The following is a 132,898-nucleotide window of genomic DNA, read 5'->3' on the forward strand; positions in this document are numbered from 1 at the left end:
CCTCCCCCGTCATCGGCCCCGCCTCCCCCGTCACTAACCCCGCCTCCCCCGTCACTAACCCCGCCTCCCACGTCACTAACCCCGCCTCCCACGTCACTAACCCCGCCCAGAAACGTCATTAACCCCGCCCACCGCGGCCGAAAAAGCCTGCGAAAAAACCGCCCCGAAGCCAAAAAGGAGCCCAAAAAACCGCAACCAGCCGCGGGCAAAAATTTCCCGCGGCGGGTCGCGGAAAACCGCCCAATTGGGCGGTAAAACCGCCCACCTGGCAACACTGCCTACCACAGACAAAGACTCAGACTGACATATACAGAAAGCCATTTGAGTCTACAAAGAGGTGGAAAAATGTGGGATACAAATGCAATAAATAAATTTGCCAACAGGAAGCCATTTGCCAGCAGAAGTCCAGAAAACATGTGACCATGCTCTGCAAACTACATTACCCAGGATTCAGTGCCCCTAAGTTTTTCATAGGAACATTATAAAAACCAGGAACACACGAAGTTCAGGGGACACTTCGCTCTGCTCTTCTCTTCACTTCCCCACCCCCACCACTGGCTGCTGTAAGGACCTCTGGACTCCGGTTACCTGCCTCATGTTCTGCAACAAAGACTTTGTAAGTTAACTTATGATTCAGATCTTTTATCTTGTCGCAAATTTCTCCTATAGCAAGATCCTTAAAACTACCTCATTTGTAACCTTATTACATTACCTGTATTGTAAATAAACCTTTTTAAAGTTGAATATATGGCCTTTTATGTTCTGAGCACACGTTCTTAAACCTTACAGTGCAGGTTAATGTAATTTCACAAATATAATATTTAATTCCCCCTTATTCTTGCAATTGTAAATCGTATTACCTTATAGGTAATTGGTGGAGAATAGAATCAAAATATATTTTAAAACTTAGAAATACGGCACATGTTGCGACCACATGCTCTGAGCAATTCCCTCTATTCTTAAATATTATATTAGAACTATAACACATTCTGTTCCTATAGAGAAATATAATATATTTAATGTTCTTTTTATTGAGAGACATGCAACCACAGCATAGCAAAGCAGTAGAATAGACATAGAAATTAACAGTATGTGCTTTCCAACATATGGAGCATGGGTATAAACAACATTCTCAACAAACAATGACTCTCAATTATTACAGAAAGTGCCACCTATTTATAACAACAATCCCTCTCCCCCCCCCCCCCCAGGTATAAGTCACATTCTACTCTACCCAATATTACGTAACCTACAAATGAGCATTACATATTCATAAGACGCCCTTTCCCTGCTGGGGTCAGCGTCTGCCAGAATGGTGGCCAAATACGGAAGAAAACAGGTTCTGTGAATTTGGGATCAGACTGTGCCACTCTCCACTCGAACTTCATGTGTGTGATCATTTTGCTACGCCATTGCTGGAGTGTTGGGCTCTTAGAGGAGATCCACTCAGTTAAAATTAAGGACTTGGCAGTTATTGTCGATCTGCGTACGAACCCTTTGTAGCCCACGGCACAGAAACGGTCAGCACAGGGTGTCCGAACAGCAGGAGTGGGTCATACCTCCATTTAGCATGCCACAGCATAGAGACATAATTTAGGAGTCTCGTCCAGAATGCAATAATTTGTGGACAGGACCAAAACGTGTGTCCCAAGTTGGTGCCCTGAGACATACATTTAGGGCAGGCCCCATCCGGGGATACTCCTACATAAAAAGACCACCGTGGCGACATGTGTACCCGCATTGCAAACTTATAGTCCAGTTCGTGAAGCGTCGCCATCTTTGAGGTTCTCCTGATCTTAAGGACAAAGTCCTGGAGTACAGTTCTATCTACTGTAATCTCCAGCTCTGCGCTCCAGGCTCCCGCCAAAGCAGTATAGTTGGGTTCTTGTACAGAGTCTCTAATGTGTCTATGAAACATCCTCAAAGGGACCCTGACTTGTGACTGGAGAGAAAAGGCCGATGACAGCTCTTCTTGTACGTCTTCTGTCAATGACTCCCAGGGCAGGTTAAGCATGTAATGCCTCAGCTGGAGGTAGTGAAAGCGGTCTGAGGGAAGTAGGGAAAATTGGGTCTGCAATTCCTCAAATGTCCGAATCTGACCCTCCTCTGTTAAAACTTGAAGTAGGTACTGTAGGCCATTTCTTTTCCATCTGGCGAAAGCTGGGTAAATGTTACCTGGTGGAAATTGTGGGTTACAGCATAGTGCCAGAAACGGGGTCGTTCGTGCCGAGAACCCTGATGACGGCAAATCCACTTCCATGTTGCTTTCGCTGTAGGGAGAATGTATGAATTCGCCAATACGGTTGGGAAAGGGCCACCACCGACATGCAAAAGACAGCTGAAGTGTGTATCGGAGGTGAACGCTGTTTCTATGCTGGTAGCTGAAAAATCTGATCTTGATCGATACCAGTCAGATATATGACGCATGCTGCTGGCTATAGTGAGGTAGCGTATGCTCAGCAAGCCCAACCCACCGTGCTCCACCGGAATGTACAGAGTCTTAATAGGGAGGCGAGCCCTTTTCCCTCTCCAGAGGAAGTGTTGTAGGTGTTTAGTCAATTTCTTTTCATCTACTAGGCGTAAATAGAGAAATATAATATATAAAATATTTTATTTCAACTCAAATAATATTTAAGGTAACATTGCTATTGCTTGAAAATTTGTTCACCTCAATCATCATTCCCTGTAGTACTCCACAATTCACCTTCCTCCAATCAGAGAATTGGCCATTTAACCCTATTCTCCCTTTTCTACCTTTTAACGGGGTAAAAGGACATTGCTTCTTAGCCCATGACATTTTAAATTCCGCAGTCTCTCATCTAATCTAATTTAACCCAATCCTGTGCATTTTATCATCTGCTTATTCCCAAAAGAATTGGAAGCGAGGTATCTTCAGAGAACCAAAGCAATGAATTAGAAATTACAATAAAAGAGCTGATTAGCAATTTTGACAAATCAAAGAGTTATGAAACAAATACTCTCAGATGTTTACAAAGGGCAAATAAGAAAGTTGCTGTTTAATACATAAAGGCAAAGTATTCCAAGTAACAGCAGCTAGATAATAAAAAGAACTCTCTGAACAACATTTAGAATTTAAACTCTTAACCTTTGGTAAATTTACAGTGAAGCAAACTTCAAGTTTACTTAAGCCATTCATTGATCTTTTCAACAATTTAATAACGTGTTCTGAAGCTAGATCTTCCAAAGCGTTAAAAAAAATCAAACAGGAAGCCAATGAACATTTATCAATAATGGCAAGACCCTCATAAAATAATGAGTGAAGTGGAACAGGTAGACGTGAAGCGTCTGTTTACGCTTTCCAAAAATACTAGGACTAGGGGGCATGCGATGAAGCTACAAAGTAGTAAATTTAAAGCGAATTGGAGAAAGTGTTTCTTCACTCAACATGTAATTCAACTCTGGAATTCATTGCCAGAAAATGTGGTAAAGTCAGTTAGCTTAGCAGAGTTTAAAAAAGGCTTGGACGGCTTCCTAAAATTCCATAGACCATTATTAAATTGGACTTGGGGAAAATATTTCTGGGATAAGCAGCATAAAATGTTTTGTACTTTTTTTGGGATCTTGCCAGGTATTTGTGACCTGGATTGGCCACTGCTGGAAACAGGATGCTGGGCTTGATGGACCTTTGGTCTGTCCCTGTATGGCAATACTTATGTACTTTCATGTCTCATACAACCAAATATTCTAGTAGCTATATTTTGCAAACGTTGAATTATTATTTTATAACTTACTGGTTACCCCAGAATAAAACAAGCTGTAGTAGTCCAGCTGAAGAATCAACAACTGGATCAATAAAGCAAAATGATCTTTTTGAAAATAAGACAACTGACAAGCTGTCTAAGCTTGAAGGTAAAATTATGTCTTATCTGATAATTTTCTTTCCTTTAACACAGCAGATGAATCCAAGAACTAGTGGGTTAAGTACGCCTACCAGCAGGTGGAGATAGAGATAAACAAACTAAAGGCAGTGATGCCAGACGGCCAGCTCCTTCCTCAGTTAGTATGTCATTCGTAAGCATTTGCCAAGGCCAAAAATATGAAATCAATAACAACCAGAAATCATCCTCACTATGAAAAACAGAGAACCAAATAAGAACTTTGAAATAACTGCAACTTGATCCAGAAATCGGAATCCTTTCCGTGTTTCCATATCCGTCTGAACTCTGCAAAAAAGAACCTGAAAGGAAAAAATAGCCACACTGTGCGGAAAATGAAAAAAACGTTGGCTGAACTAGGGAGGGATCCTGGATTCATCTGCTGCGTTAAAGGAAAGAAAATTATCATGTAAGACATAATTTTACCTTCCTTGTCATTTGCAGCAGATGAATCCGGGAACTAGTGGGATGTTCCAAAGCATTCCTTAAGTAGGGTGGGAAGTCGACGCTCCCCGCGCCCACACTCCCGCCCTACTTCCTCGCATCCTCCCGAGCAGACACATCTAGCCTGTAATGCTTCGCAAAAGTATGACAGGATGCCCAAGTAGCCGCCCAACAAATCTCTTCCAGAGATAAGGCCGACACCTCCACCCAAGAAGCCGCCTGTGCCCGAGTAGAATGCACCTTCAGGGCCACTGGAGACGCCCGCCCTTGTAGCAGATACGCCGCTCCAATGGCTTCCCTAATCCAGCGAGCAACGGAAGCCTTAGAAGCCGCCTCACCTCTTTTTGATCCCGACAAGAGCACAAAGAGATGATCCGAAAGCGTCGTAACTCGTTAGAGATCTGCAAGTACCGAAACAAGGCTCTCCGCATGTCCAGAAAACGTAGCCAGGCAAACTCCCCCGGATAATTCTCTCTTCGAAAAGACGGAAAATAAACCGCCTGATTGACATTGAAAGCAGAAACCACTTTAGGTAGAAACGACGGCACCGTCTGGATCGACACTCCTGCTTCAGAAAACTGCAAAAAAGGATCTCTGGAAGACAAAACCTGAATTTCAGAAATCCTCCTAGCCGAAGCAATGGCCACCAAAAACACTGTGTTAAGTGTTAGATCCTTCTCAGAAACCTTATTCAACAGCTCAAACGGTGGGGCCTGGAGGGCTCGCAGTATCACATTAAATACCACGCTGGGCACGGCTGCCGCAGAGGAGGCCGAAGCCAAAGAGCCCCGCGCAGGAAATGGATCACACCAGAGTGAGCTGCTAAAGAGGAACCATCCAGTTTGCCCCTAAAACAAGCTAGCGCAGCCACCTGCACTCGAAGGGAATTAGATGCCAATCCATTTTGAAGACCATCCTGAAGGAACTCCAGAATAACTGGAATGTCCGCCCGAAAAGGCAATTCAGCACGCAAAGCACACCACGCCGAGAAAGCTTTCCACACTCGCGTGTACGCTGCTGAAGTAGACTGTTTCAGTGCCCCCAAAAGAGTGGCAATGACTGGTCCTCTTCTCTTCTGCTTCACCATCTAAATCTGTCAATGAAGCCGTCTCTTCCTACAATACTATCCTATCCTCTACTTTAGACATTCTTGCACCTCTCCTGCCTCGTCCTATAAGGCATACCAAACCCCAGCCTTGGCTGACCTCTAAAATCCGCTACCTACGTTCCTGTGCCCACTCCGCTGAATGCTTCTGGCTGAAATCTCGTGCCCTTGCTGACTTTACACACTTCAAGTTCATGCTGACCTCCTTCCAATCTGCTCTTTTGCTTGCCAAACAGGACTATTACAACCAACTGACTAATTCTCTCAGCTCAAACCGTTGACTTCTCTTCGCCACACTGAATTCTCTCCTCAAGGTGCCTCCTCCTCCTACTCCCCCCTCATTATCTCCTCAGACCCTAGCTGAGTTCTTCCATGACAAGGTTCAGAAAATAAACCTTGAATTCTCATCCAAGCCACCCCCACCTCTCCCTCCCCTTGTCCATTCCCCTATCTCCCCAGCAACCCCCCCCCCCCCATCCTTTTCCTCCTTTCCTGAAGTCACTGATCAGTGGCGTAGCCAGACCTGACATTTTGCCTGGGCCCAGAGTTAATATGGGTGGGCACTATATATATATATATATATATAGTTCTAGCAAGGTCTAATCAATTCAATTAGTTGCACATAAAACTCAACAAACTAACAAACAACCGTAAATAGCACATAAAAACACTTGAATCTTTATTAAATGTTTAACATATCATTAATAAACTAAAAATAAATCAACTTATCACTTGCACTCAGTCTCATTCACACCTCAATACGTTATATAAAATCATAGCATATAGCAGGGTGGACATATTTCAAATACGTCAGCCACTATTTTAAAAACGCAGCAATCCCAAGCTTCTCATCTATAAACAGATTAGAGCTCGCCACGTCCCCAGTAAGTGGAAAAGGAGTCAAATTATCATAACTTGGAGATGGCACTGCGCACTTCAAGATAGTCCAACACGCACAACGTGCCAAGATGAAAAAGTTCCAAAAGATATCCACAACCATAGTAGCTTGATAACAGTCACATAGATGGCTGCAATGTCAATAGTGATGCCAAACCACTTAGGACACAATCTTCTTCAACTGTGTCTCTCACACTGCTATGCAACCCAACAACATCCAAAACTCATTTTACTAACCGGACTGAAGCTGTGATGGCAGAAGCAGAATAAAGCCGGCTCAGCCTTCCCCTTCTCTCTCAGCGTCCTGCCCTTGCGTAAACAGGAAATGAGGGCGGGACCAGAGCTGAGAGAGAAGGGGAAGGCTGAGCCGGCTTTACTCTACTTCTGCAGTCACGACTTCAGTCCGGTTAGTAAAATGAGTTTTGGATGTTGTTGGGTTGGGGTTAGTTAGGGTGGGTGGGCCTGGAGCAAATGTGGCTGGGCCTGGGCCCATCCAGGCCCGCCCGTGGCTACGCCCCTGTCATTGATGAAGAAACAACTCATCTTCTCTCCTCCTCAAAACGAACTACCTGTTCCTCTGACCCCATTCCTACCCACCTTCTTAGCACTCTCTCCTACTCACACCCCTTTTATCCGTCATATCATCAATCTTTCACTTTCCACTGCGACCATTCCTGATGCCTTCAAACATGCTGTGGTCACACCACTCTTTATAAAACCTTCACTTGACCCTACCTGTCCTTCCAACTATCGACCCATCTCCCTCCGCCCCTTCCTCTCCAAGATACTTGAACGCGCCATTCACCACCGCTGTCTTGACTTTCTTTCATCTCATGCTGTTCTTGACCCACTCCAATCTGGCTTTCGCCCTCTTCATTCAAATGAAACTGCACTTACAAAAGTTTCCAACAACATGTTTCTGGCCAAATCCAATGGTCTCTATTCTATCCTCATCCTTCTCGATCTATCCGCCGCTTTTGATACTGTTGATCACAGCCTACTCCTTGATACTCTGTCTTCACTTGGATTCCAGGGCTCTGTTATTTCCTGGTTCTCCTCCTACCTCTTGCTTCGCACATTTAGTGTACACTCTGGTGGATCCTCTTCCATTTCTATCCCACTGCCAATCGGTGTACCTCAAGGTTCTGTTCTTGGTCCTCTCTTGTTCTCCATCTACACTTCTTCCCTTGGCTCTCTGATATCATCCCATGGCTTTCGATACCATCTCTACGCTGACAACTCCCAGATCTACCTCTCTACCCCCGAAATCTCAACCAGCATCCAGACCAAGGTTTCAGCCTGCCTATCTGACATCGCTGCCTGGATGTCGCAACGTCATCTGAAACTTAACATGGCCAAGACCGAGCTTCTCATCTTTCCCCCTAAACTCACCTCTCCTCTCCCCCCTTTCTCTATTTCTGTCAATAGCACTCTCATTCTCCCTGTCTCTTCAGCTCCTAACCTTGGAGTCATCTTTGACTCCTCTCTCTCCTTCTCTGTTCAAATTCAGCAGATTGCCAAAACCTGTCATTTCTTTCTCTATAACATCAGCAAAATCCATCCCTTCATCTCTGAGCACTCTCCTAGAATCCTTATCCACACTCTTATTACCTCTCGCCTAGATTACTGCAACCTGCTTCTCACCGGCCTCCCACTTAGCTATCAATCAGTCCAAAACTCTGCTGCACGACTCATTTTCCACCAAAGTCGCTATGCTCACATTAGCCCTCTCCTCAAGTCACTTCACTGGCTCCCTATCCGTTTTCGCACTCAATTCAAACTTTTCTTACTGACCTATAAGTGCATTCACTCTGCCGCCACCCAATACCTCTCTACTCTTGTCTCTCCCTACACCCCCCCCCTCGGATACTTCGCTCTGTAGATAAATCTCTCTTGTCTGTCCTCTTCTCCTCTACTGCTAATTTCAAACTCTGTTCCTTTTATCTCGCTGCACCTCACGCCTGGAATAAACTTCCCGAGCCTGTTCATCTAGCTCCGTCGTTGGCCGTTTTCAAGTCCAGGCTAAAAGCCCACCTCTTTGACACTGCTTTTGACTCCTAACCTCTACTCACTTGCCCTGTACCCCACCTATTTAATTCCCTTACCTCTTAGTTGTTCTGTCTGTTTACCTGTCTTATTTATATTGTGAGCTCATTGAGTAGTGACTGTCTTTTCATGTTTGATGTACAGCGCTGCATATGCCAAGTGGCACTATAGAAGTGATAAGTAGTAGTAGTCCTGAAAATCCCTTCTTCCTCAGCTGCCGCCTCTCAATAGCCAGGCCGTAAGACCAAAGCGGGAGGGATTTTCCATCTGAACTGGCCCTTGATGCAGCAGATCGGGAGTCACCGGAAGTCGCAATGGTGGCTTTGAGAGTGCTCGAATGAGATCCGCATACCCGCCAAATCAGCCACCGAACACTGTTTCCCCTGATGGACCGAAACCAGGAAAGACTGCAAAGTTCCCATTGGGAGCCAAAAAAAAAAGCAAAATACAAAATGTTAGGAATTGTTAGGAAAATAAAAACACAAAATATCATAATCATTTATCATTTATTCATTTTATATACAGTTTCTTATTGCTGGTGCAAAACAGAACGGTTTACATTTTTAAAAATACAACCCATACATACAAACAAATAAGAACTGCAATCATTGATAGAAAAGCACAGCAACCCAAAATGACAAAGAAAGACATACCTAGTATAATCTACAAATTAAATACAGTTAAGCCTAAACTTCTACACCTTCTCTACCATCATAAGTTCTGTTCAATACAGATTGTAAAGAGAAAAGTTTTCAGAAGTTTTCGAAAGTGAATGTAGGACTTCTCTAATCTAATCTCTTTTGGAAGCCCATTCCAAATGCCTCTGTATTGCTCCGTGCACTGAGTTTCTGTGCAATTCTGATCAACGCATCTCAAAAAAAAAAAAAGTATGTGGAGCTAGGAAAGCTACAAAGAGACACAATCAGAATGATTAAGGGGAATGGAACAATTCTCGTAAGAGGAAAGGCTAAAGAAGTTAGGGTACTTCGGTTTGGTGAAGAGATAGCCAAGGGGAGATATGATTGAGGTCTATAAAATCCTGAGTGGGAGTGGAACAGAACGGGTAAATGCAAAATCAAATTTTACTCTATCAAGAAGTACAAAGAACAGGGGACACTCCCTGAAGTTACAAAGTGACACATTTAAAACAAATAGGAGAAAATACATTTTTCACCCAGCATAAAGTTAAGTTCTGGGACTCATTGCCAAAGCACAAGTAGGAGCAGTTAAATGTAGCTCTTGTGTTGGTTCATCAACAGATCTATAGTGTAGTACTTTTGTTGATGTATTACCTATATACCAAACAAAACAGCGAAGATGACTAAAAATAAGATTGTTCATCGATCAATGAATATTGGATTTTTATCTGGAGCGTCGTCCATTTATTTTTAGTCATCTTTGCTGTTTTGTTTTTTATTTATATTTTTGCAAAGACTAGTTTCTTCTGGTTTTGCATCGTTACCTATATACCAACCTGCTCCCTGCTCATTTATTGTGTTCAGGTACAATATTCCAGCATGCCATTATGCTGAGACACGCAACTGTTCTTTTTCTATCAGTGGGGCACATTTATGGAACAACTTATCTGGATATTTGAGACTATGTTCGAATTAACAGCAATTTAAGAGGTCTTGGAAAACATATTTGTTTAAGAAAGCTTTTAAATGTTAGTTCAATATAGGGCGAATGTTCTAGATAATAAGATTTTATTTCTGATCTGTATGTTATATTTTATGAATGTGTTTACTGTAACCCGCTTTGTTAAAAGTGGGATACAAATTTGAAAATAAAAAGTTATTAATGTAGACTTATTCCTGGGGTTAAGCAGCATGGAATCTTGCTACTTTTTGGGACTCTACGAGGTACATAGTAACATAGTAACATAGTAGATGACGGCAGAAAAAGACCTGCATGGTCCATCCAGTCTGCCCAGTACTTGTGTCCTGGATTGGCCAAGGTTGGAAAGAAGATGCTAGGCTAAATGGACCTTTAGTTTCACCCAATAAGGCAACTGATATATATTTATTTAAGCCTATAACCAAGAAGAGTACATAAAAACATACATAATACCCCTCCAAAGGGACACCACCTTGTAAGTGGTGGAGGGGCTTCCGTGTTTCAATGACTCAGAGGGCTATACTGAAGGGTTACCCATATCAGACAGGCCTCTGAGGAGAAACCAGACAAAGAGTGTCCCAAATTAGGGAGAGGGGAAAGATGGTGACCTGAAGCTCGTACACTCAACAGCCCAGCTGTCCTCTGAAGTTCAGTTTTTGTTCACTTGAAATTTCCTCTCTGCATTGCAGTTGCCTTAACAGAGGAAGGGGACAATGGGGGGGTCAGCCGCCGATGACCAGCGTTTTGTCCCCTATGCAGCAAGTGTGGGACCGCTGTGTGACGAGCTGCCCATAGATGACTGGGTTGATGAGTCCTTTGATTAGCGCCGACGAAGAAGCGTCGATGCTCTTGGACTGGGAAACAACTTCATCACTCAAAAATCATTTAACCACCATGCCCAAAGGAGTGGAGGAGTGAGTCAGGAGTGTATGCTGAAACGGAAGTCGTTTACAGCTGAACCCGTGTTGGCGGTGCTACTCCTAAACCCTTAAGAGTTCTCAGCTTGGAGTTTTTGGCTCCCGTGGAAGTTGCATTGAATGTCATCTGGAGGGTGCTCCAGGACCTGACAGTGGTAGAGAATGACTTTGCTTCAGATATAGTCTTGTTAATGAGCCACATGGATAATCTAATCGAATCCTTTGAGAATATACAGCAAATGAAGTTCTACTGAAGTAGGAAATGGTTAAGATTTGAAAATGATAAAAGACCAGAAAAATTTGAACAAAATGAATATTGTTACAGATGATTAATATCGCGAGTGTTGTTTTCCCAGAGTTCCGGGTATGACTCCTAATGTTTTTTTTCCTCTGAAATGATTCCTCTTAATATACGTATTAATTCAAAAGGAGTGAAGCCTGTGAAACTGGGATTACTTTAATCAGCGGGAATTGGATTGGAGATTCAAGGGTTTGTATTGTTAAACAATTTTTGGTTTTGAAAGGGAAAAAAATGAAATCAGGTGTATTACTTTCACTAATATTGGACAATAAGTATGTTTCCAATGAAATTGATGGACTATGCACCGTTATGGTCTTGAAGAAACCAACCAGATGATCAATGTGGAATAATGATTTAGATAAATAATAACTGGGGATAATCAGGTTAATACCACGTTTTCTTTGTTTGCTGTTGTTTAAATTGATCTCCTTGTCTTGTTTCACTCTCCCTATTTATTTTGTGGTCTAAGAAAGAGAAAGATTGTATAAAATCCATTTATCTTGTTGAGATTTGTTTTCTTCTAATATTGTTTTAATGTACAATCATCTCTGTTTTACTGTTTTGCAAGTGATCCTTGTAAAATGAAAAAATTATAAATAAATGATTAAAAAAAAACAAAAACAAAAAACATACATAATAAAATTCACAAACAAGCAAAACAGTTCGTGCTCAGTACACTGAGATGTTAACCCCAATCTTTAACAAACAAGTGTGCTTTTAAACTCTTTCTGAATTGTTCCATGCTCCTGCATAACCTCAAGTACCCAGGTCCAGCAATCGAAAACACTGCTGCACGTGTCTCAGCATATTTCACAGCCTTCACTTTATCATTTGACACTAACATTGAAAAGTCAGGGGGCAAAGGCCTAGCTGGTGGATAAATAGTAATCTCCTGCTTAAAATACCATCGGACAGTTGATGAATATAAAATCCGATAGATCAATCTTGTGATCTTATATACTGCACTCAAGAGGCAATTGGTAACCAGTGTAAAGGTTTAATGTGGGGGATCTAGAGATATTTTTTCAATCCACTACCCTTCTTTTTCTGGGATATCAACTAAATAAATATACCACCGGAATATCAGAAAATTACAGCTGCCTGATGCACCTGCACCAGTACTGAATGTGAATGCAGAGAAAAAGAAAAGAAAATTAAGAAACTTACTTAAGGGTTACTATTACAGAATGATACGGGGATGGGGACCCGCAGTAACTGTGGGGATGGGGACAGAGCGGGGACGGATCCTGTGAGGACAGGGACAAACTTTGTCCCCATGTCACTTTCTACTTTGAAGCCTGTTGATGAACTGGACTGTTATTTATGTTTGATGCAGACAACAATATTTTTATTTTTTGGAAAAACAAGCAAAAATGCTGGCCACAGACAGCAAAATTTGCATGGGGGGATCCTGTACATCCTGCTACCAGCACATCTTCTAAGAAGACATCTTCTATTGGACTGTGGAAGGCAGGAGAGCTAGACTGAATCTTGAGATTGTTGTTGGCTTTTTCATCCAGATTAAAAAATCATAACAGTGCTTCATAGGGCACATTTCTTCTCTCTAGGGCATACAGAACAGGTTGTATTTTTGTACCCCTGGACTAACAGGGTGGATTAGGATTCCTTGGGGTAGTAGAAGTCAGCTATTTTGGGGGTTGGAAGGGTAGAGGGTGGTGGTGGTGGGAGAGTTTATTATAGCTGCTCATTGTTGATATTGTTTTCTGTTTGTAACTTATACAGAACAGTTGCACAGCATATTGTTCCTTTTTATGCATGAATAAAAAGATCAAACATATAAACGGCGAGTGACCGTACTCACTCGCAAATGCGCAGTAGAGACTTCCCTCTCTGCCCCGCCCCCGCGTCAATACGTGATGACGGGGGCGGGACAGAGAGGGAAGTCTCTACTGGCATGCTGCAGACGTCGGAACCGCTCCCCCTCCCCCCTCCCCCGGAATCGCCGCCGCCCCTCCATCTGGCCCGAGCACTGTGAACTTACATCACCACGCAGCAGCAGACACATCAGCAAAGCTGCCGTCGGGCTTCCTTCTCTGCCTTTGTCCCGCCCTCGATGACGTTACGTCACACGAGGGCGGGACACAGGCAGAGAAGGAAGCCCACCCTGACGGCAGCTTTGCTGATGTGCCTGCTGCTGCATGGTGATGTAAGTTCACAGTGCTGCTCGGGCCGGGTGGAGGGGCGGTGGCGGCGACTCCGGGGGAGGCGGGGCGGAGCGGCGCCGACCTCGGGGGGGGGGGGGGGGCTTGGAAACCCCCCCATTCCAAAAGTAGCCCGTTTTCAAAGGCTCAACGGCTAGTTTAAATATAAAATCATAAGGTTTGAGGCTTCTGCAGATGAGAACAGAGCCCATGGGGACGGGACGGAGATGAACACTGGGCCTGTGGGGACAGGATGGGGCTGGACACTGGGCCTGCGGTAACGGGGTGCAGACAGAGACAGAACCCACGAGGGACAAATTTTATCCCCTTGTCATTCTCTAGTTACTATAGGGAGTGAAGATGTATTTTCATGAAGTCTAAAGTACTTCATAGAACTCACCAAGATAGAAAACCACTTGATACTGTGATAACAACCAGTGGTGAGGGATACTCATGCAAACAATGAAAAAGTATTCCCTGTGTATGCCCAACAGAGCGTGGCAGAAAGTTCTAGTAGCTTTGTAGTCAATAACTCTGTCCTGACCTCTGTACAAGGATAATCACTCTGAATATATTCCGCTTGACTGCAGTCTGGTCCTTTTGAATATCTTCCGCTTGACTTGTTGTTTCCAAGGATAATCACTCACCAGATCCCACCATAAAGAGTAGGGTTGGCAGAGTTCCAATTTATACCAACAGATGAAGGCACCCCCCCCCCCCCCCCCCCGCCTACTACTTTCTAAACCCCACCTTCCCCCTTCCCTCCATTCACAGCCCCCTACACACCTGCAGGTCATGGGAGTTATAAAACATGCTAAGTTGCAATGCTTTATACACTTGTATTTAGTTAATATTGACTTATGTTACACTTTTCCAGATTAAAATATAATTCTTCCATCAAGAAACATTATAAAAATTACTGCTCATAACTCCCCCCCCCCCCCCCCGCCGAAAAAAAAACTTTTGCTAGTCAATTAAACTCTTCTAGCTGCATGAAGTCCTGAATGACCAGAAACATCGGAGACATCAGCTTTAACTAGTACATACAAGCAAGCACTTACCAAGTATGACACCCTGTGCACCTCTGTAGTAACTGGGAGTCAGTGTTCTAAATCCCTCTTGTCCAGCAGTATCCTAAAATTAGGAAATATTTATATAATTATTTTAAAGCTTCCATAGCAGTAGTCTACTAAATATTCTATCGCAAAGCTCTGGAAAATGATAGAAAAAGAATTATTATATTGGGCCTACGGCTCCCTCTGCTGAATCTTTGGTGTTCTACTGCTTGACCAAAACATCCCAACATAGCAACATGCTGAATGGTAGCAGATAAAGACCAGCATAGCCCATCCGGTCTACCCAGAAAGGTGGCTACAGCTGTACCTGCTATTCTGTGCAACACCCTCCCCTTTTGTTATTGGTGTAATTGCTGCTCTGTGCAGCTTACCCCACACACTCTAAATTTCTGCTTTGAGTGGAAATGCCCTATACTTTTATCCCATCCTCTTGTCAATTACTTATCTTCTGTATTTATCCCACACCTTTTTGAATTCTGTCAATGTTTTTACCACCATGTCTCATGAAAAAGCATTACAGGCATCCACCTCCCTTTTTCTGAAAAAGTATTTCCTGATGTATTTTATCAGTTTCTATCTTTGAAGTTTCATTTTATGTCCTCTAGTTCTACAGCCACCCTGTTTTCTTTGTTCATCAATATCTTTCAAATATTTAAATGTCTATACCATATCTCCTGTGTCCCTAACTGCCTCCTCTCCTCCAGGGTATACATATTCTAGTTTTAAAGTCTATTCTCATGTCTTCTGACATAGTCCCCCTGCCATTTTGGTCATGTTCCTCAGAACTGCGAGTCTTTTTACATCCTGGCCTCCATTAAACTGAACACAGTAGTCCATGTGAGGCACTACTACCTTTCTTCTGCTGATTAAGCTCCTCTCTATGCAGCCGAGCCGTCTTCTCACCTTGGCCACCACCTTGTCACTGTTTCACCATATTAAGATCCTCAGACATTATAAGCCTGAGGTCTCTTTCCTAGTCCATGCACATCAATCACTCACATTCTACAGCACACAGTTCCTTTGTATTTCTGCACCCAAATATATTATGCTACATTTAGGCTTAATTGCCAAGCATTAGCCCAAGTTTCTAATTTTTAGAAATCACTTCTCTCGCTTTCTACTCCCTCAGCTGGGTCAACTCTGTTGCTGGTCTTCATTCCTTCCAATCCTTCTACCACTACAAGATATTGAACAGCATCAGCCCCAGGACGGATCCCCGAGGTACTCCACTAGTAACTTCTTTCTTCTGAGTAAATTCCATTTACCACCGCCCGTCAGTCAACTATTTCTGATTCAGTTTACTATTTTGGGTTCCATCCTCAAGCTGCTTATTCGTGAGTTTTCTATGAGGAATAGTATTAGATGCTTTGCTGAAATCTAAAAAGATCACATCAAGCACATGCCCTTGATTTAGTTCTTTTATCTATAAAATATTACTTCACTCATTTATGACCTTAACTAGAAGATTCATGCTTTTAGAAAACTGTACAGGTAAATTCAATAGACATATAGAAAAACTAAACTTTACAAAACAGAAAAATCTCAATAAATCTATGAACCCTAAATCTTATTATCTACTGCTATAGAAGTGCACACAGCAGCAGTTTAAACACAAGTCACAATACAGAACCACCACCAACTTCATTCTTTCGCTTTCAGTCAATGATTTTTTTCTTAAAAATGTAAGGACAAATGACAATGATCTTTATTCTACCTTAATCCATCTATTTTTCAGATCATTTGTGTGTTTGGGGGGGGGGGGGGGAGACTTAGTAGATTAGATAAAACGGAAGCAAGAGCCTGGCTGCTCGAAGGCTGGCACAAAAAGGGGGAGTTATCCTCTCAGTACTGGCATTTCTCAGGTACCGACGCGGCTTATGCCCCGGTGCTCCCGGCATCATCCTATGAAAAGGTCCGATACTTATGCCTCTTTGGCTTCCCTCAACGCTCAGCATCACAATCCTGTGGTGTTGATGAGGATGACATCGAACCCATACTTGTCCTCAGTCTCAGGTCTGATGCAGACTGGTCCCAGGGCCTACAATCAGCATCCGACATCGAGGGGGTGGCAACCTCCTCAATGCAGGTGCACTTCCAGCAGTAGATGAAGTCTGAGCAGCCATCGAGGTAGATGCTTCCGGTGCCGGTATCAATGGATCGGACTTCAAGGCGCCAAAACGTTTCTCCTGCTGGACCTGATATGCCCTGTGTCCTCAACTACATTTTTAAACAGAGAGAACAAGAGTTATGCTCATAGTTAGGTCCAAGGCACCCAATGCACTAAGCATGTAGGTCCATTATAGAGATCACCCAACAGCACTGGGCACACTTCTTGAAGCCATTGGGGGTTGTCTTGCGACACTGAGCAAAGAATCAATCTTGAGTGTCAAAAAAGGGGCAAGGCTCAAATCAAAGTCTGTTCTCAGACCTAAAAGGGGCCTAAAGGGCCGCGAGAAAAAGAAAACTTTTGAAGAGCTGAAAACCTAATAAAGGGTAAGGTACTGAAAATAAAACTATGAAAAAAAATGAGGGAGAAATAGGGGAATCCACGGAGCGCTGGTCCTGCTAAGATGGCCGACGCTCCAGATCGCAGGAGCGTCCCTCACCGAGGTGAGGAACGTGACACTGGGGAGGTGGTCCGTGGAAGCCACAGAACCCTCCACCGGAATGAAAGGTGAATCGGGGGGCATGGCCATGGCTGTGACAGTGAGTAGGCAAATGGATTTTTGAAATGCTGTATATGTAGCTATGTTACATCTATAACCGTTCAAAATTCTTTATATATAACATTACAGAATTGGCTGGTCATTGCAGAATCATGTGAAATCAGGAAAGGGCAGAGAGCCTCCCTCATCTGATTCCCTCACCTCCCTCTCCTTCCCACAGCCAACTAGCAGAGGAAGTAAGTAATTGCTCCTCAAACTGCATCCTCCTCCTCTATCACCAAGGACTCAATATACAATTTAAGCAATGCAGCACTGTAGTTGCCCCTTGTTGTTCAATCTATGAGTTAAGACCCTGAGTAGCAAAGGAGAAGGATACAGCTGAGGCACGATGGGAAGTGGGGGTGTAGAAATTTGCTGGAGGTAAGGGCAAGGTGATAAGTAAATTAGATTACTGTAATGCTCTGTACCAAGGATTAATTTAGGAAGCTAAAATAGGTTACAATTTATACCAAATGCATATACAGAATTAAAGTAATCTGACCAAATTACACCATGTTCCAAAGTTTACATTGGCATATGGTTGAGACAATTCACTTCAAAATCATATTTCTGGTTTATAAATGCACATATAGGAGCCTACCCAGATATTTAAATAATTGTTTGAGTGTTTCACTCCTCTCAGTTGAGTCTTTTAGATTTACCATCTTTGTCTCTGGTTCATTTGATATCAATAAATAAACCTTCTGATAATTAAACTTCCTTATAAGCATTGCTCTCTAAGCTTGACCTTTATATTCAGAACCAGGCCATAACCAGATACCCACACTGAGCAGCTATTATGCTGTCTAACTTGTCTGGATAGATATATGGTTGCCAGTGCTGAATACAGGTAGGATCCAGATAGAATCCAGCTCCACTTTGGCTCTGCACCGGACCACCCTACTGGATAAGTGCCACTGAATATCAACTCAAAAGCGTTTACCTATACAGAACAATGGCTTTGGAGTCATCTTACTATGAATCTGAAAGAGGAAATGAATTATGTGTATTTTATAAAAAAAATTTCAGCCCGTTTTTTTACACATATTCGTGGGTTGAGAATTTATGTGGTTAATTTAATTCTAAAGAACTTTAAAGGCATTTGATTCATGTATTTAATATATTAAAGTTTTTAATTCCCTGTCCTCTGCTTTAAGTGATGTACAAAAGGAAAAGGGTAAATCAATACAAAACAAAGTCAAAAATATAGATGAATACTATAATAATAAAATTTACATGATTTTGAGAATTTAAACAAGCAAAATCCAGCATGTCATGATTTATACTTAAACATATATAAGGTAATTTTATAATTACCTCACACATAAGCAGTCATTTATGAGCATAAAATTACTTTTATAAAATGAGGTCACACCTATAAGTACATTTGGTGCAACTAATTGCATACTTGTAGATTAGGTATACATGGAGAGGCATTTTCAATATGATGTTAATCTGACTTTAGACGTTTTGCAACCTGAATGGGAAAGAAGTTCATTTTCAAAAAAAGAAAAACATCTATCGTTTGTTGTCAAAAATACTGTTTCTAACAAGGTTTTGTCCTTCAGACGTTTTGTTTTTTGGTCCATATTTAAAAAAGAAATGTCCAAGTGAAAAACGTAGAAAATCAAGCCATTGGGATGTAGGGAGGGACCAGCATTTTTAGTAGACTGGTTTCCTAGACATCCCAGGAGATAAATGGGGCACCCTAGGGTGCACTGCAGTGGACTTCAAAAACATGCTCCCAGGTACACATCTCACCGTTGCTCCCTTATCTTGTCTGCTGAGCCCCCCAAAACCCACTGTCCACAACTGTACACCACTACAATAGCCCATATGGGTGAAGGGGGCACCTATATGTGGGTACAGTAAGTTTCTGGTGAGTTTTGGAGGGCTCACAATTTGCCCCACAAATGTGATTATGTAGAGGGAGATATGGACCAGAGTATCCCACTACATGGTGTACTGCCCTGTACTGACCACTACACTACTCCAAGGACCTGCATGCTGCTCTAATAGACCTGGTTCTAACATCTGAGGCTGTCATAGAGGCTGCTAAATCATATTTGTATTCACATTTGTGGGAGAGGGTCAGTGACCACTGGGGAGTATTGGGGGGGGGGGGTCACCCCTGATTCCCTCCAGTGGTCATCTGGACATTTAGTGCACCCTTTTGCGCCTTATTCGTTATAAAAACAGATTTAGCTCAAAATGTCTTCGTTTTAGTCCTGGAACGTTTATTTTGTTCCATTACGGCTGGAAAACGTCCAGGTGTTAGGAACACCCAGATTCCGCCCTTAACATGCCACCTTGTGATTTGAACGCACTTCTGATGGACTTCATAGAAAAATGTCTAAAAATTGGTTTAGAAAATACCAATTTGAACGTTTTTGTGAGAAAAATGTCCAAATGCAGATTTATGCCACTTTTTGGACGTTTTTATCTTTTGAAAATTAGCTCATTAGTGGAGGATTTTGGGTAGAGCACAGTTAGTCACAACTCAAGTGCGCAGATTAAGAAATATGTATTAAATGCATGTACTTTATGCGCTAGCATTTAGGCTGCTCCGAAGCAGGTACTATTTCTGCAGGATTTGTGCTAGTTTTTTTTTATATATAAAAACACACTCGGTAGTTGCCTAGGGCCCTCATTTTTGAAAAATATGGGCATCTCAAAAGGCCAAAATGGACATCCATGTGCTTGAAATATCCAAATCCCAATTTTGCAAAGGCAAAATAGGGACGTCCAACACTGCAGTATGTTCAAATAGCAAGGGGGTGTGCTCTGGGCATCTTTTGGGCAGGACTAAGGAGGGCCTGAAATCTGCAGTGATTACCGAAGTGGAAGAAATGTATATGTCTAAAATAAGTAGAGAGGTGTGGTAGCCGTGTTAGTCCACTCTTAAAGGTTATCAATAGAAATCAAACAAAATAAAAAATGGAAAAGAAAATAAGATGATACCTTTTTTTATTGGACATAACAATACATTTCTTGATTAGCTTTCGAAGGTTGCCCTTCTTCGTCAGATCGGAAATAAGCAAATGTGTTAGCAGATAGTATATATAAGAGAAACATCAAAGCATTACTTTGACAGTCTGACAGAGTGGGAGGGTGGGGGTATGCATGGGGACATCAAAGCATTTCATTGATATTCTAACAGGATGGGTGTTGGTAGGTGAGAGGAGGGTAATAAACAGAGAAATAAACAGAAAAATACAGCTTTATGGTTTACTAGTAAAAAAAGGCCCGTTTCTGACAGAAATGAAACGGGCGCTAGCAAGGTTTTCCTCGGAGTGTGTATGTTTGAGAGAGTTTGTGTGAGAGTGACTGTGTGAGAGAAACAGATTGAATGTGTGTGGCTGCAAGTGGTCTGTTAGAGAGTGTTTGTGTGTGAGATTGACAGTGTGTTTGAGTGGATATGTGAGCCACAGTGAGAGTGAGAGAGTGTTTGAGAGTGACTGTGTGACACATAGTGAATGTGATCCAGTGTGAGACATAGCGTGTGTTGTAGACAGTGTTTGAGAGTGAGAGAGACACAGTGAGAGAGAGAGAGAGAGAGAGAGAGAGAGAGAGAGAGAGAGAGAGAGAGTGTGTTTGAGAGATAGTGTGTTTGACAGAGATACATCCCCCCACTCCCTCTCTGTGTTCAAAGAACCCCCTCCGTCTGCCTGTGCCACTGTATTGTCGCAGGATCCCTCATCTCCCTGTCTGGTCAGTGTTCCCCCCCCCCCCCCTCCTCTTATGTCTCCCTGCTGTCCTCCTGTCAGGGCTGTGGATCCCCCCTCCCCCTTCGTCTGTGCTGTGAGGACCCCCTCCCCGCCTCCATCTGTGGTCTGTGGACCTCTTCCGGCCCTCATCCTCCCCCTCCTTGTGCCTGAACTTTTGCTTAAGGGACTTTTGGGGAGGTGGGGGGGGGGGGGGCCCTGTGGACAGTACTGGGCAGGCACTGTGGTTTATGCGAGTGCCAACGATATTCAGCACTGACCACCCACATTGCTCACTGGGTTAAATTAGGACAGCTCAAAATTGCTTAACTCTGATTCTCTGAAAAATCCCCTGATCCCCTCCTGCCACTCCCAAAAGCTCCTGCCCTTCCTATGCTTTCCCTCCAGCCAGCCAGACCCAACACCTCATCCCTCCATGGGCTGCCATATAGTTTTGTTGTGGGGGGGGGATCCTGCTTAGCGCCTCCTCCGCGCGATGCAACCCCCCCCCGCCGCCGCCATTGCACCCACCGCGATGCACCTGGCCGCCGGCCTCCCACCCATCGTCACCATCGCACCCACCGTTGCGTAGTTTGCTGGCGGGGGACCCAAAATCCCGCCAGCAGAAGTCCTGTGTTGTCTGAGTCTGACTCCTGCGATCTTCGGCGTTGCTAGCCTGTGCAGGGTGGGGTTGTGTGCGTCTGACGTCCTGCACGTGCAGGACGTCAGACGCACAGAAGCCCTGCCTGCACAGGCTAGCAACGCCGAAGATCGCAGGAGTCAGACTCAGACAACACAGGACTTCTGCTGGCGGGATTTTGGGTCCCCCGCCAGCAAAGCAACGCGACGGTGGGTGGCTTGGGGGGGGGGTTGCACCTCCTGCATTCTGCAGCTTTGGGGGGGGCGGCGCGGAGGGGCCATGGTGTTGCGGTGGGGGGGGGGTGTCATTGAGCGTTTTTGCTGCATGAGTGTTATTGCTCCGCCCTCTGCGTCATCACGTTTGACGCATGGGCGGGGCAGACAGTCATGGAGCAAAAAAGTGGTCTCAGCCGCCTCACTTTCGAACGTTGGGAAAGTGAGGCTTCAATGGAACGTTGGAGGTGCGTTTTATATAGAGAGATAATGGGTTAGAAAACCCAGATCCTTATTAAGTCGTTTGTTGGGTGTCAAAATATTCAGTCATTCTTATTTCAAATGTCTTACGTTCCTGTATTGTTTTAAAATTAGCTTTTAGTATTCTTACTGTGAAATCACTGGTGCAGTGTTCTGGTCTTGTAAAGTGTTGGCCCACAGGGGTGGGGGCTTGACTGGCAGCTATGTTCAATGTTATAGTGAGGGAGCAACAAATGCCTACATCATTGCGACTAGCGTAGATCATAGTAATACCAAAACCGGGAAGAGATGCAATGAAGCCAGAGTCATACAGACCGATTTCGTTGCTCAATTACGAAGCTAAACTATATGCTAAGGTCTTGGCTAATCGACTCTCTGGGGTATTGCCAGATATTATAGAGGAGTCTCAGGTAGGCTTTGTACAGGGCAGAAATACTGTGAAAAATGTACGAAAGATACTTACAACATTAGAAGCAGTGTCAACTCAAGCCATCTCATCTGTGTTAGTCAGCTTCGATGCCGAGAAGGCTTTCGATAAGAGTGGTCTGGGACTTTTTGTTCGGGATGCTAGAAGCCTATGGGATAAGTGGGTTCTTTCAAGAGGCGATAAGGGCGCTATATTATTTACCACAAGTGCAGATATGGGCCAACGGTATACTTTCTCCCCCCTTCTCTATATTTCGTGGAACCAGGCAGGGCTGTCTGTTATCACCATTGTTGTTCGTTTTAACATTAGACCCCCTGATCAGAGATATTCAGAGGTCACCAGATATACAGGGGGTTACAATTGGCACTAATACTTTTAAAATTGCAGCCTTTGCTGACGATTTCCTAGTTCATGTGACCCAACCCAACACCTCACTGCCAGCCCTATTAGAATATATGGTAGAGTATGGGGATTTCTCAGGCTTCAAGCTAAATTTAGAGAAGTCTGAAGCTTTACAATGACAAGAGCAGCAAGAAGGGAATTGGCAAGAAAGAGATTGTCCATGGATGTTTCTAAATTATATCAATTGAATATAGAGAAGTTGTTACAAGACACAGGAAGATCCTTGGAGCAGTGGAACCATCTGCCTTTGTCACTGATGGGTAGAATTAATTTATTTAAAATGATTATATTCCCAAGATGGCTTTACATTCTACAATCAAAAAATCTTAAATTGCCAGGAGTGCAATAATATATCTCAGAAACACTAAATATCACTCCTTTTATACAATCTATAGGTGAGCGCAAGACCTTGATCTATAATAAGAAATTTATATAAATAAAATAGCCTCAACAGCCCAGGGAACCTAACATTAGGACTCCACTGAATTGGCCAACATCATGGGCTCCTACCGCCTTCCGAAAAAACTCACAGACATCAAAAAACTCCCACACTTGGGGAGAAAAAGATTCTGTGAACGGAAAACGGAGTATCTTCAAATATCAAAGCATGATCAAAATCTATACACCCCACTATAGAGAGTACTCTCTATAGTGGGGTGTATAGAGTTTGATCATTCTTTGATATTTGAAGATACTCCGTTTTCCGTTCACAGAATCTTTTTCTCCCCAAGTGTGGGAGTTTTTTGATGTCTGTGAGTTTTTTCGGAAGGCGGTAGGAGCCCATGATGTTGGCCAATTCAGTGGAGTCCTAATGTTAGGTTCCCTGGGCTGTTGAGGCTATTTTATTTATATAAATTTCTTATTATAGATCAAGGTCTTGCGCTCACCTATAGATTGTATAAAAGGAGTGATATTTAGTGTTTCTGAGATTTACATTCTACAAGCCATACCAATACATTTATTATGCAGAGACATACGAAAATTGAATAGAATATGTAGAAAGTTTCTCTGGGGGGGGGGGGGGAATCAAAAGTGCGATTAGAGTACTTATATGATAACTGGGAACAGGGAGGCTTGGGCTTACTTAATATTCAATGGTATAATCAAGCATGCCTCGTGCGGCATATCCGGGACTGGATATTTACCACAGAACAATATACCCCGGTCAGTTGGGAGCAAGCACTATATAAACCTTGGCATATAAATTTTCTATTGCTGGCCAAGTCCAAAAGTCTACTGCCGTGTAAGAACAGTATTTTATTACAGCCCTTAAGACAGGTCTGGCGCTTTCTGATGACAAGGTGGAATCAAAATCCAAATATTAGCGATCAGCTTCCACTCCGGGGGAATGGAGACTTTCCACCTGGATTGGAGGCTAGGTTACTCAAGAGCTGGTCAGATATGGGAATTACCCTAATGGAACACATAGTAAACGAGGAGGGAGGTTTGTATACATTTCAAGACCTGAGGCAGAGGCTTTCTTTAACCAATAGAGATCACTATACCTATAGACAATTACATCATTACTGGTACAGCTTAGATCAAGAGGCTTTGGGCACAAAATTGGGACAAAAACTCAGAGAATTCTTAAAAGGGGATGCACATGGTCAAGTTTCCATATCTAGTTTGCATCGGGCTCTGCTGTTGCTCAGCCCGCCCCGAAACTATGGAGCACTCACAGAGGCATGGAGCAAAGACCTGGGATATGAATTGAACGGAATAAATTTTGCAAATTTGATAAAAGATATTCCCAGGCAAGTGGGTGGGGCGGAGCTTCAGGAGAGTCAGTACAGGGTATTACATAGGGGATACATAGCACTAACACAAGCAGCACGAGCTGGTTGAGCACAGGATGCTCAGTGCGTAAAGTGTAGACAATGGAGAAACACATTTATGCATGCATTTTGGAGTTGTGTCAAAGTAAAAAAATTTTGGAAAAGGCTCCACAATTATTTTGAGACTCTTATTGGTCACAGACTAATCCCCTCTTGGAGAGGAGTGTTGTTAAACAAAAGGGGGGCCTATGAGCTTCCAGACAAGAACATGGATCTGTTACTGGGTAAGGCCTGCGCAGTGGGGGAAAAATGTATATTAAGGCATTGGATGCAGGAGGAACCACCCACCATCTGATTTTGGAGGAATAAATTTCATGAGTTGATGTTATGGGAGGCTAGAGCAGCATGGAGCCCCCCAAAGAAAAGAAAAGCATTTATTGCTATTTGGAACAGATATTTGCAAAGTATTTCCCATAAAGCGCGAAGCGCAATGCTCAACAATTTGTCTATACCATAAAGGGGAAGGTGGGGAAGTTAAGTAACTTTAGCATAGGGGAGGTCAGTTGGAGTAGACACAGAAAAGGAGTACCTCCACAGAAAGGGATGTAAAGGGCCAAATGAAGAAGAAAACAATAACCTACACTCTGGTTGTTATAGCATGTGGAGAGGTAGAGGTTGCTGTACCGTGAAGTAAGAAGAAAGTTTCCAAAGAGTAGAAGGGGAGGGGGGCATAATTTTGGGAAGGGTAATATTTCTTGCAAACTGTTTGAATGTATACAGCACGAGGATTCGCATGCAAATACTGTTGGGATATACACAGGGCAATGATATACAGAATAATACACGAGACATAATTATTGGAGTCCAATATGAAAGTTTAATGTTAATAGTTATGCAATTGACCTGTTATTGTACATGAACATATTCATCAATAAATAACAAAAATGACAAGAGGGAGGGAGAGGGGAGAAAAGATTGGGAATAACTTTGATGATAGAAGTTTCAGATTTATTCCTATGTGATAGAATTATTTGTTACCAGTTTTAACTGGATGGCAATGGCATTGGTTACCATGTGTATTCATCAATAAAAACCGTTGAAACATAAAGTTGTTGATGCTATTTACAATATCAAATACTGTAACTGGCTCTCCAAACAGCTCATTTCTCCCAAGATGTACTGATACATTGCTGTTGCTTACTACTTTACAGATTCCTCCAGCAGACTCAGATGTCCTATTTCCCAATGGTAACAGTAGTGACTCAGTGCATTACCTATAACATAGTTGCTCTATCCAGTGCTTTGTGAGTTGAAATGATCATTTTAAAGGTAAGTTAAATGGACTTTTAAGATGTGTTGCAAATAAGTCGCCCTGAAGTGGTTAAAAAAATACCTTGGTTCAGCCTCATTAGCTGAAGAGTCCTGTCTGCAACTTCCCTGAACTGTTTCAAACCTGGGGAAGTCAGTGGCACGCTTCCAGTGCGCCTCCAACTGTCATGGGTTTGAAACAGTTCAGGGTGACTCTAGAGAAGATTCCTTAGCTGGCAGGGCTCTGGGAGCCCCACCAGCTACACTGATCATGTGTGCTGCCACTAGGTAGGAATGAACCAAAACTAGGTGGGCCCCTGCCGACCTGGCCCCACCCATAGCTACACCACTGCATCAGAAACATCCAGTCCAGAGATATGGGGGCTGATATTCAGACCATGGGAAGGAGCTGGGCTGCCTCCTGCTGTCAGCGCTGAACCCAGTTATACAATGCCAGGCCATTTCTGATGACCGGCATTGAATATCCGGGTGTTTATTGGCTGGTTTAAATTTAACTGGCCAAGCCAATATTCAGAACTGGCCGGTTAAGTTAAACCAGCCAAAGATATTCCAGCTATTTCGGCAGCCTAATTTTGCCACCAAACTTAGCTGGCAACGCGCCAAATATCATAACCAGCTATCCGCTAAGCACTAGCCGACAATATTCAGTGGGAGAGAGCCGGCTATGTCCTGCTGAATATTGTTGGATAGTCAGTTTAGGGTCATTTATATTTCCAACTTCAAATCGCCTGGTTTTGTCCCACAGTTACTGTACCACATTTAAGTGCAATCTGGATCTATATTGTTTTGGTAACAATACTGTTCTATTTGCCTTTTGTAACCCACTGATGAATTATTTCTGACGTATAAGTTATTGCTGTCACTATATGCTTGAAAAGCTGAAGGAACTGAATTATTTTGTGCATGTTGAGATATAGCATTAACGTTAGTGCTCAGCTTTCCATCAGGGATATGGATAACTCTTGGAAATGCAGTGACAATCCCTGGTAAGGAATGAGCACCTATAGCACCAACCTGGTTTTCAGATTTTAAAACATCTGGAAATTTTGTGGCACTACTACTGTTATTTTTTTCCTATCCTGCAATTTGATTTATTACAAATTCCAAAAAGGTTAAGAACACTGGAATAAAAACAAGGCCATGAAGAGCACCAAATGATATTACAAGAAACATGATCTTGAAAAAGGTTCTGAAAATGTAACTTCCAGCTGCAGAGAGTGCAAAAACTCCTAATATTGTCGAGAGAGCACCTTGCACAATTGGATAGCCAAGAAGGTGCAATGCATCAATGACCTTTTCATTTACACTAGATTTTTTACTTGAAACAAATGCATAGGAAATGTGGGCTGAAAAGTCCACCGAAAATCCTATACAAATGACAAGATTAATCATAGATATGGAATCTAGAGGTACTCTCCAGTAAGCCATAAAACCAGAAACACCAACTATGATAGAAGCAATTGCAAACGTCACCCACAAAGAGCAGATTGGATGAGGAATTAATAAAAGGGAGATTACCAACATAACTCCAGTTGCAACTGCGACATTTTGAATAGTGTTTTCAATTATTACAACATACTGGTCAAAGAATATAAATGCCGGGTGATATATCACAATTGGAATTTTACAATTCTTTGCTTCTTCTCTTAATTGATTTAACAAAGTCTTCTCATCAACTGCAGTCGTAACATTTATAGTCTGAATGAAGAAACGTGATGCTTCTATTTTCTGATTGTTTAGAAAAATGTCCTGTTTATACTCTGGAAAAAATGTAAATAGTCTGCTTAAATTATGAGAAAAACTATGTTCACTGTCTATAGATATATTAAACATTTTTGACAATATCTCATACGTTCTCAGCCAGGATTCTGAAAGATTTCTATCAGCATAAGAATTATTTTCTAAAGACTCCATACATTTCTCAATTTTAGTGCGGACAGATGAATTCCAGTATGGTAATGGTTCTGTTACAGCAACCATCACTCTTGGGCCATATTCTGAAAAATATAAATCTTCACTATCATAAAATGGAATGACATAAGAATCATCAGTAGCTAGATTTCGAAGATCTATCCCTTCCTGCATCTGAAAACAACCATAAATACTACTAGCCACGTATCCCCCATAAAATACCACCACGAAAACCTTAGTCCATTTGTTTGTAAGAAAAGGACCATAATAGTTTTTAAAGAATGTAGTCATTGGATACTCTTCTTCTGCACCTGTTGTCCTGTTAAAAGCTCCTCCCACACAGCACATGTTATACATAGAGGAACGCTCAGGTTCAACATCTTCCTTCACTATTCTGCAAGTCAGCCAATGCCTGTTGTCTTCTTCTCGTTTGCCATTTAGAGCCAAAACAGCCCCGAAGAAGGTAATGTTGTATAAATAGCAAAATAAGATAGCAGTACCAGTGTAGCTGCAAAAGGACCTAACTGATTGAAAAGAGGTCATAATTCCTATATAGAAGGCAAAAACAGTAGTCAGAGTGGTGATTGTTATAGACACTGCTGCATCTGCGTAGGTGTCAGCCATCCGGTCTTTAACTTTACTTTTTACTTTAGTCTGTTGCCAGCAGGAGATCATGATGAACATGTCATCAACTCCAACACCTAAAAAGAAGAAGAGAACAACAAATCGTTTAATAGCAATCAAGGAGAGACAATGGATTGTAATGTAAGCTAAGGTAACACAGAGACAGGTACTGAAAAAACCCAAAGTGCTTATTTGTTACTAAGTGGAATCAAGGAAGTTGTGTGAAAGACAGAAGGCAAGAGCAATCTCCAATACAAGCCTTAAATTCAGCAGAGGTTGTCTGAAAATGATCTTTAGTAAATATATTTAGACTAGGACTCAACATTATTTGGTCTCCAGTGCCTTAAGGAAACACTGGTCTGATTTCAGCTCTTGATAGTCAGAACTCCTCACAAGGCCATCTGACACCTGGGATGTGATGTGTGGTAGGTGCAGGATGTGATGTGTGGTAGGTGCACTCCAGAGCCAGGCTCTGCAGGAGGTAGGGCTGCTAATTTGCCCCAGGTTGATTCAATAGGTTGTGGCACTCCCCCCCCCCCCCCCCCCCAGCCATATCCCCTCTCCCATGGTAGGAACCTCCCAATGCAGGAAACTCTCCAGATACAGGATCCCCCTTGTGTCTATGGCAGAATCCCCCCCCCCCCATGTGGCCACAGCACCCCAAACTATGTGGCAACCTCTCCATGAGGCCAACTTCTCCAATAGCCCCTCCCCCCTCAAAGCAGCCTCTAGCTGATCCCCTGACTCCCAACCTTAAATCTCCAACTAATCCTTATTGGGGGTCCTTGGTGATTAGTGGGCTGGAAGCAATACCCACTTGCTCCTGCGTGACAGTCCTGGATCACAAACTGGCTGCTGAGACCTCTAAGTGGTAATATCATGGTATTACAGCAAGGGCTCAGGCTTCCATATAGGGGAAAATCACTGGGTGGATGATACTAGAAAAGCCAGGGAAGGGGTGAAAGGGGTGTTTTTCTGGTGTTTAGCCAAGAAACACTTATTTTAACTGTTTTTTGCATCAAAGTGTTTATCAGTTAAAACTTAAAATCAGAAGCCTTATATAAGCCACAAACCAAATGAAGGAAGAGCTGAAGACCCTTTAGAGTAAAGCCAGCATTTGTGATGCATTTGGAAGTTGATCTGACAGACTGCTGATGTCGTTGTGCATGAAATGAGGGTCAGAATCTGCAGACATCTTACATGGAACATACTAAGCATGAACCAAGGAAAGCTGGACATGGTGATGAATCAAATAGAATGTTCACAACTCAAACTGTTGGGCGTCAGTGAACTGAAATAGACTGGCATTTGAGAGTATGAATCTGAGGAATAACATGGACTACAAGAGAAATTAAAGGCATGGAAGAAATAATGTTGCATAATATTTAAGAAGCTTGCAAGAAATGTAATGAAATATTGTGCTGTCAGTGAACGCTTAATTTCTATCATCCTATGAGGAACACCCTTTAACATGACTATTATTCAAGTATGAATGCCAACAACAGATGCAGATGAGAATAAAGCTGATCAGTTCTATGAACGACTACTAGCTGATTCTGAAATTGATAGAACATGTAAACAAAGTATGAAGAAGTAAACCAAGAATAACCCCAAGGGGGAGGATCCTGATTCCCCAGTCCTAGAACTGTCAATCAGTGGCCCTCAGAGAGAACATCAAGACTCCAGTAGGCTAGAGAGGAGGAAGCAGAAGGGTGGGGAAAACCTGGGTTAGAGGAAGAAGCACAGCCTATGGAGTTAGAGACTTCAAACCCACAGGCTGAGGAAGTGCCTGAGGACATGGATGTGAAAGAGGAAGTATGAGTGGTATTGGAGGAAACAATCCTAAAGCAGCAGAGGAAGACATGGACTTGGAGCTAAGTCTTTGAGCATTTTCCTTTGTCTACATGTGTCCAAGATTTTGGGGACACTTTGAGTTTTTGCTTATGGCAGCAGTGAGTGGGCCAGTGTGAGAAAGAGAAACACTGCAGGGGAGGTGGTTGCCCAAATCTGGGGGAGACGGACTGAAGCCAGGGCTGTAGTTCCTTTGATTTTTAAAAGTATATTACTACTACTACTACTACTACTACTATTTAGCATTTCTATAGCGCTACAAGGCATACGCAGCGCTGCACAAACATAGAAGAAAGACAGTCCCTGCTCAAAGAGCTTACAATCTAATAATATTGCATTTGAAATGAACTATGGACCTAACTTTGTTATGAAAGACTGATTAAACAGGACCCAAGAATAAAAGAAAGTGAGAGAGGGCTGGGAGTGAAGGCCTTCTTTTTGGTGGGGGAAGGGGTTCCTCACCCCCATCTACAGGGACCCCTGAAAGGGGAAGTACCCTAACATTTCCCATTGCATTGAAGTGGGCTGGTTGAGACAAAAGACACGGGTCAAGGATCTATCCTGACAGAACTTAAGGACTTTTGATGAAAGTACTGCAGAATGAATACGTCTACCTTAGACAAAGCTGTGTTTGCTACTTGCATTAATATTAGGACTTTAAATTTGTTTTGAACCTCAGCACTTTCTGAACGTCAACAAGTGGATCAAGACTTAACAGGACATTCACCATGTAGGAAGTGTTCTGTTTGCAGACACAAGATCTCTGAATAGTTTGAACATCTGGTTACCAAATTCAACTTTGTTCTAAAACATTCTACTTACTGAATTCGACAAATGTGATATATGCAATAGTATGCTCTGAATAGCCTATTTTACATTGGAAAAACGAGAGGGATGATAAAGACCAGAATTATAGAACTCAGAAGTACCAAGTTAACCACACAATAGATGATCTACAATGCTTTATCATTAAACAGATAAGCCTAAACTGGAGAAGAGGAGACGGTGATAAACTTCTACAACATGAGGAACAACATTTCATTTTTAATCTGAGATCCGTAGAACCAGAGGGCCTGAATTCTGAATTTGATGTGAGACCTTTTTTTATGACATTCTTTAGTCAATATACACTTTTTGACTTATTCATTCAGTAGAATTTGTTTTTAAATGGTTTGGATTCAAGAGCCTAATCCTAAATATTGAAAACTAGTAAAAAAGGCCCGTTTCTGACACAAATGAAATGGGCGCTAGCAAGGTTTTCCTCGGATTGTGTATGTTTGAGAGAATGTATGTGAGAGTGACTGTGTGTGAGAGAGAGTGAATATGTGAGTGTGTCTGTGAGAGAGACAGTGTGTGTGTGAGAATGACAGTGTGTGCGTGAGAATGAGAGTGTGTGCAAGTGTGTATGTGAGACAGTGTGAGAAAGAGTGTGTTTCACACAGATACAGTGTGTGCGAGAGAGTGTATGTGAGACACAGACTCTGTGAGACTGAGTGTATGAGACCAAGAGAGTGTGTGAGTGACTGTGTGACACATAGAGAGTGAATGTGATACAGTGTGAGACATAGAGTGTGTGAGAGTGAGAGAGAGAAAGACATTGACTGTGAGAGAGAGAGTGTGTGTGTGTGACAGAGATAACTCTCCCCCCCTCTCTGGTGTCAGCCCCCCCCCCTCCCTCTCTCTTGTTTCAGGCCCCCCTTCTCTCTCTCTGGTGTCTGAGTGTTACTGTGCAGGACACTGAGCTCTGGCTGTGCTTCAATGAACTGACCAATCCTATGTAATAGAATGCACCTCCAACATTCTGAAGCCAAGAAACCTCGTGTGGTTGGTCACTTCTGCTTGTGACGAACCCGGAAGTACGTGATATCAATTCAGGAGATGTGGGTTTCACCACCATGCATTTAGAACGTTGGGAGTTGTGGAAGCTTCATAGAATGTTGGAGGTACTTTTATATAGAGAGATATGTCTTTTATTTCATTTTACATTATCTAGTTTCATGTGTTATGAAGCATATCTGTTAGATATATTAGATTTTATTTGTGTTTTTGCATCTATATATTGATTAATTTGTGTGGTTTGAATATGTTTAGTGTTTTTTATCCCTTGTTATTATTGGTATTTATGCATTATGGTATCCTTATCATTTTATTTTACATAAGAACATAAGCGTTTCTATACTGGGACATGCCAAAGGTCCATCACGCCCAGTATCCTGTTTCCAACAATGACCAATCCAGGCCACAAGTACCTGGCAAGAAAGAGACAGTGGATTTTCCCAAGTCTATCTTAATAATGGCTTATGGACTTTTCTTTTAGGAAGATATCCAAACCTTTTTTAAACCCCGGTAAACTAACTGCTTTTACCACATTCTCTGGCAAACGAAATCCAGAGGTTGATTACACGTTGAGTGAAGTAATATTTTCTCCGATTTGTTTTAAATTTACTACTTTGTAGCTTCATTACATGCCCCCTAGTCCTAGTATATTTGGAAAGAGTAAACAAATGATTCGTGTCTACCCGTTCCACTTCACTCATTATTTTATAGACCTCTATCATAGTTCCCTCAGCGGTCTTTACTCCAAGCTAAAGAGCCCTAACCGTTTAAGCCTTTCTTCATAGGGAAGCCGTCCCATCACTTTTATAATTTTTGTTGCCCTTCTCTGTACCTTTTCCAATTCCACTATCCTGCTTATAATCGAAAGAGAAAAACGCCTATAGTGCGACCCAAATCGGGAGATAGACGTTTACCTCCCAAAAATGAACAAATCAGTATAATGGAAACAAAACTTTCAGTGCGTCCGTTTCGCTCGTACGCTCAGATACAAACGCCCAAATAAGGGGCGTGTCGGGAGCGTGTTAGGGGCGGTGTTACGAGGTACATAAGTACATAAGTAATGCCATACTGGGAAAAGACCAAAGGTCCATCGAGCCCAGCATCCTGTCCACGACAGCGGCCAATCCAGGCCAAGGGCACCTGGCAAGCTTCCCAAATGTACAAACATTCTATACATGTTATTCCTGGAATTTTGGATTTTTCCAAGTCCGTTTAGTAGCGGTTTATGGACTTGTCCTTTAGGAAACCGTCCAACCCCTTTTTAAACTCTGCTAAGCTAACCACCTTCACCACATTCTCCGGCAATGAATTCCAGAGTTTAATTACACGTTGGGTGAAGAAAGATTTTCTCCGATTTGTTTTAAATTTACTACACTGTAGTTTAATCGCATGCCCCCTAGTCCTAGTATTTTTGGAAAGTGTGAACAGACGCTTCACATCCACATGTTCCACTCCACTCATTATTTTATATACCTCTATCATGTCTCCCCTCAGCCGTCTCTTCTCCAAGCTGAATAGCCCTAGCCTGCTTAGTCTTTCTTCATAGGGAAGTCGTCCCATCCCCACTATCATTTTAGTCGCCCTTCGCTGCACCTTTTCCAATTCTACTATATCTTTCTTGAGATGCGGCGACCAGAATTGAACACAATACTCAAGGTGCGGTCGCACCATGGAGCGATACAACGGCATTATAACATCCTCACACCTGTTTTCCATACCTTTCCTAATAATACCCAACATTCTATTCGCTTTCCTAGCCGCAGCAGCACACTGAGCAGAAGGTTTCAGTGTGTTATCGACGACGACACCCAGATCCCTTTCTTGGTCCGTAACTCCTAACGTGGAACCTTGCATGACGTAGCTATAATTTGGGTTCTTTTTTCCCACATGCATCACCTTGCACTTGCTCACATTAAACGTCATCTGCCATTTAGCCGCCCAGTCTCCCAGTCTCGTAAGGTCCTCTTGTAATTTTTCACAATCCTGTCGCGAGTTAACGACTTTGAATAACTTTGTGTCATCAGCAAATTTAATTACCTCGCTAGTTACTCCCATCTCTAAATCATTTATAAATATATTAAAAAGCAGCGGTCCTAGCACAGACCCCTGAGGAACCCCACTAACTACCCTTCTCCATTGTGAATACTGCCCATTTAACCCCACTCTCTGTTTCCTATCCTTCAACCAGTTTTTAATCCACAATAGGACATTTCCTCCTATCCCAGAAGGAAATAGACACAGTTTGGTGATGGGAAAACAGGAGGGAGTAGGGAAGGAAGGGCCCCAAAGTTGTGCCACAGTAGTAACCTACACACGCCCATAGGAGCCAAGTGTAAAGTATTATTGGGGGTGCTAAGCCCAGTGCAAATAACCCCTCCCTGGACACCTACATGATATTTCTTCAATATTGGGGGTGCTCAAACACCCACAGCACCCACAGAGTCTGCTCCTATGACACACATTAATACTACCACTACTCAAATAGAGCTTACAATTTAATTAAGATGCACACACAGGACAAGTAAGATGGAAGCCAATGACTATGGTATCGATAGGGAGTAAGGGTACAGAGCAACTGAGTAGGGGTAGGAGGTCAGGACACCATCATAAAGGTGGGCATTTATTCCACATATGAAGACAGCCTGAGACACACCCTGGTGGAACTCCTCCCCCCCACCTTCCTCCTCCTGTCCCCCACTCACCACCTCCCTCCCCCTGGCCCCAACTTGTATAACACAGTGTAGTGAAGCACAACAGATACCCCAACTTCATAATGGACAACCTACCTGAGCCCTCAGGCTGGGCCGAGGTGTCAAGGGACCCGATCCCGTGGATGCCCTCCTGGGGTAGGAGGGCGTGAACCACCAGCTCCATGGGGGTGAGGTTGGCAGTGTCATGTGATGCGGGATTGGCCCCAGCCTTCCTCCTCACATCCCTCCTCAGCTTGCGCCACTTGCGCTTACAGTCCTCGACGTCTCTCCCACAATGGAAGACTGCATTCAGCCTGTCACGTACCGCCTCCCATTCCCGCTGCTTTGTGGTCGCAGCCAGCCTCTGCCCTGTGGGAGCAAACAGATTGGTGTGCCGTTGCTCTATCTCCTGCACCAGGAGCTCCACCTCTGCATCTGAGAAATTACTCTTCCAGGTTGGGGGCTGGCGTGGCGGCATTATACCAATGGAGTATCGAAAATACAGAGTGGGCGTTTAAATAGTCGCCAAGAATGCCCATGTTGGATGGGGGATAGGCGTGCCGGATATGTGCGCATTAATTTCGATTATACACACAATTCCTAAACTTGCCCAGCTGAGGTAGCGATTTGGAGCGCATGATTTTGATTATAGGTAGATAACTATGGGCGTCCACACCTGCCTTCCCCTTCTTGATTGCCATTTAAACCGCGATTTTATGTGCTGGGACTTTTGCAGTTCTGATTCACATTAGTTCACAATGTTTTACCCTCACTTATATTAAGGTTTGTGTTTGGCAATGTATGCTTTGGTACACCTGTATATTTTGGGGGGTTGTTATTTGTGGTTGCCCTCAGCCAACAACGCTTCTGTTTCCATCCTTTGAGCCTCCCTTACTGTCTCCCATTCTCTCTGCCTGGTTGTAGCAGGCAGTCTGTGGGAGCTAAGAAATTGCTACAATCGCACCAAATCAAGCACCCCTCGGTAAGGGTCATTTCACTGAGGCAGACGTCCAGCTAATGTTCCAGAAGCTAGAAGGCGCACTACACATTCTTGAAACAGACGTTCATGGTAAGCTCTTATTTCTCTGCCACCTCTTCTCTTTCTGCTCATCATCAAGGAGTGTCCATTCACTGTATGTAGTCTGCAGTCAACTCTTAGCTGTATGTTCACCACAGGTTCCTGTGCACTGGTTGGAGGCCATCAGCCCCGTACTGTGTGGTTCTGCCAGGTCCTCAATGCTGTGGGCCAGCTGTTGCAGCTGCTGTATTGGTTCCCGGTAGGTTCAATCCTTGTTTATGTGCTGAACCCCAGTCCCCATTTATGAAATGGTCATCCATTCTCACTTTTGATAGGAGGGGGAGGGGGAACAATATAGGCAATTCATGTTTTTAGCACAGTATTGAACACAGTCCTACAATCCTCCATAGTTCTGGAACAACAACATTTCTAATATGTAGGCTGCAAACTAGTTTCAAGGTGGCCACAGGTACTGCCTACTGAGCCCTTAAGACATGGTGAGGGAGAGGGTTTGTGGTTACAGGTCCAAACCCAAATTACCTGCAGGTAGCTACAACCTGGTGGCTGCCATGGCCTAGTGGTTAGCTCACCACCCTTGTAATCACAAGGTTGTCAGTTCAATTCCCACTACTGCACCTTGTGAGCTAGAGCCTCAGGTACAAACTTACAGTCCTCCTGGGGACAGGGAAAGACCCATAATACCGGAATGTAGGTCACCTTGACCTACTACTGAAAAAGGTGTGAGCAAATAATGAACACCATATTTATTTGTGCCCTTCTGTAACTCTTGTATTATATTGCAACTGTGATGCAGTAAGCCTCTGTCTAATGGTTTTCCCATTGTTTTCCCTTTTCTCCTCAGCACTATATTCCATTGCAGATGCATAGAATGTGAAAAGATGAGGCAGCTGTTTGTAGCTCCTTGGTGGGCCCCCCACCAATTTGGTATGGTTGTGGGTAAGGGTGTCTGGTGATCACACAGAGAAAACATCATGTATGTGCTACCTAGGGTTATGTGCAAGTGTCTACTTGGCAGATCACAAGTGCTAGACAACAAATCTATTATTTATGCCACTCTGTGCTGTGGGGCTGTATGGTAAAGGGGAGGGAGAGAGGCTGGATGGCCATTTGTGTTCCTCAACAGTAATAGCCTCCAGCCTCCGTGGCCCACCCCCCCTGCATATATGGCCATGCAGGTTGGAATGAACAGGTGGCCTTCTGTATGGGCAACATTATCACAGACATGCATCAACTTTCTCATTCACACTTCACATTTCATGCAATGCATATTGCTGCCTCCTCTCACATCAACACCACCATTTGGTTATATGTAATGCACAAGGTAGAGACACACACACACATCCTGTTAGATTAAATGTCAAAAATATATTTATGTAAAAACCCCAACATATTCCACCCCACCCCCACCAATTCCCCACACACACACAACAAATCCCCACAACTCGTACATATCCCCCCCAACCAAACAATTCCTTCCCCCCCCCACAACAAATCCCCACAACTCGTACATATCCCCCCAACAACCCCCCCCCCCCCCAAAGTAGGTCAAGCGCGGCCACGGCCTCTTACCAGTGCCCTCTGTAGCAGGGTAATGAGCAGCACCAGCACCACCCTCAGTGGGCCGTGGAGCTTCTCATTACCCTGCCTTAGGGCTCTGACCTCCTGCAGCAGCTGGTTCTGGCCATCTACCACCTGCTGCAGGAGGTGCAGGACTGCAGCTGGCCCAAGGGCTGGAGGTGGCCCAGGGGATGGAGTTGGGGCAGGGGATGGCGTTGGGGCAGGGGATGGAGTTGGGGCAGGCGATGGAGCTGCCAAAGGGGATGGAGCTGGCCCAGGGGATGGAGATGGCGAAGGGGAGGGAGATGTCTCAGATGGAGCTGCAGGTGGGGAGGGGTCATCCATCATCGATGAGGACCCCCTCCTCCTCCTCCTCGTGGGCCTCCTCGGCCAGCTCCTCCTTCTCCTCCTCCTGCTGGTGGCCCTCCTGGGCTGGCTCCTCCTCCTCCAGGTGGCCCTCCTGGGCTGGCTCCTCCTCCTGCTGTTGCCCCTTCTGGGCTGGCTCCTCCTCCTCCAGGTGCCCCTCCTCGTCCACCTGCTCCTCCTGCTGGTGCTGGAGCCCTGTGTATGTAAAAGGAGTGTGGTTGAGATCAGCACATGCAACATGGCTTGCATACTGCAGTAGCTGGGTGGCTTGAGGCGGGGAATGGGGAAAGGTGTGGTGAGGCATGGCCTATACCCATGGGACCGAGATGCATCAGATGACATGACAGGGAACCCTGGAAGCTGCTCTGACACAGCACACACAGGACATGTTGGCAGACCACACTCATTGCTGACCAGCATGTTTGCATTGTGAGATGCAACGAGGGTTTGCTGACCTGTTTTTGTGGTTTTTATTGTGGGGGGGGGGGGGCATTGGGAAGGGTGTTTAGCACATAACTTTTATGTGAGGGAGGCCATGACATCCAGTAAAAGTAGCGCCTCAGGCAGGTCTACCAGGACACACTATCCACCCACCCCAGAAAGGGGGAGAGTAAAGTGAAGCATGTCATCTCATTCATCTCAGGGGGATGGTCGTTGGAAGTTGCAGCCACAGTCATGGGAGGGCACCTGCAACCTGCGTCCTTAATCTGGGACAGATATGTTATTACTTACTAGTTGGCTATTAGCCACATGGAAATTGATATTGTACAGGACATTTGCATTATTCATAAAATATATTTACAAATCAGTACAGGTGTCCTGTTTTGAATACTTACGTCGAGCCCTGAGGTGCCGTCGCACCACCCTGATGATATCTGGGCTCTCCATCTTCACACGCCGGAACCTCCTCCGGAGGGACTCCAGGTCCCTGTGAACCCCAAAGCGTCTGTAAGATATAAGTTTGTAGAGCAGGAGTCAGAGGATGGTCCTTCTTGCCCTCTGCACACACATTCATTTGTCAATCAAATAGCAGAGAGGGTCGATACAAAGGAGAACAAGATGGCGGTCAGAGAGGAAGTGGATCTCTGAGCTCCTGATCTCTGCTAAAGCCGGTGGTGAAGTGAACTTTCTACCCGAACATCATGGGGAAAAGAAAGGGGAAAGCGGCGAAACCAACCTCCTCTGGTCCCGTTAATTCCACTCCCCGCCAGCAGACGCTTGAGAACTGCGGAATTCGGAGACTGGAGTTGCAGACGCCCACGACGGTCAGTCTCGATGTTTCTTCGTCGAACTACAGCATGGAAGGTGTCTCGTTGAGTTCGCCTTCATTCACTGCCCCTCCTCGACCTGGAACTTCTCTTGCAGTCGGAGAACAGCTAGAAGAGCGGACAGAAGTGCCCAGCTCCCAAGCTGTGTCAGGAGGTCCTGCTGCAAGTGTGCCTCTAGAAGCGACTTCTATCGTGAAAGATGGGGGAAACCCCATCTCTGCTAAGGCTTCGAGGGATGTATCCGGAGGTTCGGGGAGTAGTTAAACCAGCAGAGATAACTTTAGAGAATCTCTGGGACGTCATGCAGAGCATGAACAAGAACCTGATCCAGGTAATTGATATTTTAAGAGAAGATTTATTATCAGTTAAATCTATGCAAGTCCTGACAGCCTCTCAAGCTCAAAAAAATAAGGAGAATATTGAAACTTTGGACGGGGAATTGAAATCTCTACAAAATCTTACGAGTTTAGCAATTAAAGATAAAGAGACTCTGGTAAAAAGAGTTGAGTATCTTTATTTATTTATTTTTTTTGCATTTGTATTCCACATTTTCCCACCTATTTGCGGGCTCAGTGTGGCTTACAATACATTGTAAATGATGGAAATGCGATTTGTTACAACTCAGTTATGGATTACATTATGAGAAGTTATGCGGAGACAAAGTCAAAGTATCATTAAGGGAATAGGACAGAGGAAAAGAACAATGGAACAGTGGAAAGAGACAGCGGGAAACTGATAGGGTAATAGTACATTAGCAAAAGAACATTTGGTATAACATTTTCTGTGAGTAACGGTATAAATGTGATAAAATTATGGGGAATGAAAATTCAGAAGAGAATCTTGATAATCAGACCAGGAAGAATAACTTGAAATTTCTCAATTTTCCTAAAGCACCTTTAATACCACCTATAGATAACTTAAGAAATATTTTGAAGAAATCTTGAAAATTCCTAAAGAAAGTTTTCCTACTGTCGTTAAGACTCAATATATATTTGGGAAATCTTCTAAACCAGAACTTTTACCCGAGTTGAATGTAACAGCTTTTCTAGAAGACTCTGTTGAGACAATTACACAAAGATTGACTTTATTAGTCACTTTCGCTTTTGAAGTTGACAGGAATAACATATTCCGCTTATATTTCAAGAATATGCAAGCCAATATTTTGGGGGGTAAAATTCAGATTTACCCAGATCTTAATAGAGATACGCAACGGAGAAGGCGAGAGTTTTTGGCTCTTAAACCGAGGACTCTCGCCTTAGGAGGGACCTACAGTATATCTTGAAGTATCCATGTAGATGCCTGGTAATAATTAGTAATGTTACTTATGTTTTTCTTGACCCCCCAAAAATGGCTGAATTTATAATCGCTAAGGAAAAGGGAACTGTTCAGCCCTGAATGGCCCCAATGGCATGCTGGTTGTACCATCTTGTGGACGTCTAATGCTCACCTCTCTGAGTGATTGTAAGAAGGAAATGTATATCTTTTCCTTGTTTTTCCTTAAGGTCTTGTTCCCCCAAATTATGGTGGTCAATATGTATATGTTTTTTCCCCTGTTTATTAATCCTAATAATGGAGAGATTTATCTCTGTTTGTAATATCTTTAATCCTGCATTTATATTAATATGAATGTAATTTGTTGAAAAGCATAAATAAATAAAAAAAAATAGCAGAGAGGGTCAACACTGTTGGGGGGGGGGGGGGGGACTTCCATTGGTACAGATTCATAGGAGCCACCTTTTTTAGATTATTGGGGGTGCTAACCCCAGTGGAGATCACCCCTCCCTGGACACATACAAGGAATTCATTCAATATTGGGGGTGCTCAAGCACCCACAGCAGCCACCGAGTTGGCTCCTATGCAGATGATGCCATAGATGTGGCCTTGAGGCCAGAAAGTACCGTTTGTATGCATTATAATTTATGCTTGTTAAACTACTTTATATGTGTTATCATTACCATGTTATCAAGTATGCTATACATTTATTTTGTAAAATGTTTCCACTATTCATGATGTATTGTAAGCCACATAGAGCCTGCAAAGAGGGGTGGGAAAATGTAGGAGACAAATGCAAGAAATAATTAAATAACGAAATACATTATTGTAGGGATGTGGGAATGGTTGTCCTTTCAAGTACATACATTTTATTAGTGACTGTGCATGTAGCCATATTACTCATTATCCTTGCATGCACACTCCAGTTACTGGTTACATTGATGACGGAGCTGTTATATGTGTAGGTACAGGAAGGGGGGTGTGTGGGCCAAACACTTACCGTTCAAGCCTCTCCCTGATGCGGGACCAGGCTCTCATGGCCTCGATCCTGGGGGGGCAGGTGGTGGTGCTGTATGAGTGGAGGAGTGGCCTAGTGGTTAGGGTGGTGGACTTTGGTCCTGGGGAACTGAGGAACTGAGTTCAAATCCCACTTCAGGCACAGGTAGCTCCTTGTGATTCTGGGCAAGTCACTTAACCCTCTATTGCCCCATGTAAGCTGCATTGAGCCTGCCATGAGTGGGAAAGCACGGGATACAAATGTAACAAAAAAAAAAGAGCCTGTGCCGGTGCCTAAGGCACAGCCGCACCAGCAGCAGGCTCTCCGCTTTGCTGTAATTAGGCTCCCTTCTCAGGTGCGCCATTTTTTCAGTGAGAATAGGTGTTGGAAAACAAGTGCCTTATATGGACGCCCTTGCGTGACGGACGTCGTTTCGTGCACAGTTCCATATATGTCTTACCGTCCCATATATGGCCCTATCAGCACGTGGACGCCGTTGTAATCATAGACGTGCATGACTGGTTGTTATGCGTGCGGGCCCTTCATGCGTGCGGAACTTGCCTTATATAGATGAGTATGAAGCACCCAACTCTTTTCACATATACACAATATGCATATAGCTGCATGTTCAGTAGGTACAGTGCATGTAGTTCCGGACATCCAGATAGGGCACATATGAGGAATATTCGGTGGAGCAGCATGATCTTCCTGTATTTGACGCGTATGAACGTCCCTCATATTTCCCGTACCTGGATGTCCAGACCAGCATGCACTGTACTTGCAGTACAACTATGTACATTCTTTTACACACTTTCTGATTTGGTCGTTTTCAGCTGCGATAATCGAACGTTTTAGGGTGCCCTATTTAGTAACGTTTATGCGCTCCTCATTTGGTCGTTTTGCAACAGGGATAATTGATTGTCGAAAAATGCCCAAACTATTTTTCGATTATACATGCCTGATTTTGGACATTGTCATAAGGACGTCCTAACTCGTACTTGGACGACCTTTCGATTATGCCCCTCCACATCTTCTTTGAGATAGGGTGACCAGAATTGCACAGAGTATTCGAGGTGTGGTCACACCAAAGAGTGATACAAGGGCGTTATAACATCCTCATTTTGTTTTCCATTCCTTTCCTAATAATACCTAACATTCTATTTGCTTTCCTCGCTGCTGCTGCACACTGACCACAGGGCTTCAACATGTCATCAACAATGACACCTAAATCCTTTTCCTGGTCGGTGACTCCCAACATGGAACCTTGCATCACGTAGCTATAGTTTGGGTTCCTCTTTCCATATGCATCACTTTGCACTTGTTCACAATAAATGTCATCAGCCATTTGGATGCCCAGTCTGCCAGCCCTTGATTTCATCAAGGAATTTTACCTCTGTAACATGCCCTGATGTTACATTTACCCAGTCAATATCGGGGTAATTGAAATCACCCATTATTATTGTGTTCCCCAGTTTGTTAGCTTCTCTAATTTCTGATAACATTACTACATCTGTCTGTTCATCCTGACAAGGTGGACAGAAGCCATCCTATAATAGCTCAAATGGAGGATAGTGCAAATCTCCCTTCTTCACATTCTCACAGTGGTTGCACTCCAGCAAATCATGACAAACCTTTATATATATATATATATATATATATATATATATATATATATATATATATATATATATAAAATCAATTTACTCTCTCATGGTAATCACTGCCGTACGCTTTGAATTTGTTCATATCTACAAAAATATGCTTCCTTCCCTGATCAGAGTACATACTCTACTATTAACTAACTGAATGCAAATGTATGCTTAGTGACCTGAGTAATAATGTATGGTTTATAATTACTGTATATATAGATGTATGACTTGATAACTCTGAATGATGCTGGAATACTAGATAGAGGTGTTATCACTCTGTGGTTATTCTTCACTCTGTACCTTATTATAATGTTTACTGTATTATCTCTGTTTTTCTCTCTCTTTTTGATACAACCTAAATATCAATATAAATATATGGACTAAAAAAAAAAGAATTGCAACCAGCTTCAACTTCATCTCTGCTTCAAAGTGACCAAACTCATCACTGTTCTGTTTGGCTGGAAACTAGTAACCAGTTCAACAAGCACAGGCAACTCTACTGTTCTCTTAGATTGTATTCCCTGTACACAAAAATTTAAAGATGAGATGATCCACTGTTTGCGTGACAAGTTTTGCTATTTCATTTGGTTTACTGAGGAATCATCATTTAGGTCTCTCTGCCACTTTTATTTTTAACTGCAAGCATCAGAAATAACTAGGTAAAAGTAGTAAGAATTGGTAAATATTTCCTGTACTTCTTTACAAACTATCAACACACCTCTATCAAGTCCAATCCCTATCAACATCGCACCTCTACAAATCACCTCATCAATACCCTTCAGACAACTACATAAATCAATGCACTAACCACCTCAAAACTACCTTTCTGAAAATCCTACAGACAAAACACAGACTATCTCTCCGAAAATTCTATAGACACAAATATAGACTATCAATGTACTTTTTACATTAAAATTGACATATTATTGTAATCCTCAACTAATATGTAAATTGTAAGCCACTTTGATCCAAAACTTGTTTTTCGATAACAGTGGGATACAAGAATGCATAAATAATAAAAACTGTTTAAAACATAAAACATATTATACAGAGCATGTATTTGCCAGATGGACATACACAGACAAAGCATCAGGGCATGCACATCTAATATAATAAAATGCACCCTCAACGTTCTGAGGACAACGTTCTGAAGCCATCTGACGTCACTCCCAGGCTGAAGGGTTCGTGGATTCGTGGTGTGAAGCCTTCAAGCCAGCCAGCCGTCTCTGCCCCGCCCTCGCGTCAAACGTCATGACGTCGAGGGCGGGAAAAAAAACAAACAATTCCGGCAGCGCAGCATCAGGGAAGGAGGCGGCGCTCCCGACGTCTCTAGCCTTCCCTTCGCTGTGTTCTGCCTTCTTCTGACGTCAAGGATGACGTCAGAAGAAGGCGGAACACAGCGAAGGGAAGGCTAGACGTCGGGAGCGCCGCCTCCTTCCCTGACACTTCGCTGCCGGAACCGCCACGGAGGTAAATTTAAAAAGAAGAAAAAAAAAAAAAAAGGAAGTTGGGGGGAGAGAAGAGGGTGGCCAGTAAAGTTGAACAATGGGAGCGGGAGGGCAGGGGAGAAACGACAGCATGGATGCGAAGGGGGGGGGGGGAGAAGAGGGCGGGCCAGGCTGGGACATGGGAGAGAGAGGAGCATGGATGCGAGGGGGGGTCGTGAAAGGGAGAGAGGGGAATTGCTGGAAAAGGTTGAATGGAGGCGGCAGGGGACAGAGGAGCATGGATGGGCATGGATTGGGAGGGCAGGGCTCAGGGAGAGAGGGGAATTGCTGGAAAGGGATGAATGGAGGGGGCAGGGGACAGAGGAGCATGGATGGGCATGGATTGGGAGGGCAGGGCTCAGGGAGAGAGGGGAATTGCTGGATAGGGATAAATGGAGGGGACAGATGGGCATGGATGGATATGGATTGCAGGGCAGGGCTCAGGGAGAGAGGGGAATTGCTGGATAGGGATGAATGGAGGGGGCAGGTGACAGAGGAGCATGGATGGGCATGGATTGGGAGGGCAGGCCTCAGGGAGAGAGGGGAATTGCTGGAAAGGGATGAATGGAGGGGGCAGGGGACAGAGGAGCATGGATGGGCATGGATTGGGAGGGCAGGGCTCAGGGAGAGAGGGGAATTGCTGGATAGGGATGAATGGAGGGGACAGATGGGCATGGATGGATATGGATTGCAGGGCAGGCCTCAGGGAGAGAGGGGAATTGCTGGATAGGGATGAATGGAGGGGGACAGATGGGCATGGATGGATATGGATTGCAGGGCAGGGCTCAGGGAGAGAGGGGAATTGCTGGAAAAGGATGAATGGAGGGGGCAGGGGACAGATGGGCATGGATTGGGAGGGCAGGGCTCACACTCTCTCTCTCATATACAATGTCTTTCTGACTCTCACTCTCACACACTCTGTCTCACACTGTATCACAGTCACTCTCTATGTGCCACACAGTCACTCACACACTCGCTTGGTCTCATACACTCACTCTCACAGAGAATCTGTGTCTCACACACACTCTCTCTCTCACCCACACACACACACTCTCTCTCACACTGTGTCTCACATACATACACTCTCATTCTCACACACACACTCTCTCACAAACACACTCACACCCAGACTCACTCTCTCTCTCACACACACACACACTCACACTTTCACTCTGACTCTCAAACAGTCACTCTCACATACACTCTCCCAAACATACACACTCCGAGGAAAACCTTGCTAGCGCCCGTTTCATTTGTGTCAGAAACGGGCCTTTTTTACTAGTCCTATATAATAAAACGCACCTCCAACATTCTGAAGCTGACTGCATGGCTGAGGCATTCCTGCTCTCTGTATCCATCTCCTGAATTGACATCACGTACTTCCGGGTTCGTCACAAGCAGAAGTGACCAACCACATGAGGTTTCTCGGCTTCAGAATGTTGGAGGTGTATTCTATTAAATAGGATTGGTCAGTTTCTTGAAGCACAGCCAGAGCTCAGCGTCCTGCACAGTAACGCTCAGACACCAGAGAGAGAGAGGGGGGGCCTGACCCCAGAGAGGGGGAGGTATCTGTGTCACACACACACTCTCTCACACACTGTCTCTCACAGTCAATGTCTTTCTCTCTCTCACTCTCACACACTGTCTCACACTGTATCACATTCACTCTCTATGTGTCACACAGTCACTCACACACTCTCTTGGTCTCATACACTCAGTCTCACAGAGAGTCTGTGTCTCACACACACTCTCTCTTGCACACACTGTATCTGTGTGAAACACTCTCTCTCTCACACACTATCTCACATACTCTCATTCTCACACACACACTCTCTCTCTCACAGACACACTCGCACCCAGACTCACTCTCTCTCTCACAGACACACTCGCACCCAGACTCACTCTCTCTCTCACACACACTCGCACATTCACTCTCTCTCTCACACACAGTCACTCTCACATACACACTCCGAGGAAAACCTTGCTAGCGCCCGTTTCATTTGTGTTAGAAACGGGCCTTTTTTACTAGTAACTTATAGAATGATTTAAGTTACAAGCATAATTCCTGCATTTAGGCACAAGTGCTTAAGCCAGTTTTATGGCATGTATTTCACCTGTTATGCTAGTCTTTTATAAAGGAAAATAGGCAACTTGGGGCCTATATAAGGCACACTGTTATATAATTGTCCTCTACATGACTTTGAAGAGTGTCCTTATGAATAGTGTTCTCTCTAAGCTGTGCACTCACAGGTCAGAAAGGGAGCACACACAACTAGCAACTGCGCACACAAAATGTTTGCAGGCTTTCTTTATTGTGAACATAGGCTATAGGTACACATTGAGTCGAGGCTGAAAAAAATCATTTTATGCACAAGTTATGTGCACATGGGCCAACAAAAAGTAGACAGAACATTGTTTGTAAGTACAAGGAATTTTCTACTGGACTAGCTCTACTACCACTACTTATCATTTCTATAGCGCTACAAGGCATACACAGCGCTGTACACCATACACAAAAAGACAGTCCCTGCTCAAAGAGCTTACATATGTAAACAGAGTGCTTTAGGTATTGTCCCAGAGAACTGCATCTGGCCCCTAAGTTTATTTAACTTACCTAGAATAAGAAATGGTGCGTTTGCAACAGTAACAACGAATGGTACTCCACAAAACATCATCAATCCAAAACTGGTCAACACAGCTAAGCCAGATGAAACAACGCCAAATGTGGCAACCCAGATTTTGTTTCTCACACAGTCCAACCTGAAAGTTGTAAAAAGACATCTCCAGTGACATTAATCTAACATAATAATACTTTAAACATAATAAATTACCTATACTTCAGCACAATCAGTGCGAATGATATCTGTATTCACTGCTGTAGCAATCACTCTTTTACAAGTATCTGGCCATTAATACAATGAATTGTCCTACAAATAATTATATGAGTGTTGAATGAAAAAATAATACCTCTGCCTCTATAATTCATCAACAAATGGCAGCACTGGTGTGCTACACATCGTGTCCATTTGTTCTTTGAAATCTCTTCCTTCACCTTAGATGGTGAGAAGTATCTGTATGAAGAGGCTGTTTTGCTATTGCTTGTGAAATGGAAGCATGCAGTGAGCACTTATCGACGTGATTTAAGCAATGTGCCATGATAGAACTTCTGACTGAAGAGTCCTTCCAATTGAAATTCGCTGTGGCATGCAGGTCGTTTGCGATGATGACTGTGTTGATGTGAGTACTACTACTACTACTACTACTATTTAACATTTCTAGAGCGCTACAAAGTGTATGCAGCGCTGTACAAACACAGAAGAAATACAGTCCCTGCTCAAAGAGCTTACAATCTAATAGACAAAAAGTAAAGCATTTAAATTTAAAGTATTTAAGCAGTCAAGCACAAGAGAACAGTCACAGAAGGACCGAAGATGTTGAAGGGTGATCAGTGTGATCAGGTGTAACTCTGGTTGGAGTAGTGGGAGAAGGTGATAGAAGAGTAGAAATAGGTGTACTTGGGTGAGGTAAAAGTAATGATTAGGTTGATATGGAGGTTATATAAGACATGTCACTCTAGGTGTGGGTGGGACTAAGTTTAAAGCAGGAGAAGGTATTCTCTGCAGCCTATCTGTGAGATGGAAAATGCTCTCTGAAGCTGCTGCTATAAGCTGTTAGTTTTCTCTCCCTGAAAGAGATACAAGCCACACCACGAAGTTCAAACTGTCTGTGGGGAGGGGGAAGGGAGGAAATGGCAGTGCTTGATGAAAGAGAGAGCTATACTATACATCGCTGGACTTCAAAATGTAAAGATTGTGGACTGTGAAGGGCTAATTTTTGTGATCAAAATTGAAATGGACGACCTGTGATAGCAAAGGACAAGTCTCATACAAGAAAGGTTGGCGAACTTGTAAAGGTCAATTGGAGGATCACTCAAAGGAAAATGAAACACTGCATTTCACAGGAACATATGGGTTACATAGTTTATATTCCAGTGGCATAGCCACAGGTGGGCCGGGGCTCACCCACTTAGGGCTAAGGCCCACCCAACAGTAGAACATGTTTAGTGGTAGCTGGTGGGATCCCAAGCTCAGCCAGCTGAAGACTTCCTCCTGATGGTAATGAAAATGCTTCTCTCCATGATACCGGCACCTGCATATGTTCAGTTTTCAGAGCATGCCTGCTGCAGACTGCCAAGGTGGAAAGAAGCGTTTTCCCACCAGCTGAGATATTTTTTGGGTGGTGGTTGGGGGAGGGGGGAGAACAATTGGTGCCCACCCAAAATCTGTTGTCTGGCTACGCCCCTGTTATATTCATGGATATCAAAACGTTTGTGCAAGATGGGTTACTTGCATGATGACTGTAAAAATGAAAGCCTTGAGACTTGAAATCTGTCAGCAATTATTGTCCTGATACAAGAATGAGGTTGGAGAATTTCTTCACAAAATCATGACAGTCAAACTCATCATTACGAGCCAGAAACAAAATGCCAATCCATGGAGTATCATTACAAAGGTTCACTTCAAAGAAAAAGTGCAGAACACAGCCTTCTGCAGTAAGAATTGTGGTTACAGTCTTTTGGGACATTGTTCATATGGATTTCCTTGAACCTGCTACAACCATTGACTCATAGAGTTACATTGCAACCCTGAAAACTGTGAAAGAATGAGTGAGAAGATTTCAGAAACACAAGAAGGAAATTTTGTTGCAACATGATAAAGCTAGGCCTAACACAGCACAAAACACCACAAAGGCAAATGCAAAGATGAATTTCACAGTCATATACCATCTGCTATACAGCCCAAACTTAATGTATACATCTTTTTCCAAAATTGAAGAAATACCTTTGGGGGCATCTGTTCGACTCAAATGAAGAGGTGGAAAGGACTTGAGAACTAGTTGAAGAGACGAGATGTGGGGTTCCTTTCGTGACAACTTTCAAAAATTTGTCCATCATTGGCAGAATTGTGTGGCAACTATGTAGAAAAGTAAATATACGTAACGAGCAAATTTCAAGCAGAATTTTGATTTTTTTTTTTTGTTCATTACAATATCTTAATTTAAACAAAATTTATGGAGGTGGAGGCATTACTTTTCATTCAATCATCGTAATTATAATGATGGTTACTGCATATGAATCTTTTGAGATCAACAGCAGGAAGTACTGGCCCATGAGTTGAAGATGTAAGCACTGGATGACCACGAAATGGGCTTCAGGAGTTTTGGTTTTGATTCTTCATGAAGCATAGGGTACGGCAGCTATCATTTTTGTTTTTGAGTCTTAGTTGGATGGACGTTTCCTGCCTTTGTGTGAGACAATGGAAGATGTACTCCTGAAGCTGGAGACTCTTGCCTAATATGGGAGACTTTGCAGATATCCTGTACCAAATTAGTTGTAGAAGAACTTTGCTGGACTTGTGCTTATTTTGGAACATAGGTAAGACTTCTCTTTTGGGCCTTATCGGGTGGCTGTAAGCAATGATCAAGAACTGGCACCAGCTAAGATAACTGGCAGGCCATCCGCAGAATACTGAACCAATGAAGAAGCAGGCAGGTGGAGGTTGGTGACAGTCTCTCCTCTTGCAAATGGCTGCAAAGCATAGGCACCGTATGATCTTTCCCTCTTGTCCTCAGAAGGCAGAACAGAGCCTGCTGATATCTCCTCTGTCACTATTATGACAGAGAAAAAGCACTAGGAATAGACTGGGTTACGAGATGCCTTTCTCTCTCTCACTTAACTTTGTGGTAGCAGTGGAATCTAGAAGCCAGCAAATATACTCAAGCTAAGGAGGAAGTTAGACTTCATCAAGGCCTATGAGATCATCCCTAAAGTAAAGATATCCTAGTAGTTGTAAATCAAGACGTACTGAGCAGTTATAGACTCGGGGCAAAGCCACACTGTCTGCACTTGGGTTTTTCCTTCGTACCTGATATTCAGGGAGAACAAAGAATATGCTGGATGCCTGGATTAAATGGATAGCTCAACACGTTAGACAGCTCAGCAACAATAGTGGCAACTTTTGCAACAACTGGAGGCCCAGAATACAGTAGACTAGTGAGACAGTTGTTAGAGAAGCAGCTTTTCTATGCTGTTCATCTGCAGTGCGTCCATATCTCAAAGGGGCATTTCAGGGGCGTGTTAAGGGCGGGATTTGGGAGTTCCTAAGACTTGGAAGTTTTTTAGCCATAATAGAACAAAACAAAACTGTCCAGGACTAAAACTAAGACTTTTTCAGCTAGACCTGTTTTTAGAATGAATAATGCACAAAAAGATGCCCTAAATCAGCGTTTCCCAAGTCCAGTCCTGAAGTAACCTTGCCAGTCAGGTTTTCAGGATATCCACAATGAATGAACTTGATTTGCATACACTGACTCCATTATTTGCAAATCTCCTGGAGGACAGGCCCCACCTTGCTCCCTCCGGGTGTGTGTGTGTGTTGGCTGGGGGGGGGGGGGGGGGGGTCAAATTTGACTGTGTGTGGCCTCAACTTATACATGGGTCACACCAACTTTGTCCTCTATAGTCTTAAACAAGTGGGTGTGGATTAAACAAATATAATTATAAAATCACCAAATTAAATCCACTAAAATGAAAAATGACCTGTTTCATAGATTTTAAAAAATGGAAGTAAAAGCCTCAAAGGGCTCAAAATCACACAGGATTTAAAGAGCTAGAATGATCCAACAGATCTCTTACTTTTTGCATCATTTCAGAGACTAGCTTTTTTCGCTGCTTTTGAATGCTTATTTTGTTTGCACACAAATATGTCAATATCTTCTTTAGAACATTAGTCAACAAACACTTATCTTTAAACAATCTGTGTTGTGTTGTGTCCAGGATCAGAGCCAAGCCACTGCTGTGCTGGCAGTCCACATAGCAGTCACTTAACCCTCCATTGCCCCAGGTACAAAATAAATACATGCATAAAATATGTAAACTGCTTTGAAGCGAATGCTACATACCTGTAGAAGGTATTCTCCGAGGACAGCAGGCTGATTGTTCTCACTGATGGGTGATGTCCACGGCAGCCCCTCCAATCGGAAACTTCACTAGCAAAGTCCTTTGCTAGTCTTCGCGCGCCCCTGCGCACCGCGCATGTGCGGTCGTCTTCCCGCCCAAACCGGCTCGTGTTCGTCAGTCCCATATGTAGCAAGACAAAGAGAAGGGAAGACACAACTCCAAAGGGGAGGCGGGCAGGTTGTGAGAACAATCAGCCTGCTGTCCTCGGAGAATACCTTCTACAGGTATGTAGCATTCGCTTCTCCGAGGACAAGCAGGCTGCTTGTTCTCACTGATGGGGTATCCCTAGCCCCCAGGCTCACTCAAAACAACAAACATGGTCAATTGGGCCTCGCAACGGCGAGGACATAACTGCGATTGACCTAACAATTTATCCAACTAACTGAGAGTGTAGCCTGGAACAGAATAAACATGGGCCTAGGGGGGTGGAGTTGGATTCTAAACCCCGAACAGATTCTGAAGCACTGACTGCCCGAACTGACTGTCACGTCGGGTATCCTGCTGCAGGCAGTAATGAGATGTGAATGTGTGGACAGATGACCACGTCGCAGCTTTGCAGATCTCTTCAATAGTGGCTGACTTCAAGTGGGCCACTGACGCAGCCATGGCTCTGACATTGTGACATGACCCTCAAGAGCCAGCCCAGCCTGGACGTAAGTGAAGGAAATGCAATCTGCTAGCCAATTGGATATGGTGCGTTTCCACACAGCCACTCCCCTCCTGTTGGGATCAAAAGAAACAAACAATTGGGCGGACTGTCTGTTGGGCTGTGTCCGCTCCAGATAGAAGGCCAATACTCTCTTGCAGTCCAATGTGTGCAGCTGACGTTCAGCAGGGCAGGAATGAGGACGGGGAAAAAATGATGGCAAGACAATTGACTGGTTCAGATGGAACTCCGACACAACCTTCGGCAAGAACTTAGGGTGAGTGCGGAGGACTACTCTATTATGATGAAATTTGGTGTAAGGGGCCTGGGCTACCAGGGCCTGAAGCTCACTGACTCTACGAGCTGAAGTAACTGCCACCAAGAAAATGACCTTCCAGGTCAAGTACTTCAGATGGCAGGAGTTCAGTGGCTCAAAAGGAGGTTTCATCAGCTGGGTGAGAACGACATTGAGATCCCATGACACTGTAGGAGGTTTGACGGGGGGCTTTGACAAAAGCAAACCTCTCATGAAGCGAACCACTAAAGGCTGTCCTGAGATCGGCTTACCTTCCACACGGTAATGGTATGCACTGATTGCACTAAGGTGAACCCTTACAGAGTTGGTCTTGAGACCAGACTCAGACAAGTGCAGAAGGTAGTCAAGCAGGGTTCTGTGTAGGACAAGAGCGAGGATCTAGGGGCCTTGCTGTCACACCAGACGGCAAACCTCCTCCATAAAAAGAAGTAACTCCTCTTAGTGGAATCTTTCCTGGAAGCAAGCAAGATACGGGAGACACCCTCTGACAGACCCAAAGAGGCAAAGTCTACGCTCTCAACATCCAGGCCGTGAGAGCCAGAGACCGGAGGTTGGGATGCAGAAGCGCCCCTTCGTCCTGTGTGATGAGGGTCGGAAAACACTCCAATCTCCACGGTTCTTCGGAGGACAACTCCAGAAGAAGAGGGAACCAGATCTGACGCGGCCAAAACGGAGCAATCAGAATCATGGTGCCTCGGTCTTGCTTGAGTTTCAACAAAGTCTTCCCCACCAGAGGTATGGGAGGATAAGCATACAGCAGACCTTCCCCCCAGTCCAGGAGGAAGGCATCCGATGCCAGTCTGCTGTGGGCCTGAAGTCTGGAACAGAACTGAGGGACTTTGTGGTTGGCTCGAGATGCAAAGAGATCTACCAAGGGGGTGCCCCACACCTGGAAGATCTGGCGCACTACTCTGGAGTTGAGCGACCACTCGTGAGGTTGCATGATCCTGCTCAACCTGTCGGCCAGACTGTTGTTTACGCCCGCCAGATATGTGGCTTGGAGCAACATGCCGTGACAACAAGCCCAGAGCCACATGCTGACTGCTTCCTGACACAGGGGGCGAGATCCGGTGCCCCCCTGCTTGTTGATGTAATACATGGCAACCTGGTTGTCTGTCTGAATTTGGATAATTTGGTGGGACAGCCGATCTCTGAAAGCCTTCAGAGCGTTCCAGACCGCTCGTAACTCCAGGAGATTGATCTGCAGATCGCATTCCTGGAGGGACCAGCTTCCCTGGGTGTGAAGTTGGTCTTGAGACCAGACTCAGACAAGTGCAGAAGGTAGTCAAGCAGGGTCTGTGTAGGACAAGAGCGAGGATCTAGGGCCTTGCTGTCACACCAGACGGCAAACCTCCTCCATAAAAAGAAGTAACATGACCTCCCCACCCCAGGAGAGACGCATCCGTAGTCAGCACTTTTTGAGAAAACTCGTGGACAGGTGGATCACGTCTTCTAGATCCCCAGAAGCCTGAAACCACTGGGAAGCTAGGGTCCATTGAGCAGATTGCATGCGAAGGCGGGCCATGGGAGTCACATGAACTGTGGAGGCCATGTGGCCCAACAATCTCAACATCAGCCGAGCTGTGATCTGCTGGGATGCTCGCACCCGAGAGACGAGGGACAACAAGTTGTTGGCTCTCGTCTCTGGGAGATAGGCACGAGTCATCCGAGAATCCAGCAGAGCTCCTATGAATTTGAGTCTCTGTACTGGGAGAAGATGGGACTTTGGATAATTTATCACAAACCTCAGTAGCTCCAGGAGGCGAATAGTCATCTGCATGGACTGTAGAGCTCCTGCCTCGGATGTGTTCTTCACCAGCCAATCGTCGAGATAGGGGAACACGTGTACTCCCAGCCTGCGAAGCGCCACTGCTACTACAGCCAGGCACTTCGTGAACACTCTGGGCGCAGAGGCGAGCCCAAAGGGTAGCACACAGTACTGGAAGTGACGTGTGCCCAGCTGAAATCGCAGATACTGCCTGTGAGCTGGCAGTATCAGGATGTGCGTGTAGGCGTCCTTCAAGTCCAGAGAGCATAGCCAGTCGTTTTCCTGAATCATGGGAAGGAGGGTGCCCAGGGAAAGCATCCTGAACTTTTCCTTGATCAGATATTTGTTCAGGGCCCTTAGGTCTAGGATGGGACGCATCCCCCCTGTTTTCTTTTCCACAAGGAAGTACCTGGAATAGAATTCCAGCCCTTCTTGCCCGGATGGCACGGGCTCGACCGCATTGGCGCTGAAAAGGGCGGAGAGTTCCTCTGCAAGTACCTGCTTGTGCTGGAAGCTGTAAGATTGAGCTCCCGGTGGGCAATTTGGAGGTTTGGAGGCCAAATTGAGGGTGTATCGTTGCCGGACTATTTGAAGAACCCAACGGTCGGAGGTTACAAGAGGCCACCTTTGGTGAAAAGCTTTCAACCTCCCCCCGACCGGCAGATCACCCGGCACTGACACATTGATGTCGGCTATGTTCTGCTGGAGCAAGTCAAAAGCTCGCCCCCTGCTTTTGCTGGGGAGCCATGGGGCCTTGCTGAGGCGCACGCTGCTGACGAGAGCGAGCGCGCTGGGGCTTAGCCTGGGCCGCAGGCTGTCGAGAAGGAGGATTGTACCTATGCTTCCCAGAAGAGTAGGGAACAGTCCTCCTTCCCCCATAAAAACGTCTACCTGAGGAGGTAGATGCTGAAGGCTGCCGGGTGGAGAACTTGTCGAAAGCGGTATCCCGCTGGTGGAGCTGCTCTACCACCTGTTTGACTTTCTCTTCAAAAATGTTGTCCGCTCGGCAAGGGGAGTCCGCAATCCGCTGCTGGATCCTATTCTCCAGGTCGGAGGCACGCAGCCATGAGAGTCTGCGCATCACCACACCTTGAGCAGTGGCCCTGGACGCAACATCAAAGGTATCATATACCCCTCTGGCCAGGAATTTTCTGCACGCCTTCAGCTGCCTGACCACCTCCTGAAATGGCTTGGCTTGCTCAGGAGGGAGCTTATCCACCAAGCCCGCCAACTGCCGCACATTATTCCGCATATGTATGCTCGTGTAGAGCTGGTAAGACTGGATTTTGGCCACGAGCATAGAAGAATGATAGGCCTTCCTCCCAAAGGAGTCCAAGGTTCTAGAGTCCTTGCCCGGGGGCGCCGAAGCATGCTCCCTAGAACTCTTAGCCTTCTTTAGGGCCAGATCCACCACACCAGAGTCGTGAGGCAACTGAGTGCGAATCAGCTCTGGGTCCCCATGGATCCGGTACTGGGACTTGATCTTCTTGGGAATGTGGGGATTACTTAGAGGCTTGGTCCAGTTCGCCAGCAATGTCTTTTTTAGGACATGATGCATGGGTACTGTGGACGCTTCCTTAGGTGGAGAAGGATAGTCCAAGAGCTCAAACATTTCAGCCCTGGGATCATCCTCCACAACCACCGGGAAGGGGATGGCCGTAGACATCTCCCGGACAAAGGCCGCAAAAGACAGACTCTCGGGAGGAGAAAGCTGCCTTTCAGGGGAGGGAGTGGGATCAGAAGGAAGGCCATCAGACTCCTCGTCAGAGAAATATCTGATGTCCTCCTCCTCCTCCCATGAGGCCTCATCATCGGTATCAGACACAAGTTCATGATCCTGTGTCTGAAGCCGTGCCCGACTCGACTCCGTGGAAACACGGCCACGGTGGGAGCGTCGAGAGGTAGACTCCCTCGCCAGCACCGGCGAAGCTCCCTCCGCCGACGTCGTCGGGGAGCCTTCCTGGGAGGCGGCCGCAGTCGGTACCGCAAGCGGGCACCGAATGTCCGGGGACCTCACACCGGGCAAGGGGCCAGCCGGCGCCTCACTCGACGGTACCGGTGGCGGCAAGCACCCCTGGTACTGGGAGGGGAAGGGCGCAACAGCTCTCCCAGGATCTCCGGTGAGAACGGCCCGGAGACTCTCGTGCAGAGCGGCTGTGGAGAAAGACATGGAAGCCGATGCAGGCGCGAGGTCAGAGTCTGTTCCGGGCGTGGAGGCTGTTCCGGGCTATCCAAGGTGGAGCGCATCGACACCTCCTGAACAGAGGGTGAGCGGTCCTCCCCGGTGCCGATGCCTACTGGGTGCCGACTCCCTCGGCGACCCAGAGCTCTCGGTACCGATGTGGGAAGGAGACCGGTGTCGATGCTTCTTTGACTTTTTCAAACGAAGCATGTCACCAGAGCTTCCCGGTACCGACGAGGAGGACGTAGAATCCAGCCGTCGCTTCCTCGGGGCTGAGGCCGAAGAAGGTCGGTCTCGGGGGGCTGTACGCAGGAGCCCTCAGGGTAGGGGGAGACCCACCGAAGGCTCACCGCCAACCAGCAGGGGAATGGACAGCCCTCACCTGCACTCCAGTCGAAGCACCACCGTCCGACGACATCACAACAGTGGAGGGTCCCGGTACCACCGACGCCGACGCAGCCTTCGATGTCTCGGTACCGACAATGCAGAGGGTCGATACCTCGATGCAGTCGATGCCGGGGTCGAAGTTCTTGATGCTGCCGACGTCGATGCACTCGATGACTCCGGTGCTGTTGTCAACGAAGAGCCCGAGAACAACACGTTCCACTGGGCCAATCTCGCTACCTGAGTCCTCTTCTGTAAAAGAGCGCAAAGACTACAGGCCTGCGGGCGGTGCCCAGCCCCCAGACACTTAAGACACGACACGTGCCTATCAGTGAGCGAGATTACCCGGGCGCACTGGGTGCACTTCTTGAAGCCGCTGGAAGACTTCGATGACATGGGCGGAAAAATCACGCCGGCGAAATCAAAATTCGTAATGGCGATTAAGGGCACCAAAAATAGGGAGAGAAAAAACCTGTACCGAGGCCTCAAAGAAGGCCTACCCCGAAAGCGAAAGGAAACTTACGTCGGGGAAACAAACTGGACACATGGAAGGGACAAGACCGAAAGGTCTCTCTTTTTTTTTTTTTTTTTTAACAAAATCGCGAAGACGCGCAAGGGTCAACTTTGAGTGGCGTGAAACGGCGCAAAAACACGACCGTCCCGAGCGCGGACAAAAGAAGACTGACGAACACGAGCCGGTTCGGGCGGGAAGACGGCCGCACATGCGCGGTGCGCAGGGGCGCGCGAGGACTAGCAAAGGACTTTGCTAGTGAAGTTTCCGATTGGAGGGGCTGCCGTGGACGTCACCCATCAGTGAGAACAAGCAGCCTGCTTGTCCTCGGAGAATTATAACTACAGAAAGGTGGTATATCAAGTCCCATCCTCCCTCCTATAATAGAAAGAAGGAAACTGATGCAAGATGGAAATACAAAGTTCTCTGCAACTCTTGGCAATAAATTGAGGTGGAAGAGCTCTAGAATTTGCAATCCGAGTACCTGGATGTTTAAATAAAGACAGTATGTTGGCATTTTTTCTTTCTTCTAAGGATGTTTCTTTGTGGTGCTGGTTCTGGTTGTAATGTCCCCTTGTGAGTGTTCCTGGGTTTAGGGTCAACCTGGCTGGAGTTTCAACACGCCCTGAATTAATTGCCACTGTGCCTTCAACACCACGTGTGCCCCAGAGCCAGAGCCCATCTGCCTCCCTCTGAGCATTGCTCCAAGGGCTGCTCCATCATTGTCTTGCTCCAGGGGTCCTTCCCTGACAGGCTCACAGCTCAGCTCTTTTGTGAGTTTCTCTCTCTCTCTCTGATTCCAACCCTTCAGAGCCTGACATCTGCAGTTTCAGGTTCTCTCAATAGAGGGAAACCTCCCCTCTCAGCCAAAAGACCAAGCGACCAGAGATCCTGCACAGAATTTCTGTACCATTGAATGAATGATATGTCTGGAACCCCAGGAAGTCATGACTAGACTACCCCAATTATATTCCTTCTTTGTCCCTATACTTCCCTGTCCAGTATCTCCCCTGTTCTCATATCCCCACAACCATCATAAATAAGGTACAAATAAGTACCTGTGTATAATATGTAAGCCATATTGAACCTGCTATGGGTGGGAAAGGGCGGGGTACAAATGTAACAAAAATAAAATAAATATTCTGTTGAGAAGTTTTCCCTGACCTCATAACCAGCTTTGGTTACCTTTACATAGTGTATGTGCATTATTAACCCCAACTTTATCAACTTTAATAGATAATCCTCCCCAAAGTGTGCAAATGTTAATCATTTAGGGCCCATTTTACCACGCTGCGGTAAAAGGAGGCACGCAGTGGTGTCAGTATGCAGGTGTGTCACGCTCTGACACCCCTTTTTTACCACAGCAGCTATTTCCCGGGGGAACCCTTACTGCCACCTTTTTAGGAAGTAGTAAGGATTCCCTTGCTAACCCGGCACAGAAAAAACAAATGGCACGTTGGAAATGCCTGATTGTAGTAGTAGTGCCTGATTGGTGCTTGCCAACGCCTTGGTAGCTATACTGCGGTGTTGTAAAAGGTACCCTTAGTCTGCCTTTCCTTACAGTAATGTTATTTTTAAGAAGCCTACTGCCAGATGAGAATGTCACTTATAAAGTTCTCTTTCCCAGACAATTTACTTCAGTCAGAGAGAATAATCTGGCTTCCAAAATAATTTAAACAGAGGATTTCTTCTTTTCTTTCTGTTTCTCAAAAGCCCCCTTTCTTTAGGGAGGTGTCACAGGTTTTGCTGTTAAGGTTGAATATCCTCATTGCTGATGCTAGGGACGTTACAGGACTGTGCTCTGCAGACAGCCCAGGGGTAACTGACTCCTGTTTTCTTACCATAGTGTTACTTGTACCCGTAGAGGCCTGCTGTTGCACTGGTACCTCCTATCTGAAGTTTTCTTTCAGTTACCAGAGAGAGACAGTTGCATTTTATGTGGATACTAGTAAAAAAGGCCCGTTTCTGACACAAATGAAACGGGCGCTAGCAAGGTTTTCCTTGGAGTGTGTATGTTTGGGAGAGTGTATGTGAGAGTGACTGTTTGAGAGTCAGAGTGAAAGTGTGAGTGTGTGAGAGAGAGAGTGAGAGTGAGTCTGGGTGTGAGTGTGTTTGTGAGAGAGTGTGTGTGTGAGAATGAGAGTGTGTGCAAGTGTGTATGTGAGACACAGTGTGAGAGAGAGTGTGTGTATGAGACCAAGCGAGTGTATGAGTGACTGTGTGGCACATAGAGAGTGAATGTGATACAGTGTGAGACAGAGTGTGTGAGAGTGAGAGTCAGAAAGACATTGTATATGAGAGAGAGAGTGTGAGCCGTGCCCTCCCAATCCATGGCCATCTGTCCCCTGCCCCCTCCATTCATCCTTTTCTAGCAATTCCCCTCTCTCCCTGAGCCCTGCCCTCCCAAACCATGGCCATCCATGTTTCTCTGTCACTTGCCCCCTCCATTCATCCCTATCCAGCATTTCCCCTCTCTGCCTGAGGCCTGCCCTGCAATCCATATCCATCCATGCCCATCTGTCCCCTCCATTCATCCCTATCCAGCAATTTCCCTCTCCCTGAGTCCTGCCCTTCCAATCCATGCTCATCTGTCATCTGGCCCCTCCATTTTCCCTATCCAGCAATTGCCCTCTCTACCTGAGGCCTGCCCTGCAATCCATATCCATCCATGCCCATCTGTCCCCTCTATTCATCCCTATTCAGCAATTTCCCTCTCCCTGAGTCCTGCTCTTCCAATCCATGCCCATCCATGCTCCTCTGTCACCTGGCCCCTTCATTTTTCCCTATCCAGCATTTCCCCTCTCTGCCTGAGGCCTGTCCTGCAATCCATATCCATCCATGCCCATCTGTCCCCTCCATTCATCCCTATCCAGCAATTCCCCTCTCCCTGAGTCCTGCCCTTCCAATCCATGCCCATCCATGCTCCTCTGTCACCTGGCCCCTCCATTTTTCCCTATCCAGCATTTTCCCTCTCTGCCTGAGGCCTGCCCTGCAATCCATATTGTTAATATGTGTTGTGGCTTGAGGCCTATCCACTGGAATGGTGGTGGGCCAAGTTACAGTGATTTGGCCAGCTAAGAAGCCCTGACTAGGCCTGATAACCCACTAATGGCCTTATAGTTGAGAACCTGCAAAAGCAGGACTGCATGAAGAGTCTTGACAAAACCTGGTACAACTTTCTGAATTAAAGTAGCACTTATGATGAAGGAATAATGGAAAAGAATGGATAAAATTTGGTCTTTAAAATGGAGTTTGTGCAAGATGGCACTCAGATCATAAGATGATATGAAAGATGATATGAAACTTGTATTAAGAGAGAGAGAAAAACAAGGTGTTGACAAAAACGGAAATGTCACAATCATTTGCAATAGCTAAAATAGATATTTTTGAAACAAGAAAAACAAGTTGTTTACAATAATGGAAATTGCAAAATGTCTTGCAATAGCTAGAACGGAAAGGAGAGGTGGGTACATATGCGCACCTGCCGGAAAGGAAAGTATGATTCAGAGGTTAGGCAATATTGAGAAAAAAAAGGGTCTTGCCATTGACTTGCATAGAGACCTTTGCCTATAAAAGGGGTGAGATTTTGGCAGATCGTTGGAACATTCCCCAACTCTTCTTGAAGGACAGAACTCTGTGCAGTTGAGCCCAGATGTACTAAATTGAAGACTTTATTTTGGTAAGAATAAACAGAATCTTATTCCTAGAAACTATCTTTGTCTTTATTTCTATTTATTGTATTTACTCTTTACCTATCATTTACACTACCAATAATACACACACAGGTGACAGTTACTCCCTGAACAAATTTGGGTTGATTTTTAATAGTATATATGTGGGAACATAAATGGCCAAAGATTCACTTAGACCCAGAGCGAGAGAAAGCCGTGGTCATGGGAATTAGATTTGAGCTGCGCCTTCTGATGGCTCCCCAGAATAGACCCCCATGGGACTGGGTGACACTGGAGGTCAGGGAAACAATTCAAACACTTTTGGATGAGGTAACCCTCTTTATACCTCCGTGTGGAGGGGTCCAGAAGGGGTCTAAAAAGGGGGGGCATTAAAACAGTGGTGAGTCCCGTCCGCTGATGTATTCCCTGTTCCCGGCTTTCGTTTTCCTTTTTCTTTCTTTTACGTTCCATCTTGGCCGCAAGAGGGGATATTCTATGCGTCCAAGTTCTACTTGGGATGATACTCCTGCCTTTCCTTTCACCCTATTCTTTTCCTCCTTCTTCTCTCCTCTCCCCGTCTCACGTTTCTCTTCTCCTTCTGTTTCTTCTACTCTGTCTTTTTTGATTTGCGTGATGCGTGTAAGTGTGTGATTGTTGCGTGATTGGTGCATTACTACGGGACGAGGAGACTCCGATCTCGTGTTTGCTGGCTGTTCCTTTCGCGTTCAATTCTTCGCATCAGTCTTTATGCGAGCTTCTTGCTCAACGATGCCTAGATTTTGTGCGTTTTCTATCTTCTCGCTATCTTCTCTGGCTGTGTTTTCGTCCACGTTCTATTCCCTGTTTTCCTTCCCACTTCTCTCTCTCTCTCTGATTCTTGCAGTTGTTCCCTTTCCTACTTGCTCTCTCTGAATTCTCCTGTTCTTTTCTTGTCCGTATGGGTTCTATGTTGCCCCATCTCTGTCTCTCTTTATTCTCTGTTCTCTTCTCTCTACACCTATATTAGGGCGTTGCAATACTCACTCTCTGTGACGCCTTCTTCCTGCCTCTTTGTCTATAGATCTTGGGGAGAAAACTGATATTTAAAATTTCCTCCCCGTTGTCTCATGTCCCTTATTATAGCTGTCTTCTCTTCTCTCTCTAAGTTTTAATTCTTTCCTGTAGTTAAGCCACGGCCATTTGCCCTTCCGTTATTCTATCCTATCACTGTCAGTGAACTCTGTCCGCCCTCTCGTCCTGTGCCCTGATTTAGGGTATCTGTATTCCCTGCCCCGGTTGTTCGTTCCTTTTTCCCTGTTCTCCCGTCCACCTTTATCTGTTCCTTTTGTGACTGGGTCTTCCTTCCTATTTATGTCACCTGCGTGTCCTTTCTTCGGGTGTTTATTAGTTCTATTCTTCCGTGCATTTCTGTGTGGCATCATTCTGGTTTGTGTGTTTTCTAACTATTCTTCAAAACTGACAGCCCTCACAGAACTCCCCCCTCCTTCCCTGCTTTTTCACTTCTGCTTCTAGATCTCGGACGGAGGGAGTGGCCCTTCCCTGCCCTCCCTGAGATCTGTGCTTATTTCCTCCGTGTTGTACTCAAACCTCCAAGAGGTACTTAACCTCTACCTTTCATGCTCTCTGATTCTGTTTTTGGCCAATGTTGATTTCTCCCCATCCCTGTTAGAAACTGTCCTGATGTGTCTTTGCGAAAGATTTCAATCTTAAAACTGCGTAGTAAGTCTTGCTTCCTTTTTTTTTCCTGTTACTGCCACGCTCCATGGGCACTCTTACCCCTCCTCCCCTTCCTTCCTGTCATACAGCTTTAAACCACACTTTTTTCTATGCAGGCCTGCTTTGGAAACCCCCGTCTGAAACTTTCATGACAAATCTCCAATTGAGAAGTCCCGGTTTGTATTCCGTCTCTGTTCCCCGTAGCCACTTTAGCTGCACTTCCGGGTTTAATTTTCGCTGCGTAGATCCCCTGTCTCTGCCAGTTTCGGCACCTTTCTGTCATACTCACTCTATATATGAAACTGTTACTACGCTCTAAGTCTTCTACATTTGTATTTTGTCTTTGCTAAAAGCCCCAAAAGTCCTGCGCTAATCCTGATAGTTGTCTGCCTTAAGTTCCCGTTGTTACTGCTTCTCTGAGTGAATTTGGCACTTTTTTCTGCACTCCCTCCCTCCTGTCACAGCCTCGGCTGTAAGTCTGTTACATTCTGTTGCAATTTATCTCACTTCCACCTATACTTTCTCCTTGCAAAAGGTTTCTTGGCCATTATACGGCATTCTCCTGTCCCCTGGCTCTGTGACTTGGTTTTCTAAGCTATCTGGACATCAGAAGCATGCTCTTCTCCTTCATGTATTGTCAGTGCTTTATACTGTAACTTATGGCTGGCTATCATAGTATACGGCCATCTTCCGGTCTGATTGATACTTGTTCTTCTCCTTCCTCTCCACCCACTATGGGCATAGCCCTGGGCGTAACTCCACACCCCAGATAAGCCTTCTGCCTCCCATCTTCAACTTCTCCCCACTTTTGTATTCGTCTCCTGCATAACTCACTTTTTTTATTGCTTTTGCGTGTTTAATCCACTGAGTGTCAAATAAAATATAACTAATGATATTTCATTGTCGCTATTCTATCGGCTTGTCCTTGTTAATTGCTCCTGTATAGTTGCTACTGTGAAATGTATTGCTTTTTAATTTTGATGGTCTCTTGGCTACTATTTTCAATTGTAGTAGCTGTTATCACACCCTTTTAATTTACAGTTTGTTTTGGGACAATATTATACTTTTAATTAATAATGCTTAAGGTTTGTCATTTATTTTCCTATTTGACATTTGCTTTTGGTCATTTCTAGCTTGGGTAATCGGTTCTGAATTCACTTTTATATTAAGGTTTCCTGTTGACAATGCCAGCCGATGTTTCTTTCTCCCAAGCTGTGCATAATTTCATATATAATTGCTGAGGTTTCCCTGAATTTGTAGTTTGAAATGGGGCTTTATTGTGATATAGTTAGGAAACATACCTTTGCAGTTTGCTGTTTAGACACTATATGGATTATATCCTGCTCTCATAATAAGTTAGGCGCTATGCTGTCCCCGCCCATCAGCTTCTATTGTTTGTACTATCTATGGACATTTTACTGTTTGTGTTATACTGCGCTAGATATGAGGGGATCTTGTTCGCCCTCTCATATGCTTTGCATTTCCGATACTCATATAGTTCTGGTTTCTTGTGCTCTGTTTTAATGGCGTACTCGTTTAAAAAAAATATATATATATACGTTGCAGCCCCAGCACCATGCTATTGTGTTAGTTAATGGTTTGACTTTAAATAATACCACAAGCCTGCTTATCTTCAGGAAACATGGGTTTTTGAATCCTGGTTTTGAACAGTATTATAGATTGTCAGAATTATAAATTGTCCTCATCTTTAAGTCTCATTTGAAGGATGCTTTTTGATAATTTCAATAACCGGTGAGCCTGACTATATTATAACGTTATCTACATGATATACTGCACTTCCTCGCTTGCATTGTGGTTTTCGTCCTCCGTGTGCATACAGCCTGTTTTTACTCGACAGCATTGTGAACTAGGATCCAACACAGACAGTCACATGAAATTGCAATGGTTTATTGTTTCATTAAGAGCTAGATAACCCCTTGTATAACTTATATGATAGTAGAAGTATTATGTACTATATAGAAGCATTTCTTTGCTTTTACTTTAATAGATATGTCTATAAACTTAGTTTTACCTTTCCGGTTGAGAAGATAATGACAGCGTGCCATGAGAATACAGTGTTGCTTTACTTCTTTAGTTATTTCCTGTTGGTTCTTTATAACTCATCCTTCTAATGCTGCAGCTGTCCTGCTTGTCATCACTTAGACAAGTCATTTCAGTCACCGATTAGTATGTATGTTTCATGCCGTATCATTGGAAGTTTTTGGTGTAAGAATCACATATTTTAATCTGTTTTTTTTTCCCCTTTCCACCTGTTTAGGCACAAAAGCTTCCTGCCATCACATTCTGGTTTTTTATTTACTATGTTCCTTTTCTGAGTGTATGGGTATTAACTTGTCATATTTGCACCACGATTCTGGCGTCCTGTTTGAGAATTTATTATATTATATGCTTGTCTTATATTTTCCTGTTTAGATGCTACTTCCAACCTATCCGGTACCATAATGCTTTTGAGTTTCCTTCTCGTGGTTTGTTGAGTGAAAAATATATTGTCTAGTGAGTGATGAACGTGGAATTTTTCACATTTTTTGTTCTGGCTAATGTGTTCCAACTAATGGTTTTTTATTGTTGTACCTTCCCTGAGGAGCTTACATTATTATTATTACTTTGAAATATTTATTTCCTCTCTATTCCTTTTACTTAATCTCTACTGAAGTACGTTTTCGGGACTTTTCCCGGGGATATGCTATGCTTGAATTATTTTCTTATATATCAGTGTTACGCTATAATTATTGGCTTTGATACCGATGCCTGGGGCTTACACCCATTTGAGGGCCACCCCCCCTCAATGGATGACGGTATCTCAAATTTTAGATTTTTGGCAGAATTCCATTTCATTTTCGGAGTGGCCTGCATTCACTATTTTGGACCATTGCCCACCTATGAGTTACTTGTATAGATGACCGCGGGGTTAATAAAGAGACGTCTAACGACTTTCGTTGCGATTGTGTACAGGTTGACTCGGGCATTTAATATTTTTGGACGGTTAGTTGTAACAGAGAAAATTCCTAACCTTAGGTCCATTGGAGGGGTTAGTTGTAAAAGAGAAAATTCCTAATCTGCGGAAACCCATTGGACCGCTGCTCTTCGACTCAGAAGACCTTATTCGCGGGTTTTTTGGGTTCTTTTTGGGAGTGGTTGCAATGTCCCTTTTTAGGGGCTCTATCATGGGTTATAGCCCATGGCCAATTGTAACCGAGAAAATTCTTGGAAGGCAGTAGAAACAGAGATTTACTCCTGTCTTTAGAAGCACACTCTGGAGAGTAGTATTTATTAATTTGGGGTAGAGTAGTATAAATATATAATAGCTGACACTATTCACTCTATCACTATTTTCTTAAACATTGCTTTCATCTTTGTTGATCTAATCTGCGGCAAAAGCATTGAGCTTTCCGCCAATTAGTAATTTCTGTTTTAGGTCCAGTTGCTGTAACGCTCTTGAAGACGCGTGAGTATAAAGGTGTTCTGTATACGCATGATGCATGTTTTTTTGTTTAGATAATTTTCCTCTGCATGTTTTTCCCTACATATATTTACAGGTGCCCTTGTTATAAACCTCTGTGCTAGGATCCAGCTAGAGATTTAACTTGCATCACCTGTGGTTCTCGACTTTAAATACCATTTTATATTGCACACATTTTCCTATGTGGATTGCTTTCCCTTTATTTCTGATTCCACTATGTCCTCTTCCTCATCCCCTAGTCCCCTGGAGAGAGTTCTCAACTTTTTCCCCGCAGATAGAAAAGAACTTACCCGGTTATGTCAAACCTGGCATACCTCTTGGTCTGCCCAAGACCCAGGACTGGAATGGCCATCAAAGGGATCGTTTGATCAGGGCAAGCTTCAAGCCTTGGTCTGTTACAATGAATCCCGAAAAACAGGAAAATCTAGGGATAAACATTTAGCTGCCATTAACAAGTTCATACTTATCGCACGAAATCAGCATGATAAAGCTTTGGCTAACGCAGATTGTGACCAACCCCCTTACCAGGAGGCAGTAACACCTACTGCTCCACCACCTTATGATGCGGCTACCGTTGCTGCTAGTCCTGCAAAGCTGCTACCATGCGCTGTGGGATATACCCCAATACCCCCTGGATATTGTGATAAACCTGTCACAGATCCTCAGCTACAAAATTCTCAGGGATCCCAGACAGTGGCCTCCCCGCTGCCTGCAGGATCTCTTGCTCCTATGATATTTGACCCACCTACAACCGTGCACATCGCGGGTGTGGTCGATATATCTCCTCTCTCATCTCAAAAGAGCCCTACCCCTATGTCTCAGGGGTCAACACAGACTCAGCCGCCCATAACCCCTTTAGCCATACCAGTGGCCCCGACTATCGCTCAACCACCCACCATTACAACTGCTTCTACGGTACAAGCAGCTACCCAGACAGTCGTCCCACAGCCACCGCATGTCTATCGTACTATCGATGGCTATGAGATTGAGATACCCCCCCCCCCCATCATTGAACAATATCCTTGTGTTCAGAACCCACCGGTTCCGGTCAATATCCATCGCCCAGTTACCAGTCAAACTGATGCGGCTGCCCAGACCACCACCTACCCAGCGCTAGGATCAGGACTGACCTCTCATATGATCACTCAAACGGCCACCAACTCATATATGGGACATGCTACTCAGACTTCACCCCAACCACCACTCTTGGACTCCTCTGTACAGACTGGTCCCCTACCCCCTGCAACCTTGCCGTGCCCTACTCTGTCCCAGTTACGACAGATGGGTTTTGTCCCATACAGTCCCGCCACACAGGCACGCGCAATTTGTCAGGAATTATATGATCAGGGTTACGTTAAAATGCCCCCTGATCCGGATAATCCCTCCGTGCCCATTCTTGCGCCTGAATGCTCTACTCCCCCTAAATGGGATAAATTAGGTGCACGACCAAAAGTTAGATCTCCTCAAACAGTGGAGGAATTGGACGCCCTTCTTCAGCGTCCTCTGTTCCTTCCAACCAAACCTATCATGGAAGAAATCCGAACCGAGCCTCCGCCGATGCTCGACTTTTCCTCCCCAGTGGCAAGTGACGCGGTCCCTTCCTTTGCAGACGACTCACCTCGTCTTACTTTACCCAAAGCTGTCCCTTCGGGAGCACCGCCTATGCCACAATATGGACATGCATTAGCCAGTATGGGAGATGACCTCGCGTTCGTTTCAGAAGGACTTCGTTCCTTACGCAAGTCCTTTTCAGCACTCCCGGACACTGTTGCATCTGCTGCATCAAGATCTCAATTACCCCAACAACATGATGTTATTTCTCACCACACCAGACAGCGCCATCCTCAAAGTTATCTTACTACTGATGGTTCTAGCCGATGCCTTCCAGTCATTGACAGTCCCCGTAACCCTACAGTCTTTACCGCCCTAGATACCAGTGCAGAGAATATCCTACCTAGCCCACCTAGCACACCCGCCCAATATGTGGCATTACATGAGAATTCATGGCATTATGTTCAGCCATGGATTGATAATCTTGCAGGATGGTCAGAGGCTCTCCAGCCTCAGTCCGCCCTCTTCCCACGCGAAGGATCCTTACGTTCTGACAAGCTCTTGTTAGTACGGGATCTTATTTATGACCACCCTGACCCCCATTGGGATTCGGAGACTACAATATACCTTATCCAAGGCCTTCAGGTTTGGAAAAAGTATGAGAATCAATTTCCCCCAAATGCCGCAGTAGGGCCCCTTCCCTCCTCAAATGCTAAACTTTTTCCCCTCCTGAATAAGATGTCAGGCGGGGTCCCTCATACAGAGTACACCCCACTTTCGGCTGTTGAACTAAATAGCCTTATACTACAGCTCCCAGACATTGCTATGGGTGGCAACCGATGGTTAAAGAAATTACAGGACATTACTTTGGGCACTACTCTGTCAGTTGGTGACATGAAAGCATTATTGGGCAGAACCCCACACGCTAGTGTCACCGATATATTCACTCAATCAGACTATGCCAAATTTGTAACAGATACCCAGTATGATGGCAATCCTTTAACAGAGATTCAGACCAAAGTATTTCAGGAAATCCGGACCATGTATCCGGCTCTCAAAGATTTCTCAGTTATCACTTCCCAAAGATGGGAAATGGATTCCGAGCCTATTGAGGCCTACTTACTCAGACTCCAAGACCTTTTTAAAGAAGAGACAGAGGAAAAATTTGACTCTGATAATGCTCTTCCAGTGTTTTACCATTTACTTAAGGGAACCCTACCTTCAGAGATTAAAAATAAACTGGAGAACACAGTTGGTCTCCAATTGGAAAAATGGCCAAAAATTCGTGAACACATCCTACATCACTATAGAAGGCTTATTAAAAGCAAACAAGAGGAAGCTCAACATCGTAAGACAGTTCGCACTAACCTGGAAGTGTTGCAGACTGAAGATCTAAAAGAGAAAAGAGCCTCTAAGAGCTCTGACACTGATCCCAACACCCCTGAGACCTCCCCCCCTGTTATAGTTATGTAAGCTGACCAACGCTATGACAATAACACCCGAAATCAGGGCCCACGGCCCTACCGCCCAGACCGAAGAACAGACTATCCTGAAGAGCGAGGTCGCCGCTCCCAACCTCAGCGAGGTCCCCCACGGGGCCCCCCTGACGCAAACGTACGACCCAGAGACTACCGTTCACGACCTAGCCCTGATCGCTTTCCAGATGTCCTATGCTTTCGCTGTCAGGAATATGGTCATTATGCACGTGAATGTCCACAACCATTACGAAATATACCCAGGAATCAAATCCGCCAACGTCTTCTAGAAAGGCAATCTTTCCCTTTGTGGAACCCAGACCAACGCCGTCCACAGTGACTAGGCGTAGTCCGCACTTCAGCAGGATTGGATGATCCTATGATCACCCTGCTTATCTGTGATGTTCCTGTCCCCTTTTTAATTGACACAGGCGCTTCTCGCTCTGTACTAGCCCACGTTCCGCATAAACTACAGAAACTTCTCAAAGTTTCTCCAGATAACATTACCACCACTGGTTTTGATGGTGTGCCAACAGATACACCATTACTTGAGCCTTTGCCCATCAAATATGCCAATCTCCAGCTCTCGGCCCCTTTTTTGTATGCCCCACTATGCCCTGTCAATTTACTTGGAAGAGATCTATTGACATTGTTTCACTTTGAAATTCATTTTGATCCTTCCCCCAATGAAAGCACTTCACTCATGATGGCTGTCACCTCTATGGTTGAGAAACAAATAGAGGTAGCACTGAATGACTTACCGGGTTTCCTTTGGGCCACACCTGAGAAACCCTATGGTGAAGTTACAGGCCCTCCCCATCGTATTCAGCTCTTACCTGGCTGCAAAGGCCCTAAAATTGCCCAGTACCCACTAAAACCTGAAGTCATTGCTGGAGCTCAGGAACAAATTGATTCCTTATTACAGCAAGGTATCATTGAAAAGTGTAATTCACCATACAATACTCCATTATTTCCTGTTCCCAAGAAGGAACCTGGCACCTTCCGTATAGTACAAGACTTACGAGCGCTAAATGACCTCACTTACGCCGTATTTCCGAACGTGGAAAACCCGACTACACTCCTCAATAGTATCTCCTTGCAGACATATCATTCCACCATTGATTTGTCTAACGCCTTCTTTTCCATCACTCTCGATCCTGTAAGCCGCCCGCTCACGGCTTTCCAGTTCAATAACACAACATATCAATGGACTCGTCTTCCCCAGGGGTTTACTGACAGTCCTACCATCTTTTCCCAAACTTTAGCGGGACACATACAGGAGTTTAAACGGGACAGGTATGTCCTGCCACCTCACACTTCCATTGTTCAGTATGTGGATGACATGCTCATCACATGCCCTGACTTTGACACTTGTGTCCAAGTCACCTGTGACTTTCTTGGTTTCCTTGCTACGAAAGGTTACAAAGTTAAGAGGAAGAAATTAAAAGTGGCTCAGACACATGTTACCTTCCTTGGCCATCACATTGGCCCCCGTCAAAAGGGCCTAGGTCCCGATACTCTGCAACATGTTTCCTCCTTACGTATGCCCACAACCGTTTCTGATCTCAGAGGTGTCCTTGGCATGTTAAATTTTTGTCGCCTTTGGATACCCAATTATTCAGCACGGACTCAGCCTTTTTACATGAAACTACAAGGTAAACAGAAAGTAAAACATGAAACCATATATTTTACCACTCAGGAAACAGCTGATCTTATGGCCCTTGTGAAAGATGTTATGCTTTCCTCACCATTAGCAACCATTGATGTTTCTCAGGATGTGCACCTTTGGGTTGTGCATACTGAGAATACGTGGTCTTGTTTAATCACACAAGAACATGATGATCTTGCATGTGGTTATCTTTCAGGTACTTTCTCACCTGTTGAAAGAGCTTTTGCTACTTGTGAAAAAGGCCTTGTTGCCGCCAGTACCGCTGTTACAAAATTATACAGCTACATTCCTCACCTTCCGGTGATTCTTCACACGTCCCATGATGTTAAATATTTGTTGGACAAACAGATTAGTCACATGACTGTCTGCCGGTTACAAAAGTATCAAGTGCTTTTGTTTAGTGTAGTGCACTCCATCCACCCATTAACTTTAACTGACCTTCAACGTCTAGATCCACTGCTCACCGTAACAGAGACAGCACAGAATGCTATCTTTCCCCATGAGTGCACTACCCAATTATCTGTGCCCGAATCTCTCCATATACATTCTGAAATCTTGCAGAATGGCGAGGTTTGGTTTACAGATGGTTCTCAGCAAAACGGGGTAGCTGGTTTTGCCGCCCTCCGCTACACACCGGAAGAAGATATACTTGACCCTGTACAATTCAGACTACCAGAGGCATTTACAGCCCAAACTGCTGAACTTGCCGCTGTTCTATACGTACTTTTGTTTAAAGCACTACACTCAGATTTAAGCATTGTCACCGACTCGGACTATGTTTTTGCTTCTCTGCACTCCCATGTTCGCAAATGGAACCAAAGGGGTATGATTTCCTCTACTGGGCAACCTCTAAGTCACTTACCTTTGTGGATGGCACTTTTTGACGCGCTGGAACAGCGCCATCAAAAAGGTCTCCGCACCAGTATCTCCTGGATTAAAGCACATCAGGAGACGGTCTTTTCTTTCGCCATCAACGGCAACCATGCTGCTGATGAGCTAGCCCATGAGGTCACTTCCTTTTCCAGTCTTCCTTCCGGATCAGCTGCCGATGCTACACTTCCGGTAATTGCGTCCCCAGCGCCTCCCTTTGACACGCCCCCTTCCACCCCTTCGGATTCCACACATTCTGATTCTTCCTCTCCAAGTACCCCTCCCCTTTTTCATGCTCCTCCTGTTATTACCTCTTTACTCTCTCCTGTACCAGAGCCCCCTGTTACGTCCCCTCCCTCCTCTGAATCCTTAACCTCAGACTTCTCTACTACCCTAACTTCCTCACTTACACAAGCAGAGCTCACCTTGTGGAAGCAAGCCGGATGTTTTCTTAATCCAAATGGTATTTGGACCCATCCTAATGGTCAATTATGTGTTTCACAGCATGTTTTGTCTCTCCTTCTGCATGCCCTTCATTACCCTTTACACTTGAATGCTAATACATTGTATGATCAACTGTCTTCCAAATTATGGGCTCCCCAATTGATGCCCATGTGTCATACCGTAGTTCATAATTGTTACAAATGTTTCTTGTATACACCCAAACGGGGACCCGTTATTCCCTCGGGTCATTTGCCCGTGGTCCAAGGACCCGGCCAACATTGGTACATTGATTTTACAGATATGCAGACACCTGTTCGTGGTAAACGGTATCTGCTTGTCTGCGTAGATGGTTTCTCTAAGTGGGTGGAAGCTTTCCCTTGCACTAGAGAAACTGCACAAATTATGGCACAATCACTTTGCAATGAAATTATCCCACGATTTGGTATCCCTGCCAAAATTACCACAGATAATGGTACACACTTTGTGAATGAGCTGTTGCAGAACCTCCTTCCAGCACTTGGCATTACTCACAGAACTGTCTGTGTCTACAAACCCACCAGTAATGGTTTGGTTGAAAGATACAACGGATTGCTTAAAACCAAATTGCGTCAGCTTATGGCAAATGGGATTAAGAATTGGCTTGATGCCCTCCCATTGGCACTCTTATCTCTTCGTGCCACTCCATCCACTTCCCTTAAGCTGACACCCTTTCAGTTATGTACAGGTCGCCGAATGCGACTTCTACCCGGCAATCCAGACGCTCTAGTGCCCGATCAATACTCCGTATACTGGGATATCTTACAAACTATTGTAAGTTCTCTGTCCTCAATTCCACAGGCTCTTTCGGACAGAAGAGGGGATTGTGATGCCAATAGATCCCCCCCTTTTCAAGTGGGTGATTTGGTGCATCGGCGTTATTATACGCACAAGACCTGGCGAGACCCCATCTACATCGGGCCCTTCAAGATAGAAGCTTTGTCAGCTACAGCTGCCAAGCTTGAGGACCACACATCCTGGGTCCATCTGAAAGATATACGAGCCTATCCGAATATCGAATCAGGCCTCCTTGATGTTTCCAGTTCAGCAGCCATTGCAGACACCTGTCCCACCACGGACCCCATCTCCACCGCCACTGAGCCCAAGACCACCGACCCCGCACCCAACACTGTTGAACCATCTTGACCAACTCGACCAAAGACTTAACCACTTAATTAACCTAGACCAGCCATCTCCTGAATCGCACCTACTTGATTTGGCTGATATCACCATCCAAACGATCACTGACTCACCAGAGTCACCACCTGAGCAACCACCAGTACTCGAATCTGCATTTGAGTGGCCATCCTCACCTCCACCTTCCAGTGTTCCAGAATTCCCACTTCCCTACGTTGACCTTCGTATTCGACTCATCCGAATCCGCAACTTAGCAGGTGAATTGGATCTGGGTGAACCGGAGTCCGCAGAGTTTTCAACAGTACAGAATTTGTACAGCAACATCAGTGAGCTGCTCGACATTTTACATTTGTATTTCCCGAATCACGCCAGATAAATGCCACGCCACGTCCAGCCACAGTCCACTCCAGAAGAAGCTATTCCTTTACAGAAAGTTCCAATTCCTTTACCACCTCCTTCAGCCTCTCCAGTTGGTATACTCCTCCGCAGGGAATCAACCCTCCGCAGAGAACCAACCTCAGAGAAACTTGCTGCCCTTGACGACATCAAGGAACCAGATCCACAAAAAACTGAATTTTATCCTGTTGACAAGTGTGACTCTGAGCAGTTATCTGAAACCAATACCCATTGGTCCAACGACTTTGACGGAACTTATCTGGAAGACGACACAATCCCAGACGACACGGACGCAAACAGCACCGTTGCAAGTGTTGTTTCAGCAGTAGTTACGGTGCTACATCAGTACACCCTCTTCTTCTGCTTTCCATCTGCTCGATTGTTTGCTGTTGGACTCTTGTGTTTGATCCTACTTTGTATAGGTTTGGTGTTGTTTTTCACTACCCTGTTTACCTATACTGCTGACAGAAACCTCGCAGATCTTTGGATCACACTTAGCGCCTTTCCCACTGGCAACGTTACTTTGCCCGTTGGAAACGCCACGGTACTTGCAACTACTTCTGTACTTGCGGCTACCCCTGCAGTACTTGCAACTACTTCTGTATTTGCAACTACTCCTGTTCCAACACCTACTACAGCAGCCTACACAGAGTTCCAACAGTATACCACATTCACACGCTTGTTTGGACACACATCCCTCCAAACGATCAAAAAGATCAGTCCCCTTGCCACCAGTTATCCCACCCCCTGGGCAGACACATCTGCCACAACAGACTTTTCAACTGGCCATCCTACAGTGCCTATTGAAAACTCTGCGACTACTCCTGTCCTCACTAATTCTCGTATTTTGCATTCTACAAGTGTTCCCAATAATATCAGTAGCACGGTCCATATTGTCCCCAATCTTACAACTACTTTTGAGGGTAATATTACCTTGCCTGAATTGCGAGCCACCCCTTCTCCTTATCCTCTTGTGCCTAATAGTGACGTTCCTCCTCCCACGAATACTACCTTAGCCGCCTCAAGTATCAGAGTCCCTGCCACATGTCCTCCTAGATAGCTACATTCCTTTTGACCATCAATATATGTCCCATCGCAGACCAGACAACCAGCCTTCTCCACAACAATCCGTTCCTTCCCTTGAATCTCCACCACTGTCGCCTTTTAATTTAGGTGATCCAGTAATCCCTGAACCCCCAGAGTACCTTTTAGATCCACGAGAATTAAGATATCCCCATTGGGACCCAGCCCCAGAAGACAGTCCCTATTGGGATCCCCTCACACGATATCAGATACTGTGTGAACCCCTACTTGAGAGTTGGACACTTGGTCCCAGTCGAGTAGTTACTCATACCCTAGCGTTGTTTGGAGGAAGCTTAGGTTTACAAGTTGAGCAGACTGAAGAGCTCCTAATAAGACCAGAAACTGGTGACGTAGTGGATTTTTGGTTAATCACATACGCCATACTTGGCACAGACTGGATACCTTTTCTATTCATTAGAGAGGTTGGATTGGGACCTTTGGAAGTATATAGTCTTTTCGAAGTCCCCAACCCCACCGAACAAGGAGCTACTAGAATTTACCCCCCATACCCAAGTTTCCCCTAATGATATATGAAGCCTTGATATACTTGGGAATACTAATTATAGTGATTGCAGTTCTTGCTAAGACCTTAGAGATAATTTTGTTACTCATTTTCATTAGCCGCCAATTGCCTTTTGTACAGTCCAGATCTAACATCTAATCATGAAAACTACCAACATGAAGTGCCTAGCCCTCCTGTTGTGTGTGCTCACCATGCCCATGGTACAAGGAACACAACAACTAGAAAGTTTTCTGCAACAATTCATGACTACATACGAAATAACATTACCCACTACTAAGGACACGACCACAATAACCCTTGATGTGTGTTCTTACACAATGTGTGGAGAACATCCTGTGCAGCAATATTTGTCAGCTTTTGAAATATACCTGTGTCCCTTCTCCAATTGCGGAAGTTGGGCGCAAGTATGGTGGTACACAGGTTCATGGGTTCCCTACTCAGGTAGCGAAATTCCAGATCTCAAAAAGAGCATTTCCATTATGAAATTGCGAGTGACTGGCCTTTGTTCAATGACCAAATGTAATCAAGTGGCTATCACTTTCAGAGGAGTAACGGCTGTTACATACAGAACCTATTCCTTAGGAATTGACGCCACAGGTAGAGACCCCATTGGGAAATTTAAGATTGTTCCACCCCCAGCCCAACCAGAAAGGAATCCTTTGATGCCAACAAAGATTCCAGAAGTAAAGATTCCTTATCAGATTGTGCCAATTAATAATTCCAAAGACCTAATGGCACTAGAAACAGGATTTGGAGAGACAAACTTGTGGCTTGAATGGGCGCATTATACTACAAAGAGTTTGAATGTTTCCAATTGTTATTTCTGTGCTCACGCAAGAGCAGAACCAACAATAGTCCCCTTTCCTTTAGATCTCTACAATGATCCAGATGGGTTTTGGTGTATGTTAGAGCTACTGCAGGTAACCACTAACATTAATCAGTCTTGTCAACACCTTGACCAACACCACCCCTACTTACCCCCTCGGCTGAGGGTGCCTCCTGCATTCAGGATTCCAGATCCTGGTACCAGATATCATACATGTCTGGAACGATATGGAGTGAAAAATTCACGGTTTTTGGGAAACTTGACTAATTGCAATAGTTCCCTAACAAAGGGAGCCCTGAGGGGTCTGAACCTTACGGACTTCTCACAAGCTAGGGCCGATATATGGTGGTATTGTGGAACCCACGCTATCCACCATACACTTCACAGAAGTTGGACAGGCAGATGTGCCTTAGTCAAATTGGTAATTCCAATCATCATAGCATCCTTGCTCCCTTCTCATAGCAGTTCTTCCTCAAGAGTGAAGAGACATGCAATGCCTGGATCCTTCGATGATCGGGTATATATAGATGCAATTGGAGTTCCAAGAGGGGTCCCTGATGAGTTCAAGGCCCGAAACCAGATTGCTGCAGGGTTCGAATCCGCCTTCTTTTGGTGGGCGACTATTAACAAAAATGTCGACTGGATCAACTATATATATTACAACCAGCAGAGATTTGTAAACTACACCAGAGATGCGGTTCAAGGAATTGCAGCGCAATTAGACGCCACCAGCAGGATGACGTTAGAAAATAGATTAGTGCTTGACCAGATCCTGGCAGCAGATGGCGGAGTGTGCCACAAAATAGGTACACAGTGTTGCACCTTTATCCCCAACAATACTGCACCAGATGGATCAATTACCAGAGCTTTGAAAGGTCTTACCTCACTGTCACAAGAATTGGCAGAGAACTCTGGTGTCGACACATCTTGGACTGGTTGGATGGATAAAGCTTTTGGTAAATGGAAAACATTTATCATTTCAGCAGCTACCACCATAATCATAGTGGTAGCAATTTTTGTATTAGTAGGATGTTGCATAATCCCTTGTGCTAGAGGCTTAGTAGAACGTTTAATTGAAACCGCAATAACAAAAAAGACAACCGCAGGACAATATGCCCTGTATGAAAATCTCCTTCCCAACACCACAGGAGATAACACATTGGACTATCTCCCTATGAGATGGACCAATCGCTATGCAACCGCTAGAGACACAGTAGAAATGTCTGCAACTGTATAATCAGGTAGTAGCACACAGGGATACTATACAATAACGTAAAGCTTTATGAAACGATGTACTTAATACTCAAAATGACTATCCAGCTTATAATCGAACGAGAAAAACGCCCAAGTTCCGACCTAAATCGGGAGATGGGCGTTTATCTCACAAAAACGAAGAACGCGGTATAATCAAAAGCCGAATTTGGGACGCTTTCAACTGCACTCCGTCGCGGATGCGGACAAAGTGGACGGGGGCGTGTCGAAGGCGTGTCGAAGGCGGAACTGGGGCGTGGTTATCACCCGAACAGAGATGGGCGCCCTTCGCCGATAATGGATGCGTTTGTAGCTAGAATTTAGGGCACTTTTCCTGGACCCTGTTTTTTCACGAATAAGGCCCCAAAAAGTGCCCTAAATGACCAGATGACCACTGGAGGGAATCGGGGATGACCTCCCCTGACTCCCCCAGTGGTCACTAACCCCCTCCCACCACAAAAAAAATGATGTTTCACAACTTTTATTTTCACCCACAAATGTCATACCCTCCTCCCAGGCAGCAGTATGCAGGTCCCTGGAGCAGTTCTTAGGGGGTGCAGTGGACGTCAGGCAGGTGGACCCAGGCCCATCCCCCCTACCTGTTACAATTGTGCTGCTTAATGCTTATTAGTCGTCCAACCCCCCCAAACCCACTGTACCCACATGTAGGTGCTCCCCTTCACCCCTTAGGGCTATAATAATGGTGTAGACTTGTGGGCAGTGGGTTTTGAGGGGGATTTGGGGGGCTCAACACCCAAGGAAAGGGTGCTATGCACCTGGGAGCTCTTTTACCTTTTTTTTTGTTTTTGTAAAAGTGCCCCCTAGGGTGCCCGGTTGGTGTCCTGGCATGTGAGGGGGACCAGTGCACTACGAATCCTGGCCCCTCCCACGAACAAATGCCTTGGAGTTATTCGTTTTTGAGCTGGGCGCTTTCATTTTCCGTTATCGCTGAAAAGCAAAAACGCCCAGCTCACACATTGGCGAATAAAACATGGGCGTCTATTTTTTTCGTTAATACAGTTTGGTCCGCCCCTTCACGGACCCGTTCTCGGAGATTAACGCCCATGGAGATAGGCGTTTCTGTTCCATTATGCCCCTCCACGTAATCTATGCAAATGTATACTCAGGATATGATCAGTATATAACCAAAGAATGAATGATTGTTAGCAATATATACACATAGGTAAGAATAAGATAGAACCTGCATATTAATAGGTTGAAAAATATAGTTGTTGTAACTATGGTATGTCACTCAACTGTAGATCAGAGTAAGTCCCAAGAAGGATTGAAATAACAGAAGTAGTGCTTGTGTGGTAATCGTAATTCAAACAAGTTGGACTATACAGGTTTTTGATTGAACTCACCAAATGCAGTAAACTGATAGAATACCTTCTGGAATGGATGGTACCACGGTATGTTAACCCTGGTGTCACCCTATGGGATAGGGTGAAGAGGGGAATGTTAATATGTGTTGTGGCTTGAGGCCTATCCACTGGAATGGTGGTGGGCCAAGTTACAGGGATTTGGCCAGCTAAGAAGCCCTGACTAGGCCTGATAACCCACTAATGGCCTTATAGTTGAGAACCTGCAAAAGCAGGACTGCATGAAGAGTCTTGACAAAACCTGGTACAACTTTCTGAATTAAAGTAGCACTTATGATGAAGGAATAATGGAAAAGAATGGATAAAATTTGGTCTTTAAAATGGAGTTTGTGCAAGATGGCACTCAGATCATAAGATGATATGAAAGATGATATGAAACTTGTATTAAGAGAGAGAGAAAAACAAGGTGTTGACAAAAACGGAAATGTCACAATCATTTGCAATAGCTAAAATAGATATTTTTGAAACAAGAAAAACAAGTTGTTTACAATAACGGAAATTGCAAAATGTCTTGCAATAGCTAGAACGGAAAGGAGAGGTGGGTACATATGCGCACCTGCCGGAAAGGAAAGTATGATTCAGAGGTTAGGCAATATTGAGAAAAAAAAGGGTCTTGCCATTGACTTGCATAGAGACCTTTGCCTATAAAAGGGGTGAGATTTTGGCAGATCGTTGGAACATTCCCCAACTCTTCTTGAAGGACAGAACTCTGTGCAGTTGAGCCCAGATGTACTAAATTGAAGACTTTATTTTGGTAAGAATAAACAGAATCTTATTCCTAGAAACTATCTTTGTCTTTATTTCTATTTATTGTATTTACTCTTTACCTATCATTTACACTACCAAATAATACACACACAGGTGACAGTTACTCCCTGAACAAATTTGGGTTGATTTTTAATAGTATATATGTGGGAACATAAATGGCCAAAGATTCACTTAGACCCAGAGCGAGAGAAAGCCGTGGTCATGGGAATTAGATTTGAGCTGCGCCTTCTGATGGCTCCCCAGAATAGACCCCCATGGGACTGGGTGACACTGGAGGTCAGGGAAACAATTCAAACACTTTTGGATGAGGTAACCCTCTTTATATCTCCGTGTGGAGGGGTCCAGAAGGGGTCTAAAAAGGGGGGGCATTAAAACAATATCCATCCATGCCCATCTGTCCCTTCCATTCATCCCTATCCAGCAATTCCCCTCTCCCTGAGTCCTGCCCTTCCAATCCATGCCCATCCATGCTCCTGTCACCTGGCCCCTCCATTTTTCCCTATCCAGCATTTCCCCTCTCTGCCTGAGGCCTGCCCTGCAATCCATATCCATCCATGCCCATCTGTCCCCTCCATTCATCCCTGTGCAGCAATTTCCCTCTCCCTGAGTCCTGCCCTTTCAATTCATGCTCATCTGTCACCTGGCCCCTCCATTTTTCCCTATCCAGCAATTGCCCTCTCTACCTGAGGCCTGCCCTGCAATCCATATCCATCCATGCCCATCTGTCCCCTCTATTCATCCCTATCCAGCAATTTCCCTCTCTCTCTTAGTCCTGCCCTCCCAATCCATGCCCATCCATGTTCCTCTGTCCCCTGCCCCCTCCATTCATCCATTTCCAGTAATTCCCCTCTCTCCCTGAGTCCTGCCCTCCCAATCCATGCCCATCCATGCTCCTCTGTCCCCTGCCGCTTCCATTCATCCTTTTCCAGCAAGTCCCCTCTCTCCCTTCCATGCCCCCCCCCCCCCTTCGCATCCATGCTCCTCTCTCTCCCATGTCCCAGCCTGGCCCGCCCTCTTCTCCCCCCCCTTCGCATCCATGCCCCCCCCTTCGCATCCTTGTTTTTTTTTTTTTCTTCTTCGTTTTAACTTTACCTTCGTGGCGGTTCGTGCAGCGAAGCGTCAGGGAAGTAGGCGGCGCTCCCGACATCTAGCTTTCCCTTCGCTGTGTCTCGCCTTCTTTTGAAGGCGGAACACAGCGAAGTGAAGGCTAGACGTCGGGAGCGCCGCCTCCTTCCCTGACGCTTCGCTTCCGGATTTGTTTGGTTTGAGGCGAGGGCGGGGCAGAGACGGCTGGCTGGCTGGCTTGAAGGCTTCACACCACGAATCCACGAACCCTTCAGCCTGGGAGTGACGTCAGATGGCTTCATGGCTTCAAGGCTTCAAGGCTTCAGGCTTCAAGGCTTCAGGCTTCACAGAACGTTGTCCTCAGAACGTTGAGGGTGCGTTTTATTATATTAGATTAATTTTTTTCCTTTTGTTAACAGGGCATGGTCATTGTTGGGTCATGTCACTAACTGGCGTAACTGGACTCTTGGATCTTGAAGAGTCTTAATTCGTGTGTGCTAGTGAAATTATTTTAAACATTTGACCGGGCTGTTGGCCAGGTAATACTCCCAGCGTGGGAAGGCTGCAAAAGATATTACTCCTGGTGCTTTCATTTTTTGCCTGTAATCAGACCACCATTTCCCTATTTCTTTCCTTGGTCCCTACTAAGTATACTTATTATCCTTCACTTAGTTTTCTGAGTGAGTGAACAAGATCCTAGCATTTCCTCCTTCTATCTATATTAATAATTCTCACCTCCAATTCTGAAGCTCACAGTGTGGCAGGGAACCACTGAAGCCCTGCACTGCTGTACCCTGTCAGCACCACTCACTCTCACTCTCACTCATACACCCGCCCTCAGCCATGCCCCTTCCGGACATAATTCCCTACCTCAACATTCTATTGAGGCCCCAAGCTCCAGCCACTTCCGTGAAGGGTTCGTGGATTCATGGTGGTGACGCCCTCGTGTCCAACGTTCTGTCGCGGCCGGAGCGATTTTCAAGATGGCGCCGAACAGGAACGTGATGACGTTGCTGATGTCGCGATTTTCTGCAATGCGAATGGCGCCGAACAGCAATGTCAGGACGCTACGCCCACACCGATTTTCACCAACGCGACAAAACGAAGATGGCGCCCCACACCGGCGCAACACAAATGTACAAAACCGCTTCGGGGGCGACGCAGCCAGCCACACACACTGAACGTCGGACGGTGCGAGCGACGGTTGACAACGTGGATGCAACACCTCACAGGTTTCCTCTTCTGTCCCTGTATGCCGATGACAGGAGAGGGAGGGAGGGGGAGGGGAAGGGAACCTTGCTAGCGCCCGTTTCATTTCTTACAGAAACGGGCATTTATTGCTAGTTTTTCCATAATCTTCTCCTTTCTTACCTCTTCACTTTCTTGTCACTTAGATTACTTCTTACTATATATAAGTGCTAAATAGTAGTAGTAGTACTATCATTTCATCCTCTGTTTTCTCTTCATGATCGCCCTATTCCTCCTTCTGGTATCACATTTGCCATCTCTCTCACTTCATCATTCCCCTCTTCTTCTTTCCAACTTCTCAGTCCAGTTCCCTCTCTTGCTTTTATCTTTCCATGCTTCAGTCAGCTCCTTTGATTTTCTACCTATAGTATTATTCATTCATTCATTCTTGATATACTACCTTTCTGTGGTACAATTTTTATATATGGCTCAGTATTGAAGCAGTATACAAAAATTCAGCTCCCCCTTGATCTCCCCAAACCGAACCAACTGACTAACATAGTACTAACTTTTTGATTTTCAGCATTTCTCAAAGGCTGCAGTAGAAGGAGAAGAAGGCTTTGCTTACATGCTGGCATTGGGATAAAACAGAGAAGCCAAATACATGAACAGTGGATCCAAAAACGTCCTTTCACAGATGGTGTTTCCTAAACAAGGTCTTTATTCAAATCAATAAAAACAACCCGCCGTGATTCGTGTTTCAGCTGTAGAGGCCTGCGTCAGGGGTCTATGAGTAAACATAAAACAGAGAAGGCCATATGCTGTTGCCAGCAATGGAAGGATGCAGAGAAGGTCTTCTGCTGGTTCTGAGGGACAGAGAACACCATCTGCTGATGTCTAGAGGTGAGGAATATCTTATGCCATGCCAGTAGTAAGAGAAGGCAGATAAGGCCCCCCACATGGTCCAGAAGAGAGAGGCCTGGTTTTAATGCTGAAAATGTAAGGAAGGAGAGAAGTCCTGTGTTGTTACCAGGAATTTGGAAAAGACCCTGTGCTGCTGCCAGTAGACATAGGAGGAGAAGACTTCACACCAGTGCTTGTGATGGGAATAGGTGGATTAAGTACCAAACTAATACCAGTAGTGAGGACAGCAGGAACCATAGGAACAAAGTAGCTAGGTACACTTTCCGGGCCCATGCTACAGGCTTCTTTCTCTTCTGTGCTGTTCTCTCTCTAAATAGGACATATCTAAAGGATAAAAGGGAGTAGCCAAGGGAATCAGGAGCTTGGATTACTTGCTCTCTCTCCATAGTAAACAGAGTAGTAGGGTACAGATATATAGGTGGTGGAGTTAAATATAGTCACATGTAATAAAGGAAGCATGAACAGTGGTGATGCAAACATAGCCACATGTGATAAATCTAGCACTGGAACATTTGGCTTGAAAAAGAAACCAATGGGTGAAATGGTAGCCCCATCCGGTTATTCTGAAAAAGATACGTTTTTAAAAGTTCATACACATATTGTTGGGATTGTAAAAAAGTGCACAGATTTGATGAAATTCTTCAAAAATCCACACAGAGACCAATGAAAGATGAATTAAGTCCAAATAGTAGGTGAATACTGCACCAAAAACAGGGCATCAGAGGTCTTTCCCTCTTTAAGTAGTGTAGCTGGGTCACCCTTCCAGGACCCAGCCAGGCTCAACCCTGCTTAGCTGCCTTCTCCTTCACACAGCTGCCCTCGCTCCACAGCAATCTGGCTGCTCTGAGCCTCAGCTCCAGGCCGCCTTCTTCCCTCCGTTCCTTTCACAGAGGCACATTCAAAGCACAACGTTTAAGTAAGAGCTTTTATTTTCTTGCTTCAGGTCAACATAAATGCCCAGGCACACCTTAACTCCAGGTTGTTTAGGGCTTGCTGCCCAAAGCACAAGTCAGGTTCAAAACAGTCCATATAACTTCACTTCACTTGACCTAAGATTACTTCTCTTAGGGAACAGTACATTATCAGAAAGAAAACACAGTAGGTTGTAGCCCAGACCTTTTCAGTATGAAACAGTTTACACAGTCTTTCTTGCACCTCCTTACAGCACAGTTACACAGCTTCATCCCCACCTGGTTCAGGCTGGGGTTTCAATTGTGCCCAGCCCTCTTTCTCTCCCAGGGCTGCACCTGTTTCCTCTTTAGTAGAGATCTCCCCCAGCGCCTCAGTCTCTCTCCTCTGGTCTTCCACCACTCTCTCCAAGGCACAGCTAGCCACCCTCTTACAGCAGCTTTTCGGGTTTGAGCCAGAGCTCCAATCTCCATCTGTTCCTCCTCTAGCCCTTCAGTAATCTCCATTTTGTCCTCCTCTTCAACTTCCCCCGCCCCCAACCTCTCCAGCTGGCCCTCATCACCTTCCTCAGAGACCATTTCCCAATCTTCTATCTCCTCCCCTACCTCGTGCACAGCTGGGTGGGGAAGAGAAGGATTCTGGGACTGGTAGTTCCTCCCCTTCTTCCTTAACCCAGCCAACCTCTCTGCCTCTGGTAGCCCAGCTTTCTGAATGTGGGTGTTGTGCACATGAAATCTGCCCCGTTGGGATTCCCCAGCTCCCTGCACCCCCTTTCTTCTGCACTCTCACAGGAGTCTAGTGGTTAGTGCAGTGGACTTTGATCTTGGGGAACTGAGTTCAATTCCCACTGCAGCTCCTTGTGACTCTGGGCAAATCACTTAACCCTCCATCGCCCCTAGTATAAAATAAGTACCTGAATATATGTAAACTGCTTTGAATGTAGTTGTAAAAACCTCAGAAAGGCGATATATCAAGTGCTATTTCCATTAATATCAGAAGTGATTTTTATTTATGTAGTTCATATTTCAGTTAGCCTGGGATTTAATCTCTGATTTTTGGAGAGGAGGGCAGGAATTCAAGGATACCTCCCTCAGGTGATCTAGTTTTGTCTCTGGTCCTATTTTTCTAGACTCGATAAGTGGGCCTCTTCCAGACTGTTTATCTTCATCCTGATGAAGTCTCCCGCCTGGCCTAGGCTAAATAGCAACAAGGGTCAGTATCCACTGCTGCCAAACAAACTTTTTGCTGGTGATCAAATTTCATTAGTCACAGCAGAAAGAATGATTGCTAGTTATAAAAACTCAAAAAGAAGCAAACCCATAAAAACATACCTGTTACAGGACACAATTGAAAAAGTTATGGTCAGAAAATATGTGATGGAGAACAAAGGAATTATAGACAATGAATTTCTTTCAAATTCCTCCTGCCGGGATAATGATGTGAAGTAGGATACCTATCATAAAAATGTTATTAGTGAAATTCAGTGTTATTTCATTTTTACATTCATTTTATCAGAAGGTTACTGAATCCTACATAATAATTCTCACCTCCAATGTTCTGAATGTTGCCTGGGACCGTGGATCCCTCGGAGGTGGTCTGCTTCCGTTGGTAGATCAGAATGACGTCATGAAGTGGCACGCGCAAACAAAAAAAAATTCGAGACTGGCTGCCGCCCTCGCGAACCTGTACTATAGTCTCCATGTCTCTCTGGCCCGCCCTCGCGTCAAAACATGATGACGTTGAGGGCGGGTAATCTCTCCTACTCCTCCCCCTGCCTGAATAACGCCGGCGCAGACGCGAAGACAACTTCGGATGACAGCACAGGTACGTGATGGCATCAGGGGAGGTTTTTCTGCGGGAAGGGGGGTCGACAGGGTCACGGAAGGGGGGTCCAGGGGTCAGTAACGCGGAGGGGGTGGTTGAAATCAGAGGGAGGGGGGAGTCTGGAACTCGGTGGCAGGGGCGTGAGGGGGGCTTGAACTGGGAGGGGGGTCTGGAACTCAGAAGGAAGGGGGTCTGCAACTCAGAAGGAAGGGAGGGAGGAGGGTCTGGAACTCAGAAGGAAGGGGGTCTGGAACTCAGGAGGGAGGGAGGGGGGTGTGGAACTCAGAAGGAAGGGGGGTGTGGAACTCAGAAGGAAGGGAGGGAGGGGGTCTGGAACTCGGAAGGGAGGGGGTCTGGAACAAGGGAGGGAGGGTGGTGGGGGGGGATTCCATTGCTAGCGCCCGTTTCATTGCCTACCGAAACGGGCCTTTTTTACTAGTAATACATATTTGGTGTTTCAGAAAGTTATATAGGCTTTTATACAAAATAATGACTCATAGTTTGCTCAGTCTTCCTCATTTCCATTCTGAAACCAATTTCTATTACACCATTAGGTCCAATACTAGTATATATGCTCATAAAATTATAATTGCTTCTTTTTTTTTTTAAACTCTTTGAAGACAGTATTCAGCAAGCTGGTGAGTGGTAAAATTAATCAGTAATATTATCTGGATAACTTTCACTGTATATTAAGTGGGGTTTATCTAGTTGGGTCTGTCATTGAATATAGAGTATCTGCTTAAAGATATCTGGACAGCTTTTTGATAGAATTTTCTGTGAATTAGACTGTCCACCTAACTTTTTATGACCAGTCAATAACATGTCAGTGCGTAAAACAGGGTCTTATGTATAGAAATGAGGCTTTTGAAAACCACCCAACATAACTCATAAGTATTTGCATATCAGGGAGGTGTTCCTAAGGGTGTGCCCCAACTGCTCAACTGTTAGCTCACATGTTGCTGGAACATTTCAGAGTAAGACCTAAGAAAATCACCTCAAATGGAGGGGGTTTCCTTTCAGAAGGCCCTACATGAAAGGATGTTTAAAAGATTCCATCTCCCACAGGGACCAACCCTCCATTCTTTTGTGTTTAAGGCCTATAACATACTCTGTCAGTCTTGGGTCAAGGCTGATGTCCTATGAAATAAAATATGAAATACGATTGCATCATTAACAAAACCAGTATTTTTAAAATAGGTTTTATATTGGTGATGAAAGACAGACCTAGGGAATTAAAATTGGGGAAAACTAAAAGATCCCCAGGGAGAGGAGGAAGAGAACCCACAGAAAATGGAGGAGGACTTAAAGGTGCTGGGGTACTGACATGGAGAGGGCATCCTTTGTGATCAAGAGTGGACACAATCTGGGAGACCATCTGGAGTGTCCAGTCTTGAGCATGACCCATTCTCTCCATTTTCATTCCTGGTTCCTCAGCTTTCTCTCTATGCAGAGAACCAGCTGCTTAGCTGGTGCAACACTGCAGCTCTGCTCCATCCCTGCTGGTCTGAGAAAGATGAGCCATAATTCTCCCTCAGCCTCAAACTCAGCAAGGAATGGTGGGGCTGGGGCAGTACAGGGTATATGGCTGGCTGCAGGGAGAAGAAAGACCTTCAACTGCAGGACCACCTTCTGCTCCTCATCCTCGAGTCTCTAGGCAGACAGAGGGAAACGTTATATGGAGAGGAATGGTGAGGGATGGCGAAAGGAACAAAATGACAGAAGAGGGTTGCTGGCTCTTTTTTAGGGATGAATGAACTTTCTAGCCCTAACAAGAGGTTAGTGTGAAAGTGATAAAGAACAAGTTTATTTTTATTTATTTATTTATGCTCTTGGTACACCACAAGGGGGCCTACAGGCAGTTATGTGGTTTACAACATAGTCAGTGGTGTGCTGGAGCCGGCTCGCAAGAGCCAGTTGTTAAATTTTGACAGGTCTTGCGAGCCGGTTGTTCTTCAGGGCGAGCCAGCTCCATTATACGAGGTAAGCATGGCAGGAGGGCGCCATCACAGGCCATGCTTACCTCCCCTCCCGCTCCCAAACATGTCCAGCGATTGTCCTTCGCCCCCACCCTCCTCTCCCGCTCCCATCCATCTTTTTCTATTACCTCCATCGAAGCGCCGCATTATTTAAAGCCCTGCTGCCTGTCTCCAGCCTTCCCTGCTTGCTTCATGATGAGTTTGTTCCCTCAGAGCCCGCCTTCTGACGTCATTTCCTTTTTCTGCGAAGGCGGGCTCTGAGGGAACAAACTCATCACGAAGCAAGCAGGGAAGGCTGGAGTGCAAAACATGGCCATGTTGGACTTTTTACTTATGCAATTTTAATTCTGTTGCAGTGATTAAATTTTTGACTTTGGACAATTTTCATCGATCTGCTGTTTTGTTGTCCACAGAAGGGCAATGCCAGACATGGTGGCGGGGGGGGGGGGGGGGGGGAAGATATACGGACACAGAGGGATGATGCTAAACATGAGGCAGAATGGGAACACAGAAGGGAGAAGCCGGACACCAGGGGAGGAGATAGGGACATAGAGGGATGATGATGGATACAGGGATATGAACACAGGGACACAGAGAAAGGGAGTTGCTGAACATGGAGGAACATAGGGACACAGAAATGGAAGATGGATAGTGGACATGGAGAGAGAAGAAATATCAAATGGACAGGAATGTGAGTTAGGAGAAGACAGAAGGAAGAAGAAATCAGAGTCTAGGATCAACATGATTTGAAAAATAAAATGACCAGACAACAAAATATAGAAAAACAATTGTATTATCTATTTTGTGATTAGAATATGTCAGATTTGAAATGTACATCCTGCCAGAACTGGTGTTAGACATGGCTGGGACCCAGGGCACAAATTGGGGAAGGGATCCCAAAGCCAGGCTGCAACTTCTTCAGCTTCTGGCAGGCTTGGGGCTCTCTCTGGCCAGGGGGCCAAGGGCAATTGCACGTCCCTAACACCATACCTGGCATATACCATCTTTGTATTTTACCCAGTATAGGAGGAAATGAACTTCTTTATATTTTTCTGGTGTTGTACTACATGCAAGGTCTGGCTTCTTGGGGTTTTGGTTTAATTTATGTTTATGGTTTGTGGTCACTTATTCTGTATTTGGCATTTGTGTTCTGTGTGTGTGTGATAGAAGTATTCCATTATCATGAACTTTCTATGTTGTACTCTGTAGTAATTTGGCTTGTTCAGTTTTCCCAATAGAGGTATTGATATTTTAGGACCCTATTGTAATATTTAGGCTCCTAAAAAATATCATAGGTAGGATCCTTGCTTTGAAAATTAGTGCTGGCATGATGGATTTGCTCTAGGTTCTTAGTGACTTTTTGTTTTCTAGGGGGTCAATATTTAGCCAGCAGCAGTGAGCGTTTTGCTGACCGCTGCCAGCATTATTCCCTGATGTTCAATGCTGGGTCATGTTCGGGCTTCGGCATTGAATATCCGTTTTTTGTGGAGCCGGCTAACACATGATAGCCAGTTAAGTCGATGTTCAGAACTTAACTGGCTATGGGTTGCCACATAAAGATAGGACCATGTTTTTAAAAGATAGGACCATGTTTTATGCAGTTTAGGAGTATATACTGCCCATATCTGCTTGTATGAATAAGGCCTGCATTAGCCTAACTGAGGTCTATGAACCAAACTCTGACTAGGCCAGGAGTCATCTTTTTAGGACAATACAATGAAGATACATACCTGTAGCAGGTATTCTTCGAGGACAGCAGGCTCAATATTCTTACGTGTGTGGGGGGGTGGAGGGGGGGGGGGTCATCGTCCGTGACGACCCAGGAGACCGGAAGAAAACTTCAAAAGATCAAGAACCTTCCCGAACATTCCGCCTCGCGGGCCGACCCACCGTGTGTGTGTGAGCGGCTTCCCGCCCACAACGTGAACGTGCAGTGCCCAGTTTAATAAAAAGCAAAACATATAAGAGGAACAACTCCAATGGGGAGGAGGGAGGGTTGTAAGAATATTGAGCCTGCTGTCCTCGGAGAATACCTGCTACAGGTACGTATCTTATTTTTCTCCGAGGACATGCAGGCTAAATATTCTTACGTATGGGGTATCCCTAGCCCCCAGGCTCACTCAAAACAAAGAACATTGGTCAATTGGGCCTCACAATGGCGAGGACGTAACAGAGATTGACCTGAAAATAAACACAACTACGTGAGAGTGCAGCCTGGAACAAAACAGAAATGGGCCTAGGAAGGTGGAGTTGGATTCTAAACCCCGAACAGATTCTGCAGCACCGACTGTCCAAACCGACTGTCACGTCGGGTATCCTGCTGAAGAAAGTAGTGAGATGTGAATGTGTGGACTGATGACCACTTTGCAGCCTTGCAAATCTCTTCAATAGAAGCTGACTTCAAGTGAGCTACTGACGCAGCCATGGCTCTAACATTGTGAGCTGTGACATGGCCCTCTAGAGTCAGCCCAGCTTGGGCATAAGTGAAGGAAATGCAATCCGCTAGCCAGTTAGGGATGGTGCGTTTTCCGATGGCAACTCCCCTCCTGTTGGGATCAAAAGAAACAAACAATTGGGCGGACTATCCATAGGGCTTTGTCCACTCCACGTAAAAGTCCAATGCTCTCTTACAGTCCAAGGTATGCAACCTGTCCTTTACAGAGCGGGTATGTGGATGGGGAAAAAATGTTGGCAAGACAATTGACTGGTTCAAATGGAACTCCGACACCACCTTTGGCAGGAACGTAGGGTGTGTGCGGAGGACTACCCTGTTATGATGAAATTTAATATAAGGTGCATGGACTACCAAGGCTTGGAGCTCACTGACTCTATGAGCTGAAGTAACAGCCACAAAGAAAATGACCTTCCAGGTCAAGTACTTCAGATGGCAGGAATTCAGTGGCTCAAAAGGAGCTTTCATCAGCTGGGTGAGAACGACGTTGAGATCCCATGACACTGGTGGAAGTTTGACTGGGGGCTTTGACAAAAGCAAACCTCTCAAGAAACGAATTAAAGGCTGTCCAGAGATAGGCTGACCTTCTACGCGTTGATGGTAAGCACTGATTGCACTAAGGTGAACTCTTACGGAGTTGGTCTTGAGACCAGACTCTGATAAGTGTAGAAGGTATTCAAGTAGGGTCCATGTAGGACAGGAAAAAGGATCTAGGGCCTTGCTGTCACACCAGACAGCAACCTTCCTCCATTTAAAAGAATAACACTTTTTTGTGGAATCTTTCCTGGAAGCAAGCAAGACTTGGGAGACACCCTCTGAAAGACCCAAGGAGGCAAGTTCTAAGCTCTCAACATCCAGGCCGTGAGAGCCAGAGACTGGAGTTTGGGATGTACAAGCGACCCCTTGTTCTGGGTGATGAGGGTCAGAAAACACTCCAATCTCCACGGTTCTTTGGAGGACAACTCCAGAAGAAGAGGAAACCAGATCTGACGGGGCCAGAAAGGTGCAATCAGAATCATGGTTCCATGGTCTTGCCTGAGTTTCAGCAGAGTTTTCCCTACTAGAGGTATGGGAGGATACGCATACAGAAGGCCTGTCCCCCAATGTAGGAGAAAAGCTAGGATCTGACGCTAGTCTGTCGTGGGCCTGAAGTCTGGAACAGAACTTAGGGACCTTGTGATTGGTTTGAGTGGCGAAAAGATCCACCAAGGGGGTGCCCAACGCTCGGAAGATCTTGCAGACAACATCCATGTTCAGAGACCACTCGTGAGGTTGCATTATCCTGCTCAGCCTGTCGGACAGACTGTTGTTTACGCCTGCTAGTTATGTGACCTGGAGAAACATACCATGATCGTGAGCCCAAAGCCACATCCTGATGGCTTCCTGACACAGAGAGCGAGATCCGGTGCCCCCCTGCTTGTTGGTGTAATACATAGCAACCTGATTGTCTTTCTGAATTAGAATGATTCGGTTTGACAGCCGATCTCTGAAAGCCTTGAGAGCGTTCCAGATCGCTCGTAATTCCAGGAGGTTAATCTGAAGATCCTTTTCCTGAAAGGACCAAACTCCCTGAGTGTGAAGTCCATCTACATGAGCTCCCCACAACAGGAGGGATGCATCCGTCATCAGCACTTTTTGTGGCTGAGGAATTTGGAATGGATGTCCCAAGGTCAGATTGGTTCGAATGGTCCACCACTGAAGGAAACTGCAAAAACTGGTGAAGAGATGGATCACATCCTCTAGATCCCCTGTGGCTTGGCAACACTGGGAAGCTAGGGTCCATTGACCTGATCTCATATGTAGGCATGCCATGGGAGTCACATGAACTGTGGAAGCCATGTGCCCTAAAAGTCTCAACATCTGCCGAGCTGTGATCTATTGAGACGCTCGAGCCAAGGACACTAGGGCCAGAAGATTGTCTGCCCTTGCCTGAGGAAGATAAGCTTGAGACGTCCGAGTGTCCAACAGAGCTCCAATTAATCTAATTTTTGAACCGGGACAAGATGGGACTTGGGATAATTGATTACAAACCCCAGTAGCTCCAGCAGTCGAATAGTCATCCGCATGGACTGTAGAGCCCCTGCCTCCGAGGTGCTCTTCACCAGCCAATCGTCGAGATAAGGGAACACATGCACTCCCAGTCTGCGTAGCGATGCTGCAACAACTGCCAAGCACTTTGTGAAGACCCTGGGCGCAGATGCAAGACCAAAGGGCAGTACACAGTACTGAAAGTGCTGAGTTCCCAGTCAGAATCGAAGATACTTCCTGTGAGCTGGGAGTACCGAAATGTGAGTATAGGCATCCTTTAAGTCCAGAGAGCATAGCCAATCTTTTTCCTGAATCGTGGGAAGAAGGGTGCCCAGGGAAACCATCCTGAACTTTTCTCGGACTATGAATTTGTTCAGGGCCCTTAGGTCTAGGATGGGACGCATCCCCCCTGTTTTCTTTTGCACAAGGAAGTACCTGGAATAGAATCCCAGCCCTTCTTCCCCTGGTGGAACGTGTTCAACCGAATTGGCCTTTAGAAGGGCAGAGAGTTCCTCTGCAAGTACCTGCTTGTGCTGGGAGCTGAAGGATTGAGCTCCCGGTAAGCAATTTGGAGGTTTGGATTCCAGATTGAGTGTGTATCCTAACCAGACTATTTGAAGAACCCACCTGTCTGAGGTTATAAGAGGCCACTTTTGGTGAAAAAATTTTAACCTCCCTCCGACAGGCAAGCCGCCTGGTATGGATACTTTTACTGCGTCTATGCTACACTGGAGCCAGTCAAAAACTCGTCTCTTGCTTTTGCTGGGGAGCTCTAGGGGCCTTAGGCGCACGGCGTTGACGAGAATGCGCATGCTGGGACTGAGCCTGAACCAGCTGTCGAGAAGCAGGAGTGTACCTACGCCTGCTATAGAAGTAGGAAGCACTCCTCCTCCCTCCAAAAAACCTCCTAGAAGAGGAGGCAGTAGCAGAAGACGTCTGGCAGTAGAGAGAATCCACTCTGCAGCTCCTCAGTACCTCTCCACTCTCATCTCTCCCTACACTCCTCCCCGGGAATTCCGCTCACTGGGCAAATCTCTCTTATCTGCACCCTTCTCCTCCACCACTAAACTCCAGACTCCGTTCCTTCTATCTTGCTGCACCGTATGCCTGGAATAAACTTCCTGAGCCGGTACACCAAGCCTCATCTCTGGCCATCTTCAAATCTAGCTAAAAGCCCACCTCTTTGATGCTGCTTTTAACTCCTAAACCTAACCCTTCAACTGTCCCCTATCCCTGATATGTCTTGTCTGTCCTAACCCTTATCCCTTACTTGTTCTGTCTGTCTGTCATAATTAGATTGTAAGCTCTATCGAGCAGGGACTGTCTCTCCATGTTCAAGTGTGAAGCCCTGTGTACATCCGGTAGCGCTATAGAAATGATAAGTAGTAGTAGTAGTAGTCATGATGCTTTTTGATCTGATCGACCATGTCCTCTACTTTCTCTACGGCAAGGAACATCCGCCATTCGCTGTGGGGCTTCTGATCCAGGTCAGAGTCACGCAGCCATGAGAGTCTGCACATCACTATACCTTGAGCAGCTACTTGAGATGCTACATCAAAAGTGTCGTAAGACCCCCTGGCCAGGAATTGGCAACACGCCTTCTGCTGCCTGACCAGCAAGCTCTGGAGGAAGTGCTTCAAATAAACTAGACAGTTGCCTCACTGAGTTCTGCAAGTGGATGCTCGTGTAGAGCTGGTATGTTTGAATTTTGGCGGTGAGCATTGCGGCCTGATGCATTCTTCTCCCAAAAGAATCCAAGGTCCTAGACTCTCCGAGGCATAGTCTCTAGTACTCTTGGCTCTTCTGAGAGCAGAGTCTACAACCATGGAATCGTGAGGAAGTTGGGCCTTCATCATTGCAGGCTCTCCATGGACTCTGTACTGGGACTCGGACTTCTTGGGGACCACTGGATTAGAGAGAAGGCAAGACCAATTCCGCATCAGCACTTCCCTGAGTGTATTGTGCAGGGGGGCCATTGCAACCTCTGCAGGTGGAGAAGGATAAATCCAGGACCTCGAGCATCTCAGCCCTGGGCTCATCCACAACCTCCATAGGAAATGGAATGTCCTTAGACATTTCCCACACAAAGGATGAGAAAGAAAGACTCTCAGGTGGAGACATCTTTGCTTCAATCGGTGGAGTAGGATCAGAAGGAAGCCCACAGGATTCATCCTCCAAAAAATACCTGGGGTCTTCCTCTGCTTCCCACGAGCACTCATCTTCGGTATCGGACAGAAGCTCCCTAAGAGCAGCCCGAACCTGAGCCTGCCTCGATGTCGAGGATCGACAACCTCATGGGGGGTGTCGAGAAGTCGACCCCTACCTAGACTCCGGTGAAGCTTCCTCCACCGACGTCGATGGGGAATCGACCCAGGTGGTAGCCGGCGCCGGCACCGCAAGCGGTACTGAGGACGGAGACCTCCTCACAGGTGATGGCCCAGATGCCGCCTCTACAGTAGGTGCGGAAGGCGCAAGCACTCCCGACACCGTGGCAGACTGGCGGAGCAACCCTTCCAGAAGTTCCGGAAGAAGGGCCCTGATGTGCTTGTCGAAAGCTTCCATCGAATAAGACTGAGGGGCCGGTGCAGGAGTCGGTGCCAGAATCTGAGGGGGCTCAAGAGCCGGTACCAGGCTGCCAGATGACCGACGCATCAGCACCCCCTGTATGGAGGGTGAGCGATACTCCCGGCGCTGACGCTTCTTGGGTGCTGACTCCCTCGGCTCCCTGGAGCTCTCGGTACCATCAAGCCAAACCACCACAAGAGTGGAGGTACACAAATTCCTACGAAAACCAATTATAAATAATATATGATATATATGATGTAACCATATAAGTTAAGTATCATAGATAAACTGACCTTGTGATATATAGATATACGAATCATTCTCTTTGAGCTTCATATTCGTATATCTATATATCACAAGGTCAGTTTATCTGTGATACTTAACTTATATGGTTGTAAGTGTGTTTTATTTATTTATTTCACTGTATTTTCAGTTTTTTCGCTATATTTCATTTTGATGTTTTTTCTGCTAATTTTTAGATGTCATCCTTCTTTGATTGGTAATATACAACACCTTTATCGTATGTTATATATAATCTAATATTTTTAATAATTTAAGTATTTATTATACATTTGAAAACTATATTTGCATGTATGTTTGAGTATATGTATTTTTACATGTATGGATTTTATATGTATGTGTATGTATATGTATATGTGTATATATATATATATATATATATATATGTACAGTGGGGGAAATAAGTATTTGATCCCTTGCTGATTTTGTAAGTTTGCCCACTGACAAAGACATGAGCAGCCCATAATTGAAGGGTAGGTTATTGGTAACAGTGAGAGATAGCACATCACAAATTAAATCCGGAAAATCACATTGTGGAAAGTATATGAATTTATTTGCATTCTGCAGAGGGAAATAAGTATTTAATCCCTCTGGCAAACAAGACCTAATACTTGGTGGCAAAACCCTTGTTGGCAAGCACAGCGGTCAGACGTCTTCTGTAGTTGATGATGAGGTTTGCACACATGTCAGGAGGAATTTTGGTCCACTCCTCTTTGCAGATCATCTCTAAATCATTAAGAGTTCTGGGCTGTCGCTTGGCAACTCGCAGCTTCAGCTCCCTCCATAAGTTTTCAATGGGATTAAGGTCTGGTGACTGGCTAGGCCACTCCATGACCCTAATGTGCTTCTTCCTGAGCCACTCCTTTGTTGCCTTGGCTGTATGTTTTGGGTCATTGTCGTGCTGGAAGACCCAGCCACGACCCATTTTTAAGGCCCTGGCGGAGGGAAGGAGGTTGTCACTCAGAATTGTACGGTACATGGCCCCATCCATTCTCCCATTGATGCGGTGAAGTAGTCCTGTGCCCTTAGCAGAGAAACACCCCCAAAACATAACATTTCCACCTCCATGCTTGACAGTGGGGACAGTGTTCTTTGGGTCATAGGCAGCATTTCTCTTCCTCCAAACACGGCGAGTTGAGTTCATGCCAAAGAGCTCAATTTTTGTCTCATCTGACCACAGCACCTTCTCCCAATCACTCTCGGCATCATCCAGGTGTTCACTGGCAAACTTCAGACGGGCCGTCACATGTGCCTTCCGGAGCAGGGGGACCTTGCGGGCACTGCAGGATTGCAATCCGTTATGTCGTAATGTGTTACCAATGGTTTTCGTGGTGACAGTGGTCCCAGCTGCCTTGAGATCATTGACAAGTTCCCCCCTTGTAGTTGTAGGCTGATTTCTAACCTTCCTCATGATCAAGGATACCCCACGAGGTGAGATTTTGCATGGAGCCCCAGATCTTTGTCGATTGACAGTCATTTTGTACTTCTTCCATTTTCTTACTATGGCACCAACAGTTGTCTCCTTCTCGCCCAGCGTCTTACTGATGGTTTTGTAGCCCATTCCAGCCTTGTGCAGGTGTATGATCTTGTCCCTGACATCCTTAGACAGCTCCTTGCTCTTGGCCATTTTGTAGAGGTTAGAGTCTGACTGATTCACTGAGTCTGTGGACAGGTGTCTTTCATACAGGTGACCATTGCCGACAGCTGTCTGTCATGCAGGTAACGAGTTGATTTGGAGCATCTACCTGGTCTGTAGGGGCCAGATCTCTTACTGGTTGGTGGGGGATCAAATACTTATTTCCCTCTGCAGAATGCAAATAAATTCATATACTTTCCACAATGTGATTTTCCGGATTTAATTTGTGATGTGCTATCTCTCACTGTTACCAATAACCTACCCTTCAATTATGGGCTGCTCATGTCTTTGTCAGTGGGCAAACTTACAAAATCAGCAAGGGATCAAATACTTATTTCCCCCACTGTATATATGTATGTATGTATATATATGTATATTTGTACATATATTATAGCATTTCTGCAATACTAATAATAATTTTTTTATAAAAAATGTTTTTATTAATTTTTTAATTCTACATGGAATTTATGTTTATCACACATTTAACGTTCTACATTTATTTTACTTTTTGTTCTGCATGTTTGTTATATTACCATTGTTTGGTTTTATTTCATAGACTCCTGAAGAAGGCGTCTGTAGCGCCGAAACACGGCTGTGTTGAGTCGAGTGTATATTTAAATAAAGAGATTGTTCCTATCTACGTCGCCTACTGGTGTTGCTCAAGAGCCTACTCCTCCTACTCCCCCTTTCCTCAGGCTCTCGGTACCATGCCTGGAAGGAGATCGATGATGGTGCTTCTTCGCCTTCGCTCGACGCCTGTCATCGAGACTCCTTGGTACCTATGAGGACGTGGAATCCACAAGCCTCCTCGGGGCCAGGTCTGATGAAGGTTGGTCCCGGGGGGCCTGCACAGAAGGAGGCCTCGAGATGGGTGGAGACCCACTCAATGCCTCGCTGCTCTCAGCTTGATGCATTCTCTCGGCAGCCATTACCTGCGCTCCCGGTGTCGCTGCTTCCCTCGATGTTGACGCCAAAGTCGATGCCGATACCAATGCCCTTGCCCAATAGAGGTCGAAGTCGATGTCGAAGGACTGGACCGCTCAGAAAAAGCTTTTCACGCTGAGCCTCTCGAGCCACTTGGGTCCACTTCTTCATTAAGACACTGAAGATACCACGGGTGGGGGTCGGTGCTCGAAATGGTCCAGTTGCAGCGAGTATAATGTTTGAAGCCGCTGGGAGTCTTTGATGACATGGGCGGGAAAATAGCATCCGCGAAATCAAAAGGCTCGATTGTGCCAACTCAGAAGGGCACAAAAAAAAAAAAGAGGAAAAAAATCCGGCCGAGACGAAAAATAAAGGAAAGTTGAAGGAGTGAGAAAAACCTAAGAAATAAAGGAAAACAAAACTTTTTTTTTTTATTTTAGACAGGGATCAATCAAAATAACTAAAGAAGAAGAAAATCGAGTAGAAAATAGCGAAAAACTCCAACGAAAGCGTCTCCTGAGCCGAAACTATGCAGTGCAAAAAACCTTGACTGCCCAGAACCGCAGAGGAAAAGAAACAGGGCATTGCACGTTCACGTCACGGGCAGGAAGCCGCTCACACATGCGCGGTGGGTCGGCCCACACGGCGAAACATTCGGGAAGGTTCTTGATCTTTTGAAGTTTTCTTCCGGTCTCCTGGGCCGTCGCGGACGACGACCCACACACACACACGCACATGTAAGAATATTGAGCCTGCTTGTCCCCGGAGAATATCATAACTGTTAAAAGACTTCCTACAGCACTGGACACCGACATTCTAAGGGACTTCTGTGTATTCTCTCTCTGGTGTGAAGTGCAGCAATGTGATTTACACTGACACTGGTTTGTGGTAATCTTTGCAGACCATCTTGTAAAGTGCCAGACAGCCAGTGCTGATATGGAGGGCCAGCAGGTCTCCTTTTATCATCTGCAGGGCAGCCATTCCTGTGCCAAGCTGACAATTACCATTTGGTTAGCTCAGTGATCCTAGTGGACCACAGCTTTACCATCTACTGTCCTCATGCACCCTTCATGCCAGCAGTCTGTCTGCCCACCTCATCTGATCAGAGAACTGTTCCACCCGTGATACAATGTGCACTATGTGAGGGAAACTGACTGAGAGAAGCAGGAAGTTAGCCTGTTAGCCTGGGAGACAGAGAGAGACACCTTTCTCTGATGTTTGTTACTTTGCCATCCAAGATATATGAGTATCACTGAGGGGCCAAACACCATCAGAATTCACATCTTTATATTTTTCCATAGTTGATAAATGTTTCCAACAACCAGTGGCATGCAGTCAAGGCATTCAAGGGATTCTCTGAATCTCCAGGCCAGCCTAGCCCAGCTTTGCCCTACCAAAATGCTATTTTACCTTTGATTCAGTTGGTCCCTTCCCTTGTTAGCAACAGAGCACGATTGGTAGAAAGGAGTAATCCCATTTCACAGGGCCTTCAGTGGATATACTGAATCTCCAAAAGTTTAGGGGGATTTTGTCAAATATGCTCAGAATTCAGGAGACTAAGAGGGGCATAATCGAAACGGGTCGCCCATCTCTAAGGACGTCCATCTCCTGGAACGTCTACGAGAAGGGGTGGTCCAAACTGTATTTTCGAAAAAGATGGGCGTCCATCTTTTCTTTCGAAAAGACGGTTGGAACCGGCCAAAATGCCTAGGATTTGGGCGGATTTGAGATGGGTGCCCTCGGTTTTCAGCGATAATGGAAACCGAAGGCATCCAGCTCAAAAACGAACAAACCCAAGGCATTTGGTCGTGGGAGGGGCCAAGATTCGTAATGCACTGGTCCCTCTCACATGCCAGGACACCAACCGGGCACCCTAGCAGGGGCACTTGTAACAATTAAAAAAAAAAGTAAAGTACCTCCCAAGTCCATAGCTCCCTTCCCTTGGGTGCTGAGCCCCCCAAATCCCCCCCCCCAAAACCCACTGCCCACAACTCTACACCATTACCATAACACTTATGGCTGAAGGGGCACCTAGATGTGGGTACAGTGGGTTTTGGTGGCAGTTTGGCGCGCTCCCATCTACCAGCACAAGTGTAAGAGGTGGGGGGGATGGGCCTGGGTCCACCTGCCTGAAGTCCACTGCACCCAGTAAAAACTGCTCCAGTTTTATTCATTTTTCTATGAAGTCCATCAGAAGTGCATTTAAAACACAAAGGGGCGTGTTAAGGGCAGGATTTTGGCGTTCCTAAAACTTGGACGTTTTACAGCCATAATGGAACAAAACAAAATCGTCCAGGACTAAAACTAAGATGTTTTGCACTAGACCTATTTTTATAACGAATAAGGCACAAAAGGGTGCCCTAAATGACCAGAAGACCATTGGAGGGAATCAGGGATGACCACCCAATACTCCCCCAGTGGTCACTGACCCCCCTTCCACCCCCCAAAAATGTGAATAAAAATATGACTTTCCCAGCTTTTATGATAGCCTCAGATGAGCCAGGTCTATCACAGCAGCATGCAGGTTTCTGGAGTAGTGTAGTGGTCAGTGCAGTGCCATTATGGCCACCTTTAAATCTAGACTGAAAGCCCACCTCTTTAACATTGCTTTTGACTCGTAACCACTTGTAACCACTCGCCTCCACCTACCCTCCTCTCTTCCTTCCCGTTCACATTAATTGATTTGATTACTTTATTTTTTGTCTATTAGATTGTAAGCTCTTTGAGCAGGGACTGTCTTTCTTCTATGTTTGTGCAGCGCTGCGTATGCCTTGTAGTGCTATAGAAATGCTAAATAGTAGTAGTAGTAGTAGTAGTAGGGGACTCAGGTCCTTCCCTCCCTCTACCTGTCACATTTGTGGTGGAAACTGTGAGCCCTCCAAAACTCTCCAGAAACCCACTGTACCCACGTATAGGTTCCCCCTTCACCCATAAGGGCTACTGTAGTGGTGTACAGTTGTGGACAGTGGGTTTTGGGTGGGTTTAGTGGGGCTCAGCAGATAAAATAAGGGAGCAATGGTGAGATGTGTATCTGGGAGCATGTTTTTGAAGTCCACAGCAGTGCCCCCTAGGGTGCCCCATTTATCTCCTGGGATGTTTGGGGGACCAGTCTACTAAAAATGCTGGCTCCTCCTACATCCCAATGACTTGATTTTGTGCGTTTTGCACTTGCACTTTTTTTTTTTTTTTTTTTTTTAATGGACCAAAAAATAAAATGTCTAAATCACAAAACCTTGTTCAAAACAGTATTTTTGAAAAAAAAAAAAGATAGACGTTTTTCTTTTTTGAAAATGACCTTCTTTTCTAATCAGATTTTGGACGTTTTTGCAAAACATCCAAAGTCAGATTTAGACATCGTATCGAAAATGCCCCTCCACAGAACCTTGTAAATCTTCTGCTGCTGCTGTGCTGCTTCTTTAGGCTCATATACCCCAGTGCCCCCACCATTTCTACCTCTTCTGAGATATAATGGGATAATAATATTTTTAATTTTTGTAAGGAATGGGAACAATGCTAAACATCAATATGTGTATAAATGTAGGATAGATTTCGGAAAGGTGATGTTGATAAAGAACTTAATTTTCTTCAAATCAACATAGAAGTCAAAAGGAGAAGTGATAAATGTTATTGGTGACTCTCAGAAAGAAACCAAAATATGACATTGTTCAGCACAAACAGTGAGTACATTAACCTTAGTTAAGGGTATGCACTGAACACGTTTAGCACAGCTACTGAATCCCCTGCTGTAAATGTCACCGCACGCCACTGCAACACTCTGAATGTACCTGAAGAATTTATATCAATGTCAGTGGACAAACTGTTCTTACATCTTGAAAGCATCTCAGCAATTGAAGAACTCAATTGAGTGTTGGGTGATGTAGTTTTAGTATCGTGTCAGGTAAGTGATTGCCTTCTTTCCTTTATAAACATATGTTTTATGCACATTAGTGGGTTGATATTTTATTGGCACACTTTGTACGTGATTTGGTGGATTGGTTGCATAATTTTGCACCTTTTCAGAAGGCCAAATAACTGGGAAGCTAAAAAAAAGTTTGGACATACCATAGGAGTTGTTCCTAAAGGGAGCCTATAACCTTCTTGTGTAATAATTTATTCCCGTGCCCTCCGCTCCATGGCTAAATCCTTCTTATCTGTTCCCTTCTCCACTACTGCCAACTCCAGACTTCGCGCCTTCTGTCTCGCTGCACCCTACGCCTGGAATAAACTTCCTGAGCCCCTACGTCTTGCCCCATCCTTGGCCACCTTTAAATCTAGACTGAAAGCCCACCTCTAACATTGCTTTTGACTTGTAACCACTCGCCTCCACCTACCCTCCTCTCTTCCTTCCCGTTCACATTAATTGATTTGATTTGCTTACTTTATTTATTTTTTGACTATTAGATTGTAAGCTCTTTGAGCAGGGACTGTCTTTCTTCTATGTTTGTGCAGCGCTGCGTATGCCTTGTAGCGCTATAGAAATGCTAAATAGTAGTAGTAGTAGTATTTATTTATTGTATTTGTACCCCACATAATATTCTATGATCTCCTAAAATTATTTAAGGTTATTTATAATCAATATTAGATTTTTTAGATAGATTTTCATTTTTTATGGGCCATTTCTCAGTACATATAGTTTTGTCTCCCAAATATTTTTGTTATTGATGAAAATTAGTTCATAATAAGCAAAAAAAAGTACTTGGATAGAAATGATACCTTTATAACTCTAACTACCTTGCAAGGGTAATTTCAATATGGGGCACTAAAGTATGAGGCACACAGGCCCTGTTTTATAGAGGCAAATATTAAGGGGTCATTTTACTAAACTGTGGTAAGCACTAGCGTGTACTACAACTTAAAAGGGCTTACCGTGGGATGTAGTCTAAGGTTAATACGCGCAAACTATGCATTAAAATATATTTTCAGTTTTATTGCAGAGTGGGTGTTCCAGCACTGATCAGTAGCTGATTAACACATGATTAGTGTATGAGCCTTTACTGGTGTTTACATGCTAATTTGTTTTAATGGGCGCATGTTAATAGCAACATTAGCATGTGGCCATTCATAAAAAAATTGGGAAATTGGCCATTTTACTGCTGCAGTAGAAAGTGGTCTTAGCAGCCCTTTTACCAAGCAACGGTAAAAAGTGGTCTTTGGTAGTGTGGGTGCAAGGGATTGCCATGTGCCGAGGCCACTCTCTTCCATGGCGGAAAAAAGGCTACTACTACTACTACTACTATTTAGCATTTCTATAGCGCTACAAAGCATACGCAGCGCTGCACAAACATAGAAGAAAGACAGTCCCTGCTCAAAGAGCTTACCATCTAGTAGACAAAAAATAAAGCAAACAAATCAATTAATGTGTAGAGGAAAGAGGAGAGGAGGGTAGGTGGAGGCGAGTGTATACGAGTCAAAAGCAATGTTAAAGAGGTGGGCTTTCAATCTAGATTTAAAGATGGTCAAGGATGGGGCAAGACGTAGGGGCTCAGGAAGTCTATTCCAGGCATAGGGCGCAGCAAGACAGGGCTACTTTTCAATGGATGTCATTAATGGCCAAGGTAAAATTATGTATAATCATACCTGATAATTTTCTTTCCATTAATCATAGCTGATCAATCCATAGACTGGTGGGTTGTGTCCATCTACCAGCAGGTGGAGATAGAGAGCAAACTTTTGCCTCCCTATATGTGGTCATGTGCTGCCAGAAACTCCTCAGTATGTCGATATCAAAGCTCCATCCGCAGGACTCAGCACTTAGAGAATTACACCCACGAAGGGACACTCTGCCCAGCTCACCACCGCCGAAACGGGGGAGGGGAATTAACCCAGCTCATCCCCACACAAGTGGGGGAGGGGAATCCGTCCAGCTCATCCCCGCGGAGCGGGGGAGGGACACCACACCCGCCGATGCGGGGGGATCTGGCTTATCCTGCAACCGCAACCGCGGGAGGAGCTGACTGACCCTAACACCGCCGAAGCGGGAGGGGTACAAGCTGCCCTACAGCCGCACGAAGCGGGAGGGAGTGCCGGCAGAATTTATGTCTCAATCCAGCCCCGTAAAACGGGGGGGAGAGGAATGCAGCAGCTCACTGTAACACAAACTCGTCTCAACTCTTGAAGAATCCAAGTGAAAAAACTTGAACACGAAGTCTTTCTGAAGGAACTGAAGACTAAACTTGAACCTGAAATGCAACCAGAATAAAAACAGTACAGATATCTGGGAGGGGCTATGGATTGATCAGCTATGATTAATGGAAAGAAAATTATCAGGTATGATTATACATAATTTTACCTTCCATATCATCAAGCTGATCAATCCATAGACTGGTGGGATGTACCGAAGCAGTACTCACCCAGGGCGGGACATTGAAATCCCTGACCGCAACACTGAAGCTCCAAACCGGGCCTCCGCCCGAGCAGCCACAGTCAAGCGGTAATGCTTGGAGAATGTATGGGCCGAAGCCCAAGTTGCCGCCTTGCATATCTCTTCCAAGGAGACGGAACCGGCCTCTGCCATCGAGGCCGCCTGAGCTCTTGTGGAGTGAGCCTTCAGCTGGATAGGCGGCACCTTCCTTGCGGCCACATAAGCCGCTGCAATGGCTTCCTTGACCCATCTTGCCACTGTAGGCTTAGCAGCCTGCAGACCCTTACGAGGACCTGCAAACAGGACAAACAGATGATCCGATTCCCGGAAATCATTGGTCACTTCCAAGTATCTGATGATGACTCGCCTCACATCCAGATATTTAAGAGCAGAGTACTCCTCTGGGTAGTCCTCCCTACGAAAGGAAGGGAGACAGAGCTGCTGATTCACATGGAAGCGAGAAACAAACTTGGGCAGAAAGGAAGGCACTGTGCGAATAGTCACTCCTGCCTCAGTGAACTGCAGAAAAGGCTCTCAACATGAGAGCGCCTGGAGCTCGGAAACTCTTCTGGTTGAAGTGATAGCCACCAAAAAGACTGCTTTCCACGTCAGGTCTTTCAGAGATGCCCTTGACAAGGGTTCAAAAGGCGGCTTCTGCAACGCTCTTAGCACCAGGTTGAGATTCCACGCAGGCACCACTGAGTGCAGAGGAGGGCGCAGGCGATTAACTCCCTTGAGAAAGCGCACCACATCTGGCTGTGAAGCCAGGGAAGCACCCTTCAGGCGGCCCCTGAAGCAAGCCAGAGCCGCTACCTGGACTTTAAGGGAACTGAGCGACAGGCCTTTCTCCAGACCTTCTTGCAGGAACGCCAACACTGAATAAATTGGAGCAGTGAAGGGAGAAAGTGAGCCTGCTTCACACCACGCTGCAAAGATACGCCAAACCCTGGCGTAAGCAGTAGAAGTAGAGCGCTTCCTCGCTCTTAGCATAGTGGCGATGACCTTGTCTGAGAAGCCCTTCTTCCTCAGACGCTGCCGCTCAATAGCCAGGCCGTAAGACCAAAGGGGGAGGGATCCTCCATCACCACGGGACCCTGATGTAACAGGCCCTGCTCCACTGACAGCCGCAGAGGATCGTCGACTGAGAGCCTGATCAAGTCCGCATACCAGGGACGTCTGGGCCAATCCGGACCCCCCCGGATTACCCTGCCGGGATGCTTTGCCACCCGGTCTAGCACCCTGCCCAACATGGGCCAGGGCGGGAACACATAGAGGAGCTCTTGTGTCGGCCACTGTTGGAGAAGAGCATCTACTCCCAGGGATCGAGGGTCCCGTCCTCTGCTGAAAAAGCGCGGCACTTGGCAATTGGCCGATGACGCCATCAGAACTAGGCTCGGCTGGCCCCAGCGCTTCGTGATGTCCAAGAACGCCTGAGCAGATAGTTGCCAGTCTCCGGGCTCCAAGGTATGGCGACTGAGAAAGACCGCCTTGACATTCATGACTCCGGCAATGTGGGCCGCTGAAAGCTGCTCCAGGTTCGCTTCCGCCCACTGGCAACGATTCATAGCCTCCTTGGCTAGAGGGGCGCTCTTGGTACCTCCCTGGCGGTTGACATAGACCACAGCCGTGGCATTGTCTAACAGGACCCGTACAGGCTTCAACACCAGTACCGGGATGAACCCCAAAAGCGCCAACCGAATGGCTCTGAGTTCCAGGAGGTTGATAGACCACTTTGCCTCTGCAGGAGACCAGAGCCCCTGCGCTGTCCTTCCCAAGCAGTGGGCTCCCCAGCCCGACAAAGAGGCGTCCGTCGTGACGACAATCCACTCTGGGGTCACCAGAGGCATTCCCGCAGACAACTTGTCTGTCTGCATCCACCAGCTCAGCGCCTTGCGCACTGCTGGGTCCAAGGGAAGGCGCACAGCATAATCCTCCGACATCGGAGTCCAGCGCCGCAGCAAAGATTGTTGAAGTGGTCTCATATGAGCCCTGGCCCAGGGCACTACTTCCATCATGGCCGTCATAGAGCCCAACCGCTGCACATAGTCCCAAGCCCGAGGAGGAGAGGCTACTAGGAACTGGTCCACTTGAGCCTGAAGTTTGACCATTCGATTGTCTGGCAGGAACACTCTGCCCACTTGGGTGTCGAATCGAACTCCCAGGTACTCCAGGGACTGAGTCGGGCGCAGCTGGCTCTTCTCCCAGTTGATGATCCATCCCAGGGAGCTCAAAAGAGCAACTACCCGGTTCACAGCTTGCCGCACTCTGCATAAGAGGGGGCTCGGATCAACCAGTCGTCCAGATAAGGATGGACTTGTACCCCTTCCTTTCGTAGGAAGGCCGCGATGACCACCATTACTTTGGAAAAGGTCCGCGGAGCAGTAACCAACCCGAATGGGAGGGCTCTGAACTGGAAGTGTCGTCCCAGGACTGCAAAACGCAGAAAGCTTTGATGAGGAGGCCAGATGGGAATATGCAGGTACGCTTCCTTGATGCCCAAGGATGCCAGGAACTCTCCTGCCTTCACTGCCGCTATAACAGAGCGGAGAGTCTCCATGCGAAAGTGCCGCACTTTCAAGGCCCAATTGACCCCTTTGAGGTCGAGGATAGGCCGGACAGAACCTCCTTTCTTTGGTACCACAAAGTAAATGGAGTAACGTCCCTTGCCAAGCTGACTTTCTGGCACCGGAACGACCGCGCCCAGGCGGATCAGATTGTCCAAGGTCTGCTGCACTGCCACAGCTTTGACCGGAGACTTGCAGGGAGAGAGTACGAACCCGTCTTTTAAGGGTCGGCAGAACTCTAGCTTGTAGCCGTCTCTGATGACTTCCAGCACCCACGCGTCTGAAGTTATGGTGGTCCACTCGCCCAGAAACGAGGACAGCCGTCCTCCAATCTGCACTGGGGCGTGGACCAAGGCCCCGTCAATGGGTACGAGACCCTGGGGGAGGACCGGAGGGAGCACCTCCGGGACGGCGGTCTCTGCGAAAGGAATGCTGCTTGGGCGAGAAATTCCTCTTGAAGGAAGAAGGGGCAGAGGAGCCCGACTTGCCCGGGCGGTACCGACGGGCTTCCTGCAACCGTCCTCTGAAGGTACCGGGACGAGTACTAGCCCGAGCCCTGACCTCTGGTAATTTCTTGCCCTTAGACGTGCCGAGATCGGTCACGATTTTGTCCAGCTCGACCCCAAAGAGCAGCTTGCCTGTAAAAGGCAATCTAGCCAGGCGGGATTTAGAGGCGTGGTCAGCAGACCAATGTTTCAGCCAAAGCCACCGCCGCGCAGAGACTGTCTGAGCCATGCCTTTAGCTGAGGCTCTCAAGACATCATACAGCAAGTCTGCCAAATAGGCTAAGCCCAATTCCAGGGCCGGCCAATCAGCCCTCAAGGAATGATCCGAGGGGGAAGCCCGCTGCACCATAGTCAGGCACGCCCTGGCCACATAGGAACCGCAAACCGAGGCCTGCAAACTTAAAGCAGTCGCCTCAAAGGACGACCTTAAGGCCGCCTCCAATCTTCTGTCTTGGGCGTCCTTTAGGGCCGTGCCACCTTCCACCGGCAAAGCCGTTTTCTTAGTCACCGCAGTGATTAAGAATCCACGGTAGGCCACAGATAGGCCTCACGTTCACTTTCAGGCAAAGGATAGAGGCGGGACATAGCCCTAGCCACTTTGAGGCTCGCTTCCGGGACATCCCATTGAGCCGAAATTAAGGTGTGCATGGCATCATGCACGTGGAAGGTTCTAGGCGGGCGCTTCGTCCCCAGCATAATGGCAGAGCCAACAGGGGCTGAGGGAGAGACGTCCTCCGGAGAGGAAATCTTCAAAGTGTCCATGGCCTGTAACAACAGGTTGGGCAAATCCTCTGGGCTAAAAAGCCGCGCTGCAGAGGGGTCATCCGCTCCATCCGAGCGGGGATCTATCTCCTCCAAGGAATCCGCAAAGGACCGTTGGGAGACCTCAGACACGCTGCCCTCATCTACATCGGAGGAGACAAAGTCCTCCAAGGCCTGGGAATCAACCCGAGGGCGTTTACCTCTGAGAACCTCAACCTCTTTACCAGACGAGGGAGCAGGGGCAGCGTTTTGCATGAGGAAGGCCTGATGCAGCAGCAAAACAAACTCGGGGGAGAAACCCCCCCGACTGTGCACTTCCGCAGCCTGGGCCACAGCCCTAGACGCACCCTCAACCGGCGCTCGCAAGAGCGGGGGAGAGACATGCTGCGCATCCAAAATGGCGTCCGGCGCAACACTCCGCAAAGGAGCCGCGCGGGAAGAACGGCGCTTAACTTTAGCCGCTTTTGTGCCGTCGCCCAAATTAAGGGCGTTCATGGCATTAATGTCTCCAACCTCAAGGGCGGCCCACGAAGAAGCCGTCCGAGCCGCGTGGCTGGCCAAGATGGCGGAGGCGAGGAGCGGGGGATGGGCGTTTATGGCGGGAAAAACCGCCACGCCGGAGGAAGGACCGGGACATTCATCGGTCACTAAACTGTCACCCATCAAGGGCGAATCAGGCTGTAAAACCCCCGCATCCCCTTTAGAAGCGCTCCAGCAACCCGGGGAGCGACCCTTTGCGCCCTCGCCCTCCGACGCCATATGCCACGAGGAGAAGAATCGGGGAACCCCCTGCCCGCTATAAAAAGGTAAAATTACCTGCTTGCCGCTCCGAGCTGTAACGAACTGGTGTCCCAGTGAGTAGCTGCAATGAACGTTTAAATAAACGTCGAAATAAACGCCTTTAAGGACGTTTAAAAATTTTTTTTTTTTTTTTTTTTTAACGGAGCCAGCGGGAGGGGGGAGAAAAGGAGGGACCTGGCACCACCAGGTTTGCACTTGCTCAAAAGAGCCCTCAACCCCAGGCCTCAACAAAACCTAAGGATTAGGCTTGGAGGCCTAGCCAGAGCTGCTGCTGTGTGTGACCACCACCTGCTGAGATAGAGAACATACTGAGGAGTTCTCCAAAGACAAGCAGGCCAATATTCTCACTGATGGGTGACGTCACGTCGGCCCGGAGGACTTTCCAGCAAAGTCCATGACAAAGTCTAAAATGTCCCCCGTCGCGCGGGCGGATGCAGTGCGCATGCGCGCGTCCACTTTCCCGCCCGCCGCGCGGGCACATTCCTCAGTTTTTTCTTCTCCGCGTCTGAGGTGACACGGAGCTCGACGTTCTCGTCTTCGTGTTCCTCCTGTGCCCGGAGGTGAAGAAAGAAGAAAAAAGCGAAGTATCCTTTTTTTGTTATCTTAGATTGTTTTCGTTTATTAAGTTTCCTTTATTTTAGTCTGCGATTTTATTTAAATCGCTCTGTCGGGTATTTTTTCCCGTCTTTTTCTTTTGTTTTTCTGTGTCATCTTTTTCTAGACACAATCGCGTCTTTTGATTTGGCAGGGACAATTTTTCCCGAGATGTCAACGAAGACGCCCAGCGGCTTCAAGCCTTGTGCCCGCTGCCATCGGGCCATCTCTGGCACTGATACACACTCGTGGTGTATTCAGTGCCTTGGGCCGGACCACCGCTCGGAGAGTTGTAAGTTGTGTCTCGCCATGAAGAAGCGGACACTGCTCTCTCGAGATGCCCAGAGAGAAAAGATTTTTGGGCCCGGTGCTTCGGCGTCGTCTAAGTCGGCGCCCTCCAAATCGGCGCCGGGCAAGTCGGTGCCGATGAAGTCGGTGCCGTCGAGGATGATGTCTTCGAGGCCGGCGTCGTCGAGGTCGACGTCGAAGGAGGCATCGGCACCGGGAGACAGGGGACAGGCTGCCATTAGACCCATGCACGCTGGGAGCAGTGATGCATCGAGTGGGTCTCCACCCGCCTCGGCGCCTCCTGCTGTGCAGGCCCCCCGGGACCGTCCTGCGTCGGACCCGGCCCCGAGGAGACGTGTGGATTCCACGTCCTCCTCTCCGGTGCCGAGGAGTCTCGATGACATGCGTCGGGCGAAGGCCAAGAAGCATCGTCGTCGATCTCCTTCGAGACACGGCACCGGGAGCTCCAGGTCATCGATACACTCGATACCCGAGAAGCGTCGGTGCCGAGAGGATCGCTCTCCCTCTATTACTGAGGTTCCGACGCGTGGGGTCGCTGGCAGCCGAGTCCCCACTCCCCAACCTCAGCAGACTTTGCCTCCGACACCTCAACCGACCCCGCAGCCTTTTCCGACACCAGCTGTGGATGAGAGTATGCAGGCCATGTTCCCATTTTTCATGAACATGATGCAGCAGTGGCAGTCGGCATCGAGGTTGTCGGTGCCGTCGGCGTCGGCGGGGCCGGTGTCGATGCTTTCAGAGGCACCGGTGCCGACGGCGTCGAGGGTGTCGACATTGCCGATGCCGGATGTTCCTGCATCAGGCCTTCAGCCTGTGGTGAGGTCTGTCTCACCGGTGCCGCCTCCGGTGCCGGTGTCTTTGACTTCCCAAGTTGACTCTCCCGAGGCATCGGAGCAGGAAGCTTCCCCGGAGCCTCAGGGACCATCAACTTCTCGGCACCATCATAGAGGCCATCAAGCCTCTTCGTCGAGACGGGCTCAGATTCGGGCGGCTCTGTCTGAGCTTTTAGCCCCATCTGATGGTACCTCATCCGAGGATGATGAAGGAATGCATGGGGAGTTCTCTGGCGAGGATTCTCAAGGCATTCCATCTGACTCCACTCCCTCACCACAAAGGCAGCTGTCTCCTCCCGAGAGCTTGTCTTTTTCATCTTTTGTTCGGGAGATGTCTGAGGCCATCCCCTTCCCCGTGGAAATTGTGGACGAGCCCAGAGCCAAAATGCTTGAGGTTCTGGACTATCCATCTCCACCTTCATCTTCTGCCACAGTTCCTTTTCATGAGACTCTTAAGGAACTTATGCTGAGGAACTGGGAGAAGCCTTTTTCAAGTCCAACCGTCCCTAAAAAAGCTGAGTCCCAATATAGGATCCACGGGGAACCCAGTCTCATGCAGACCCAATTGCCTCATGATTCAGCGGTGGTGGATTCTGCCCTCAGAAGAGCCAAGAGTTCCAGAAATTTCTCCTCGGCGCCCCCGGGGCGAGAATTTGCAACTCTGGACTCTTTTGGGAGGAAGGCGTATCAGGCTGGTCTGCTCGCTTCCAAAATCCAGTCTTACCAACTCTTCACGAGTGTGCATTTACGGAACTCTGTGAGGCAACTTGAGAGTTTAGTAGATACATTCCCTGAGGAGAAAGCTGAACCCTTTCGCCAAGTGATCAGGCAGCAGAAGGCGTGTCGCAAGTTCCTGTCCAGGGGCATTTTTGACACTTGCGATGTGACATCTCGCTTTTCCGCTCAAGGTATAGCGATGCGCAGGCTCTCATGGCTGCGTGCCTCTAACCTGGAGGAAAGAACTCAGCGGAAAATAGCAGATATCCCATGCCGGGGGGATCACCTTTTTGGAGAGAAGGTTGAAGAGATGATTGATCATCTCTACCAGCGTGACAACGCTATGGATTCTCTCTCCCGCCGGGCGCCTTCTGCAACCACTTCCACTGCTAGGAAGTTTTTTAAGGGAAAGAGAAGTGCTCCCTACGCTTCTAGAAATCGCAGGTACACTCCTTATTCCCGTCAGCCGGTTCAGGCTCGACCCCAGCCCGCTCGCTCTCGTCAGCAGCGGGCACCGAAGCAGCCCCCTGCAGCTCCCCAGCAAAAACCAGGGACGGGTTTTTGACTGGCTCCAGCAGAGCATAGCCGAAGTCAAAGTACCTGTGCCGAACGATCTGCCGGTCGGGGGGAGGTTAAAATTTTTTCACCAAAGGTGGCCTCTCGTAACCTCCGACCAGTGGGTTCTTCAAATAGTCCGGTGCGGGTACACCCTCAATTTGATTTCCAAACCTCCAAATTGCCCACCAGGAGCTCAGTCTTTCAGCTCCTCCCACAAGCAGATACTTGCAGAGGAACTCTCCGCCCTTCTCAGCGCCAATGCGGTCGAGCCCGTACCACCAGGGCAGGAAGGGCTGGGATTCTATTCCAGGTATTTCCTTGTGGAAAAGAAAACAGGGGGGATGCGTCCCATCCTAGACCTAAGGGCCCTGAACAAATATCTGGTCAAAGAAAAGTTCAGGATGCTTTCCCTGGGCACTCTTCTTCCCATGATTCAGAAAAACGATTGGCTATGCTCTCTGGACTTGAAGGATGCTTACACTCACATACCGATTCTTCCATCCCACAGGAAGTATCTTCGGTTTCGGCTGGGAACACAGCACTTTCAGTACTGTGTTTTGCCTTTTGGCTTGGCGTCTGCACCCAGGGTTTTTACAAAGTGCCTGGCAGTTGTGGCAGCGTCGCTACGCAGACTGGGAGTGCATGTGTTCCCTTATCTGGACGATTGGCTGGTGAAGAACACCTCCCCGCAAGAAACTTTGCAGTCTATGCGGATGACTATTCAGGTGCTAGAGATGCTGGGCTTTGTCATCAATTACCCCAAGTCCCATCTCGTCCCTGTGCAAAAATTGGAATTCATAGGAGCTCTGTTGTGCACACAGACAGCTTGTGCTTATCTCCCAGGACCCAGGGCAGACAGACTTCTGTTTCTGGTTTCCAAAGTGCAAGCATCTCAGCAGGTCACAGCTCGGCAGATGTTGAGATTGCTTGGCCACATGGCCTCCACAGTTCATGTGACACCCATGGCACGTCTACACATGAGATCGGCTCAATGGACCCTAGCTTCTCAGTGGTTTCAAGCCACAGGGAATCTAGAGGATGTTGTCCGGCTGTCCACCAATTTTCGAAATTCCCTCAGTTGGTGGACCATTCGATTCAATCTGGTCTTGGGACGCCCATTCCAAATTCCTCAGCCTCAAAAAGTGCTGACGACGGATGCATCCCTCCTCGGGTGGGGAGCGCATGTAGATGGGCTTCACACTCAAGGAGCTTGGTCTCTTCAGGAGAAGCATCTCCAGATCAACCTCCTGGAATTGCGAGCGATCTGGAACGCTCTGAAGGCATTCAGAGATCGGCTAGCCAACAAAATTGTTCTCATTCAGACAGACAATCAAGTGGCGATGTATTACACCAACAAGCAAGGGGGTACCGGATCCCGTCCTCTGTGCCAGGAGGCCGTGCAGATGTGGCTATGGGCCTATCAAAACGGAATGTTTCTCCAAGCCACTTATCTAGCCGGTGTAAACAATGGTCTGGCCGACAGGCTGAGCAGAGTTATGCGGCCTCACGAGTGGTCCTTGAACATGACTATTGCCAAAAAGATCTTTCGAGTTTGGGGAACTCCATCGATAGATCTTTTTGCTTCCCAGGACACTCACAAGGTTCCTCAATTCTGTTCCAGACTCCAGGCCCACGGCAGACTAGCGTCGGATGCCTTCCTCCTTTTTTGGGGGACAGGACTCCTGTACGCTTATCCTCCCATCCCTTTAGTGGGGAAGACTCTCCTGAAACTCAAACAGGACCACGGAACCATGATTCTGATAGCGCCTTTTTGGCCCCGCCAGATATGGTTTCCCCTTCTTCTGGAACTTTCGTCAGAAGAGCCATGGAGATTGGATTGTTTTCCGACCCTCATTACTCAGAACGAGGGGGCGCTTCTACATCCCAACCTCCGGTCTCTAGCTCTCACGGCCTGGATGTTGCGAGCATAGAGGTTGCCTCCTTTGGTCTCTCTGAGGGTGTCTCCAGAGTTCTGTTTGCTTCCAGGAAAGATTCCACACATAAGTGTTACTCTTTTAAATGGAGGAGGTTTGCCGTCTGGTGTGACAGTAACGGTCTAGATCCTTTCTCTTGTCCTGCACAGACCTTGCTTGAGTACCTTCTGCATTTATCCGAGTCTGGTCTTAAGACTAACTCGGTCAAGGTTCACCTTAGCGCTATCAGTGCTTATCATTCACATGTTGATGGCTTGCCGATTTCTGGACAGCCTTTAGTCATGCGTTTCATGAGAGGTTTGTTTTTGTCAAAGCCCCCTATCAAACCTCCTCCAGTGCCATGGGATCTCAATGTCGTTCTCACCCAGCTGATGACAACTCCTTTCGAGCCACTGGATTCCTGCCATCTGAAGTACTTGACCTTGAAGGTCATTTTCTTGGTGGCTGTTACTTCAGCTCGTAGGGTCAGTGAGCTTCAAGCCCTGGTAGTTCATGCACCATTCCTTGTCTTTCATCATGACAGAGTAGTCCTCCACACCCACCCAAAGTTTCTACCAAAGGTGGTGTCGGAGTTCCATCTGAACCAGTCAATTGTCTTGCCAACATTCTTTCCCCCTCCTCACTTGAGCCCGGGCGAAAGCAAGTTGCACACTTTGGACTGTAAAAGAGCACTGGCCTGTTACGTGGAGCGGACGCGCCCCTTCAGAAAGTCCGCCCATCTGTTTGTTTCTTTTAATCCCAACAAGAGGGGAGTTGCTGTCGGAAAACGCACCATCTCTAATTGGCTAGCAGATTGCATTTCCTTCTCTTACGCCCAAGCCGGGCTGACTTTGGACGGTCATGTCACGGCTCATAATGTTAGAGCTATGGCGGCGTCACTGGCTAATCTAAAGTCAGCCACCATAGAAGAGATTTGCAAAGCTGCGACGTGGGCTTCGATCCACACATTCACATCACATTACTGCCTTCAGCAGCATAGCCGACGCGACAGTCGGTTTGGGCAGTCGGTGCTGCAGAGTCTGTTTGGGGTTTAGAATCCAACTCCACCCCCCTAGGCCCATGTTTTTTCTGTTCCAGGCTGCACTCTCAGTTAGTTGAATTTGGTTTCAGGTCAATTTTGTTTTTTGTCCTCGCCGTTGCGGGACTCAATTGACCATTCTTTGTTGTGTTGAGTGAGCCTGGGGGCTAGGGATACCCCATCAGTGAGAATATTGGCCTGCTTGTCTTTGGAGAAAGAGTAGTTACTCACCTGTAACAGGTGTTCTCCGAAGACAGCAGGCAATATATTCTCACAACCCTCCCACCTCCCCTTTGGAGTTGTATTCCTCTAATTCTTGTAATTAACTGAGGAATGTGCCCGCGCGGCGGGCGGGAAAGTGGACGCGCGCATGCGCACTGCATCCACCCGCGCGACGGGGGACATTTTAGACTTTGTCATGGACTTTGCTGGAAAGTCCTCCGGGCCGACGTGACGTCACCCATCAGTGAGAATATATTGCCTGCTGTCTTCGGAGAACACCTGTTACAGGTGAGTAACTACTCTTTTCCGGCAGCACATGACCACATATAGGGAGGCAAAAGTTTGCTCTCTATCTCCACCTGCTGGTAGATGGACACAACCCACCAGTCTATGGATTGATCAGCTTGATGATATGGAAGCACCTATTTAGAAGGCGGTAAGGGCTCACACATTACTCATGCAGTAATTGGGCAGTCTGCTCCCCACCCCCCATGCTAGAAAATAAAATTTACTTTCCAGGGCTGGGACGGTACATGGCAAAAGCAGAATTACCTCAGGGCGCCTGGGTGCACCCAGAAGTACTGCTGTTTTGCTGTGCACTACCTGCGCCTTTGTAATAGGGCCCCTTAGCGCATGTGACAATTTATAGTATTTCACCACCTTCCAATTCATTATTAAGAGTGTACTTTAAAAGGATCCCTAAAATAGATGCACACACACAGTACAGCTACTCTGAGGCAGGTATAATTGTTTCCATATAAGTGAATAGGCGCATATGGAAGTATTTTATAAAATACTAGTAAAAAAGGCCCGTTTCTGTAAGAAATGAAACGGGCGCTAGCAAGGTTTTCTTCGGAGTGTGTATATTTGAGAGAGTGTGTGTGAGAGTGACTGTGTGAATGTGAATGTGCAAGTGTGTGACAGCGAGTGAGACTGGGTGCGAGTGCGAGTGTGACTGTGAGAGAGAGAGTGTGTGTGTGTGACATTGAGAGTGTGTGCCAGGGGGCCCCCCTCCCTCCCTTCCCCCTCCCCCTCCTCCCTCCCAGTTCCAGGGTCGGCCCCTCCCCTGTGAGTTCCAGGACCCCAAACAGAAAGGAAACGGGCGCTAGTAAGGGTCCAGGGCCCCCTCCCTCCATTCATCCCTCTGTCCTACCCCTGTCCAGGCAGAGTCATTGGGGAACACGGAGCCTGGGTTGCCATAGCCACGCGGCGCGCACCTCCGGCACATGCAGGCTGACCTGTTTTGCTATTTTCTTTGGCGCTCCGCATCACAGCTGGCTCACACTGGCTCGGCCCCGACTCGTCCGAATTCGCCGCTCCTGTCATCGCGGCTCCTCCCCTCTTCCCTCTGCTAGCCAATCTGGTGTCTCCTTTCCCTCGTCTCCTCCCTCCGGCCCTGATGCATCCGAATTCGCCACTCCTGTCTTCGCAGCTCCTCCCCTCTTCTAGCCAATCTGGTGACTCCTTTCCGGTGACGTCAGCCTGTGTTACAGAGCCTAGCACACCAACTCCGAAGAAGACACGAACACAGGCAACCAGATCAATAGAACGTTGGAGGTGAGAATTATTATATAGGATGAACATGGGCCAATCCCACAACATCTCTACCTAATCTCTACCCCTAGGGGCACCAACTAGTATATCATAGAAAAATAGGTGCAAATTTATGTCAGTGTTTAACTCCCTCATAAAATTACCCCAATAAAGTTTCTACCTCTATTTTTTATACTTTTATATATGTATTTTAAAAATGCACTGATTTTTTTCATTTTTAGAAAATATATTGAGAAAAACATTAACATTTCTGACTGAATATTTGGCTTCTACCTACATATACTGATTTTATTAGATTCTGTAAACTAACTCATGTTTCACTTTTTGGGAAAATGTGGTATAGAAGTAGAAAATGAAATGAAATATTTCAACTTTAAACAAATTCTGCATTCGGAAAGAAAAACAATCTGTTGTAACATAAACTTTTAGTGCAACTAAGTGAAAAATGAAATAATTTAAATTTATTATAATGTTAAAACATCATAGGCTTTTGCCAAAATTGCCCTTACTACAATTAAAGATTCTTCTGAGGCTTGAATTAAAGTTCAGCTTTTCACTTGATTTATACTTTCTGGATAGCAAAATAATCAAATCATAGGTACATAATAATTTCGAGAATCAGTGGATAAATAAAGAGTGATCTTACCTGTATAGAGTTTAAACTGAGGTTCTTCAGTAGGTCAGGAAAGGAGGTCATAAAGTTCTTCAACCACTGCACACTCAGCTCTCGGTCTGCCAGCACATCTTCTCTTAAATAATAAAGTAACCGGAGAGCTTTGGCCTCTCGCACTCTGTCCGTGGAACCCAGACTGACACCGCCTATGAAGAGCGCCAAGAATATAGGTCGCCCCCTGTACTGGTACATGGGATAGGTGAGATTGAGGTACTCTAAGTGGTTGACAGAGCCATTCAGGAGGTCCAGCAGAGGGTTGGGGGAGGCGCAGGCAAAGCTGCTGGTGCGGGCGCACAGCTCGCTGAAGCTATGGCCAGAGCCACTCATGCGCCGCACTGCACTGTCCAGGTTTAGCACCTCCTGCAGGTTGTTCTGGGCCAGGATGTTCTCCGTGTGGGACACAGCAATGATGGAGGCATAGGTGCCTTCAGTATACAGCCGCTGAGCCGAGAACAGCGCTGAATCGTTGGTCGGGAACAGTTTCATTATAAGGGCTCTCTCGGCTTTGGCCGGGCCACCGAGTGGTGTGAATTGTCCCTCGATGTCGTTAGCTTGCCGCTGGGGCAGAAGGTAAAAGCCAGCGCCCATCCCCGCTGAGATCAGCATGGGCAGCAGCAGGAACCAGTAGGGGTAGGTGGCGACCAATGCACCTAGACGGTGGTAGATGCGAGAGAGCGGCCGCTCCAGGCAGTCTGTGTGACACCTAGCCATCAGCAGACACTGTCCAGGAGTAGCAAGAGAGGAAGGCTGAACACTTCTGATTTGTCTCGGGCACAGGCGGTTGGTGGCCCAACTGTCTGAGTGAGGACTCGGAGGCTAAAGGGGGCGGGGTTGGGGGTGGGGTCAGGGGCGGAGCTTACATCCATAATTGTCTGACAACACACAGAAAAAAAATAAGTAAAAATACAATAGTCACAATTAATACAATGAGGCATATTTTCAAAGCACTTTGGGAGGCTAAGTTCCATAGGTTTCTATGGAACTTTGGGAGGCTAAGTGCTTTGAAAATAAGCCTCATAGTAACATAGTAGATGACGGCAGAAAAAAGACCTGCATGGTCCATCCAGTCTGTCCAACAAGACAACTCATGTGTGCTACTTTTTGTGTATACCCTACTTTGATTTGTACCTGTGCTCTTCAGGGCACAGACCTATAAGTCTGCCCAGCACTATCCCCGCCTCCCAACCTCCAGCCCGCCTCCCACTACTGGCTCTGCTATCCAATCTCAGTTAAGCTCCTGAGGATCCATTCCTTCTGAACAGGATTCCTTTATGTTTATCCCACGCATGTTACCTTTTATTAAATTTAGATATTAGATATGCATCATATGTCAAAGAATAAAGTGGTTGCTCAAAGCATATACTAACCACAATCACTCAACTGCAAAACACTAAGCACAACTTTGAGCAAGAGCTACTACTACTACTTATCATTTCTATAGTGCTACCGGACGTACGCAGCGCTTCACACTTGAACATGGAGAGACAGTCCCTGCTCAATAGAGCTTACAATCTAATTATGACAGACAGGACAAGTAAGAGATAAGGGTTAGGACAGACAGGACATATCAGGGATAGGGGACAGTTGAAGGTTTAGGTTTAGGAGTTAAAAACACACTCAGAACCTTACTGTACTATAAATTGTATTTGTTCAGACCGGAACCAGCTAACGCCGTTAACAGTTAACATGTAAGCCACATTGAGCCTGCAAAAAGGTGGGAAAATGTGGGATACAAATGTAACAAATAAATAAATAAATATTATACTGGGCAGACCCTAATATACCACCCATACGGAAAATGCAGACCGTCAACAATATGAAATAAGGGATCATAATATCACAATTCTCATGTAGAGCCACACAACACCCTTTTAGGGTGGATAGTGTTCACAATGACCTCCTTTTATTAATGACCATATGTAGATCCTTCAAGAGGTAGTGTGTCATGATTTAGGCTCTACACCCTTTCTGATGTTTTGGTGCCACCTCAGTAAGGCCAACACACAAACTCTCCACTGCAAAACACTATACACAAACTTGTGCAAAAACACACTCATAACCTTACCAAACCTTAACAGCACTAATTCCAAGGACAGGACCTTTTGCATGGAAAGGCAGCACTATAATTATACCGGGCTCTAAAACACCAGTACACAACCTAGTGAAACAAAAAGGGCTGCAAATACTACACGCTAGCAGAATACTGCATGTTGATCACACATGACATAACAGATATGAAGGCAAAATACTGAACTGGAAAGTTACCTCAAGAAGTCAGACTCAGCATGCAGCAATACTAGAAAAATTGAAACTTACATGCAAAATATCACAGATGCACATTTCCAAAAGCTGACATTCCAATTAATAAATTCTGAATAAAAAAATGTTTTCTACCTTTGCTGTCTGAGCATTTAGTTTTTCTGTTAGCTTTGGTTCCAGTGTCTTCTGTTTTATGCAGTGTCTTCTCTCCATTTGATATTTTTTCTCTCACCATGTCCACCATCCTTCTGTGTCCTTATGCGTCCTGTCTACCATCTGTAGCCCTGTCCCTATCCTTTCTCCAGTTTCAACATCTACCCTCAAAGTGTTCCACTTAAATTCAGCAATTTCCCCTCCATTCATATCCAGCACTTCTCCACACTCCCCTCCTCTCCATCCATGTGCATCTACTTCCTCTGTCTTCCCTTCCCTCCATCCATGTCCAGCATTTCTCCTCTCTCCCTTCCACTCCATCCGTGTGCATCTCCTTCCTTTGTCTTTCCTTCCCTCCATCCTTGTCCAAAATTTCTCCTCTCTTCCCTCCTCTCCATCCATGGACATCTCCTTCCTGACTTCCCTCCCCTCCATCCATCCATGGCCAACAACTCTCCATTCTCCCCTGCCCTCTCCTCCATCCACCCATATCCAGCAAATTTCCTCTCTCCCCTGCCCCCTCCATTCATCCATGTCCAGCAATTCTCCTTGCTCCCCTGCCCTCTCCTCCCTTCCATCCATGTCCAGGAACTCTCCATTCTCCCCTGCCCTCTCCTCCTCCATTCTCCCCTGCCCTCTCCTCCATCCACCCATATCCTGCAAATGTCCTATCTCCCCTGCCCCCATTCATCCATGCATGCCCAGCAATTCTCCTCTGCCCTCCCCTCCATCCATCCATGTCCAGCAAATTTCCTCTCTCTCCCCTGCCCCCTCCATCCATCCATGTCAAGCAATTCTCTCCCCTGCCCTCTCCTCCATCCACCCATATCTAGCAAATTTTCTCTCTCCCCTACCCCCATTCATCCATCCATCTCCAGCAAATTTCCTCTCTCCCCTGCCCCCTCCATCCATGTCCAGCAATTCTCCTCTTTCCCCTGCCCCCTCCATCCATGTCCAGCAATTCTCCTCTTGCCCCTGTCCCCTCCATCCATGTCCAGCAATTCTCCTCTTTCCCCTTCCCCCTCCATCCATGTCCAGCAATTCTCCTCTCTCCCCTGCCCTCCCCTTCCCTCTAGCAATCTCTTCTCTCCCCCTGCCCTCCCCTCCATCCATGTCCAGCAATTCTCTCTCCCCCTGCCCTCCGCTCCATGTCCAGCAATTCTTCTCTCTCCCCTGCCCTCCCCTCCAACCATCCATGGCCAGCAATTTTCAGTGCAGGAGTCGTGGCCATGGGCAGAGAGTAGGCATGCCTGTGCTAATCGGGTAGTGCAGGCATAAGAGGTTGGTGGCCCAGCTGGAGGCTAAAGGGGGCAGGGTCAGAGGTGGGGCCTACATCTATAATTGTCTGACAACACACAGAAAAAAGGTAAGTAAAGAGTTGCAATTAATACCTTTTGTTAAATTTAGATATTATATATGTATCATATGAAATAGTATAAAATGGCAAGTACATTAAACCAGGGGCATAGCCAGACCTCGAGTTGGGAGGGGGCCAAAGCCCAAGGTGGGGAGCACATTTTGGTCTGTTGCTCTGCCACCGCCCCCCCCCCCCGCCACCACTGCCCCCTCCTCTGCCTCACCGCCCCCCTCCACTGTCTCGCCGCCCTGCTCATCCCCGTCCCACTGCCACTACTGTTAACATATCTTGGCTGGTGGGGGTCCCAATCCCCGCCAGTTGAAGCACAGCCAAAACAAATACCTTGACTGGCGGGTGTCCCCAATCCTGCCAGCTGAAGCCTTCATCCAGCGCTGGTCTCTGGTGCCACTGCATTGCCTGCGCAGCTCTCTCTCCCCCTCACGTCCGGCACACTCCTTTTAGTGAAACAGAGGACCCCCACCAGCCAAACCAGGGGCCCAGAGCAAATTTGGTGGGGCTCAGGCCCCTGTGGCTCCACTTAGCTACGCTACTGCATTAAACAGTGTAAACTTCAACAGAAGATATGCACACTTCCCACACTTGATGTGATCTAATCCCCAAAAACTGAAAATACAGGGCACTGCATCTAGTAACACATATCTGGGGCAGGTGTGACTCCTACCTGGAAATGCTGCTCACTGGGGCAATTCTCAGATTTTGAGCGGCACTGAGTGATGGCATTGAATTATCAGTTTAGATCTCAGCACTACCCGATATACCCAGATATGCAGTGGCGAGCCATCAAATGCTCACATATTGGCACTGAATATCTAGGTATTATTTGACTATGGCAACTGATGTTTCAGTCAAACACTACCACCGTGGCTGAATATCAACTCTCTCCCACAGGTTCAACAAGCTCTCTTCCCTCCTCTGCCTCCCAGTCCACATGTATAACTTTTCTCCCCCTCCAGGGTCCTGCATATTTTCCTCCTCCTACCTGCCTGTCCTCCCTCCCCACCCCACCCCACCCCAACCAGGACCATCAGAGAAGCACCTTCAGTTCTCTCTCCCAAAGGTTCAGCTGCTCTGATGGTCCTGGGTGGGGATAGGGCAGAAAAGAGCTTGCTTGCTGAACTTTTGGGAGAGAAAGTGCTGAAGGCTTCAACTCTGTTTCCCAAAGGTTCAACAAACAAGCTCTCATCCTTGCTCCCACTCCCCGGTTCCATTCTCTCCCTCTTTGTCTCTCCCCCCTCCTGGTCCCAGTCTCTTCCTCTTATTCCCGCTCCTTCCCCCTCCACATTCCAGTCTCTCCCTCTTAGTCCCATTCCTTCCCTCCACCGGGTTCCAGTCTCTCCCTTAGTCTCCCTCCCCTTCCCCAAAGAAGCAGTCTTTCTGCTGCAGCGTTCAGTGCTGCTGGTAGCGGTCTACAATGTAGCGATCACAAGTGGCCTAACTCAGGGACTCAGCCTTCTCCTTGTGATGCATCCTGTCCTCAGGGAAGCAGGAAGTTGCAGAGGAGGTGGAAGGAAGGCATCATTGGGGGAAGGCCGAGTCTCAAGGCAGGCCTGCTCTAATTGCTAGTGGAGGCCACTACAGGCAGAAGCAAGGAAGTTTGAGCAGTAGTGTGTAAGAGTCAGGGGAATGGGAGTGACTTTCACCGTGCCAGTGGTGGTGCAGAAACAATGGAAGGTCAGGTCCCACAGGCTACAGCTGTGCTGCTTTACTTTCTATGGGCTCACCAAGTCGCTCTTACTCTTTCCTTGTGTGGTGCTGCATGGTGCCCCGGCTACCTTGAGGAGGCTTTTTTTAGTCAGCTTGCAGCTGGTGAAGTTTTGCCTATGAGAGCAGGCATATTACTGCACGGTACCTGATTAGCATGGGAGTAGTGCAGGAGCCCTTATCACCTCCTAAATAGGTGGCAGTAATGGCTCCTGCAGGAATGGCCATGCACTAATGGGGAAACTAGCATGTGGCCATTTATTAAAAAAAACCAAGCTTGGCCTTTTTACTGGCATAAAAAAGGTGGCCACAGTGCGTGGGAAACCCACATACTAAAGGTAGCGCAGGCCACCTTTTAACGCATCTTAGTAAAAGGACACCTTAGTGAGTTGGGTTTGGATGACTCAGTATTTAGCTGGTTTAAAGGATTTTTGGAAAATCGTAGTTACTGCCTGCTGAAAAATGGTGTTCTGATACTTGGAAACCATTGTGTGGTGTCCCTCAGGGTTCACCGTTGTGCCCATTGTTATTTAATCTTTTATTTATTTATTTGCTGCATTTGTACCCCACATTTTCCCACCTATTTGTAGGCTCAATGTGGCTTACATTATATTGCAAAAGGTATAATTATGAACAGAGTAAGAGGTTTGTTCTAATTTAACGTATTACTGTGTAAGAAAAAAGGTAGATAGGTCTGTAGAATGATTTACATAACACATAATAAAAAACAGTAAAATATAATGACCAATAATGATAATATGACTAATATAATCAATTCAGAGGGATCAGTAAGTGGTTGGTTTAGATATAGAATGAATCAAGTCATTAAGGAGGATTCTTATTGTAAGTCTCTTCGAACAAGTGCGTTTTCAATAATTTCCTGAAGGCTGTCAAGTCACGTGTTGTTTTTATAGCATTCGGTAGTTTATTCCATGCTTTTGTGCAGAGGTATGTGAAGGTAGATGGGTGTAATGATTTGTATTTGAGTCCTCTACAATTAGGGTAGTGGAGGGTTAGGAAGGTACGTGATGAACTTTTGATGTTTCGTGCCGGTAAGCCAATTAGGTCTGACATGTATGATGGAGCTTCTCCATGGATGATTTTATGGGTTAAGGTGCAAATCTTGAAAGCAATTCGATCTTTTAGCGGAAGCCAATGTAATTTTAATGTCTGATCTAGGTACTATTTCTTTGCCTATTGATACATCTTTATTTTCATATGCTGATGATATTTTTGTTTTGGCACCGGTATACTCAGATCAATTGTCGACTTTTTCAATAATTGACCAATGTATCGCCACGTTTAATCATGGGCCCATAACCACTTAAGTTGAATGTGGATAAAACTAATATTCATAGTAATACTAACATAGTAGATGATGGCAGAAAAAGACCTGCACAGTCCATCCAGTCTGCCCAACAAGATAAACTCATATGTGCTACTTTTTGTGTATACCTTACCTTGATTTGTATCTGCCATTTTCAGGGCACAGACCATAGAAGTCTGCCCAGCACTAGCTCCACCTCCCAACCACCAGTCCCACCTCCCTCCACCGGCTCTGCCACCTAATCTCGGCTAAGCTTCTGAGGATCCATTCCTTCTGTGATTTAGTAATTCTCTGACTCATATCCCTGTTGCTGTTTCTTTACCGGGTAGGGTATTGTTACCGGTAACCCAACAATCTCAGGCATTGGGTGTTTTTTGGACTCATTCTACAGTATGAGGCTCAGATATATAATGTGGCTAATAAAACATTTTTAAAGCTTAAACAGTTGAGATTGATTCATTCTAACTTTCATGAAGAACATTTTGCTCTAGTAGTACAAGCTATAATATTGTCTTGTTTGGATTATTGCAATTCAATATATATTGGCCTCCCACAGAGATTAAAGACTAGATTGCAGTTGCTCCAAAATACTGCTGCAAGGATGATTTTTCGCTTCACTAACCTCCCTATTTACGTAGCTGCGCTAGCGGCTGCTGGTGCGCTAATGCAGGCACAGCCCATTCGTGTCAGCATTCAAACATGACAACCACTAGCGCGGCTTTGTAAACAGCAGGATAAATTTGATAGTGTTTCTCTCTTGTTAAGAACTCTTCATTGGCTGCCTGTGCATGCAAAAGTAATGTTTGAAGTTTTATGTTTTATCCATAAGGTAATTTATGGTTCCACTCCTGTTTCTTTGATTGAGCAATTGCATTTTTCTTCCTCTTCTCCTGATAATGTATGCCATTCTAAAAGTCATTGCTTATTGTTTTCCTCTTTTCCTAGTGGTTTAAAATACAGTAAGCATTGGAAGGTTACCTTTTTTGTTCTTTTCAGGATCAGCATGTGTAACCAGGCGCCTCTCTTGTGCAGCCAGGGATAGAACAATCTCCTCTAACCACAGGCTCCCGGTACAATGAAGAAACAGATATCCACCAGTAACTTCAAACTCAAGGACTTTATTCCATGCAGGTTTCTAGTACACAGTTCCAACAGCAGCATTCACCTTCAATCCTAAGCACCTATAAGCCACCTGAAAGTGTGTGGCCAGTAGTCCCCTTTAAGCAGAAGGCTCTTAGCACATGTCAGGATTCAATATAGGCTACAGTCGGCTTCAGTCTAGGCTCTTTATCCAGTGCACCATAAGCATTAGTTCAATTCCAAACAGCAGTAGTCCATTCAATTCATCATCATAGTTAAATCCCCAAAGCAGCAGTTAAACTTCTATTCTCTTCACCCTCATAATGAGCTCCATATTTTAGGGACTTCTCACACCCAAGGGATTCCCCCTGCAACATCTTCACTAGTAAGGTCAATACTTTAGGGACTTCTTCTTACCCAAGGATTTTCAGCCTGCAAATACTTCCAAGACTTCAGTACTTTAGGGACCTCTCTGCCCAAGGGTTTTCAGCCTGCAACTACCTCTCAGACTTCAGTACTTTAGGGACCTCCCTGCCCAAGGGTTTTCAGCCTGCAACTGCTTCTCGCCTTCCTTGCTGCTCTCCCTGAACTGAACTCCTGAGACTCCTTCCCACCTGCCTAATCAATCCCTGGCTTCTGCCTTCACAACCAATCATTCTCCACTCATTAGCTTCTCTACACACCCATACCAGCTGAGTTGAGCATGAGCCTAATGAGGAGCTCCTGCACACAGGGTTTCCTAGCTCTCTTTCCCCCATACCAGCTGAGTTGAGCATTAGCCTAATGAGGAGCTCCTGCACACAGGGTTTCCTAGCTCTCTTTCCCCCTAGGGGCAGCCAATCTACACATCCTGTCAGCTTATTCCCTTGTCTTCCCCTATTGCAGCTAGAAGTCCAGTCCGGGTTCCTCATCTCACCCCCTGGCTCCTTGCCTGCAATGCCTTCTGGGACTTGTAGTTCAGACTGAAACTGCCTTAACCCAACTATCCTGGATGTGACTTTATCACACATGGAATGAGCAGCCTTTGGCCTTAATTTTAGATTTTCATATTATTCCTTCTGTCTTTTGAGAAATTGTTGTCTGCATAATTTATTAAATGAATTTATGTTTATTTTTCTTGTATTCTTTTTCAGATTGAGGTGTTTATATTTTATGCTTTGCTATGGCAGGTTCTAAGAATTATAATCTGTTTAGGACCTTTGGGGATTCTGGGATATAAATCCTTAGGTTAGATTAGATTGGATATGAACAAGTATCAATATTTTGAAGGTAATTCTACGGACAACTGGAAGCCAGTATGATTCTCTAAGCAATGGAGTCAAGTTTGATGGGATAGTCCATTATGCTTAGTGATATTTTCTATGACAAAATTTGGGATATACTTTCCCTTGTCACCAAATGTTATTTGGAAACATTTGTAGCAATATGGACCCCTTTTGTGAACTGGGCTGGGTTTAATCTGTCAGACCCTAAAACCTAAAATTTAAAGTTGCAATTCAGGTGTAAGGTGATGGCCACCAGAAAGCATGTTTATCTGTGAGACAAGAGAATTAGAGGGGTCTAGCTGTACAAAGATGGAGGTAAGAAGGTTACTGAAAACCATTAATACAGCGTGTGGTTATGGCAGCTTAAAATGGTATACTGCAGGGTGAACTGAGGCATCCCGTGGTAAACTGCAAATGTGCATGCTACCCACATGTGAAAAATTTTTAAAAACATTTTTTAGTCAAGGGGGTGTGTCTAGGGGGCATAGAGTGGACATTCTCCGAGTTGAAGCAGGCTGCTTGTTCTCATGATTGGGTCGTCGTCCGCGACGGCCCAGGAGACTGGCAAATCTCTAAGAAAACAAAAACCTTCCAGAACGCACCGGCGCGCGGGCAGAGCGAACCGCACATGTGCGAACAGCTTCCTGCCCGTGGCGCAAGCGTGCCCTAAGTTCTTTTTCATCTGCGTCTGGAGTGACACGGTATTGCCGCTGTGTTAATTTTTGGCCCAGGAGACTTTTCTAGCGTTACTGCTTCCCTTTTTTTCTTTCTCCGTGTTTGTGTTTTCAAAAATGAAAAAAAAAAAAACCATTTTCCCTTTATTTCTTTAGTTTTTTTTCACATTAAAGTTTCCTTCTTTTTTCGTCGCAGCCGCCTTTTAGGCTGCTTGTCTGGGTTTTATTTTCCTTTTTTGTGCCTTTTTTATTGGCACAATCGAGTCCTTTAATTTCGCAGCCGCCGTTTTTCCGTCCATGTCATCGAGGACACCCAGCAGCTTCAAGTGTTGTACTTGGTGCAACCGGACCATCTCGGGTACCGACACCCACGCGTGGTGTCTCCAGTGCCTTGGGCCAGATCATCTGCCAGCTGCTTGTAAGCTGTGTTCTTTAATGAAAAAACGGACCCAAGTGTCTCGGGAGGCTCAACGTGAAAAACCTTTTGCGGATCGGTTCAATCCTTCAACATCGGCATCAGCATTGGTACCAAGGTCGGCGGCATCGACATCGAGGGAAGCATCGACTTTGAGAGCGCAGGTAATGGCTGTCGAACGACCATATCACGCTGGGAGCAGCGAGGCATCGAGTGGGTCTCCACCTATCTTGAGGCCTACTGCTATGCAGGCCCCCCGGGATTGACCTTGTCGGACCCGGCCCCGAGGAGGCGTAAGGATTCCACGTCCTCCTCTTTGGTACTGAGGAGTCTCAATGACGGGCGTCGAGCGAAGGCTAAGATGCACCGTCATCAATCTTCTTGCATGCGCGGTACCGAGAGCTCCGGGGAGCCAAGGGATTCGGCACCCGAGAAGCGGCGGCCCCGAGAGGACTGCTCACCCTCTATTCAGGAGGTGCCAATGCATCGGTCTTCTGGCAGTCTGGTACTGGCTCTCGAGCCCCCTCACATTCTGCCACCGACTCCTGTGCCGGCCCCTCAGCCTTTTCCGATGGAAGCTCTTGACGAGCGCGTCAGGGTCCTTCTTCTAGAGCTTCTGGAGGGATTGCTGCGCCAGTCTACTTCGGTGCCAGGGGTGCTTGCGCCTTCTGCACTGACTGTTGAAGCGGCATCTGGTCCTTTGCCTGTGTTGAGGTCCCCGTCCTCAGTGCTGCTTGCAGCATCGGCGTCTGCTGCCACCCGGGTCGACTCTCTTTCAACGTCAGCAGAGGAAGCTTCGCTGCAGTCCAGGCAGGGGTCGACTTCTCGACATCCCCCTCGAGGCCGTCGGGCTGCTGTTAGAGAGCTTTTGTCCGACACCGATGATGAGCGCTCGTGAGAGGAAGAGGAAGATCCCAGATACTTTTCTGAAGAACAGTCTTATGGGGTCCCCTCTGATCCTACTCCACCAATTGAAAGAAGGATGTCTCCGCCTGAGAGTCTTTCTTTTTCCTCCTTTGTATGGGAAATGTCTAAGGATATTCCCTTCCCTATGGAGGTTATGGATAAGCCCAGGGCCGAGATGCTTGAGGTCTTGGATTATCCTTCTCCACCCACAGAGGTTGCAACAGCTCCCTTGCATAACACACTCAGGGAAGTTCTTATGCGAAACTGGTCGTTCCCTCTATCTAATCCAGTGGTCCCCAGAAAAGCTGAGTCCCAGTACAGAGTCCATGGAGAGCCGGTAATGGTGAAGTCTCAACTACCTCACGATTCCATGGTGGTGGATTCTGCTCTCAGAAGAGCCAAGAGTACTAGGGACTATGCCTCGGCGCCCCCAGGCAAAGAGTCTAGGACCTTGGATTCTTTTGGGAGAAAGATGTATCAGGCTGCTATGCTCGCAGCCAAGATTCAAACATACCAGCTCTACACGAGCATCCACTTGCGGAACTCAGTGAGGCAACTGTTCAGTTTGGTCGAAGCACTTCCTCCGGAGCTCACCGAACCTTTTCACCAGGTGGTCAGGCAGCAGAAGGTGTGTCGAAAATTCCTGGCCAGGGGTACTTACGACACTTTTGATGTGGCATCCCGAGTAGCTGCTCAAGGTATAGTGATGCACAGACTCTCATGGCTGCGTGTTTCTGACCTGGATCAGAAGACCCAGCAGCGAATGGCAGATGTTCCTTGCCTGGGAGATAACCTTTTTGGCAAAAAAGTAGAGGATATGGTCGATCAGATCAAGAAGCACCATGATGCTATGGATTCTCTCTCCCACCAGGCATCTTCTGCTGCCACCTCCTCATCTAGGAGGTTTTTTGGAGGGAAGAGGAGTGCTCCCTATTCTTATAATAGGTGTAGGTACACTCCTGCTTCTTGGCAGCCTGTCCAGGCTCAGTCCCAGCGTGCTCATTCTTGTCAATGGTGTGTGCCTAAGGCCCCTACGGCTCCCCAGCAAAAGCAAGGGCCAGGCTTTTGACTGACTCTAGTGCAGCATAGCCTCAGAAAAAGTGTCCGTGCCGGATGGCTTGCCGGTCGGAGGGAGGTTGATATTTTTTCACCATAGGTGGACTCTCTTAACCTCCGACCGGTGGGCTCTAGTCCGGTTAGGATACACCCTCAATTTGATATCCAAACGTCCAAATTGCCCACCGGGAGCTCATTCTTACAGCTCTCAGCACAGGCAGGTATTGCAGAGGAACTCTCCACCCTTCTAAAGGCCAATGCGGTCGAACCTGTTCCACTAGGGGAAGAGGGTCTGGGATTCTATTCCAGGTACTTCCTTGTGCAAAAGAAAACAGGGGGGATTTTTTTTCTTACATTTGTACCCTGCGCTTTCCCACTCAGAGAAGGTTCAATGTGGCTTACATATTATATTGTAACCAGGTACCTCTCTTGTGCAGCCAAGGATAGAACAATCTCCTCCAGCCACAGGCTCCCGGCACAATTAAGAAATAGATGTCCACCAGTAACTTCAATATTAAGGACTTTTATTCCATGCAGGTTTCTAGTACACAGTTCCAACAGCAGCATAGCACATACCAGGATTCAATACAGGCTTACAGGCTCCAGTCTGGGCTCTTTATCCAGTGCACAATAAACAGTAATTCCATTCCCAAGACAAACAGTTCTTTCAGTTCATCATCACAGTTCAGTTACCAAGTAGCAGTTTCTACCTTCTATCCTCTTTACCTTCAGGAGAGTTCAATATTTTAGGGACTCCTTCTACCCAAGGGTTTTCCCCTGCATCAGCTTCACAGTGAATTCAATACTTTTGGGACTTCCTCTCACCCAAGGAATCTCAGCCTGCTTCAGTACTTTAGGGACCTCCCTGCCCAAGGATTTTCAGCCTGCAACTGCTTCTCTCCTTCAGCTTCTGACTCCTGAACTGAACTCCAATCCTGGGGCTCCTTCCCACCTGCCTAATCAATCCCTGGCTTCAGCTACCACAACCAATCATTCTCCTTTCATTAGCTTCCTCACACCCAAACCAGCTGAGCTAAGCATTAGACTAATGAGACCAATGATGAGCTCCTGCACACAGGGTTTCCTAACTCTCTTTCCGCCTAGTGGCAGCCACTCCACACAACCTGCCAGCCTACACCCATGTCTTCCCCGATTGCAGCCAGGAGTCTAGTCCGGGTTCTTCATCTCACCCTCTGGCTCCTTGCCTGCAATGCCTTCTGGGACTTGTATTTCAGACTGAAACTGCCTTAACCCAACCATCCTGGATGTGACTATCGCATACATGTGACCTTATCACAATATACAGGTACTTATTTGTACCGGGGGCAATGGGATGCGTCCCATCCTAGACCTAAGGGCCCTGAACAAATTCATAGTCCGAGAAAAGTTCAGGATGGTTTCTCTCGGCACCCTTCTTCCCATGATTCAGGAAAACGATTGGCTATTCTCTCTGGACTTAAAGGACGCCTATACCCACATCTCGATACTCCCAGCTCACAGGAGGTTGGGATGTAGAAGCGACCCCTCATTCTGAGTGATGAGGGTTGGAAAACAGTCCAATCTCCAAGTTTCTTCAGAGAACAACTCTAGAAGAAGAGGAAACCAGATCTGATGGGTCCAGAAAGGCGTAATCAGAATCATGGTTCCGCGGTCTTGCCTTAGTTTCAGCAGAGTTTTCCCTACTAGAGGTATGGGAGGATATGCATACAGAAGGCCTGTCCCCCGATGTAGGAGAAAGGTATCTGACGCTAGTCTGTCATGGGCCTGAAGTCTGGAACAGAACTGAGGGACCTTGTGATTGATCTGAGTGGCAAAAAGATCCACCGAGGGGGTGCCCCACGCTCGGAAGATCTTGCGGACAACGTCCATGTTCAGTGACCACTTGTGAGGTTGCATGATCCTGCTCAGTCTGTCGGCCAAACTGTTGCTTACGCCTGCCAGATACGTGGCCTGGAGAACATGCCGTGGTGGTGAGCCCAAAGCCACATCCTGACGGCTTCCTGACACAGAGGGCGAGATCCGGTGCCCCCCTGCTTAATGGTGTAATACATAGCAACCTGATTGTCTGTCTGAATTAGAATAATCTGATTGGACAGCCGATCTCTGAAAGCCTTCAGAGCGTTCCAGATCGCTTGTAATTCCAGGAAGTTGATCTGAAAATCCTTCTCCTGAAAGGACCAAGCTCCCTGAGTGTGAAGTCCATCTACATGAGCTCCCCAACCTAGGAGGGATGCATCCATGGTCAGCACTTTCTGTGGCTGAGGAATTTGGAATGGACGTCCCAAGGTCAGATTGGATCGAATGGTCCACCACTGAAGGGAACTGCAAAAGTCGGTGGAGAGATGGATGACATGCTCTAGATCCCCTGTAGCCTGACACCACTGGGAAGCTAGGGTCCATTGAGCTGATCTCATATGTAGACGTGCCATGGCAATCACATGAACCGTGGAGGCCATGTGCCCTAAAAGCCTCAAGATCTGCCGAGCTGTGATCTGTTGAGACGCCCGAGCCAAGGAGACTAGGGACCGAAGATTGTCTGCCCTTGCCTGGGGAAGATAAGCTCAAGACGTCCGTGTGTCCAACAGAGCTCCAATGAACTCCAATTTTTGCACTGGATCAAGATAATTTACTACAAACCCCAGTAGCTCCAGCAGTTGAATAGTCATCTGCATGGATTGTAGAGCCCCTGCCTCCGAAGTGTTCTTCACCAACCAATTGTCGAGATAAGGGAAGACATGCACTCCCAGTCTGCATAGCGATGCTGTGACAACTGCCAAGCACTTTGTAAAGACCCTGGGCGCAGATGCTAGGCCAAAGGGTAGTTCACAGTACTGAAAGTGCTGAGTTCCCAGTCAAAATCGAAGGTACTTCCTGTGAGTTGGGAGCACCGAGATGTGAGTATAGGCATCCTTTAAGTCCAGAGATCATAGCCAATCGTTTTCCTGAATCATGGGAATCATGAAATTTTCTTGGACTAGGAATTTGTTCAGGGTCCTTAGGTCTAGGATGGGACGCATCCCCCCTGTTTTCTTTTGTATAAGGAAGTACCTGAATAGAATCCCAGCCCTTCTTCCCCTGGTGGAACGGGTTCGAGCGAATTGGCCTTTAGAAGGGCAGAGAGTTCCTCTGCAAGTACCTGTTTGTGCTGGGAGCTGAAGGATTGAGCTCCCAGTGGGCAATTTGGAGGCTTGGATGTCAGATTGAGTGTGTATCCGAAACGGACTATTTGAAGAACCCACCTGTCGGAGGTTATAAGAGGCCACCTTTGGTGAAAAAATATCAACCTCCCCCCCAACAGGCAAGTCGCCCGGTACGGACACTTTGACTGCAGCTATGCTGCACTGGAGCCAGTCAAAAACCCATCCCTTGCTTTTGCTGGGGAGCCGTAGGGGCCTTAGGCGCATGGCATTGACAAGAACGCGCATGCTGGGGCTGAGCCTGAACCGGCTGCCGAGAGGCAGGAGTGTACCTAAGCCTATTATAGGAATAGGGAGCACTCCTCCTCCCTCCAAAAAACCTCCTGGATGAGGAGGCAGTAGCAGAAGACGTCCGGCGGAAGAGAGAATCCATGGCATCATGATGTTTTTTCATCTGTTCAACCATATCCTCTACTTTCTCTCCAAACAGATTATCCCCCCAGCAAGGAACATCCGCCATTCACTGCTGGGTCTTCTGATCCAGGCCAGAGACACACAGCCATGAGAGTCTGCGCATCACTATATCTTGAGCAGCTATTCGGGATGCCGCATCAAAAGTGTCGTAAGACCCCCTGGCCAGGAATTTGCGACATGCCTTCTGCTGCCTGACCACCTGGTGAAAAGGTTCAGCAAGCTCCGGAGGAAGTGCTTCAACTAAACTGGACAGTTGCCTCACCAAGTTCCGTAAGTGAATGCTTGTGTAAAGCTGGTATGTTTGGATTT

General features: G+C 46.2%; 1 protein-coding gene across 1 annotated transcript; it reads right to left on the reverse strand.

Annotated features, from left to right (window-relative positions):
• Positions 1-27,010: 27,010 nt before the first annotated feature.
• On the reverse strand, positions 27,011-117,503 carry LOC115468624 (patched domain-containing protein 3-like). The gene is given in 5 exon segments (XM_030200503.1): positions 27,011-27,026; positions 27,028-28,528; positions 47,078-47,223; positions 84,985-85,106; positions 116,738-117,503. Coding segments are annotated over 5 exon segments (2,523 nt in total). The 5' UTR covers positions 117,476-117,503.
• Between the last annotated feature and the right edge of the window lie 15,395 nt (positions 117,504-132,898).

The sequence above is a fragment of the Microcaecilia unicolor genome, chromosome 1 (assembly GCF_901765095.1).
Source record: "Microcaecilia unicolor chromosome 1, aMicUni1.1, whole genome shotgun sequence".
Taxonomy (NCBI): Eukaryota; Metazoa; Chordata; class Amphibia; order Gymnophiona; family Siphonopidae; genus Microcaecilia; species Microcaecilia unicolor.